Here is a 136331-nt window from a genome sequence, read left to right on the forward strand (position 1 = left end):
ATGAAGACCGGTTTCTTGCCCCTAGAGGATGGAGCTTCCAAGAGTATTCTGGGATTAAGAGAAACTCGTTCAAGGGACAGATACTTGGCCTTATCTATGCAACTCAGTACATGAGAGTGCCTCTTATACTTCTTAATTTGCTCTGCATCATTGTGAAGGTGGTATCAGGGTGATGCTTGTGACCCTTTTTCAAGGGATGGTTTTAGTTGGTAAGCGGCTTTATAAGTTTGAAAGTGGGACAAATGTCGATTAAAGAACTAGGATGCATGTCAATACGATACATTGCAATTTGTGTCAGTGTGTCTTTATACTTCTATTTGCTGATTAGAATATGCTTGCTATACTTCTGAATTTTTATAGTATTTTTTTACCAACTACGCATCGTAGGTGGTCATTAGAATAGTTTTCTTTTGTCTTGATAGTTGATTTCTCGACATTAGTTTGTTGCTTCAAAACCAATGGAAGATTTGGGAAACCTTAGTGATGGAAGGTAGGGAGAGAGGTTATTGAAAGTTGCAACTGTTTCGCTTATGATTTACTCACATACAATTTTTGTAGTCTTCTTACTTGATTCTACCTGTTTGGTCAAATTAATATAAGCCAGACATGTTTATGTTTGTTATAGTGTGTATTGTTGAGGATTAACTAAAGGGAAATTCTTTTCTCTTATAGGAGTATCAGATATAGTTCAGAGGCATATGGGTTTTTATATGGTTCTTTCAAGAAGCGGCGTTTCTTTGAAGATGAAGAGTATCTGTTTGAAACAGGATGTTAAATCTTACCTTGAGAATCTTCTAGTAACTTACTATTGTCTCACATTCATAGAACTTCATCGAGCTGCTGTAATTTTTTTGCCGAATTGTCTAGTTTGATAATGTTTGAACCATTAACAAACATTTCCAGGAAAAACACACTCTGAACTGACTCCTAGTTTTCATCTTTTAGCAATGGATGTCTAATGATCTGCTTCTTTGGTTACTGTCTTGTGCAAGTGCAGCTGTGTTTTTGTATTCAAATATTCTGTGTCAAACAAGGAAATTGCAATATGTGATATGGAGTGAAAGGCGGAAGTAAAACAAGAACTGGGATTCAATAAATATAAAAGAAGAACAATCCTTCAAAGAGGCCAAGATAATCCTCCGAAGAGGCATACGGTTGATACCGTCCTAATACACTTTATTTTCCGAGATATCTAGCTCTTCTAAAGATGAGCTATTTATAAGACTCCTGCGCACTCTAATCTGGGAAAGTGAATCAGCATATAAATAAATAAACAAGGAAACAAATCCTCAACATTTAAGGTAATCTTTCATCAATCTCCACAATAATGAAAATGATCTCAATAGATAATGGAGATCATTAGCTTGATCTCTATCAATTGCCCCACTGTCAAAACAGCCTTGCCTGCAAGGCTGGATTTGAATCCTAAACATATTGCTTTGACCGGTGGAGGCTCGTACTCGTGCATTCGAAGAGGATCCAGATTCCTGAACAAGAGAAAACAACCAACAACATTGAATCATTTCGTGGGTATCCTCGTTGCTGGGCTTGCAAATAACTGTTCATACTCGAGATGTTCAGTTGTCATGTCCAGGGCCAGGGGCGGGGAGTGTGCAAGCAATTTTACAGGCAAAATGGATGGTGGAAGTGCAACATTAGATTTGGTGACGGGCAACTTACGGAAATGCTGATTTGCAGGGATGGATAGTGCATCCAAATGTGGGAAAGCTAAGGGGGGTTGCTGGGCTGGTTGTATCTCCTGCAGGAGGGGGCTGGTTGTGGGTGGAGCAGGTGCAGGAGGAAGTGAGGGTGGTGTTGGCTCAGTGTTGAAGTTGTAGGATTTGGTATTGTTGGTGTGAGATGAATGTTGATCATCTAGAGTGAAAAAGTCGTGCTGCCCGGGCTCCCGAGTGATGCCACGAGACTGCAGCTCCCGCCAGAATGGTGCCAAGGCATCATCGATACACTTAGAGATCCGGGCATCGAGTGTGCTCATTTGCAGTTTGACGTCCGCGACCGCTTTCTCCAATCTGTCAAGACGTAGTTCAGTGTTCACCATGATGTGTTCCACGTTCACCGCACCAAATTGATATGGAGTGAAAGGCGGAAGTAAAACAAGAACTGAAATTCAATAAATATAAAAGAAGAACAATCCTCCAAAGAGGCCAAGATAATCCTCCGAAGAGGCCTACGGTTGATACCGTCCTAATACACTTTATTTTTCGAGATATCTAGCTCTTCTAAAGATGAGCTATTTATAAGACTCCTGCGCACTCTAATCTAGGAAAGTGAATCAGCATATAAATAAATAAACAAGGAAACAAATCCTCAACATTTAAGGTAATCTTTCATCAATCTCCACAATAATGAAAATGATCTCAATAGATAATGGAGATCATTAGCTTGATCTCTATCAATATGTTACCTATCTAACATGTGACATATGTAATACTGCTATTCTTTGTCAAATTGAACATAATTAATTATTCATCACAATATTGTTAAATTTCGATACTAATAGATAGGCTGTATCTGGGATTATGGAGTTATCTCTCGGTGTGTTCTGTAAATAAATATAGATCCCCTACATTAAAACATTTGCTCCAATCATATTGTAAGCTTGATGTTCTGGTTTGTTTACAGAAACTTCCACATTTATTATTTAACTTCATGAATGGATATTACAAGTATTTCTTAATCTTCTTGTAATCTTGTTATAACAGAACAGAGGTTTCTCTTCACTTATGTGTATGTCTATAAATTAGTGCCTCAAATATTAGTATTCATTTATAAGCCATCGTGCAAAGGTCAAAAAGCTGGCAAACTCATGAAAATTAATTAATATATATTGGGATGAAATTCTGACACTTTTGATAAAAGCTGATTATTGGACTTTGAAAATCCTCATGTCTGTTCCTAAACAAAGTTTTTTCTGTTTTTATTGGAAAAGGAGTTGGTAGAATTTTTTCTGTTTTCACACTATGCTTTTGTAATTGATGTGTATAGGCATCTCTCCCTCCCTCAATAGAAGTAAGTCAAAACATCAAAATTCAAACAAACAAAGCATATATAAATAATGAACTAAAATGGCATCACCATTAGCAAACCTTGAATCAGATAACACAACCCCTTCAAGCAAAAACTAGAGGGGAAATTAAGAAAATTATAAATCAGCAAAAACATCATAAGTTGTTGAATGTACAACAATGAGTCTCACAGCAGCAACTGCAGCTGCAACCGACATGCAACTAAACAAGACAACGTTGAGCCAATGCCACTTCTTCTGCAGAAAACTTAACCTGTTCTTCTTCGCGATGAGATACATGTGGTTTGCAAGAATGAAGGTGAGCGGGAACGTGCTCACAGCCCCCGTTAGGCTCATGAAATCTCCTAAAAATGGCAGCAATGCAGACACCAACGAGGTGATGGCTAAGTAGCCCCCTCTCACCAGGATTCTGAAAGTCAGATTGCGCACAGCTAGAGCGCTGCCTTTGATGCCGAACTTTGTATCTAAATACTCATACATCGGACTTGCAAATATCTGGAAACGAGAAGATGTTAAATGCAGATTCTACTAGAAAGATGTTGATAGACATTATGATATTAGGAAGGTTCTTACATGCAAAGCAATGACTGTTTGCAAGAAAGCAGAGATGTTAGCAAAGGTCTTCACCCAGATTGGACCCTTAACGTTGTTCAGCAAGTAGGCCGATGTCTCGGATCCATAAGCCCAGTATCCCATGAAGGTAACTGCATACATTGGCAGAACCCCAACTGTGAACTGGAAATACAGAGCCTTCATCATGTTCTGAACGACAGGCGGTCTCACTGTAGCCTGTCGAGCAGAGTTGTTAAAGAGTCAGTCTCATTCTTGGAAGCATTAAGAAGTGCAAAAGACTACAGTTTGTGTATCTACCTGTATTTCTGGAAGCATTCCGGTGTTGAAGGCGAAAACGAGATTTGCTGCTGCACCTATAATTGTGAAAATCTTGCCTACTTTTGTTCCAGGAATGCTGTAATCTCTTGGAGGAGCATTTATGCCTACCAAATTTCATGGTCCAATAAGCTAAAATATCAACAAAACATGCCACGGAAATAATGGATGCGAAATGCTCAACAGCATTCTAAGAAAACAGAAAAGTAGTAGCAAACTGTACCATCTTTAAGCGCCAGTGAAAAACCTACAACGATGTATACAAGGCTGAAGAATGTAGAGAACGCCAGCCAAATACGCAGTGCTGATAAATGAGGTATGCAAATAGCAAAGACAGCACAGGCAAGGCCAGCTAAAGCAATAAAGTACGGGAGTTTCATATCGTTGTCGTCTCTAAACAGAACATACACAGCCTGCATGATGCAACACAATCGAAAGAATCAAGAAAACGGTGGAAACAGCCATTCTTCTACTAAAGAATCACATGTAACAAACGATAGATTACCTTAAGGGCACTCCCGGCTAAAATAATATATCCAACGTTGATCATGAACAGATTCACATACTGGAGTCCCCACGTAAGAGCATACGCATTTTTACCTGCACGACCAAAGCATCATCACGCGGTTAAAACAAGATTTTCCAAGTAATGCAATTCTGATAAAGATTTAGCAAGTCCCACATTTTTCCTTACCATATATAAATCCAGCAAGGTCTCTATACCTGATGTGCCTCTTTCCTCCAAATTCATGAAGCTTGGCAACTAAAGTATTCGCGTACAAAGATATCATCGTTGCTAGAATAAGTCCAACCACGCCACCTACCCAGCCCAGCGGAACCATGATGGTGCCTGAGTATCCTAGCACATAGGCACTGTTTATCCCCGTTGTGAGAACAAACCCCACTTGAAACCACGAGTCTACATTGAGATCATCAAAGATGAAGTTATCCTACAATACTCCATGAAGAGAAAATTAACAAATAGTGAATTCCCACTAAATATAATCTTCTTTTCAAGTTAAAAATCTCTTCTTAGTTTTTTCCTATAAGTAAAGTGCTGCAAGATACTATTGTTTTTGAGAAAGCAACTGATTTAGCATAAAAACTGCAAAAGATAAAAGAGTTTAACTGAATCAAGAATACCAGACACTTGATAATTTCAATTTTAAATTTTTTTTCTTTATTCAAAATTTATTCCGGATAAAAAAGTACTACTACCATTAATTCATTCAGCAAACACCCTAAGAATTATAGCATCATTACAATTCTACTATTAACAAGGAGTAATTATGAAAAATGGCAAATTCAACCCCACATCAAAATCCAAAAGAGATTAAACATAAAAGCCAAAAAACCAAATCCAACCAACTTCCAAAGCACACACACACATAAGGCCAAAACAAAAAACCTTAAAAAATTGTCAGAAACAAGAAAGAAGAAAGAAAACCGTGGCTAATCTGATGTGCAGTATCCGGCATTTCAATATCCAAATGGTAATCGGAGCGCACTTTTCCATCAACCCCGACGACGCCGTTTCCTTCGGGAAACTCCATTTCTTCCGCCAGCAGTCGCGTCGCCTCCTTCTCCTCCTCTCCGCCGCTATCAAACTACAAAGCTATGTATCCGTAAAAAACTCAAGAAAAATCAAGAAAACCCCAACACACACACAATTCAGACAGAAACGAGCGAGTGTGGGAATGCGCTCACGATCTGGGAGAGGACAAATGGCTGCGGGGCTCCATTCATTGGGGGCTCGTTTACATATATAGCCGCGCTTCTCGGGATCCTTCATGTAAACGGAGTAAAATTGTATGCGTTGACTGAAGCACTGTTTTCGGCCGTTGATGTTGCTGCGCCGTGAATTTGACTCGATCAACGGCTTAGCTTCTGCCACGTTGATATGTTTACTAGTTTTGTTGTTGGGCCCACTCTTGCCGTTTTCTCAATTTTTGGGATGGATAAAATAATTAATACTCTTACATTTTAAATTGACGTTATTATTAATTACTCTTTTTTCCTAGAAATAATGTCTCCATTTTGAAACATTTATAATTTAAAATTTCATTTATCTTTTTTCATTAGAGAAGTAATAAACTCACACTCAACTAAATTTTTACACTAATATTTTATTACTCCCTTCGTCCCTCATTAATTGTCCACTCTGGCTCCGGCACGGATTTTAAAAAATGTAAAAAAAAATGAGTTAAAAAAGTTAGTGGATTATGAGTCTCACTCTTATTTATTGATTTTATATTAAAATGTGGGTTGAATAAGTTAGTGGAATGGGAAGCCTACTTATCATTAATGGTAAAAGTGAAAGTGCACAATTAATAGGGGACATACGAAAATGGCAAAAAGTGGACAATTATTGGGGGACAGAGGGAGTATAAAACTAATATAAAGTGAGACTTATACTCCATTAATTTTTTAAATTATTTTCTTTCACATTTCTTAAAATCTGCTACGAGTCAAAATGAGACGGTAAATTGTAGTCGGGGGGAGTATACGTTTTTTTTATATTAAATGTATCTATGATAGTTTTGATAATTTTATTAAAAAAATTGATTTGAAAACTTTATGATAAATCTAGCTACATGTGATTTTTCATTTGATATGGATATAAGTTTACAGGTATTCAACATAAAATTACTACCTAAAAAGTTCAATTTGTATGCGTAAGCGATTTATGTGCATATATTATCAATTGGATATGTAATTTCAAAATATTCAGACACGTTGGATTATTTGTTAGATTATTACTGGATAATGTATTTGGGTATATTAGTGTTTTTTTTATCGAGATTAAATTATACCATATCACTCGTTCTATAAATTACTAGAGATAGGGATGGAGATATAAAATCATAGAGATAGTAAGAATATTGATTCTGGAATCGTATCAATTATCATCAATTCATCATCAGTTTCATAAGTAATTTTGACTTGAGTTGAAAATATTAAAGCATTTAAGTCGGACGTATCTAAAAATTAATTCATTATAATCTAGTTTGTAAAAAACTTGTTTCAAATGATGGTTTCATCGATGAACATATAATACTCGAATTGGAAAATTTACAGCCATATGCACCTGAAGTTTTCCTCCTAAATTAAAAAATTGCGCCACGGTGGACTCGAATCTGAGACATTTAGCCTCAGATTGGTCAACTCATATAACTTCTATATTTGTAATTTCGTATGTAACATAGTACAGTAGTTTTCATTTTGAATTGATATTATAGGGGTGAGCAAAAAACCAAAAATCGAATATCCGAACTGAACTAAACCGAAATTTTGAAATTCGGTTTCGGCGGAAAAAAAACCGAAAAACCAAATAACCGAATTATATTTTAAATATAATATTATATCTATATTTATTGATTTAATATATTATATTATATTATATTATATTATACTATTATATATATATTCTTTTAATATATTCTATATAATATGTATTTTATATATATATATATATATATATATATATTCTATTATATAAAATAAAATATACTATTAATATATTCTATATAATATGTATTTTATTTTTTTATCAAATAATTTCGGTTTTTTAGGTTTTGTTCGGTTTTTGAAGTTCAATTTTCAGTTTTTCAGTTTTTGAGATTCGGTTCGGTTTGGATTTTGAACTAAATTCGGTTTTTTGGTTTTAGTTCGGTTTGGGCAAAAAATCGAACCGAAACCCGAATGCTCACCCCTAGATGTTATTGAAATTATATTGTTTTTTTCTTTGCTATATGGTAAGTACAACAATAGCAAATAGGCGTAATACTTTTTACAAATGGTCTAACTAAACGAAAAAAAATAGTCGAAACGTTATTCTGATTTGTAGGTTTAATGCTATCAGATACGCGACTCAATCTTGTTATCACAACGAGATCGATTCCGGAACGAGAAGAACGAATACTTGATATGAAAATGAATAAGCAAAAAAACAATTCTTGGAGAGTCAATGGAAATCTTGTGTTTTATTTGTGTGGAAGATTACAAAACTCTTGGATGAAAAATTCTCTTTTCTTTTTCCACAGCTCGGCTCTATTTAACTAACACTTATCTAACAACTAGTTCAACCTAACGGCTTTCATTTAAAGCTAACTAACTAGTCGCATCCGACGACGTGCATCAGTTAATAACAACTGTCAACTCCGAACTCGTTTAAGTTCGGCCAACACCGAGCACCAACACCGAGCACTGAGCACCGAGCTCAACACCGAACATTGAGCTCGGTTAATCCCTGAGCACGACTACAAACTCGACCAATCACCGAGCATGATTGCAGTTCGTCAGATCACTGAACAGCATATCGGTCCCTAATCGCCGAACAGTATATTGGTAACCGAACTGAACTGATTGTGCAGTTTTGCCCCAATCCTCATAACAAATCTCCACCTTGGGACATAACTGGACAATCCATAGATTTCATCCATCTTCCACAATCACTCCAGCTGAATCAGATTCACCAAATCCATGCAATACTTCAACTTAAGTCCGGGCAACACCTTTGTTAGCATATCAGCTGCATTGTGCTCAGTAGCTACCTTTTCAATCTTCACTGAGCCCATTTCAACTTCATCCCTCACAAAATGAAGCTTAACATCCACATGCTTGCTCCTCTCATGGAATGTCTGATGTTTTGACAAACATATGGCACTATTTGAATCACATAATACAGTCACAGCTCCTTGATCAACTCCAAAATCCGAGCAGATTCCTTTCAGCCACATGCTCTCCTTTACGGCCTCAGCCATGGAAATATATTCTGCCTCAGTTGTTGAGAGTGCCACCACAGATTGCAAACTCGACTTCCAACTTACAGCAGCTCCATACATGCAGAAAACATAGCCGGATTGGGACTTCCTTGTGTCAATGTTAGTAGCAAAATCAGAATCACAATATCCCAATAGAGGCTGTGCATCAAAATTCTTACTTCCATCAAACAGTATGCCATAATCCTGAGTACCATTCAGATACCTTAGTATCCATTTTAAAGCATGCCAATGCTCCATACCTGGATCTGCCATGTATCTGCTCACAACACTTATGGCTTGGCTGATGTCTGGCCTTGTACACACCATGGTGTACATGATGCTTCCCACTATGTTTGCATATGGGATTTTATCCATCTCTCTTCTCTGACTATCATCTTTAGGGCACTGATTTACACTGAGCTTAAACTGCTGGCTCAGGGGCACACTCACTGGTTTGCTTTTATCCATCTGAAATTTCTTGATCACATTCCTGATGTAATCTTTCTGAGTTAGCCATATCCTTTTCTTGTCTCTATCCCTTATGATCTCCATTCCAAGGATCTTCTTTGCATCTCCAAGATCCTTCATATCAAATTCAGATTTCAGATCACCTTTCACTAACTCCACCTCTTCCTTATGCTCTGCAGAGATCAGCATATCATCTACATACAATAGTAGATATGCCACAGCAACTCCACCTCTTCTCTTGATGAAGACACAATGATCATACAAAGACTTCTCAAAACCGATCTTATGCATGAACTCATTGAACCTGAGATACCACTGTCTTGAACTTTGTTTTAGACCATACAAGCTTCTTTTCAGCAAACACACCTTTCCTTCATTTCCTGGTTGGACAAAACCAGGAGGCTGCTCCATGTAAATTTTTTCTTCGAGCTCTCCATGAAGAAAGGCTGTTTTGACATCGAGTTGCTGCAATTCCCAATTTCTCTGAGCAACAATGGCAAGTAGAATCCTGATGGAGCTATGCTTTACCACAGGGGAGAATATTTCATTATAATCTACTCCCTCCTTTTGTGTAAAGCCTTTGGCCACCAACCTGGCTTTAAATCTGATTTGATTGTTGTTGAAGGCCTCAATTTTCTTCTTAAAAATCCATTTACAACCAACTGTTTTCTGATCAGTTGGCCTCAACACCAAAATCCATGTGTGATTTTTGTACAAGCTATCAATCTCCTCCTGCATGGCTAATAGCCACTGATCCTTCTCCGGACTCCTTATTGCTTCCTTGTAATTTGAAGGCTCATGATAGTCCATCTCCTCAGCTATGGCCAGTGCATAGTGCATCATATCAAAATCCTGAAATCTGGAAGGGAGCTTGATCCTTCTTCTGGTTCTGTCTCTTGCAACCAGTCTCTGTGGAGTCTTGATGTTACTTTCATGTTCAGAGGATCCACCAACACTGGTTTCTTGTGAATTTCTCACAGTATCTGGTGGACTTCTTACAGCATCAGATGAGGATTCCCTCTGACCCTCCACCTCAAACTCAACAGTCTGAACTTGCTTCATGAAGAAAGGCATTTCAGATTCCCTGAAAATAACATCCCTACTGATGACAACCTTCTTATTCCCTTCCTCACAGCACCATAATCTGTAACCTTTAACTCCAACCTGATAGCCTATCATCACACATCTGAGAGCCCTTGGTTCCAGCTTTCCTTGTTTGATGTGAGCACATGCTCTACACCCAAATGGTCTTAATTTTGAATAGTCTCCATAAGATCCATACCATCTACTATCCGGAGTCTGATTTTCAATGGCAGCAGAGGGGCATTTGTTGATTAAAACAACAGCTGTGGAGGCTGCTTCTGCCCAAAATGGTTTTGACATTCCAGATGCTATCAACATGCATCTTACCCTTTCAAGAATGGTTCTATTTATTCTCTCGGCGACCCCATTTTGTTGTGGGTTGTGAGGCACCGTTCTATGCCTTTTAATTCCTTTTCTCTTGCAAAACTCATCAAACTCATGGGACAAAAATTCCAGCCCATTGTCAGTTCTTAGGCATCTCAAAGGCTTCCCCTTTTCTAGCTCAACTGCAGTACACCACTCCTGAAATTTCTTGAAGGTCTCTGACTTTTCTTTCATGATCATTATCCAAACCTTTCTTGAAAAATCATCAACAAATGATAAGAAATACCTGCCTCCTCCAATGCTATTTACTGGTGCAGGGCCCCATATGTCACTGTGAACATATTGGAGAGGTTGTGTTGAGTTATGTTTGCCCACTCCATATGGCAGCTTCTTGTTTTTGCCAAGAATGCATTCTTCACACGATCCAATGGCTCTTTGTATCTCTGAATCAGCCATCTGAATAATGCCTTGCTTTACCAGCTGCATCAGCCCAGTGTCCCCCACATGGCCCAGCCTAGCATGCCAATTGATGGTCTTTTGTGTGTTGTTAGCTGTTCCAGCAACTGCCTCAGCTTTCAGATAATAGAGCACATTGTTTCTGACAGCCTTCATGATCATTTGGCCATCCTTTTTGACAAGCATCTCTCCACCAAAGAGAGTCAATTCATAGCCATTCTTCTCAAGAAGACCCAAGGATATAAGATTCCTTTTAATGGATGGGATGTATCTCACATCAGTGAGAGTTCTGAAAATTCCATTGTCCATCCTCAAACATATGCTCCCAACACCCCTTACATCACACACATGGTCATCTCCCAGCAACACCGAGCCTTCAGATTCCTTTAAATCTTGGAACCAGTCGAGATTGGAGGACATATGGAAACTGCAGCCTGAGTCCATGATCCATAGCCTTGATAATGGGCTATCCTCCACCACATTGAGAGCTCTTGCCTCTTCAATTTCCTCAGTGATAGCTGCTGTACCATCTCCTTTGTGATTTTCAGATTGCTTTTTCTTCCAAGCAAAACAATTTTGCTTGATGTGTCCTGGTTTCTTACACCAGAAGCAGCTTCTAGATTCCTTTTGATCTCCTTCCTTAGATGATCTTGGCTTCCACTTGTCAGATGGGGGTTTCTTGAATTTGAATTGTTTCTTTGAAGTTGCCTTCACATTGAGGCTTTCAGCAGCTTGATCGATTGGCTTGCTGACACATTTCTGCATTGCCTTCAGCTTTAATGCAGAAAATACCTCCTCCAAAGTCACTTTCGAATCCCTTCCAAGAAGTATTGAGTCTTTGAATTGCTCAAAACTCTGAGGCAGAGCATTCAATAACATCAAAGCTTTATCCTCATCTTTCATGGGATCATCCACACCCTCAAGATCATCTATATACTTTCGAAAATCTTCCAGCTGATCCGCCAGATTCTTGGAGTCAGAAAATCTAAAGTTGAACAATCTTTGCTTGAGATGCAACCTATTTGAGATTGACTTCTCCATATATATTTTCTCCAATTTCTCCCACACTCCCGCGGCATCATCCTCTTTCTGAACCTCCCTCAAGACTCTATCGCTGAGGCACAAGACAATCGAGCTATACGCCTTGTATTCCAGTTCTTGACATTTCGCCGCATCCATCCCTTGAATCTCTTTCTTGTCCGTCTTGGATTTCACATAATCCCAGACGCCTTGCTGCATCAGAACAGCTCTCATCTTCAATCTCCACAGGCCGAAATCATTTTCGCCGGTGAATTTCTCAACGTCGAACTTTGCGGTAGACATTGTTGAATTCGTCGTCCTTCTTCGATTCCCACAGACGGCGCCAATTTTTAATGCTATCAGATACGCGACTCAATCTTGTTATCACAACGAGATCGATTCCGGAACGAGAAGAACGAATACTTGATATGAAAATGAATAAGCAAAAAAACAATTCTTGGAGAGTCAATGGAAATCTTGTGTTTTATTTGTGTGGAAGATTACAAAACTCTTGGATGAAAAATTCTCTTTTCTTTTTCCACAGCTCGGCCCTATTTAACTAACACTTATCTAACAACTAGTTCAACCTAACGGCTTTCATTTAAAGCTAACTAACTAGTCGCATCCGACGACGTGCATCAGTTAATAACAACTGTCAACTCCGAACTCGTTTAAGTTCGGCCAACACCGAGCACCAACACCGAGCACTGAGCACCGAGCTCAACACCGAACATTGAGCTCGGTTAATCCCTGAGCACGACTACAAACTCGACCAATCACCGAGCATGATTGCAGTTCGTCAGATCACTGAACAGCATATCGGTCCCTAATCGCCGAACAGTATATTGGTAACCGAACTGAACTGATTGTGCAGTTTTGCCCCAATCCTCATAACAGTAGGTATGAAAACGAAATTGTAGACTAATAACTAAACGAAATAAATAGTCGAAAAGTTATTCTGATTTGTAGGTATGAAAATGAAATTGTAGACTAATTTGCATCTGTGCCAATTTATAAACTAGCATATTGTTAAGTCTTCCTACCATGTAAAACGATACTAAAATAGCAAAACAAGGTATGTTATTAATTTCATGCAAGCAAACAAATTAAATGCATATGCATATCATTAACGAGAATGATTTTGACAAAAGTAGCCACCTAATTACCCTTACTAATTAATGTTCAATAACGTGACAACTCAGGCGATTTCTTAAAATTTATTAGTTATTCTTATTGAAGAACAAATTAATGCTAATTGCTAAACATATTTTTTTATAGTAAATAAATTTAAATTTAAAGGTCGCACTTATGGCTAAATTATCTTGTTTATCTGTGAGCGCAGATATTGCATTATCCTATCATTTATTCCAGCTCTACGTAGTAGTAATAACTTTTGAAACATGGTTGATTAAATATTTTTGTCTGACTTATTCATATCTTACGCCATCGATAATTTTTGGAAAGTCAAATAACTTCTGTTTGAATATTAAGCTATATTGACAACAAGGTAGTTATTGATACTACTATAAAAGACTACATTTTCATGAATATATATGAAACAATACGTTATAAGTACGTAATTTGTTGCTTCCCTAGAAAATGTAATTTTGTTGCTTCAATCAACTTCATTTTTATACTAAAATTATAACTTGGTAATAGTATACCACTAGGCCATTTAAAAGGGGCAGGATCTATTGTTGACTAAAAAATACAATCTTCAGTTGAATTATTTAGACGAACAATAATATAATTCAATCTTTTTTCATGTAACACTATTTGGGTAATTCTTTTGTATTGAATATACGCTTATTTACTTTGTTTGAATTTTTCAATTTGTTATTCAATATACACTTATTTGCTTTGTTTGAATTTTTTTAATTTTATATAAGCATTAATTTTCGAAGCTGTGAACTTTTAGCCACAAAACTCAAAACTTATCATTCATTTAGACTAGCAATATGAGTGCATTACTTTTAAGCATTACTTTAAAACATAAGTGGGTGATGAGATCATGCTCTACTTTCAGATTTTTAAAGTACAAAAAAAGACACTTTGTTGAAATATAGTGGAGTTAAACAAATGATCAAATTGATGAGCTAATAACAAATACAGTATATATGGTATGAATACTTTCATTTTCTTTAACTGAAGAATCTCCTACTTTATGTGATTCCAAGTTCAATAATAGCCCCGAACAAACACAAGTGGTGTCTATTTTGATTTCCAATAATACTTTTTAGTTATAGCTAGCTTGTCTTGTTTATCTTTGTTATGATTTGATAGCTTTTTTAGAGAGATATTATCTGATAGCTAATGCACAATTATGTGCATATTTAGTGAAAAGTTGTATACAGTCAGTATATATTATCTTTGTAGCAATTAATGGGCAAATGCGAGATCTGCTGGGATCAAGAATCAACCAATTCCAACATTAACTAATGAGGGTCGAAAACCTTCATTAAATTCGATCTTTTAAAGTTATCGTCCGACATTGTAATTTATAAAAAGGTCACTCAAAAATTATTTAAGACGGTTGACTGAGTATATCTGGGCTTCCATAGAATGTGTTTTTATAGTCACATCTCATTGATTAGTGGTCTAAAATGCAAAGGGAGGTGCACCATTAACATAAATAAAGTAACACAAAGTAATCGAATAATATGTCACTTTTTTTTCTCTTTAAGCTGGAATTGAAAGATTCTGTCCGGTATTTAATTTTTAATTAACTGATAATATTATTCAATCATATTACCTCACAAATTAAACGTAGCCCCGACCACACTCCACCATCAAATAAGGTGCAAAACTAGTAGACTAAAAATATCAGCAAGCAGACATGATTGAACTAAATATGTCATACACTTATAAAGTGCTTTAAGCTTAATTCAATTCCATACGATTATTTTCTAATAATTTGGGATTGGGGTCGATCGATCCCAATATTTTTTAAGATTTTAGTAACCTTTGATATTGTTATTGCAAGCAATAGAATCTCTCTCTCTGCCTTCCCAAACACCAATGGTGTCATCTCTCTTAGTTCGAAACTCATTTTTGGAATTTGACAAGCAACTATGGATATCTATATTCTACACCATCTCATAATTTATTTGGGATATTTGAAATGAGATTACTTTTCAAGCTTGCAAGCCTAACTGAGAGTTTTAGGAGAGACATCTATTTTAGCGTTTAGAATGTGGGTGAAAGGATGGTACCTAGACTTTCCATTATTCATGGCACAAGTTATGGAAAATTTTTAACTACATTAGAGGATGGGAGACTTCAAGGAACCTAAACAAAGGTCAATATGTTCAATATGAAGGAATGAGTACTCCTTGGAGTATAGGTGGATATTTGAGATTTATTTTAATAATAAGGTCAAGAAGAAATGGCATCGATGGCGTCTTGGTATTTAGGTCGAGGGCTAGGGCCGAAATTCTCCTTCACACCGGGTCTCTTGATTGACAGCTTGGATGATATTTAGGATTAGCTATGATCATAGAAACTGCAAAGAAGTAAGCTAAGCTGGTTTCAAGTTTTTCTGAGGTGTTTGTTACTTTGTTCTTGATCCAATCACTTGTTTAGTCTTTTATGTCTTTATGATGTTTTTATTTTTTGTCTTGTTGTGCTTAATGGTGCTTTCTATTTAGGTGGTTTGAGTTTTGGTCTTGCTCAGAATTTATTATATGGATGTGGGTTTGTCTTGCTTGTTGTTTTGCTCCTTAGTTAATGTTATAGCTTGAGCCTTGGGTCTTGTCCTTGCTTTTTCGAAAAAGGACTTGGAATGTTTTTTTACACACATTTTTATCACTATTAAATTTTTTTAATACAAAGGAACAATATAAAAAAGTAATATTGACTTTATCAGCCCTAATTTCCAGCACAACTCTCATAAGTCTAAATCCGATAAGCCAGATAAGATTCAACTTAGAAGGCTTACATTCAAGCAAATATTCATCTTTTCAATGAAATTTTCAGAAACATTTTCTATTATGGTTGAATCTGCAGATTTTTTTTGTTTGATTTCTGAAACTCACGGTTTGGGCCGAATTCTTGAAGGCAGTACGCCTTGTCAGAAGGCCCATGAAAGCCCATGCCCAAATATATCTGAATAACCCACTGCCCAACCAAATGAAAAAAAAAACCATTGCAATTTTTTCTGAAAAAAAATAATTATGGTGATTTGAATTTTTCGTGGAAGAAAAGTGTCTTACCAATTAAGCTACGTTTGGCCGGAGCTTGAAATTTTACTTCCTCGTTTATTACATGAACAAATCCCATGTTTACTACCATTACATCCTTAATCAAGTGATTTTCAGGGGATAGTGAGAAATCCAACATATACTATAACTCATGCATCTGATTCTACTACACAAGACAACTGACAACGATACTAAATAAAAATGACATGAAACTTCTTGGGGCGAAAACGCAGCCTCCTTGAATTAATCCACTATGCAAAAAACAACATTACAAACGATGCATTGGTTGGCTTCACTAACACTATCTCTCTATACCATAATATACATATATACAAAATCTTTGAATCATCAAAAAATTAACACTCACATCTCCATATCCTCATCAATAGCCACAACTCTCCTCCCACATTTACCACCACCAAGAATCCTCCCACCACCACCACCAACCACGCCACATTCTTCGTCTTCCTTCTTCAAATCAGCCGGAGGCAAGAAGCAGTCCATCGACAATCCTCTAATGTTGAAATCCACCTCCTCCACGCTCCACACCTCCTCCATCTTCGTCCTCGTATGACCTTCGTTGTTTTCTCCGAATCTGAAGAGGGAGACGCAAGTCCTCCCCGAATGCGCAATGTTGACGCCCTCCACGGTTCTGTAGTCCTGAATGAGCGACTCCATCGTCGTCTCCCAGAACACGTCGTCTCTGTTTCCGGCCGCGGCCTTTATCCGCAGCAAGTGGGAGTCTTCGAGCTGGATCAGTAGGCCGCTTTTCTGGCTGAAACAGCCCCACACTGTGTGCCTCATGATCTCGACGTTGCTGCTGCTTCTCGCTCTCAGCGTCGGAGGCTCGGCCTCCAGCTTCAGCACGAAGCAATCTTCGCCGTTGATGGTCTTCTCGCTGATGCAGATCGAGTTGGAGAAGAGATTGGCTGTTGATCTTGGATCGAGCCCCTGTTTTCACATCATTTTATCACAAGTTAGTGAAACTGGGAGTACCATTTAAAAAAATCGGACCGGACCGGCCAGTTCGACTGATTCAGTGGCAAGGTGGTTCTTGGTCCAATTCGATCCACACACTAAAAAGAGTAAAACAGTACATAAATGAGCCAATAAGTGTTTTTTGTCAGTGTGGAAAGGTTATTTTAGATTACAATTTACATAATATTTTTGGGTTGAATATTAGTGTTATAAGTGATGATGAATGTGTTTAATGATACAAGTTCATGTCATAATGAATTTGTCTAATGGAGCTTATGATTAGGTAAACTCAATGAGGTAGGTGGGGCCACATGACAAGCAAAAATTGGACAAAGAACTTAATGAGTTGTTAACAACATTACAATCTGTTGAAAACTTCATTGTTTTTGTCAAACAAAATTAAAGGCTGGCTTCTTCTAGTCATAAACTTCAAAAAATATCTAAAAGTAGATGGATAACTTTATGCAAAAACACATCATGTCACTATGCTCATGTTATTGACCACACCACATCATTCTAAGCCATTGGGCTTCTTATGAAAATATCAATGTTACAAATCAAATATAAGAACACGCCCCAAGTAAAAAAGCTACTAGAAAAAGAGAACTCATTTAGTATATAAACTTCAATTTTATAGTCGATTTTGAATATTAGTGCACAAAAGGACTAAAATGTTGTGTTTTTTTAGTCGATTTATTCTATCACTCAAAGTAAACGCCCGACTAACCTGCAGAGAGCGGCGTAGGGGGCGAGGCGGGCCTCGGGAGGCGTGGGAATTTTGCCACGGGGTCTGCCTCCAAGCCACCTTACCATCGCTGCCGGCGCTGATTTTACAGCCACCAACCATCAACTCCAAGCTCCACAAATCGGGGCGCTTCTGCCACAGCACGAAGCCCCCCAATTCACCCGCTCCCGGCCTCACATTATTCTTCACTTTGGCATCTCCCGCCACAAGCTCAGACGCCGCCATCTTCACCTTCCCCATCGCGTACATGCTATCGATTGAGTTCAGGGCGTGCTCTCCTCCCGCGGCCGCTATGTATTGCTGCACGATGTACTTCGCCATTGAACTCTCCTGCAATCACAACTCAGGTTATTTTATTCTCTCCGTCCACAACCAATAGTCATATTTTTTTATTATTTTTAATATACAGTCAGACATAAATTTTTTCCACTCCTATTTTTATTTTATTAATTTTATATTAAAATTCGTGTCTATCGCCCTGCTAATAAGACTATTATTGCTTACGATGGGGCAGCCTTTGAAGTTGTTGCTGACGGTGCGATCGCAGCGGATAGGCAGGGGGATGAGGGGGGCTCCGACGACTCCGAGAAGGAACTGAATCTCGGCGGCGCGGCCGCCAAAGACGGAGACGGGCTGCGGGCGCGGCGTGATCCATGACTTCATGTTCTGCCACGACCGGTTCTTGGTGGAAGCGAGCATTTCTTCGGGGATCGGAACCTCTAGCACCGTGTCGAGGCCGTCTTCCCGGTCCAAGTTCGGACACAAAGTTCTCATTGCAGAGATAGAGAGAGAGAGGAATGGAGGAAGAAGACAGGAGTGGAAGAAAGGATTAAATTGTGAAGAAATTGAGAGTGTGGGGCTTTGTTTATGTTATCGTGGATGCACGCACAGTCTTCTCTCTCATGGTGGTAGGGGGCACAATGTTTCGTCAATGGAATTTTTATTTATATTTTCGTATTACTTTAGTTCGAATAATATTAGTATTTTTTTTCTCCATGGATTCAAATTGTTTGTGTTAAAGTAATTTGTTTTTTGCAACGACAATATAGTCTATGGGATTCTATCTGATTCACAAAATGTGGGCCATAATCTGCATCTTATTGGTATTTGGAAAATATACCCTTCTATAATAATTTTATCATTTAATGAGATTTACTAAAGATCATATCAATTTGACTCCAAATCTATGAAAGTATTCTACATTATTCGTCTCATTTCTTTTTTATTGTATTTAGTATCGTTTGAAATTTTGCTAATTCATTTACTTATATTTTATTATAAATTAATATATAAAAATGTGACTCGTTCCATTAATTTTTTTCTCTCGTATTAATCGCATTTATTATAATATGTGCCGATTTCAAATACAACAATTAATGACAGAAAAATGTAAATGATGAGTACATCTATTTTAAGAATTATTGTTAAATTCAGATATATTAATATTCTATGGTGTTGTAATAAGGTTAGAGAATGTATATTTCGTTGAATGGGCAAAAGTTTATTTTATAGAAGACAAACATTTTCCAATAAATATACAATAAAGAATTAAAGAATAGTACATGAATCTCCATAATTCAGAGAATATATATAATAAATACATAAATTGAGAACTGATTGGAATACCATTATTTGAGACACAATCTGAAGAAATCAAATGTCAGCTCACTACTTCCTTGTCTTTCGGATAGAGGAGGAGACAAATAGTGAACAATTAACAAGAGATAATTTACATTGTATGATAATTCATAATACACATATATTTATATTTTATTCAGCAATATCAGAGCAAGATTATAATGGCTCACATAATTTAATAAGTATATCGATAGTGCAAATTAAAGCCGAGATAAAAAAAAACGTTTCAACATAATTTAAAATTTTGGTACATGTGTATGATTGTTGTTTAATTAATTATATATATATATATATATATATATATATATATATATATATATATATATATATATATCTATATAGGGGTGTGATAAAATACAAACTCTCTAAAATACAAACTATACAAACTTTAATCATACTCACTTAATACAATTAATCAACGGTTAATATAAGAGATTTTTCTAATGTCAACATTTTGACATCGAAAAATCAGAATTTGGACACCCCCGTCGACAGAATTTGTACACTCCGTACATCCCCCCGGTGACATAATTTGTACATTCCGTTGACATCGACCCCCGGTGACAGAATTTGTACAGTCCGTTGACATAATTTGTACACTCCGGTGACAGAATTTGTACACTCCGGTGACATAGTTTGTATAGTTTGTATTTTAGAGAGTTTGTATTTGATCACACATATATATATATATATGGTTGTGATCAATTGAGATTTTTTAGCCTAATTGAGAAATGAGATGCATTATCAGCCACTCATTTTTATTAAATGAGTGGTCCAGAATTTGCCACATGGAAAATATTTTTAGTTTAATTAATTATGAAAGGGCGTAATGGTAATTTTATGTTTAAATTGGGTTTCTTCCGCTTGTGTTCTCCACCTCCTTCCCAAATCCCCGCCGCAGATTTCGATCTCAGCCCCTCCGCTTCTCCGCCGCCCCCAAAATCTCTGCCACAATCTCCGTCGCCGACAAGCTTCCTGACGCCACCCTATCCTACCTCGACGCCTCCAACGAGCTCCAGACCATCTCAATCGCCGACATCACCACGAATAAGAAGGCAATTTTGGTCGTGTCCTCCGTCGCCGCCTCCTTCATCCGCGCCATCAGTGACGCCGCCATAACCTCGCTCTCCTGAGCCAATCTCTGCCACATCAGCTTCCTCCTTCTCCATCCTCCTCACCCATTCCTCCAGGTCCATTTTCCTCCACCCGCTCTTGAGATCTCGTCGTCTCTCTGCTTCGGTAGAGACTGGATCTTCGAATCGTAACTCCTCACCAGGAGCGCCGTCTGCCGCCGCCGCTCATATAGTGCGATTCTCAATCTGTCGTTCTGTTTCGGTTGACGAAATTGCAATTATTAATTACTCTGTTTTCTCTTCAATTTGACAGCAACAAATGGTTGTTTTGATTTACCTGTGTATTGAGGTAGTGTTCAATCTCGATTCGTTGTGATTGAGGATTGGCTAGTAGCAATTTTCCATTGACACGCTTCAAATCATTGCTGGAGATCGTCTCCGACGAGATCTGCAATAAGGCGAGCTCGTGCGCGCTGAAGCTGCTGATGCAGATGCTGGAGGCGTCGAAGAAGTCGAGGCTGAAGGCGATCAAGGTCGGCGCGATCTGCATGTTGGTGGAGCTGCGGCCAGAATCGAGCAGATCTAAATGCGAGAGGATTATGCAATTGATCAATTTTGCTTTTGTTACAGTGTTTGTCAGTTGTTGACATTTTGATATATAAGCTGGTGACACTATGACAACTATGGTGCATATCGTGTCAACGGCACATACATGTCATGTCAACTACGGTACATATCGTGTCAACTACACATACAAGCCATGTCAACTACACGTACAACCATGTCAACTGCACATAAAAACCATGTCAACAACAATTATAAGTCATGTCAACTAGACATACAAGCCATGTCAACAATCCGACACATTAAAACACGAAATGACACTTATACCCCCGTGTTGACATAATGTGATAGCTGTTGACATTTAGTTAATCTTGTGGATTAGTGGCTGATATTGCATCTCATTTCTCAATTTAGCTAAATATTCTCAACCTAACAGGACCCTATATATATATATATATATATATATATATATATATATATATATATAGGGTCATGATCTATGGCAAACACCCCTTAACCAAATAACTAGAGAACAAATAATAGCCACAAGATCAAAAAAATCAATGGCTAATAGTAATTTTCGAATTTGATGACATATTAGCTCCCTCAATCACAAATTTACTCCATAATAACAAGTCAGGGGTATTATTGTCATTACACCATCGAATTAAATCCAAAATTGTGTTGGTCATTCAGAAATTCGCGCCGATTCAATTCGTCTCTCTCGTTCTCCTCTGTTCAATCCGTCGAAAATCGCCGACTCAACCGCATTCAAGCCGTCGCCGTCGCCGTCGCCGATTAAACCGCATTCAACTCGTCAGCATCAACTACTTTGTCAAATAAATGGATACAAATCAAAAGGATTTTTCGAAAAGTAAGTTTCCTACTGATTAACAATCATTTCTAGGTTTTATTTTAGATCTGATTTAGATTTGTATTCTTTGTAGCTTTCGAACGAACAAAGAAAAAAACAACCGGAAGTTCCGTTTCACTTCACTCAGGCTCGAACCGTGAGTCATTCCTACTATTTATTAATTTTAATATACAATATCTTCGTTTGTTGTGAATATGAAAACCGTAGTTTCTGTGTTTAGATTTATAGTTGTTTCACTGATGTTAAGTAATTATGAAAACCGTAGTTTCTGTAGTAAGATTTATTGTTGTTTCACTGGTGTTCAGTGATTATGAAAACCATATGGCCTTTGTATTACGTTTACATGGTTAGATTTATAGTTGTTCTGAAAAAAAGAGTGAAGTGTTTTCTGAACAAGAGTGAAGTGTTTTGTGAACAAGAGTGAACTGAAATCAGAATAATAGTGATGTGTTTCGTGAACAAGAGTGAAGTGTTTTCTGATCAAGAGTGAAGTGTTTTCTGAACAAGAGTGAAATGTTTTAGTGAACAAGGTGATGTGTTTTTGTGAACAAGAGTGATGTGTTTTTTGAAGAATAGTGAAGTTTTTCCTGAACAAGAGTGTAGTCTTTATAGTTGTTTAGATTTATGACAACTGCTATTTGTGTGTTTAGATTTATAGTTGTTTCACTGATGTTAAGTGAATATGAAAACAGTTGTTTCTGTGTTTAGATTAATAGTAGTTTCATTGATGTTAAGTGATTATGAAAACCGTATGGCCTTTGTATTATGTTTACATCGTTAGATTTATAGTTGTTTTGCAAATAAGAGTGAAGTGTTTTGTGAATAAGAGTGAAGTGTTTTGTGAATAAGAGTGAAGCATTTTGTGAACAAGAGTGATGTATATTGTGAAAAAGAATCAGAATAATAGTGATGTGTTTCGTGAACAAGGGTGAAGTGTTTTCTGAACAAGAGTGAAGTGTTTTCTGAACAAGAGTGAAGTGTGTGCTGAACAAGAGTGAAGTGTTTTCTGAACAAGAGTGAAGTGTTTTTGTGAACAAGGTCATGTGTTTTTGTGAACAAGAGTGATGTGTTTTTTGAAGAATAGTGAAGTTTTTCCTGAACAAGAGTGTAGTCTTTTCTGAACAAGAGTGATACCTTTTGTAAACAAGAATGATGCGTTTTCTGAACAAGAGTGAAGTGTTTTGAGAACAAGAGTGAAGTGTTTTGTGAACAAGAGTGAAGTGAAATCAGAATAAGAGTGATGTGTTTTGTGAACAAGTGTGATGTGTCTGATTTTTTGCTATATTGATTTTTTTCCTCATATCCATGAAATTATTGCAGCCGAAAAAAGGGCTCAGATGGGTGAAGATAGAGTGCAACAAGGTGCTGCACGTACAACTGAAATGAGGATAAAAAAACAACAGGATGTTGAAATAAGGTCCAAAAAGCAACATGATATGCAGAAACCAGAGAGTGAGTTATTTAATTATTTATGTATTGGGCATAGTCATTAATGTTGAGCTATATTAAGTGTGTATTCATGAATTTGATCAATTTTCTTGTATGTCTTCCAGCCTCAAAGCGTGGGAGGGTACAATGCATCGACGAACCTGAAATGCCTGCCAGAAAGAAACAGGCTAAAGCAAGCAGTGATAAATCTATTACTTGTAAAATCAGAAGACCTAAATTGGTCATTAAGATAGGGGTGAAAGTTCTGGTGGATGCCATTGAGAAAATGAACTCCAAACAACTAGCTGCTCTGGAAGACATGGGTTTTGGACAGCTTGTACATTTGAAGATACGATACATTCCTGCTGACATGGCATTTTCACTACTGGAAAATTTTAATCATGACAACTGCTCCAGAATAAAACTTGTTGATGATCAACCATTGCACATCACTGAGGAGGATGTGTATGCTACTTTGGGACTGCCAAGAGGAGAGTTGATGATTAAAAGTCAAAAGAAGCATGTGATGAATGATGTGATGAAGACAATTGTAGAGGCTAAGAATAGGAAAGCAATAACTCCAGCTGATTTGCAAGAGCAGCTTGGTAGTGATCCAGAAGGTGGTGAGTGGTTTAAGAAAATATTTCTTATTCTGTTGGACAATGTTCTGATCTCACCAACTGCCAACGGAAATTGTCTTGGCCGTATCTTGGATGATATTGGCAACATTTCAAACGTGAGGCAGTACAATTGGTGCAGCTATGTGTTGGATACACTAATCACAACACATGATAGCTGGAAACGCAAGAACAAATCCACTCCATTCACTGGACCAATCACTTTTCTATTGGTAAGTTTTCTATTTTAACCACTGCTTTATAGTGAAGTAAATACAGAATAAGAGTGATGTATAATCATACTAAGAGTGAAGTCCTTGTAATGCAATTTATTATTGATCTGTTTTTGCAGGCATGCTATGTAGATAGGGTTGTCTACAGAACAAGACTCGTGGTTAGAAGATTCCCAACTGTCCGAAACTGGACAGAATCCATTCTTAAGGAGAGAGGACAGATGGAATTCGATAATGGAGGCACCATTGGAAGAGGAAGCATAGAATGTATCATCGATCCTGTCTCCATTGAATCTTTATATGCCAACAAGTATTCAATAACTGTCAACACCTCTGTCCCTTCAACTGATGAAGCTCCTTTACCTGATGAAGCCCCCCCTGCTACTGATGAAGCCCCCCCTTCGAGTGATCAAGTTCCTTCATCTGATGAAATTAAAAGATCAATTAGGGAGGCTGCAGATGCTGTTACTAAAATGATGAGGTATATAAAGGATGCTCCGGCAAATACCAATGAAACCAACTGCTTCAAAATTACAGCTATAAATGCACTGAAGATGGTTGGTGTGGAGGTTGATGAAGGGGATCAAGTTGTGTCTAAGCCAATGGAAAACATGACACAAGCTATGGAAGAGGATCAAGAAGATGATCCAGAATGGATTCAGCTCATGGAAAAAATGATGGAAGCCCATGATGAAAAATGCAAATTAGTGAATGAAGGCACATCAATTTTGCCTGATGTTAATTTGGGAAAGAAATCAGTAAGTTGGCGATTTGGAACAGAAACCATGGATATTTTAAACAATTTGATTCTGGTCTGTTGTATATTATCACATTTGATTCAGAGTGAACTTAAAACAATTTGTATTATGTTTTGTACTAATGCATAATATTTATTTACTTTTTGAGTTTTTATTCTTATGTTATATCACATTTCACTATTTGCAGGAAACAAATGAATGTTATGAAGATGTAGCTAAAGCAACATCACAAAACACACAGCTGAAGGTATAAAAAATTGCTTCACGTGTTTCATGGTTTCTGTGTTGCATGTGTCTAGTGAAGTGTTTTCTGAAAAAGAGTGAAGTAGTTTGTGAACAAGAGTGAAGTGTTTTCTGAACAAGAGTGAACTGAATTCAGAATAATAGTGATGTGTTTTTGTGAACAAGAGTGAAGTATGTTCTGAATAAGAGTGAAGTGTTTTGTGAACAATAGTGAAGTGTTTTGTGAATAAGAGTGAAGTGTGTTGTGAACAAGAATGAACTGAAATCAGAATAATAGTGATGTGTTTTTGTGAACAAGAGTGAAGTATGTTCTGAATAAGAGTGAAGTGTTTTGTGAACAATAGTGAAGTGTTTTGTGAATAAGAGTGAAGTGTGTTGTGAACAAGAATGAACTGAAATCAGAATAATAGTGATGTGTTTTTGTGAACAAGAGTGAACTGAAATCAGAATGATAGTGATGTGTTTTCATTTCTTATTATGATAATAGGACGACATTGTGGATGCCCAAATTGCATCTGCAATAGAAGCATGCATGGAGATATATGCTGATGATGATTGTGTTCAATCAGAGTTGAATGTCTCTGGCAAAAATCCTTCTACCGAATTAGTAGTTTACAATCCGGACGTGGTAAGTGTTAAACAATGATATATCTCATATATTCACCAACATTTTTAACAAACATCAAGTGAAATATATGTCTTATACAGTGAAGTTTTCATATCATTCTTGCCCTGACAGGAAACTACTAGGATTGAAGAACAAATGGAGATACGGTCAAAAGCTGAGAAGAAAATATCAGCTTCATTGAAATCTCCATTCCATGAAAGGGTGGTTCAGGCCAAAACCAGGTTCAACTTGAAGGAATCAAAAGTCTTTTTGTGGATTATGACGACATATGAATCACATGAGTAAGATTTATATTATAGTTCAGATTTAAAAGAAAAATATACAAAGAATGTGCTAACACACACACATATTTGAACAGGGACATGATAGTGTATGATGATAATGTCACAATGGTAACAAAAAGGGAATTATGTTCACTATTGCCACATACGCTAATAGAGGTGGGTGTGATCAACGCATGGGCTTCTTATTTGAATAATATGGAAGAATACAGGGCTCTATCTTCATCAAGGCGCCTGTTTTTCACAACATACCCAACTGTAAGAAAAATATAAATTTTTATATGATATTTAAACTTCATAAGTATATATGCACTATATTCTGATTTCACTTCACTCTTGTTCATAAAACACTTCACTCTTGTTCAGCACACACTTCACTCCTGTTCACAGAACACATCACTCTTATTTACCAAACACTTCAGTCACATTTTGATTTGACTTGTCTCATCTTTCAGCTGTATACAGTTGTTCACCGGTCTGATAGGGTCGACATCATGACTCTAATTGATAGATTCTGTGACAATTTACAAAATGAGGTTGAACAAATTCCACATTTCAAATGGAGTGATGTAGATTTGGTAAATACTGAACACAGTTGATTCTTTGTTATGTTCACTAATTGTTTTTATTCTGAAATTATTATTATTATTATCTATGTAGGTCTTCTTTCCAATATGTGCTGCAGAACATTACTATGTCATATGCTTCAGATTCAGTACTAGAAGTATAGTACTGATTGACAATTCGAAGAATGCTGACGATGAGGACATAACAATCAAATACGGTAGCATACCTGCAAATGTGGTAAGTATACACGATATATAGTGAAGTATTTTTGTGATTACAGTGAAGTATAGTACTCTTTATACTAAACCACTTCTGATATTCATAATGATATATTGCAGAGATTGTATTTTTGTCATTATTTGACAAAAATGGGGTATCACAACCAAAGCAATTCAATATACGATGTGAGCATAGTAAGGCTCAAAATGCCTTGGAGAACAACATCAAATGCAGAAGATTGTGGTGTTTTTTTGATGCGGCATTTGGAATGTTATCATGGCGAGCGTGCACAAGATTGGAAGTGTGGATTAACTGCAAGAAGCAAGGGAATACTCCAAAGGCTTAGAGCAAAGTATTGCAGCGCACTATTATTGTCTGAAAAGAACCAAGAGGCAGTGAAAAACTTGCCACTAGTATCGAAACATTTTGAAGAATATGGGAAAACAAATGAAATAGATGTGGAAAAAATGATTGTAAAATTCAAGCGATCATGAACGATTGTAGAAAACTTCATTTAAATTCAATAGCAAGTACTTTTTGTACATTAATATCTTGTTTACTATTTAATTCACTGTTGTGTTGTATCTATTTGTATTATGTTTACATGGTTGTATTTATAGTTGTTTTGCAAATAACAGTGAAGTGAAATCAGAATAATAGTGAAGTAGTTTGTGAACAAGAGTGAAGTGATTTGTGAACAAGAGTGATACGTTTTCTGAACAAGAATGATGTGTTTCGTAAACAAGAGTGAAGTGTTTTGTGAACATGAGTGAAGTGTTTTGTGAACAATAGTGATGTGTATTATGAACAAGAGTGAAGTGTATTCTGAACACTTACTGCTGAGTTGTGTCTATTTGTATTATGATTACATGGTTGTATTTATAGTTGTTTTGCAAATAACAGTGAAGTGAAATCATAATAATAGTGAAGTAGTTTGTGAACAAGAGTGAATTGATTTGTGAACAAGAGTGATACGTTTGCTGAACAAGAATGATGTCTTTCGTAAACAATAGTGAAGTGTTTTCTGAACATGAGTGAAGTGTTTTGTAAACAATAGTGATGTATGTTATGAACAAGAGTGAAGTGTATTCTGAACACTTACTGCCACTGAACTTAACACAAAAAACAAGTTTGCATTGAGATAAAATTCACTGAAAAGTGTAACAAAATGAATCATTAGTGCTCTAAAAATGCTACAAAGTGAACTATTACTATTCAAATCCTCATTGCCTCTGGTTTGCCTTCTCGTGAACCTTTTTGCAGTTCCTAGAATCATGGTGTCCAATCTCATAACAGATTCCACACTTTCGGCCTGGTTTATTTGCTAACTTCAGTGCTGCCTCCTTCTTCGATTTATGCCTACTTCCACTTCCCTTTGTACTAACAACATCAGGAGGATGAACTTCAATATTGGTCGGAACATGTGAGCCATAGAAGTTCTCAATCATTGCTCTCTTCTGTGTGGAAGACAAAACAACACCTTCTCTAAGAAGCTGCTTCTTACCTTCTTCAATAATTGCAGCGAATGTATTGATCTTATCAATGTCCCCTTCAATGCTTTGTGCTGTTTCAATGAATAATGCATACAAGTTTTTATATGCAATCTTCTTCTTGTCCACAACAAGGTGTATTTCTTGATCATCACAAAAACCTCCATGTATTGGCTTCACAAACTGAGACTTCAACCATCTTCCTCCACACAACTTCTCGGGTATCAGCTTAACAAAATTATATTTCAACACACAAAATATATGGCTGCACAATAAACCAAGCCTTTCAAATTTTTTGCATCCACACAAATATGTGTCATCACCAATGGAGTAAGACACTGTCCATGAGTTTGAATCCTTGTCCTTTATGTCATATACTTCAATATCTCTACTGGTAGACACTCCTAGAGTTGTACAAGACAAAGAGAAACATGCATATACTATCTCATCTTGAATTTCATTAAAAGCACTACAACTATATATCGTCGATGCATGTTTCTCGATTTCCAATCCTGATCGCAAAATAGGCACTTTTGTTGAATCATAGTATTCAAGCTTTGCACTATTACTTCTTTCAGTCTCCAGAGCATGATTAAAGTTCATATAAAATTGCATAAGGTTAGCCCGAGACTTTGAGTACCTTTTGAAGAAGCTATTCTGCGACTCGGATATAGAAGTTGTCTTTATCAACGAACTCATCGGAAAATCACGGAAGAAGGCTGGAACCCAAAATCTTCTCGATGCAAACATTGATGAAAACCAGACATTATTGGCCAGCCCATATCTTTCCATTATAGCATGCCAAGTTTCCTCAAATGCATCAGGTTCTATCAACTCTGACCATACACATGCATTCAGCCCCTTCTTTAATTGTTCACTACCAAGCATGTTCTTTGGCAATTTGTCAGCAACTTTATTCATAACGTGCCACATACACCACCGGTGTCTTGTATTGACAAGGATCTCCTCAACAGCAACTTTCATTCCTAAGTCTTGGTCCGTTACAATGAGTTTGGGAGCCACACCCATACACTTTACAAATTGGTTAAATAACCATGAAAAGGAGTTGGTATTTTCCTTGGATAAAAGGCCAGCAGCAAATGTCACAGGGCGACCATGATTATCCTTGCCCGTAAAAGGAGCAAATATCATACAGTACATGAAATGAAAAACAATTCAATATAAGCATGCAGAAAAAGTACATCACTCTTGTTCAGAAACAACTTCACTCTTGTTCACAAAGTACATCACTCTTGTTCAGAGAACACTTCACTCTTGTTCACAAAACACATCACTCTGATTCTGATTTTACTGTAATGAACAATAAACTTCACTGAACAATTAACTCTACATTAATGAATGTATACCTGTAATGAAAAACAATTCACTCTAAGCATGCAGAAAAATACATCACTCTTGTTAAGAAACCACTTCACTCTTGTTCACAAAATACATCACTCTTGTTCAGCAAATACTTCACTATTGTTCACAAAACACATCACTGTTATTCTAATTTTACTGTAATGAACAAATTTAACAAAAACAATTTAACAAAATAGTAATTAGTGTGCACATACCTATTGGTTGAGTATGTCGTATCAAACGACACAATATCACCATATAAATGGTAGTTTCTTCTGGCAGTAGGATCACACCAAAACAATCGTGTCAGCCTATCCTTTGAGTTGACCTCAAACTCATATGTAAAAGCACTACACAGCTCCTTCTTCCTTCGCATCTCATTCAATAACATCTGTGCATCAGCTCCTTCCACGTATGCTCTAAGGTCACGTCTATAGTTGCGCACTTCTAAAAGTGTACACCCTACATAATCTAATCCACCAAGCACTTCTTTAAGTAAGCTAAAACTTAAAGTTGGACCAATGTTTGCATTAGCACAATCGAGGATGAATTTCTGATGGACTAAATCCAAATTGCGGTTCAAATTCATAAAACGCTTATGGCGTCCCTCAACCATCTCGTGATTATGTTCTTCAACGAAACTTTGTATAACATAACCAACACCCATAATATACTTCCAAGACACTTTAGCATTGCAATAGCATTTAATAGAAGAACGCTTGCGTTTCAACTCAGATTGTTCACTCTTTCTTTGTTGCGTACCTTCTCGGCTACACACCACGTAAATCCAAGTAGTGACATCTTTTTCCTTTTTCGATCCCTTTTTACGGGTGTCAAATCCAACATATCGAGCATAATTGTTGTAGAAGTCCAAAGCACGATCAAGTGTCATGAAACATTGCCCAATTTTTGGTTTCAATTCATCGGGGCATTTTGGTACGTAAACCACTGTAAAAAAAACACAGCACTCTTGTTCAGAATATACTTCACTATTGTTCACATATTACATCACTCTTGTTCAGACAGCACTTCACTCTTGGTCACATACCACATCAATCTTATTCAGAATACACTGCACTTTTGTTCACAAATACACATCACTCTGTTTCACAAAATACTTCACTCTTGTTCAGAACATACATCACTCTTATTCTAATTTCACTTTACTCTTATTTGCAAAACATCTATAAATTTAACCATGTAAACATAATACAAAGGCCATATGGTTTTCATAATCACATAACATCACTGAAACAACAATAAATCTAACCACATAAACTACGGTTTTCATAATCACAATACACGAAAATATTGTATATTAAAATTAAGCAACAGTAGGAATATTGATTACCTGTAGAATTCTCAGATTCCTCGCCTGAAGATGATGAATCAGAATCAAAATAAACTTCGTGCGATCTGATGATTGAATCCATGGATTTGAATAGCGATGAACAGATTGAATAACGAATTGAATCACGTGGAATGAATGAATGAATCAGAATTGAATTCAGAATTGTATTCGATCAAAAGATGATGATGAACAGATTGAATAACGAATGAAGTAATCAGAATTGAACTCGATCACGAATTCAATCAGATTTGGAAGGGAAGAAAGGATCGCAGAATTTGGAAGGAAAAAAGGATCGCAGATTTGGAAATTATAGATTGTAATGTTTGAAAGGATCACAGATCGCGTAAAATCGCATGTTTCAATTTTAGATTGTAATTTCCTAAAATACCCTCAGCATATTTTCTACAATTAAAATAAATAATATTTATTCCATTAAGATGTGTGGCTGAGATTTGTTCTCTAGTTATACACTTAAGATTAGTTATATATTGATCACTATCCTATATATATATATATATATATGGGAGCGTTATTCTCCTATTCATCTTTTAGATCCTTTATCGTTCTTAATATGGGCCGTTAGATCTCATTCATCAACGGTCCAAATGATCTGCATTATTACACTATAATGGTGCATTATTAATCGGTGTGCATTATTCAACTGAAAATCTGCATTATTACACTATAATGGTGCATTATTAGTCGGTGTGCATTATTCAACTGAAAATATGCATTATTAAATGACACGTGGCACCAATCTAACCGTCGGATGACAAAATCGTGGGGCTGAGATCAAGAAGGAAAAAGGAGAAAATATGCAAAAAGGAAATGAATACATCCCTATATATATATTTATATATTTGATTTTTGAATCAGAAACGGTTAAATATACATTTTTATAGTTTTAAAAGTACAATTTTCTAAAAAAATTTGGAGGGGGGTGGGGGCGGTGTTAGGACCCCTACCAGCTCATTCAATGACCAAAATGAATGCAATAATAGTGCAAGAAAGAGAAAAAAGAATAATCTCATTGAAGAAACTAATACCAAATAAAATATTAGCATTAGCCTTACATACATAAAACTAATGCATGGCTTCAATGTTTTTTAAATTGAATTCATGGTAAAAAATGTTTGGTTCAATTTGCTACATGATTTAAAAGCTAAGCGACAATTAACTAGAATATATATCGATTTTCAGAAATAATAAAATATCACCACTGTTTATAAGAATAAGAAATGGGATTAATTATTATATGAAAAAATGAATGCAAACTGTCCAACTAATGAAATTGGTTGTTTTCCTTCTTAGAAATAGCTTATAATAGAGAAATTTAGCTAGGAATTAAATCCCACTCTTAAAATAAAGACTCTATAATGGAATTGGCTGCGAGAATTGTGGAGAAAACTTTTGTTAGGAATTTAGTCAAGTGTTAGCTTTGACAAATCCGACCCTTTCCACTCATCCAAAAATATTATTGTAGAATGACAAAAGTTAGTAAATTTGTAGTAATGATGATATAAGTGATAGATCGGTGTCGAAGTTAGCAAGATAAGACTACTATAAGCTAGTACTCCCTCCGTTCCATAATAGATGTTACACTTTTTTTTAATTTGTTCTATAAAAGATGTTACATTTCTTTTTTTTCAGAAAAAACTCTCTCTTACATTAATATAAATATATTATTTTCTTTCTCCATTTAACACACAAAATAACATCTCCTAAAATCTAGTGTCAATCCCCAAATATGTCATTTATTATGGGATGGAGGGAGTAGTAGTTAAGAATGACTAAAATTGATAGAAAAACAATAAAAACCAATATATATAAAGCTAGGATTTTTGAAAATAAAAGAAACTGAAAAGGAAATACAATGAAATTACCAAAAAAACTTTGAGATATAATAAAATGACGATTTTGCCTCTTAAACGATGTCAAATGACCAATATTCATCGCACATCATAGCAACACGAGCTTGGCTTATCACCTTATTAAGGAATCATCATGCAACTCTCAAATTATTTCGACACAGTAGAAGTTTTTGGAAGCGTCAATGTCAACTTATAACTACATCGTATAATTTGAGTGGATAAACGATATTATTAACTTGATAGATTGTTGTATTAGACTCAGATATTTTTTTATTACAACTAACTATTTATATGACAAATTCCTATAACATTTATAACATGCGATTTAATACAAATAAACTTAATCAATTCTTGATCATTTGATTCATCAATCTTGCTTCTATTTGATTGATTGATTCCAACATTTAATATACCCATTATCTGGTTGAAGAATAGTATAAATTCGATAAACTTCACCTCAAACTCCCTAATTTGTGTTGTATTTTTGTCGGCCACGTTTTTATTAGCAAACCGTCACTCCTAAGGCCATCCGCAACGTTGTCTCTTATCCATCTTATCTCTTAATTATTCATGGCCCCCACTGTACTTTTCACTCTATCTCTTAACTAAGAGATAGAACCTGCAACCCTCCATCTCTTATCCGTCTCTTAACCATCTCATCCCTTAACTATTCATTCAATTTCATTTTTTATTTTTATTTCCAATAAATTCACTTAATAAAAACACACATTATTAAATAAAATAAAAATTACAACTTAAAATCCTAAAAAAATACATAATTAAATTCGTGGCAAAATAAATAAAAAAAGACATAATTTAAAATACAATTTTATAGAAATTATAAAAACTACTCCGCCGGCGAATCATCCCCCGGAGGCGGTGGAGGCGGAATACCAAGTTGTCCCTGCAGATACACAATGCCGGTATGATGGGCTTGAAATTGGGCAGGCGTCATGCGGGAAGTGTCCGCCATCGTGGCGGTGAAGTACATAGACATTAAGGAGGAGGGCGGCCCTTGGGAGCCCGCCTGACTTGATTCGCCTCGGACCCTCCTCCCTCTAGCCGCCTTCGCAGCCTTAGTCCCTTGCGGCCGACGACGCCCACGGGAGGACCCCCCTGCATCGTCCTCCGTGCCCTCAACCTCCTGCGAGGCAACCTTTTGTGCGGCGCTACCTGAACCGCCCCCACTAGACGAGTATTGGCCACCCGTCGTGTGCTTCGTGCGCTTCGAGGTCGAGCCCGTGCTGGACTGGACACCTTGCCTCGTCTTTGACGACCTCCCAAACATCTACATGTTTGAATTCTTTGCCGGTGTCGTCGAAATAGACTCGCAAAGCCGATCTCAGAATGTCGGCTCTCGTGGCTCCGCTTTGGTAATTAGCCGCTTCAGTCTTGTAGATGTCGCATAATTTTTTGACCTCTCTGTCAACTAGGTCAAAGTGAGCGCAGAACATCTTCAATGTGCGACGGCGGGACCCCTTTGGCTTAATCTCGTTGTAGGCCACGGTGACCTTTTCCCAGAAGCACTTCCGGATTTGTTGATTCCCGACGATAGGATCGTACGAGACGCTGATCTAGGCGTTGTACACAGTCATCGTGTCCTTGGGGCTGTACGGATGCCGACCTACATCCTCCTCCTCCTCGGCCGCCTCCGCCTCTTCCTCCACGGCGTCGAATGCCCTGGAGCTTCCACCGCCTAGTCCTCCTTCCGGAGTGGGTTCATCCGGATAATCCTCCCTAATTTGGGATAATCCCTGCGAATACCTCGGGGCGGAGGGATGATCGTATGCATCCACATCAAAATGGGGTGGTTAGTACCCCGTCGGCGTCAACGAGCCTTGGGTGCCCGGCGTCGACGAACTGGAACCCGAACCACCCAATACATTGTACATGCCCCCAGTCGCCAACCGCGTTGATGTCAAACCTGCCAGAGCCGCCACCGCCACCGCCAGAGTTTCCGTCGCTGGACATTTTTTGTTGAAAATTGGAGAGGTTAGATGAATATTGGAGAGGAAATGGAGATGATTTGGGAAGAATAGATGTATGTTTGTGTGTGTAGAGAGGATGAAATAGGAGTATTTATAGAGTAAAAAAAACGGTCAAAAACAATAATATTACCGTTTGATTATTTATTTATTTTTTTTTTATTAAATTAGATTTTTAAAAAAAAATGATTTATTGCGTCAGCGTGACGAAGCCCACTCTCGGGCCGGCGAGTGGGCGTCACGCGTGGCGCCAGCACGCGCCACGTCAGGCGAGCGCGTGGCGAGACGGCTCGCCATCCGTCTCGGTGGGACGGGCGTCTCGGCGGGATGGTGACGAGACGGGACGCTGCAATGCGTCCCACGTTCGTCTCGTTTCGGAGGGACGAGATAAGAGACATCAACGAGATGCGTTGCGGGTGCTCTAATGTGTTAGACTTTAATTTATAGACAATAAATTATAAACAAAATACGACAAAAATAGTTCGAGTAACGTCAACTCCAACCCCAAGCATGAATCATCACATGCACGACCGACTTTTAAATTGGTCGGTTTAAAACGGCAATCTATAGATTTTTCTTAATTTCCTAATTAATGTATTCGAGATCTCAATTGAAATCTAGCATAAATATTAAATAAAACATATGCAATTATAATCAATTAGATTCCATATCACACCTGAATCGGCCACGTGTCCCCCTTTGACAAAGGAATAGTCTAATCATGTCACGCACGTTCTTACTAGTTGCCATTAATTTTATGTTCAGGTTCGTTGTAAGTTATTTTTGCAATTTAATTAATATTTTTCGTAAGTTGAAAAATTGGGCAGATCCTTTTGAATGAAATATCACTACATATTAAAATGTTCGATGACGTAAATAGAATTTTTAACCATCAAATAGAAAAATAAAAGACAAAGACAAGTTATTGGAAGGTGTGGGAGATGGAGGTTGCAATTTTATTATTATATTTTGAATAATTTGGATAACATGTTCATGAATTAAAGAGATGAGGCTAAAGTGTCTTGTACCTAAAAGTTGTATCTTTATGTATGTTTATGGAGCGACCAACATCAATAAATTGGTTGTCTTGTCACTTAAGAAGGGATAGAGAAAGACTAACTAATATTTATTGCAGCCAAATATAATATGCGGAAATAACAAAAACTGATTATATAATAATAATATAACATATAAATTACAACTTTGCTTTACTTCTAATCAATTCCATAACTTTTGAAGTTAGACATAAAATAAAAACTTTAATTTTCAGTTGTTCCATAATAGTCAAAATCAAAATTAATACTACTGACCTTAGGAAAATGATCAATACAAAATTTGATCTCAATACAAAATCTAGACCAAATCCTGACCATAATATTTGATAATCCAATGGTCAATAATTAAACAAAAACACGGAGGGTCATTGTAAAGCAGTTTTAGGTCATATTATAAACTTTGGGTTTGAGGTCATGTTAAGATTATTTTATGTCATCCTTACTATAATGACGTAAAAATAAGCTTACAATGACCTAAAAATGACTTTTGTATGCTTAGTTCTGCATTTTTGTATTAAGAATGGTTTTGCATAGATCAAAACCCACTGACGTTAATATCAAATATTATGTGGAAAAAAAAATCACGCTATTTCGGATTAAAGAAAATGTCGTTTTAACTAACATCTAGAATAGAGTGACATCATTTTCTCTGAAAAAACAACCTTTTGTTGTGATTTTATATATTCGATTTCAAAAATTATGCTCCCTCCGTCCCGCACTACTCGCACTTATTTCCTTTTTGGGCGTCCCAAGTTACTTGCACTCTTTCCATTTTTAGTAAAAAATTTCACCTACAGCCGTCATTTTTGACTTTCCTATACACTCATTCCTTAATCTCCAAGCCGAAAAGGAAATGAGCGAGTAGCCCGGGACAGAGGGAGTACTTACTAGTAATTTATAGGATTGATGATAAATTATAGTACTAATAGTGTAGTAGTTACCAGAGTATATATATAATATACTTATACGTCAATAACAAATAATTATAATATTAATAATTCAACATGGGGAAAATAATTCTACACTACAAAAAAAATGTATATTTTCACGCACCAATTTGCAAGCACATGTAGTGCTTACAAATTATGGAAGACTTGCAAGCAAAATCGCGAGCAAAATGCAAAATATTGGTTGCAAAATATATTTCAAGTACATTTGCGAGTAATTATTCTTGTGCTCGCAATATAGCAAGCAAATAGTGCTTGCAAACTTATGCTTTCTTTTTTCGTAAAAATTTGCGAGATAATTTGCAAGCACCTGTGAGTTCGCAAATATTTTAAATCCCCCGCCAATTATTTGGGCTGACATCATAAGTCTGCATTACAAACCCTAATTATTTTGCCTCAAATTCTTTTTCCTATTTCTCCAATTTCCAAATTCTCTCTTCACATTTCACAAATTCCCTAATTCTCGTTTCGTGCCGCCGGTGTCCTGCTCTGCCACCGGTCGCCCTTGCTCTACCGTCGGACTATTGCTTTGCCACCGGTCGCCCTTGCTCCGCCGCTGGCTTCCTGCTCCGCCAGCAACAGCTTTCAGCTTTCCTTCGGTGAGGTCTCAATTATTTAGCTGCTTATCGCTATAATTTATATTAATTATTCACGTTTCTTCAAATTCAATTCCAATTTCAGTAGCAAGGTTTGCTGGATTTTCTCCAATTCGTCATTTCTCTGGTTTTCTCTGGATTTTCTTCGAATTCATAAACACGTGCTGAGGTAATTGAGCTGCACGAAGAAGTGCATTCATAAACTGCTTTCAATGTGTTTTATTTGATTGATATTCAGCAAACTGCTTGTAACCTCGCCAATGCCAGCATCACTGGATGCCCTAGTAAGCTGTAATCGCAAAAAAACTTACATTCTTAATGGTCACATAGTTGTTTCCGGTGTTGGCTGTAAATTTCAATTCATTTCACTTCATTGCCATTATTTATGTAAGTGTGTTCTAATGCAGTGAGTGTGTATGTGTTTTCTTTTTCTTTTTTTGTCTTTCGGATACTCTATTATTGAGCAGAAAATTATGCTTATGCGATATGTGTTTTCTAGGTGTTTGTTGCTGGTGTTCTGGATCTTCTTTGATATTTATAGTTTTTAAGCATTTTAGAGTTTATTTTGTTGCTATGCTTGACAAGCTAAGTAAATGAGTAGAATTTTTCTTAAGACAATAGTAGGTTTTTTCTCAGCAACAGAAGGTGGATGAAAGTAGAGCAAGAAGGCTTAATTGGATAAAGAAAGTTTAAGTCAGCACTATTTCTATTGTTAAAAAAAGTTAAGTAGATCAGCCTCTAATAAACCTCAGGATTATAATTGAGACAGCAAGTGTGTGTTTGGTGCTCTCCTCTTTCTTTCTTGATTCGATGATACTAATATGACATGAATGAAAAGTGAAAATAAAGAGAATAAGGGAACAATAAGTTGCTATTTTGGTATATTGTGCAACATGAAAGTAGTCCTGTGCTATGTTATTGGTTTTATCTCGCTGTAGTTATATTGAAATACAAAAATATAGAGCACATTCCTGTTGGATATTGGTGTATTTGTATAATGTTTCATATGTATTAATATACTATCTTTTTTGTTGTTGGACGTGCTTTACTTGTATCAGGCTCCAATCACCCCCATCCCATGTAAGAAAAAATATAACATCATTTGCTCAGCTCTGGAAATCTGCATAACTTATGTTTATGTTTGAACTTATAGTTAAATGCCTGGGGAGGATTTACCGGACGACTTAGAGGAGCCTCATCCCGTGGCACTCAGCTTAAGGAACTAGAGGACGTTCCTCCTGAGCTAGAGAATATCTTCACATTTTTTGACGTAGAAGTGTCATCGGAAGAAGAAGGGGAAGAAGAGGGGATGAAGAAACAGTTGGAGTACATTCACCAATAGCACCTGATCAACCTAATCTCCTGATCGATACGGAAGAAAAATCATACATCTTAGGGAGGATGGAATGTAAGTGGCTGATTATGTTAACCGAATTTTTATAATTTACTAACTATACATTGATTGATGTGCAGGCTCTAGTCTACCCTACCAAAGATGTAGCTAATATTTGTCTTGATGTTTTTCATAAGATTGTTCTCCCGGACGCCTTCTTTCAAAAAAGTCTTAAGCAACACCACATTGGAGTTTATTGGCTGGAATTCAAGGTAATATGCATCTTTTTTTTTTTTTTTATCATTGATTGGATAGTCTTTAGAATTTACCTCGACTGTCATTATAACACACTTCTTTTCTTTTTTATATTTATTTGATATATTGTTCTAACACTCCTTTTCTTTTATTATTTGTACATAAACATGCTAACGTAGAGAAATATGATCAAAACAGGTACTTTGAAGATGAGGCATTTATCGGATACCTGAAATATCTTCAATATTGGGAAAGGCCCGAGTATTTAAAGTTTATTATGTGAGTTGTTTTCCAAGTTCATGCACCACTCATCCTATGTTCGTTCCACTTTTATGCGCAATAATCATTTTTCTGTTCATAAGCATCAAGAAACACTCCCTAAATATTATCTCATACTTTAATTTATTCTAATTAGTACATATTAGACTCACTAATATAGTTTAGATACTTTTATTTGTTCTTGTGTCAGGTATCCCCATTGCCTCTTCTTCCTTGAGCTTCTGCAGAATGCCAACTTCAGAAATGCAATGGCACATCCTGTAAACAAGGTTTTGCATTGTGGACTCTTGAATTTCTGCATCTTTTTTTCGTATTTATGCTACACAACAAAAGAGGAAGCTTTTCGCAACCGATTGCCTTTTCGACTCTAACCATGATTCGGTGTTTGGTTGTAGGAGTTGGTGCACAGACAGCAGTTTTACTTCTGGAAGAACTACAGAAACAACCGGTTGAAGCACATTCAACCGAAGTCACTTCCAGAATGTTCAATTAGTGTAGCCCTGGCTTCTGCAGTCGCTCCGGGATTGCCACTGACTACCATCCCAGCTGCTGCTTCCAGCATCCCTCCAGCCCCTCCTCAGGCTCCATTGCCGATGCAGTATGGTTCTACTTTTGAGCAGGTTGATTAGCTTCTCGAGCGACGAGTACAACCTTAGCATCAAGAGATCGAAGAATTGCGGAAGCTAGTAAAAGTTCTCAGTCAGCCAGTTCAAGCAAGTTCAAGAGTCTAGAAGAAGTGGCCAGTAGTATTTGAACTAAATTGTGGAAACTAGTAGTATTGGAACTTAATTTGTGATTTGATTGAATTGAAGTGTGAAAAAATATTTTGTATCTATGTAAAATTTGAATTTTTGTCATTCAATTGAGTTATTTCATACTATGATTTGAAAAAATAAATCATAATATTAATTTTTAAAAAAATTACAAATATTTAATAGAAAGTATTTTTGAATAAATGCTGAACAGCGAGCAAAGTGGTGCTTGCAAAATGAAGTAAGAAAATGGAATTATTTTTCCGAGCACAAGAATGCTCGCCGAAGTTGAATTTGCGACAACATTGAGGAAGTATTGCGAGCAAAAAATTCTTGCAACGACCACCAGATTTTGCAAGCCATTTTGCGAGCACTAGTCAATGTGCTTGCAATTTTTCAGAATGTGCTTGCTATTGTTCTCGCAAATTTTGCGACAAGCGAAAAGGCTAGCACCCTTTCTACTCACAAAGTGCTTGCAAAATGATGTTTTTGCGAGCATAAATGCTTATTTGCATGCACTTTGGTGCTTGCAAATCAACGTTTTTTTTTGTAGTGCTAGGTTGGATTAAATACAAAAAAAAAAAAATTCCAATAAATATTCATAAAGAAGGGGGAGAAAAAGGGAACATGGTCACATAATTTCACATCTGCTTAAGATCACTTAATCCGTTATTCAACTAAAAAACGAACCAATTATTATAAAATTAATAGAATGAACTTATTGACAAAAATTGACATCATGTGATCCAGAAGGAATGTGTATTTTTTGGATATGTTGTATGAGGATGAAGCATTTTTATATCGGTATACATGTGACATGCTTTAAAATCAGATGCATGATTTCTTGAGGATATTGATTTAGTTTATTTATTTTTGTAGTTATTTTAACGATTCATGATTTCAATTACTAATCAACATATCCTCAATCATTTTTCGATTATTCTATTATGATATAACTGAAATCCAATAACAAATTCTTTTATGTGATATATTCAGTATAAATGAGTTTGGTAGGAATTGTTGTATTCTGTGGTAAATGAGTTTAGAAAATATAAATAGATTGATACTTGGAATTTGGTAACAAATTACAGTTTTATCTTTTTTTAATAATAATAATAATAAAAAAACTTTTCTTTTTCCTATGTTTGTTCACTCAGATTGCAGACCATTGTCTGCGAATCACCAAAAATTATGTTCTTGATCTGGCACTGATCTTGATCACAAGAAAGGTGAATAAAATTCCTAACGAGAAGAGCTCGAATCGAGAAAAACGAAGCCAACAAACTTTTGTTGATAATAATAGTATATGAGATGAACAACTCAATATCAGGAGGCATGCCACCTTAATATAATCATACATTAAAAAGGGTTTGGGCAAATAATGTACACTTGCACAAAACCATCTCACTCCTCTCTACCACACTATTTATACACAACCTAGCAACAAATACCCGAAAAATATCTCACAATTCACGGGCATTTCGCCTTTTCACCTCTCGTGTTAGAATCACGAGGGTACGTTGAAGTGGAATAGCCAGGAGATTACGAATGCAAACACCATACAAGCCAACAAAAAGTTTAAAAAACGATGACCTTGCCAGAAATTTCGAGACTCCAAAAGGGGTGCACGAGTCGGGGCAGTTGCAGCAGCTGCTTCAGCATCATTTGCTTCATTCCATTGTTCCATGATCAAGTCAGCCTCATTTACACCGACGACGTTTTGTGCTATGGAGCCACATATCTCACAGATTCTGCAAGTATCGAGTGAGCCATAAACATGAGCAACAGAGATCGATTCTTATAAATGGAAATCAAGAAAGTCCATAACGATTGGACAACGAGTAACTTATTCATTTGTATGATCATAATATGTTACAGTCAAAATCCAAAAGGCCTCATAATCTAGATCATTATGAACAGTAGATAAATCTCTCATCTCTGTATTCTACTAACTGAAAAATTTGTTCCTAACTTGGAGTTTTGTATTCAAATAACATATCTTCATAACAGAGGCTACCGGAGTGGAGCTTAGTATAGGATAACTGAATAGTCTTTAACTGTTTACAGGCATATTACTACAATGGGTGAGGTTACGACTAAATAAATTTAGTAACTAAAGATTCATGACGATACGAGCAGCAACAAACGGTACCTTAACAGAAAAGTTGCAGTGACAACAAAAAACAGGAAGTTAGCCTACATTGCACCGTGCAACCATTGAAGAGACAACATGCCCTAATTCATCGATCTCCTAACTTGTAATGAGCAAATAACCATATTACATAGACTAAACCTTTTTCCCAAAGATATGGGACCAACAAAATCTGATTTCACATTAATCATTGAACTGATGATAGCTATGAACTGAATGTAGTCAAATAAGGAGAAATTACAAAGACAATCAGGGTATGGTTGACAAAGCTATAGAAAAAAGTGTCCTGATAATTAAAAAAATTCTTGTCCAGATACTTTTGTTTAGAAGAGATTTACTCGGCTGTATTTGAGTTAAACAATTTGTTTCATCACCACTACTCTTCGTTTAAAGTTTGTATTGCCAAAAGTTGCAGTGTTGCATATGTTTAGCAAATTGGTGTGTGAGGCTGGTTGGATAAAACACATGCTAAATGTTTGAGTCACTATTAAAAGATTCCTCGAGTCTTTCCCAAACAATCCTTGAGTTCCCTACACCTTGTACTATATTCCAATCCATTCATATTTCTAGCTATCGTGTTACAGGAATCTAAAGTCATGTCAGTACACCAAAAGATCCGCGTATGAAGTTTTAGGAATACTCGAAAGGAACATTCAAGGGTAAATTAAAATGAAGTGCTTATTTTGATAAGTGGATACTTTCAAGAAATTTTACCATTATTCTAAAAGGAACTAGAACAAGTCTGATACGAATATATCACTAGAAATATCCCCATATATCTATTATTTGGTTTAGTATTGATTTAGCATATAGATATGGGAGTAATCGTATCAAAGTCAGCCACTCCCGTACAAAATAGGTAAGATGCACTAACATAGGCATCTAAATTGCAGAATATTCGGTACATTCTTTCACATGATAAGATCTGGACACTCCATATTGTCTATGTAGGCAAAAGAGACAAGCACTAACTACATAAGCCTATTTCAACACGTTTAGCAATCAACAGATATTTCACGTTAAGTGGACCAGAATGGTGGAACAAACTATCTACTTGCATCTATGCTGACATAATAAAAATTGTGGATCTATAGGTGGAAATATCTCACCATACTAAAGATTTATACGACTTTGGATTATCTCTCGAAGGTGTAACGCGAAACAGAATTAAACAAAGTTAGCAACTGAAAACATTAGCTTAATTTGAGATACAAAACACTTCAAACAAAAAATTATGTCTCAAGTTATTGGCTGTATGAGCTGCAATCTTGAAGTAGAAACTAAGAACAAGAAGGCACCTAATATGTATGGATTCCACTAAAAAATTCACTACAATAAGAATTGTGGAGACATGAGAAGAGTGTCAAATAATTATAACCCCACAAATACTAAAATCAAAGTCAAACGTTCACAAAGTAATGTAAATATAACCAGTTGCCACAAAAAAAGCACAATTTCCTAGTGGAGGGGTTTCATCTTTTTCTCCTTTTCTCTATTATAGATTCTTTTAATAGCAACAGTTTGAGGCTTTTCCTTTCCCAATCTCTTCCTTTTCCCCACAGTTGCCATGGCCACACCAAAATACTCTTTATCTTTTCCTTTAAAGTTACAGTTGTTTCAAACTAAGCTTTTTCCATTATCCACCTCAACATTGCACTATACTCAAAGAATCAATGATCAAAAGCCCAACTCACAAATGCACACAGAGACATGAAAAATCATAACATAACAATCCACAGAATCCCACATTTATTCCTAAATTATGATATACTCCAACTACAAGCATATAATGATGAATTTGAAGCAAAAAAGTAAACTTTATAAAAAAATAACTCATTAAATTGTTTGAATTTCAGCTAAACTTACTTGTTTCCCTTAATCTTGAACCATGCTTCTGCACATTGTTTGTGGGAGGCAGCCAAATCATCCTTACAAGAACAACCTAGCTCAATAGGGATCCCAGATTCCTGATTGGTTGCATCCATGCTGAGATGGCAAATCCTGCAATCCTTGATGATTCTTGTCCGATGCAGCTTAGATTCCTCTGCACCAGATTCCAGATCCACCATCTCCACTGAGTACTCTGAAACATTTGAATCCCTCCTCTCGTTCTTCTCATTCACATTAACAATAATCTCATTTCCATTAGAGGAAGGCGGCGCATCACCTCCTCTCTCGGCGGATACTACTGCCGGACAACCACCACCGCCGCAGACATGAGTGGTGTTAGCTGATTCTAAATCCACATCCCCGGATTGCTGTAAAGATGACATTTTTACAGTAGCCCAGATCAAGATTCTTCATGAACAGCAAAAACAAGACTGAACATCAAGAATGAATCATCACCCAATTGTTCTCTCTCTCTCACTCTCTCTCTCTATTTCTAGGTTTATACTTTTCTGGCTCTAGACTGTCATTTGATTGTGACGGTGGAGCAGCCAACAAAGAAATGAGCTTTATACATTGAATAATTCTGTATAAATTGAAGAAAAAAGCAGTGCAGCAAGTGAAACAGGAGCGTCGGTGTGAGGGATAACCATTCGCCTCTGCTGCCCCCTCTTTTTGCTGGGATATTTTGCCAAACCTTTATCCAAATTTTTGACACAATTGTTCACGAAAAGTCTCTTATTATAGCTGCGGCAGACATGTGAGTTTTAATGACATTTTCATGTGTACACGTAATTCAACATGTGATTTGTATAAAAAGAATTTGTCTTCGTAAAATATTACTCCGGATATTTATTATGAAAGAACGTCTTTTTAGATTCACAAATTTTGGTAAAGTATTATTTTAGGTCGGAAAACTTTGAAAATATCATTTTAGGTCCGTCAACTATAAGTTAATATCATTGGAGTTGAACTTTTTCTGGACGAAAATGCCCTTAAGGCCTTCAAATGACAATTTGGACCATTATTTCGCCACTCATCTTGCGCCAGGGACCTATAGTCCAACAATTTTTAACGGCAAATTTTATATTTAAATTTAATTTGGATGGTAATTGATCTCATTCTGAAATTCATATAAATAATACTTCGAATGACAATCTAAATTAATAGCTATCAAATTTCAAAACAAATAAACTAAATATAATTCACAAATCACCTATAATAAGTTCTTAAAATGCAGTTTAGATTAAAAAATAAAATAAAGTATCTAAGTCCCAATTCACTATCCATATATAATTGGTCATCTAATAATTGAAAAATGTACTATTTTTACGGAAAATTTTAATTATATTTAAATTCAATTTGGATGGTAATTGAATTAAACAGTAGTAAAAAAAATTGTTGGACTCTAGGTGTTTGATGCAAGATGAGTGGCGAAAGAATTGTTCAAATTGCCCTTTGAAGGCCTTAATGACATTTTCGTCTGAAAAAAGTTCAAAATACTTCAAATGATATTAACTTATAGTTGACGGATCTAAAATGATATTTTCAAAGTTCACGGACCTAAAATGATACTTCGGCAAAGTTCGTGGACCTAAAAAGATGTTCTCTCTTTAATAAATTAATTTCTTTTCATTTTTAATGTCATTTTTATCTTTTCTCTCATGTTTATCCACCCTTTAATAATATTTTAATTATTTTTTCTCTAAACCTAGTGATAAGATACGACAAATTATTTACCGTCAACAGTAAGAGAAAAATTAGAATATACTTTATTGCCTTTTTTTTCAAGTCTTTGTTGTTTTTTTACTCCCTCGGTTTCTCTAAAAAAGACATATCTTTTAGATACGAGATTTAAAAATACGGAAGAAAATATAGTAAAAAAAAATAGAGAGAAAATAAAGTTATTGCCTATAAATATATTTATAAATTTCCAAAAAAAAAATTAAGTAATAGGGATTTTGGTCTTTAAAATAGTAATTAACTTTATGTAAAATCCAGTACTTCTCTTGGACTAAAAAGTGGTATAAAAATCATGAACTTTACAAACCATGTTTTTTTTCCAACCTGGCCAAATTTTAACAAAATTTCGGTGATATACAATCTATGTGGACAATTGTCAAATCGAAGTGTACTCACGGTGAATTTTAAGCCATATGACGTCGTTTCCACCAAATCTTAAATTTTAAGAGGTAAATCCTAAGTAGCTGATATTTTTCAAGAATCCCAAAATTTAGCAGTGGGAGAGGGCTATTATGTTACGGCTCTTTTGAATGGTCACAACCATTCCAAATTTGCTTCTCCAAGTAAGCTATGTGAATGGATTTATTCAAAAACCACGGTTCGTAAAATTCATAAAGTTCATAAGAAAAAAAACACGTAAAGTTCATTCCAAACTGGTGCAGAATTGGGGCTGCCGGTAGTGAGAACGGCCACGGGAATCGCACCGACACATATAGAACTCGGCGAGAGAGAAGAGAGATTGCGAGAAGAAGAGTTTTGCATTAATATTGAAAATTGAATGAATACAATTGAAGAAGGAGTCAGCTTATATAGCTGATTAAGTAGCTCACAACGGTTAACAAGCCTAACCGTTTCTAACTAACTCTCATTTCCATTCTAACTAACTTGTTTCCACTCTAACTACTTCTTGTTTCAGCTTCAAACCGTAGACACGTGTGCATGTATCCATGCACACGTCAGCTTCATGTAAGGTGTGTATATCATGTATCAAACGTCCCCCCTCCAATAACCTTGTCCTCAAGGTTGGAATTGAGGAAATCTCTCCTGGATGTCGTGTAAAAATTCCAATGTTGCGTCCTCTAGAAAGGAGTTGGCCCAATGAACCAAGACTTGAGTAGCCGGTTGATTCCCTCTTTTCACCAATCGCCGCTCCAAAATTCGAACTGGTTCCAGAAAGGTAGAATTGCCAATAACTGGTAAAGTGCCGTGAAGTTGAGATACATGACCTACCTTCTTTTTCAATTGAGAGACATGAAAAACAGAGTGAATTTTCGCATCAGCCGGCAAAGCTAGTTTATACGCCACTTCCCCAAACTTGTCAATGATCTTGAAAGGGCCAAAGAAGCGAGGGCTAAGTTTATGGAATTGTCTGTCCCGTAGGGTATTTTGACGATAAGGTTGGAGCTTCAAATATACCCAATCACCAATAGCAAAACGTCGGTCCGATCGATGCCTGTCGTGTTGTTGTTTCATGCGACGTTGGGCTCTGTTCAAATGGAATTTAAGCACCTCCATCATGGCCTCTCTGGCCAAAAGGCTCTCGTTTACATCATGGACTGTTGAATCACCTTTGAAATAAGGAATATGAAGTGGAGGTGGATACCCATATAAAGCTTCAAAAGGGGTAGTTTCAATAGCCGGGTGAAAGGAGGTGTTATACCAAATCTCTGCTAAACTTAGCCATTTACTCCAGTTTGCAGGTTGGTCTCCACACATACAGCGCAAGTAAGTCTCAAGGCATCGATTTACTACTTCAGTTTGGCCGTCGGATTGAGGGTGATAAGCTGTAGACATATAGAGTTCCACACCCTGTAGTTTGCAGAAATCAGACCAAAATTGGCTTAGGAAGACTTTATCTCTGTCACTGATGAGAATGGTAAGAAGACCATGGAGCTTGAACACCTGATCAAGGAAAGCCTGGGCTACTGACAGAGCTGAATATGGATGATTGAGGGCCATAAAATGGGCGTATTTAGTTAGCCGATCTACCACGACTAGTATAGTTGATTTTCCTTGGGATAGAGGAAGGCCTTCAATGAAGTCAAGGCTGACTTGTGACCATGCCGCTTCAGGAATAGGCAATGGTTGTAGCAACCCTGGTGAGGCACTGTTATCATATTTGAAACGTTGGCATGTATCACACTCTCGTATGAAATTCCTGATTTGTTTCTCCATATTGGACCAGTAGAACAGAGCAGATAATCTTTTATACGTAGCAAGGACTCCTGAATGCCCACCACCGCTTGAGTTATGAAATAGGTTGATGATTTTTAAGCGAAGAGCCTCATCATTGCCTACTACCAAACGCCTTTTTCTCCTTAGTTGATCTCCTATCCCAGAATATTTAGATGCTGATGTAGGATTCAATTGTAGCTCCTTAATGACGAGTTGTAATGCTGGATTAGTCTTCCATAAAGCTTGAATCAATGGGTAGATATCAGTAGCCACTGTAGTAATAGCCATACATAATATTTCAGAGGAATGCACTCTGGATAATGCATCAGCAACCACATTTTCAACACCTTTCTTGTAGGTGATTTCAAAATCAAAAGCCATTAGTTTAGAGAGCCAATTGAGCTGATCCGGGGTAGTTAGCTTCTGTTTCATCAGGTGACTCAATGTTTTGTGATCAGTTCTTACTTCAAATGGCATTAGACTCAGATAGTGACTCCAATAGGTGACAACAAACACAATAGCCAAGAGTTCATTGTCATAAACAGAGAGGGCTCTATTTTTGGGTGAAAGTGCCTTGCTTATGAAAGCAATAGGATGGTTATCTTGCATGAGAACCGCACCAATACCTTAGCTACAAGCATCAGTTTCTATCACAAAAGGCTTAGAAAAATCAGGTAGAGCCAACACTGGTGGAGAGACCATAGCTTGTTTTAATGCCAGAAAAGCTTCATCAGCAGTGGCATCCCAGTGAAAGGCATCTTTTCGTAGAAGATCTGTAAGGGGTTTACATATGAGCCCATAATTCCTCACAAATTTCCTATAATATCCAATGAGACCAAGGAAGCCCCTTAGTTTAGAAACATCAGTAGGTGTAGGCCACTCTTGCATAGCTTGGACCTTTTTTGGATCAGTAGAGACCCTCCATCTTTAGAGATTATATGCCCCAAATATTCTAATCTGAGATTTGGCAAACTCACATTTGCTAGCTTTAGCAAACAAAGAATTCTCATGTAATTTCTAGAAGACCAATTGGAGTTGTTGCAGATGAGAATCTAAGTCTTTGCTATAGATTAAGATATCATCGAAGAAGACCAACACAAACTTCCTTAAGAATGGTCTAAATATGTCATTCATCAAGCTCTGAAATGTAGCTGGAGCATTTGTGAGACCAAAGGGCATGACAGCATATTCATAGTGTCCATCATGTGTCTTGAAGGCAGTTTTAGGGATGTCTTGATCCTCCATTCTAATCTGATGATAACCAGCTCTTAAGTTAATTTTTGAGAAGATTGTAGCCCCTCTAAGTTCTTCCAATAGTTCATCAATGAGAGGAATGTGGTACTTATCTTTAATAGTGAGTTTGTTAAGCCCCTTATAATCCACACACATTCTCCAAGTGCCATCTTTTTTTCTTTACAAGCACTACTGGAGAAGAGAAGGGACTTGAGCTAGGTTGAATAAAGCCTTGCTGTAATAGATCAGCCACTTGCTTTTCAATAATATTTTTCTGGAGAGCAGAATGTCTGTAGGGTCTGGAGTACACTGGAGGAGCATCTGGTATTAGAGATATCTTGTGATTGTGAGACCGCATAGGAGACAGTGTGGTTGGCTCTGCAAATACAGAGTGATGCTCATCTAAAAATGTTTGAATAGCTTGAGGGATTTGCTGTTGTTCTTCATTACTTTGCACAGCAAAGAGCTCAGAATGTCCTTCATTATTCATCTGAATACAACATAATTGAACTCCTTCACTCTGACTCAGAATTTTATTCATTGCCTTTTCTGAAGCAACTTGTACCAGATGTTCATTATGCCCCCTCTCAGCACATGTCTTCTGCCATTCAGTGTAAAATCCATGGTTAAGTTTTTGAAGTTCCATTGAATGTCGCCAAGAGTATCTAACCATTGGATTCCCAAAACCATATCACAACTTCCCAAGGGTAAGAGAAGTATATCAGTAACAAAGGTAGTACCCCTCAGTGACCATTTCAAGCCTTTATACATCGATTTACATTCCAATCTATTACCATCCGCAACACCCACATATACAGGATTCACCCCAGTGAGTGCTAATCCTAGTTTCTTAGCTGTGTGCAAATCAAGGAAGTTATGAGTACTGTCTGAATCTATCAAGATGTGCAGGGCTTTCTTCCCAATTCTGCCAGTAACTCTCATGGTTCGAAAGCCTCTAGCAGAGGAACCATTTATAGCATGAATTGAGATAAATGGATTCTTATCTTCACCTAATTCTTCAGTAATTACCTCAAACTCATAATCAACAGCATGCATACCATCATCTATCTCAAGCAAATAGATCTGTTTTCTTGCACATCTATGTCCTTTGTCAAATTTTTCATCACATCCATAACACAAACCCTTAGCTCTCTTATCAGCCATTTCTTCTTCAGCAAGAAGTCGTCTAGATTTAAAGACAGGTGTGATAGGAGTAGGAAGCAATGGAGCAGTATTGTGTGTATGTGTAGACTTAGTATCATAGGTGTTAAATCGTCTACTAGATTGAGTTATTCCTTCCTTAACATGTGTAGACATATCTTGTAGGCGAGCTAGAGCATAGGCATGCACAAGAGTTTGCGGCATAAACATGCGTACAACTTTTTGCACATAAGGTTTCAAGCCGTTGATAAAATGACTAACCGCATATGATTCTGAAATAGATACACGACCTAAGAGTAATTCAAAGCGGTCATGATAGTCAGAGAAGGAACCTGTTTGTTTTAGAGCGAGCAACTCGGTCATAGGATCGCCGAGGAGTTGATCGCCAAATCTTCCTTCAAGTGCTTGTAGAAACAGAGGCCAAGGAGTAGCCATAGCATGATCCTAATACCTCGACCAATTTTGGAACCACTGCAGTGCTCGTCCTTCAAAATTGATCACAGCTAGGAGAACTTTAGATTCCTCCGGAGTTAGATCGACTGTGAAGAAATGATCGCACCGAAGGATCCAACCGGCGAGATCCTCGCCGGAGAAGATAGGGAAGCCGACCTTCGATTGGCGAGTAGGGAAGTATGGTTGGAGTTGAGGTCCATTTCCTCCAAATTGATTGTGAGGAATACCCCCAACAAATTGATTTCCAGTAGTAGCAGTAGGATTGGGCACAAATCGAGTGAGAATCTCAGTATGTTGAAGTTGCAGAGCGAGGATTGCTTCGTGAAGCTCATCCATAGCTGTGTCTCGTGCGCTATCAGCGTTATCACGAATTGAGTTAAGTTCCTCATGCTTGCGATCAGATTCGGAAACCTTTGCGGAGAAGTCAGCCAAGGCGACCGATAGCAGCTCCTCCAAGCGACGCATGTCGCCGGAGCGAGTTTCCACCATGACAGGCGAAGGATCGTTATGACTGATACCACCTGGTGCAGAATTGGGGCTGCCGGTAGTGAGAACGACCACCGGAATCGCACCGACGCAGATAGAACTCGGCGAGAGAAGAGAGATTGCAAGAAGAAGAGTTTTGCATTAATATTGAAAATTGAATGAATACAATTGAAGAAGAAGTCAACTTATATAGCTGATTAAGTAGCTCACAACGGTTAACAAGCCTAACCGTTTCTAACTAACTCTCATTTCCATTCTAACTAACTTGTGTCCACTCTAACTACTTCTTGTTTCAGCTTCAGACCGTAGACACGTGTGCATGTATCCATGCACACGTCAGCTTCATGTAAGGTGTGTATATCATGTATCACAAACACACAGCCAGTTGGATCCGCTTCCGACCCGCCATGGGTAAAAACACAATTTGTAAAGTTCATAATTTTTTATACCACTTTTATAATTTATGGAAAATACTATATTTTGGGGAATGTTAATGATTGTAGCCTTTTAGGGACCAAAATCCCTTAATAACGCATCAACTTTATTTAGTTTTATCACAGTAAAATGTTTTCCAGCCATAATTTCAAAAGAAGCTAATTTCTAGCTGACATGGCAGTGACATAAAAAGAGTAAAGCAAAATATATATACATGTCATCAGCAAAAGTTAAGTACTAATAATACAGTGCATATTGCATAACATTATTCTCACTTTTGGCATTAATACGAAAATAAATTTGTAAGGCCTTCCCCACTCAGATTTAAGCTTCATCCCAAAAACCTATGTTGGATTTTCTGCAGCTCTGCTAGAGCTTCTTTCATATTAATCCTTTTATGAGAAGAATCTGCACAACACTTTAAGGCCAACTCTAACATGGATGAAGTAAATTCCACAATTTTGTCGCCATGTTCTTCGTCGTTCATCAGTAAGTTGGCATCTATAACTCGATGGGTGAATTGTGGAACCGACCTTTCAATCCATCTCTTCAAGCTTAGATCTCCATCAAACATGTCGTCACTTGGCTTTTTCTTCGTAAAAACTTCCATCAACATCACCCCGTAGCTATAGACGTCGCACCTTGTGGAGACTTGTCCTTCTAAACCATACTCTACAATCACAAAAAAATGTACTACTATGAAACAATATTTCATTTATTATAAAGCATATACATACATAAATGTAGAATAAAAATTCACCGGGAGCAATGTAACCCAATGTTCCCAGGGTGTTGGTTAAAACCGTGCTATCTCCATCGTATAGCAGCTTCGCTATCCCAAAATCGCTTACACGAGCAACCATGTCTTTGTCTAACAAGACATTACTTGGCTTCAAGTCACTGTGGACAATTGGTGTCGAATAGCCACTGTGAAGATACTCCAAAGCCGATGCAACATCGATCATTATATTCAATCTTTCCATGAAATTCAAGAAATGGTTTTGAGAATATAACCATTTCTCAAGATTTCCATTGGGCATATACTCGAGTACTAATGCCTTGAAGTCTTCATTGGAACAACAACTTATGACACTATTCAGACACCTGTGTCGAATGCTACGAAGAATCTCACATTCGACATCAAATATCTTTGAAATACCTTCCAACCGAAGATTAAACACCTTGACAGCGACAACCTTTCCATTGTTAAGAACTCCTTTGTACACAGAGCAAGAACTCCCAGTGCCAAGCAGATTGCTCTCATTAAATTGTTCAGTTGCTTGCAGAAGTTCATAATATGAGATTCTTTCTGGCACAATGGATACCATCTCATCAACTTCTATAGTTGTCTTATCTTTCCTTCTGTTTCTGAGAAAGATGAGAGCTAGAGAAACAATTGAAATGAAAGCCACAACCCCAAAAGCAATAAATGAAGCTCGTTCCACCTTTTTCTTCTTCGATCTGTGACTAGAAACCGCGGGGCAAATTGGAACATTGAACCTCAGACTTCCACAAAATGCCTTATTGCCCTTAAAAGAATCCATAGTGAAGTTTCTGAAAGAACCGCCACTTGGAATCTCTCCACTCAGATTATTGAAAGAGACATTAAAGTAGTTGAGATGTTGAAGAGCTTCCAAAGACTTTGGAATTGAACCAGAGAGGTTGTTATGGGACAAGTCAAGACTCACCAGACCTGTCATGCTTCCCATGGAAACTGGAATAGAACCTTCGAGTCTGTTATTTGCCAAAGACAGATTAACCAAATTCTGTAGCTTTCCAATAGTGCTGGGAATAGACCCTGACAACTGATTCATCGATAGATCTATATCGATTGCTGCTCGTAAGTTACTTATCTTTTGAGGTAAAACCCCACTCAACGAATTGAAGGACAAGTTAAGAATCAGCAAATCTTTTAGATCCCATAAACTTGTAGGTATGCTTGAATGCAACATGTTGGACTGCATAAAGATATATCTTAAAGAAGAGATCTTTCCCAAACATGTAGGAATTGAACCTGATAATTGGTTTTGGCCAATGCTTAATAAATTAAGGAAGCATAAATCACATACCACCTCTGGAATGGAGCCTTGCAACTTGTTAGCATCAAGATATAATCCTTGAAGATTATGTATATGTTTGATGGATAGGGGAATATTACCAGATAACTCATTGCCCTCTAATGCCAAGAGCGTCAAGTTTCTTAAGTTGCCTATTTGATCAGGAATGCTGCCATTTAATTTGCAGCGGGCGGCTCTGAATATTCCAAGTGAGGAAGACAAATTCCCAATGGACGCTGGAATGGTGCCGTATAGAGGATTATCTGAAATATACAAATGAGCTAAAGACCTGCAATTCGAAAGTGATGTAAGGAAGGCCATGTTTGAAGAAGATGGTGCATTTGTAAGATTGTTGCCGAACAATCTAAGGTCTTCGAGAAGTCTTAGGTTGCCGAGATCCATAGGTATATAACCACTCAATTTGTTTGCACTAAGTGTGAGAATTCTGAGTTGGGAACAATTAGATATAGAATTTGGTATTGGACCAGAGATTGAATTAACTGCAAGATTAAGCCCTTCAAGAATGGGAGAGGTATGGCATAGACTGGTTGGAAGAACTCCAGATATATCATTCTTAACAAGATCAAGGATTTGAAGAGTTGAAATGTTAAAGAGCTCATGTGGAATAGGTCCACTGAAGCTGTTCACCCCTAACACTAATCTCTCCAGTTGGTGTAGTTGACCAAATTCAGCAGGAATAATCCCTGCCAAAGATGAGACAAATTATTTTAGATTAGATGTTAAATGTCACAAACATATTACTAAAAGCCGAAGACACCGATTTAATGTAAAATTGGTAAAGCATTGGAAGGAGAAAACGTAGTTTGAGTATTACTTCATTTGTTAAAAAGAGTAGTGATGAGCCATTTACCCAAAATGGAAAGATATTGACTTTTGTGGATTGATAAGATTATATGGGTATCATGAAAATCATAAGGCCTTCTCTTCTTACCAGTCACGTAGTTTTCGCCGATGTCAAACTTTGTTAGCATTGTAAGATTCCCAATATCCCTTGAAAGATTCCCAGTGAAATTGTTGCGCCGTAGTGTTAATTCTTGCAGAGAAGACATGTTGACGAGAATATTTAAAGTGCCCCCAATCTGATTTCTTTCACAACCAAAACCAACCAGATTCTGAAGATTGCCAATCTCAGGAGGTAGTGTACCTGTCAAATAGTAATTATGACTATTCAAACAAACATACATACATACATACATACATGCATCAAATTTATGTGAATCTATTGCTATAAGAACAAGAACAATACCACTCAAATTGTTACCACCGAGGTTTAATATCCGAAGAGATGTTAAGTAGCCGATTTCTGCAGGTATCTGCCCACTAAAAGAGTTGTAGGATAGGGACAACAACTGCAGCTGTGAACATACGGATAGATTTTTCGGAATCGCGCCACTCAGCTGATTCACGGATAGATAAATCCCAGCAAGAAATGGAAGATTACTGCACATGTCTGCTGGAAGACTTCCGTTCAATTCATTTCCTGTCAACGCTATATTCACGAGCTTCGACATGTTGAATATCTCAGATGGTATGGCACCGGAGAGATGATTGAATTCGATCGCCAGAGTCTGCAAATTCTGGAGTTTCCCTAACTCCTTTGGGATTTCTCCACTCAGAGAATTGAAGGATATGCCAAGAAATTGAAGGTTTGTTAGGTTTGATAGAGATTTGGGGATGGAACCTGTGAAGCTGTTGTTGCGGAAGTCTAATCTCTCTAACTTCGGTAATTGACCAAAGAGAGGAGAAACGACTCCAGTGAAGTTGTTACGGCGGAGGGTTATGAACTTTAACCGGTGAAGGAAAGAGAGCTCGTGAGGCAAAGCTCCGCTGAAGTGGTTGCTGGTGAGGTTGAGGGAGACGAGGAAGGATAGTCGCCCGAGCTGTGGTGGAATGGTGCCGGAGAGATTCATGTAAGAGAGATTCAACGCGGATACCCTATGGTGGCGCGAGCTGCAAGAGACGCCGATCCAGCTGCAGACGGAGCTCGAATTAGTCCAGTTTGTTGAAAGTAAACCAGAAGGGTCAGAGATGATGTGTTGTTTGAGTGAAAGAAGGGCAGTTTGATCTGTTGCAAGGCTCATTTGGGCTAAACAAGGGTTTTCAAAGGCTATGGTGAGAAATGCATATGCAAGAATGTAGTACCACATTTTCTCCATGGTTGCAAATTGGAAGGTGTGGTTGATTGATAGAGCCATGCAACATGCACCATTTATTCACTTGCACACAACATATACAGTATATTCAATGTTGCTAATAGTTGACTTTAAAGGCTCGATGTTTGAACGAATTATTAAGCGATTAGATCTGTTTAGTGTCCCTCTCAGCTACAACATTACAGCTAATATGGAGAATTGTCAACGTGCTTCTCACATGCAGTGAAGAATTCTTGCATTTTAATTATAGATGAAGGACAATGACAACTGAGATTTTTTATTTATTTTTATTAACTGTTAGTATAATGCTGCATTCCATGTATCTGTGGCACCTATTATAAAGAAGAATGAGATGGCAGAGTTATTCAAGATGTTGACGAGTAGGAGGGCAAGTGGCACCGTGCTGAGAGGAGCAGAGGCAAGTTCCGCCGCCGCTTCAGGCTGCCTGCGAATGCCAAGCTGGAGCAGGTGAAGGCAGCGATGTATAATGGGGTGTTGACTCCAAGGAGGAAGCCATTGATATCTCTGGTTGAGTAAATGATGTAAATTTTAAAACCAATTTTACTTAGTTGCAACTTGCATGATTACATGGATGGAGGGTACTAAAGAAAAGGTTTACTTGGTGAAAAGGGTCCAGCAGGAGGAGGTTCTCAACCACCCTGCAGTGGGTGCATTTTTGACGCACAGTAGATGGAACTCGACTCTAGAGAGTATTGTTGCTGGTGTCCCAATGATATGTTGGCCTTATTTTGGTGATCGAACCATTAATAGTACTCCCTCTGTCCCAATTAAATTGAGACAAAACTTTTGAGCACCGAGATTAAGAAATTGTGTTGAAAAGTAGAAGAAAGAAATAAAGGAAGAAATATAGAGAGAGAATAAAGTAGATGTTGGAATAAAGTAAAAGTGATTGGATGTTTTTTTTTTTTTTAAATGACTCAAATTAGTTGGGATATCCCAAAAAAGAATACGACTCAACTTAGTTGCGACGGAGGAAGTAGTATCTGAGTAAAGTTTGGAATATTGATTTGACATTTAAAGGAGGAATTTTTGGACAGGGCGATGGTTTGACTAAACTGGCCAAGAATGGTTGCTGAAAGATGAGGTTCCTCGTACACCAATTTGGATGCTCTAATTGACTATATTAAGTCATTGATCATAACTTTCTAAACCTTGTGCCTAGATGGAAAATAATAAAAATACTATTGATTTTGGGCCGTATGATAATATTTTGAAGTAATGAAGTGTTAATTGGAGATAGGAGTTGGGCTGACCCAGATATGGTTGAGGGCTTAGCATTGGAAAGAAATAAGAACAAGCCCACTACTTCTAGCACAAAAAAGGAGCAATGTAACAAGTTGTATTTCTCCTTCTTTTCTCTCCAACAAACACCCAACGACATCTCTCTTTTCGGTGTTCAACCTTTGCTCCATTCATGTAGACTCCAAGCTCTAGTCTTATACAAAAATGGTATGTCTGTATTGTGATATATTTCTTGAATAGTTGGTGTTTGTGTGATCCTAGGTTGAATTGAGCTTGAATTTTTTTAATTGCTGGAAGAGAGTGAGCACTTTAACTATGTGTGGAGAAAGGAAAAGGGGGAGTTTGAAATTTAATTGAATTTGATACTTAAGGTGTTATGAAGTGTGTTTTATAGTTTTCTGTGTAGACTAGACAAGGATATGTTGGGAAATTCCAAGTAAAAGTGACTTGGAGGTCGTTTAGAAAATCTCCAAACACAGCTGCCAAAAACTGTCTCGTTTTGACAGATAGAGGGAAAACTGTCATATCTTCCAAGTTACTTTGAATTATTGAATGAACTTTTATTTAAATGGAACTAGACATTAGTGGCTTTATGATGATATAAGGAACACCTTCTAAGTCTTTCGGACCAGAGACAACGGAGCCTCCAAAATCAGCTGTTGTGAACAGAGGATCTCTATGAGATTTTCCCAAAATTTTCCATTTTGAGTCTAAAGCTTTCAAGCCTTTCCTAAAGCAATTCTATACTTGTTTTAACACACATTTTGAGCTTGTAAATGTTTAATAAGAATGGTTGGATATCCTTAGCATGTCCCCTTCCTTAGTAGTAATCTATAATGCTAATTTATGATCCTCGAGAATTACATGAGAAATATTATTTTGAATAGAAATATGCATATGTGCAAAATGATCTACTGTATGTCTCTTATCGTAATAATTGGATACAAAAGATTTAGGTGGAGTATGTTAATAGTTGTTGCATAATGGTAACTAATTGATATGTGATATATGTAATTTGTACTGAAGGTGATAAAGTATTGAGTATTAGCCACCAAGACGAGAAAAGAACAGGTTCACGAGTAAAACGGCTATTAATATCACAATATGTTGGGCGTACAAAGGTACTGTATTTTTCACTCTATTCGTTTAATTTGATATATTTTTTGCAAAAAAATAATTTAAATCGAGAGAGTTACGTAAATTTAAAGTTTTGAGATGATTTTGATTAGAGAGAATTGATATTAATAACTTTTAAATTTATTTAATAATTTTTTAATTTAAAATATAATCCATGTGACATTATTTCAACCACTATATCTCATTCTCATAATCTAATGACTAAGATTTGGTCTTAATGTGTGATTGCTAATTAGTTAGCAATTGATCACTCCCCTAACACAGAGTATTAATTATTTATTTTAATATTACTGTTAATAACATTTATTATTTTATATGTTTTAATTTAAAAGTAACAATTTATTAGTTCTTTCCATTTTTAAATAATTTTATACAATCACTTTAAGATGCATATAATTAATACAATTAAAATATATTGAAATTGAATAATAGAAGTTAAAATAATGAAATGTGGTATGAAACATCAAAATAAAGATAAACGACGTCAAATGACAATAACTAAAGCATCTCAAATTGTCATATTTGTATGTATATTAAGATTCTAAAATCGGCCGAATGGATTTTCTTCCATTTACCACCATCAACGGTGAGAAAGGCATCCTTGTAGAAAGAATTCAGCCGAAGAATTGATGTAGAAAGAATTATCCATGGATACAAATTGAAAGGTGTGGTTGATTGATAGGGATATAGAGTTTTGTACCATATTATATGAGCCATGCAACATGCTCTAATATGTAGAATTGTCAACAACGTGCTTCTCACATGCTGTGAAGAATTCTTGCATTTTAATTATAGATGAATTTAATGTTGCACTCCTTAATGGGTATAAGCAAAATCACGTTTTTTCTATATTTGATTAGTCGTTTGCGATTGTTAGCTTCCAATTCCATCCGTCAATCAGCAAACGTGATTTTAATTCATGGTACATTATTCACAACTTGACTAATTAATATTCTTAAAAAAAAACTTGACTAATTAATAAGGCAATTCATGTATGGCGCAGAGTTTACTCACCGTGTATCACGCTTTTGTAATTCTTTAATTATAATATTATCAATACTAGAATAAAGACAAGTGAAATATAGTTTCACATAGGTCTGCTTAACCAGTCGGTTTCGGTTCTACCCGGTTACAAATTTTCATGAATCTAGGAACCAGAATTGGTTCTGGTTCCGAACCGGCCAAGTAAGAATGTCTGATTTCACCAATTAAGAATGTCCACAATTTAAAGACTTATTTTTTTTTTCATTTTAGATAAGTAATCATATCATTCAATTAAATTATTACACTCACATTCTATTTTAAAATCAATATACTTTCTCTATCCTAAGGTAGCTGAGTTGTATTACTTTTTTGTCTTGTCTCAAGATAGCCGAGTAATTTTCTTTTTTGGTAAAAACTCTATTCTATCTCGTACTTTACTCTCTGTCTTCATTTTTCTTACTTTATTCTCTCCACTATAATCTTTAATGCATCAATTTCTTAAACAATTTTCCTATTTTTCTTTAAAAATCAAACAATTACTCCCTCCGTCCCATAATAGATGCCACACTTTCTTTTTTAGTTTGTCCCACAAAAGATGTCACATTTCCTTTTTTGAAAAAAGTTTTCTCTCACATTAATATGAATATACTATTTTCTCTCTTTACCTAACACACAAAATAACATCTCCTAAAATCTCGTGTCATTCCTCAAGTGTGTCATCTATTATGAGACGAAGGGAGTACTTAAAACCGTGCCAAATCAAAATGAGTTTATATATAATAGGGGAAAAAAAGGAGTATTTACTTTAAAAATTATTATTAAATCAATAAATAAAGTAAAAAAAATCAAATGATAATTAAACGAAAATTGGTTTACACGTCATTTGAGTTCAAAATACAGATTCTTTGCTGAGAGTGAGATGGGAGACGAGTAATAAAAGTACTATTGATTTTGGGCCGTATGAGCTAATCGGAAAAAATCTAACAATGAAAATGAACTTATGTTAGTATTTTTTATACTTAAGAATCCTACAATTATAAGTATATAAAAATGGAAGATATAATCTTATGACAGGCATCAATTCAAAGTAAAAAAAAACATTTTCAGAAAAAGTCACAAGGTTACATTACATAAACTTAATGATTAATTATTCAATAAATTATTATCCACGTGTTATGTTATAAAGTCCTCCAATGCGAGATACATGCTCTCGTTATTTAATGGGAGAAATTATTTATATTTATCGAATACGGAATATTTAAATTCTAAAATTGGCTGACCTGGCATCCATTACATGTTTGCTTAGATAATCAATGACAAATGCCTCTAGAAAATTTTGTCGAAAACTCGAAATTGTCACCATCTTGAAAAACTTTGCTATCACATTCTCCTTAGTAGGTACCACAGCTACATGCAATAATGCAACGTTATTAAATAAAAAATTAAAAATAAAAATAAAAAAAAAATATCTCAATAGTCATTATCCTTCAGAAAATTTTGTCGAAAACTCGAAATTGTCACCATCTTGAAAAACTTTGCTATCACATTGGCCTTTAGTAGGTACCACAGCTACATGCAATAATGCAACGTTATTAAAAACAATAAATAAAAAATAAAAACATATCTCAATAGTCATTATCGTGCTTTTATAAAAGGATAATGCTATGCGGCCATATTATGGTCAACCATAATTGGATATTTTAGTTATTATATATAAGAAACAAATAATAAATTTATAAGTCTGTTTAATGTTTATGTTATCTTACAAAATTGCTCTTTACTAACAGAAATAATACAGTATTAATGGAGTACCATGAGTGATTGAAATTCACATATATGGGGGAATGGGTAGAGGTCCCCAATCCGAACCGAACCGGACGAACCGGCCCGGAACCGTCACCAGCGGTTCCGAACCGGAACCGGAACCGTCGGCGGCGGTTCGAACCGGCACCGGAACCGCCGGTTCGGCTGGGCCGGTTCCGGTTCTAATTTTTCGCTAACCGTAACCGGCGGTTCGGAACCGCCGGTTTTGCCGGAACCGCCGGTTCGGCGGTTCCCGACACAATTTCAGGCCTACTCCTAGCCTTTTCAGAAACCGGGCCCGCGGCCGCCGGATTTGACCGAAACCATGGGCGGAAACCGCCAGTTTCCACCGGCAAAACCGCCGGTTCCGCCGAAAACCGGCGGTTCCGGCGGCAAACCGGCGGTTTCCGCTGTTTTTTCCAAATTTCGAAAATTCAAACGGACGCCTAAACCGCCGGTTTCCGCCGTGTTTTTCAAATTTTTTTTTTAAAATCACAATTTTCCCCTATAAATACCCCCCAATCCTCTTAATTTCTACTCACCCCATTCTTGTGTAACTGTGTTAATAAGAATTTCTCTCTCAATCTCAATTTCTCTATTCTCCATTTGATAAGTATCTTATTGGTGAAAAAAGTGGGTATCTTTGGGGCAGATGGTACTGGAACACAAATTTATATATGGAATCTGGATGAATGGAGATCAGATTATAGTTTAAAATGGGAAGCTGGGTTCACTGGCGGGAGTTCGTTTCATCAGGCCATCAATGTGGTATATTCATCTGAGTCCCACTTTTTCACCAATAAGATACTTATCAAATGAGGAATATCTTTTAATGATCTTCTAAGTCTTTTTTGTCAACACTTGTAAGTTGTAAATTTGTAATTGTTGTAACTTGTAATTGTTGTAACTTGTATTTAAATTTTTCGATTTGTAATTGTTGTAACTTGTAATTGTTGTAACTTGTATTTAAATTTTTCGATTTGTAATTGTTGTAACTTGTATTTAAATTTTCCGATTTGTAATTGTTGTAACTTGTAATTGTTGTAAGTAACTTGTATTTAAATTTTTCGATTTGTAATTGTTGTAATTTGTAATTTTAAAGTTGTAATTTGTAATGTTAAGTAATAAGTTGTAATTTGTAATTTTAAGTTGTAATTTGTAAATTTTAAGTTGTAATTTGTAATTTTAAAGTTGTTTGTAGTTTGCAATTTTAAAGTTGTAATTTGTAATTTTAAAGTTGTAATTTGTAAATTTTAAGTTGTAATTTGTAATTTTAAAGTTGTAATTTGTAATTTTAAAGTTCTGATTTGTATCAATAAAATTGCATTTGAACATCGCTTTATTCTAATTTTATTTATGCAAATATATCTACATATTTTACTTGAATTACAAATTTAAAATGCAAAAAAAAAAAAAAAACCGCCGAACCGGATGAACCGGCCCGGAACCGGGCAAACCTAGGCGGTTCCGCGGTTCACGTGAACCGGCGGTTCACGGTTCCGGAACCGCCGATCCTTGGCCGGTTCGGTTCCGGTTCCATTTTTTTTCGAACCGGAACCGGCTGTTTCGAACCGTGAACCGCCGGTTCCCGAACCGTGGTGACGTCTAGGAATGGGTAATGGCTGGAGTGGGGAGTTATAAAGTTTAATCTCTTACTTAACCTAATTTATTTCTTTTTAGGCACTTCCATTGTACCGTTTAAAATAAAAATAACTTTTAAATTAAGTTATAATATTAATATTTTATCATTATCAATGATTTTAGAGATATATAAATATATCTTAATGGATTGATATACTACTACTAAGTATTATATAGGTGTTTACGTGTGTATACGTAGTATACTTAGTAATTAGTATGAAAATTATGGAGTAGTATAGTAGAGTATTATACTATTTAACATTTTTATATATTTAAAATTTTATTTATATAGATGAATTAGATATTAATCAAAATGCTCTTAAATTCAAGAACAATTGAAATTCAAATTAACATTGAAAATTTTTATTTGAATCATTAATATCAACTGAGACCCCAAATGAGTTCAATAATATTATTACAATAGTGTAAATGCCACAACTTAGGTTTTCAAATTATAATAACAATCAATAAATAATTGAATTATAAATTGTAATATGTCTCAATGTCATGTAAATAGAGATATTTGCGCATATTTTTCTATTTCCGTTATTATGTTAGTGTATTGTAATGAGGTATGCTTATTCTATCGATCCAGTTAATCGATTATAGATTTTCGCTCCCTATTATCGAAATCAAAATTGAATCTTAATCGGTTTCTACACTAACTTATCAGGTACTAGTAGTAATATTTATAATCAACACTTAGAATTCAATAATATACTATGGAATAATATGCAATAATCAACAACTATAAAACCAAAATAAATCAATAGAAATTATGAATAAATCCAATATCATATAAAAATTATAATCGCATGGAAGATTAATTGAGACCTAATTGAAATTAAGATCAATCAAACACTAGCCATCGATTCAACAAAAATTTTAAAATTATACTCCCTCCGTCCCAACTTAAGTAATTGACTTGTTTTCGGCACGTGTTTCAGAAAAATGATAATAAATAATTCAGGTGAATAGAAAGTAAAGTAAAAGCGAGAATAATATATAGAAAGTCCTCTTCTACATTATTCACATTCTTACACTCTAACTATTTGTTACTCCCGCCATCCCGGATAATTTGTCCCATTTTTCCATTTCGGTCCGTCCCATATAATTTGTCACATTTCACTTTTTACCATTTTTTGTAGTGGACCTCATATTCCACTAACTCATTACTACTCACATTTTATTATAAAACTAATATATAAAAGTAGGACTCACATTACACTAACTTTTTCAACTTACTTTTCATTACATTTTTTAAAATCCGTGTCCGGTCAAAATGAGACGAATTATCCGGGACGGATGGAGTATAATTTTTTCCAAAATAACAACAATAAAAGAAATTAATCACATGAGTTGTGATGGATGGAATACTTGTATTAATTTTTAGGTGGAAATACCATTAATCCTTGATTCAATTTTTGTGATGGTGAATTTCAATATATTATAGTGTTATATTATAGATTCAATTGTATATAATACTATTTTCAATATATACATTTAAGATTGAAACAATCTTTCCTCAAAATATTTTAATTAACTTTATATAAAATAATTTTATAGTATAATGTTTACATTTATTTATTTAGAATTAATGTTAAATATAATATAGTTTAAATTATTTCATTTGTAAGTTAATCTAAATACGAATTATAGAATTCCAATATCATGAATATGTTTATATTCTAATATAAAAGTAGTTATATAAAAATTATTAAATAATAATATAAAATATAAATAAAAGTAAAATAAAAAAAGAAAAACCGAAAAGAAATATGACACAAAAGAAACGTACACTTATACTATTCAATATTTCCAAGATAAATACTCCCTATTTAATTTTACTCTACTCCCTATTTATGCATAAGGATAAATTAGTCTTAAAAAATTGATACTTTTAAGATGAACAAGTTTCAAGTAAAATTAACATTAAATGTACAGATTTTTATTAATATTTTATTTTTATGGGTGGTCACATTATGACCATTTAGCATCACTTCGTAAAATTCAAGAATTCTTCACAGCCAGGGGATGTGGGGCATTTGCCCCCTCTCAAACTTTTACATGTACTATATTTTCTTTGATAAATTTGCAACTTTATTCATATTTCTCTATAAATGCACCCTCTCAATAACTTTCATTTTTCTCATGTACTATAATTTTGCCCCTTTTAAAGACAAATCCTGGCTCGCCCCTGTTCACAGCATTGGTATTGATTCCAGTGTTTTTATACTATAATCAAAACTGCAAATACTATGAGTTCGAAATCCGAAGTGAAGCTGCCGGCGCACGTGGTGATTTTCCCAATCCCGGCGCAGGGGCACATGAACAGCATGCTCAATCTTGCTCATCTCTTCTGTTTGTCTGACCTCCACGTCACCTTCATCGTCTCCGAGTTCACCCACCGCCTTCTCCTCAAGAACACCTCCGTCCCTGCCACCTTCGCCGCCTATCCTGGCTTCCAGTTCCGGGCCATCCCCGACGGCCTCCCCGACGACCACCCCCGCTTCGGTGCCCAAGCCGGAGGCGTCAATCCCGCGGTTATAAACAACATGGTTCCACTTTTCAAGAAAATGATGGCCGACGAAGGCTTCCTCGCTTCCCCCCACCGCAGGCCTGCCACGTGCTTCGTCGCTGACGGCAGTTTCAGTTTCGCCGCTGACTTTGCGGAAGAGAATGGCCTTCCCTTGGTCTATTTCCGAACCCCCAGCGCCGCCTACTGTTGGGCTTTTTTTCAAGTCTATGATCTCATTCAAGCTCAAGAAATTCCCATTAAAGGTGATCTTAATTAATACTCATTCATGATTTGCTACGGACTTCTGTTGTCCCACATCGTCTATGGCTTCAATTTTAACAAATATATAAAGAAAAATCGATGAAAAATTTGGAGGAATGCGAATTATTTTTATAATATCTTATAATAAAATGCAAGTAAAATTGAGGTATTATAACGGAGGAAAATGTAACATGATCACTTTTTGTAAAATGAAAAGTTTGATGATGTAGGGAAATCGATGGATGGATTAGTGAAAGGCATACTGGGAATGGAAGGATTCCTCCGAAGCCGGGACCTGCCGACCTTCTTCCGCACCGACGATGTAAATGACCATCTTCTTCAGAGCAAAGCAGCAACGACGAGGCAAATCGTACGAGCACAGGCAGTCATATTCAACACATTCGAGGATTTAGAGGGGCCGATTTTATCAGCCATGTTCGAGAAATTGCCACGAATCTACTCTATCGGTCCGATCCACGAGCACCAGAAATCCAGGCTCATAGAGAAGAAATCCGAGGCCTCGATTGTTGCCGGCAATTTATGGCCGGAAGACCGAAGCTGCATTGATTGGTTGAACGCTCAGCCGGCGAGATCGGTGATCTATGTGAGCTTTGGGAGCATAACAGTTGTGACGAGAGAGCAATTGATGGAGTTCTGGCATGGTTTGGACAATAGCTCTCAGAGATTCTTGTGGGTGATGCGCTCGGATTTCGTCACCGGAGAAGACGGGGACGATCAAATTCCGGCGGAATTGATGGAGGGTACTAAAGAAAAGGGTTACATGGTGAAGTGGGCGCCACAGGAGGAGGTTCTCGGACACCCAGCGGTGGGTGCATTTTTGACGCATAGTGGATGGAATTCGACTCTGGAGAGCATTGTTGCTGGTGTGCCGATGATATGCTGGCCTTATTTTGGTGATCAAACTATTAATAGTAGGTTCGTGAGTGAGGTTTGGAAGATCGGCCTTGACATTAAAGATACATGTGATAGATTGATTATTGAGAAGGCGGTTAGGGAGGTTATGGAAGTGAGGAAGGATGAGTTTTTGGAAAGGGCAGATGGTATGTCCAAAATGGCTAAGAAGGCTGTTCAAAGAGGTGGTTCCTCTTATACCAATTTGGATGCTCTGATCGAGTATATTAAGTCATTGATAACAATTAGTGCTTGATAATTATTGGACTAGTGGAAGTCATACACTTCAAATTATGTTATAAATATAATAAAAATGAACTTACAATTTATTAAGTAAAATGGATGATAATACATTTATAATTTACTGATATGTGATGAGTATATATAAGTTTGAAAAATCAGGCTACTGCAACCGCATCCAATGAAGGCCTCTGGAATATGCAAACCTTGCAGGAAGGCGAATAGAGCAAGGGCGTGAAGTAGTCATCTTCTCCTCCGACCATCGGCATTGGCACCCACCCCTCTCTTGGCCGGGTTCACGTATCCCGGCCTGTACATCTTCCAGAGAATTTCCTCAACGCCCTCCGAAAGATCTAACAACTTGAACTGCGTCTCCAGATGAGCGTACGCATTGCCGTTGGGTAACTGATAGTTGTGAACCCAATTCTCCTCTTTTCCGATGGGGACCACCCGAATGTCCAACTCCACGAGCCCTGTCACGCTCACTCTCACCGTGTTGACATCGTCCGTCCTCTCAACTATAACATCTCTTTCTCCCGTGTTCGCCCTCCACTCGGCCTCCCCGTCTCTGGGGATGCTAATGGGGGTGCCGTTCCACTTGAATAAAATCGCATCGACGTTGTCACTCCAATGTGAGAGTTTCTTGGCTGCTATGACCAATGTGTGGGAATCGAACATGACGGAGAGGGCTTGAACCCATGTGTAGTCACGAGTCCTCCCCTGAGGCCTAGTCCCGATGAGATGAGCGTTGATGTGGAGATTCTCGTCCGATACAATGGCGTAGCCGTGGAAGTAGAACATTACGCCATCCCCTCCCACAAAACGCGGGTCGTAGCATAGGGAGCCGTAGCCATTGCACTTTGGCCTTCTCCCTGCCATAAGAAAAGTTGCAAGCAATATATAAGGACTATCCCCCCCCATAAAAAACGGACACTATAAAAAACAGACTTACATTTCCATTTTTGCCTCCCCCATTTCCGTTGCCATCTGCATTGCCGTTGCGTCCTCCAGCGTTCCTATTTCTGCCTCCAGCATTCCCGTTCCCGTCCGCATTACCGTTGTTGCCTCCATCGTTCCCGTTGCCATTAGCATTTCCATTCTTGCCTCCCCCATTTCCGTTGCCACTGTTTTGGGCGAGAATGCTACTTACTTCCAAGGAAATAAACAACATTACAAAGGCCAGCAAAATGCAGTGCCTTCTCGTAGCCATCCTCACTTAGAGATTTATGATAGCAAATTAACTCAAAACTGATTAATTGTTTGTTTATTTTGATGATACTGACATCAAATCCAAGCATTTATAACTACTAGAAACCATATAACTCCGTAGAGTTTGGGTGATGCGAGAGTTTGCTTGTTCAATTAGTATCAATACTTTTGATAGGTAAATCAAAATTTTTTCCACTGTAGATTAATTCGAAAATATTTTTCCTAGATTTGACAATCAATGTTTTTTTGCGTATATTTTTGCAACACTATTAATTGCAAATAACCTTATCGATTTTCAGACATTTCTATTCAAACCAAAAATGAGACCTTTTTGGTTGTGCACTATAAAGACTTTAGTCGAATTTTAGTTAAAAAAATGCCTCGTTGACTCGATCATCTTTTTAGGTTTCTCCATTAAAAAAAACAGCTTAATACTCAAAGTAGATTCTTTGCCATTAAATGATTGAATAGCTTCAACTTTATGATATAGGAGCAATTAATATGAAGAGTAAAGATGGTAGCAAGCATTAACTTTGAAGTCTTACTGCAAAAAGTCAAAACTCGAACCTCTCTTATTGCCAAACACATCGGCAAGTTGCACATCTCATTTGACTCCAATGTAAAACGGATCAGACTTGCGATCAAAACGACAAAATATGGATTCATGAATGGATTGATCGGACAAAAAAGAGTAGATAAAAAGTTAATTATAGTACTAGTAGACATTAAAATTTAGTGAATGATAGACAAAACAACATTACCTGAGGCGGAAAATTGGTTCGACCCTGAAACCCCGGGAAGCTCTACCGCAAGTAGTCTGCCTCGAAGTGGAGTGCATCCGTCTTTGCAAGAGCGGCTGTGTGTTCGGGCAAGGACATGTGATTCTACCGCCCACGCCCAACTCTAGGAGGATCTAATGGAGCACATTTGGGTAAAATTTGGCAACCGTTAGGCGATCACCGCATCACTTTCCATGATTATGCGGATTTCAATAAATTGTAATATTAGGATTTCAATTATGTATTTTTCGTATTTTCAGATGTTGTAATTTTCGTGATTTTTAATAATTTTATGAATTAATAGTATTAATTTAATATTTCAATGAAATATTAATTGAATTTATTGGAAATAAAAATAAAAAATGAATGAATAGTTAAGGGATAAGATGGTTAAGAGATTGAGGGATACATGTGTTGTCTCTTAGTTAAGAGATGAGGTAAAAAGTGCAGTGAGTCCATGAATAGTGAAGGGATGAGACGGTTAAGAGACGGAATTGAGACAGAGATGCAGATGGCCTAAGTTTTTGTTCCAATGAAGAGTTCAAGGCATTAGTACTTGAGTATATGCCCAATGGAAATCTTGAGAAATGGTTATATTCTCACAACCGGTTTTTGAATTTCATGGAAAGATTGAATATAATGATAGATGTTGCATCGGCTTTGGATTATCTTCATGGTGGATATTCGACCCCTATTGTCCATGGTGACTTGAAGCCAAGTAATGTCTTGTTAGATGAAGATATGGTTGTTTGTGTAAGCGATTTTGGGATAGCAAAGTTGCTATGCGATGGAGATAGCATGGTGTTAACCAACACCTTGGGAACATTGGGTTACATTGCTCCAGGTTAATTGTTATTTTACATTTATGAATGTACTTTTTAATAAGAGAAGTTTTTAATTGCATTGGTGTTAACCATACTTCTTTTTTTTGTGATTGTAGAGCATGGTTCAGAAGGACTAGTTTCCACAAGTTGTGACGTTTATAGCTACGGTGTGATGTTGATGGAAGTTTTTACGAGAAAAAAGCCAAGTGACGGTATGTTTGTTGGAGAGTTGGATTGAAAGGTCAGTTCCACAGTTCACATATAGAGTAATTGATACCAACTTGCTTATGAATGTTGATGAACAACATGGCGACAAAATTGTGGAATTCACATCCTTCATATTGGGGTTGGCCTTAAAAGTGTTGTGCAGTTTCCCCTAATCAAAGGATCAATATGAAACAAGCTCTGGCTGAGCTGCAGAAAATCCAAAGTACGTTTATGGGATGAAGCTTAAATCAAGGTGGAGTAGGCATTAAACAGTTGTTTTCCTTTAAATGCCATGACTGAAGACAATATTATGTACTACAATCTTATTACTTAATTAGCTTTAGGTAAAATGTCGTTAACTATTTTACCATTAGTAGGCCACCCACATCGGACATTATTTTCTTATGTCTTGCATTCTTTTATCTTGCATCATAGGTGGCATCTGTGGTTTCACATATTTATGCAATACATTCAGGCTCTTACATCATTAATCACATGGAAGACAAACTATCTTTAACAATAACAAAGCCAAATCAAACCACAACTGGCATTAGGCAATCCATAATCAAATCACCAACGACTTAATATACAGAATGAGACCATCCAGATTATTATATGACGAACCCCCTTTACTAACAGTCTTTTTCACAAGTTTAGCCAAATTCGCTGACCTTTCCATAAACTCGTCTTTTCTCACTTCCATCAAATCCCTAATTGCCTTCTCAATAATCTTTCTATCACAAGTGTCTTTGATATCCAATCCGATCTTCCAAACCTCACTCACAAACCTACTATTCGTCATTTGGTCCGCAAAATAAGGCCAACATACCATCGGCACACCAGCAGCAATGCTCTCCAGAGTCGAATTCCATCCACTGTGCGTCATAAACCCTCCAACTGCAGGGTGGTTGAGCACCTTCTCCTGTGGGGCCCACTCCACCAATAAACCCTTCCTTTTAATACGTTCCATTAATTCTGCCGGAACTGGATCCTCTCCGTCGCTCCCGGTGATGGAATCCGGCCTCATGACCCACAAAAACTTCTGCGAACTGTCGAGCAAGCCGTGCAAGAGCTCTAACACTTGCTCTCTTGTCAAAAGTGTTAAGCTCCCAAAGCTCACATAGATGACGGATTTAGGCGGCTGCGCGTCCAGCCAATCGATGCAGCTCCGGTCTTCCGCCCATAGGCTGGCCGTGATGATTGCGGACTCCACCTTCTTCTCCGTCAGTCTGTATTTGACTTGCTCGTGGATTGGACCAACGGAGAAAACTCTTGGCACGTGTTTACGTACCTCTGCAACTATCTGCCCCTCTAAATCTTCACAAGTGTTTAATATTACGGCTTGCGCCCTCTCAATCAGCCTTGTTGCAGCTACAACTTCCTTGAGAGTGGGGTCGTTTACGTCGTCGACACGGTAGAAACCCGGCAAGTCGCGCCTCCGTAGGAAACCTTCCATTCCCGGCATGCTTTCTATTAATCCATCCATCGATTTTCCTACAAAAGCTTAGAAATATTTTGCGGAAGATTTATAAAATTCAAATATAATGTGCAAATTGTCGGAACATCAACAAAGTTGGGTTAAATTCTAGCTTGCCCCACCGGTAACTTATATGATATGATAGCTGAGAAATCATATGTGGATGCCAGTGCCGTCAAGCTAAACCTGAAAAATCTTGATGTTTGGTGAAATCATGAACTGACCTCGGAAAGGAATTTCTTGAGCTTGAAGAAGCTGAGGAAAACGGAAAATAGCCCACAAGTAGGAGGTGGTGGCAGCTCCGAAGAAGATGAGAGGAATTCCATTCTCTTGGCAAAAGTCGGGGGCGGAACTGAGCAGACCGTCGGCAACGAAGCAGGTAACTGGTCGACGGGTGGCGGATGCCAAGAAGTTTTCTTGGATCATCATTTTCTTGAAGAGTGGGACTGTGACGTTTGCGACGGAAGACACAAGCTCCATGGCTCTGTGACCATTGCGGGGGTTGTCGTCAGGGAGGCCGTCGGGGAAAGTCCGGAACTGGAATCCCGGGTAGCGGGAGAAGGCGGCAGATGCCGTGTTGTGCTGGAGCAGGCGACGGTGGTTGAAGTCGGAGATGACGAAGGTGACGTGGAATTCAGCTAGACAGAGGAGATTGGCTAGCTTCAACATGGGGTTGAGGTGGCCCTGCACCGGCATCGGGAAAATCAGTACGTGCGGCGGTGGCCGGAGCTTTTCTTGGTCGGAAGCGGAACTCATCTTGTTTCTGCTGTTCATGTCTTGGGATAAATGTTCTCAAACTTTGCAGCAGTATGCTTATATGAGAGGGGAACTTGTACTTCTCTAAATGAACTATACAAATCATCCTTGAACTTTGCGTTTACCACACCAATAGTCCTTAAACTTTAAAAATATCAATAATAATTCTTAGAATAAGGTGTAAGATTTTTTTCACCATTCATCACAATTATGGAGGTCATTTTGGACTTTTATAAAAATGAGATATCTAAGTACATGATATGACATTTTTTCTCTCTCTAATACTATACAGTATGATATTTTTACATATTCAATTACTTTATATCAAATCATCTTTCTATTTAACTTTTAAAAAGTAAAAAAATGAAAATAAAAAATACCTATGAGATTCTTAAATATCTTAATTATAAAAATTAAAATTACTAATTTAAATTTCAAAATAATTTAGAGTTAAATTTAATTTTGATTGTGATTTGATTATTTTTAATATTAAAATTATAATTAAATTAAATTATTTTTTATAATTAAATTCAATTATTTATATATATTTTTTTAATATTAAAAAAATAATCGAATCACAATTAAAATTTAATTTAGCTATAAATTATTGTGATGATCAAATTTATAATTATAATTTTCATAATTAATATATTTGAGAATTTATACTACTTTTGTCCCGTAAAAATAAGGACCTTTTTTCCATTTTGGGATGTACCACAATAATAACCTCTTCTATTTTGGTGACTTCTTTCTCTCTAATAAGGTGGACCACATTCTTCACTAACAATACTATAATTACTTTTTCTTTCTATCTCTCTCTTAGGACGGAGGGAGTAGTATTTTTTATTTTCAATTTTTACTTTCTAAAATTTTAAGAGAGTGAGAAAAAAAAAGATTTGACATAAAATGATTGAAAAATTGAAGTGGAAACTATTATTTCGGACATCCAAACTATACGAAAAAATATTATATCTAATACTAGAGAGAGATGATATCATATTCAATACCTAATATCCCATTTTTATGAAAGTCCAAAAATGCTTTCCATACCTTGGGGGGCTTTTTTGGTGTAAAATTGTGGGAATAGTGATAAAGTACTACAAATATGATTACACATTAGTTCAGGGACTATCATGATTTTTTTATAGTCCAGGGGCTATTGGCGTGCAAAACAGAAAGTTCAGGAACCATTTGCGTAGTTCACTCTTCTTTCAATCGAAAAAAATACAAAAATGCCCCTTGGATTTAAAAAATACCAAAATGAAAATAATATCACAAATTAGTGAAAAAAGACTTCCAACTATGTTACATCGAAGGTTAGACACTTCTGATGGTACTTTTAAAGAACATAGACCATTTTTGATATTGTTGCATAGTTTAACGACTAAATTTGTAATTCTCTCCTTTTTTTTTATTATTGAGAGCCACCAATATTGATTGCTATACCCTAGTAGATGTAGCCATGTGATAGCCATGTGAAATTTTAAATTGTGAGAATGTACAATTTTAGTACTCCCTTGGTCCCATCATAACTAAATACTTTTCCTTTTAAGTAAAAAATCTTTTCTCCTATTTTATTTTTCATATATTTTATTCATTTCATTCGTTTACTTGTTCCTCTCATACTTTATATTTTAATTCTTTAAATATAAATTCTTTAACTTCTATGTCGGAAAGAAACGACTCGCATGTGACGGAACAAAAAAGTACTAAACTAAAAAGTATTATAATGTTATAGAGAAATTGTTTATGACTAGGGGCCCTATATTGATTGCTAAGCCGTTGTTATGTTCACTAGTTAAGAGTTGGACTTGTTTTAATTTATGATAGGGGACCACCAATATAAATGTTCACTTTTAGTTCTCTCTTTAGATCTGTCTTCTGCATATTTTTGTTTAATATGGCATGTATTATACTCTTCCTTCTCATAGAATAGATTAATTGGGAATGACCCGAATTTAGTAATAAAGAAAGAAAAAGTAGTTGAAATAGTATAGTGACAGTGGGGCCCATAGATAAAGTAAAGAGTAAACTATAAAATTGCTCCATGCAAAATGAGATTCAGACTTTTTAGGTCTCTGAACTTGAAAAATATGGTCATAAGTCTCTGGAAAATTATTAATCACATTTCAGCTCCCAAGATATATTATGCCATCATCAAGTGTGACATCTATATATTATGAGAAGGAAGGAGTAACTCACTATGGCCCAAGATAGTTGAGTCGTATACCTTTTGTGATTGTCTCAAGATAATTGAGTCATTTATTTATTTAGCAAATAAAATTTATCCACTCTCATACTTTACTTTTGTTAACTTCTTTTCTCTTACGCAGTGGCGGATCCAGAATTTAAAATACGGGGCGGCGAATTTTTTTTTTGACGACTTAGATCTTCAATATTCAAATAATTCTTTTTGTTCTTTTTGTTATATTTTCAGAATTATAATCCTTATCTTCTTTTTTTACATTAAATCTTCCTTTTTTATGATTAACTGACTTTATGAATGCAAGATTCCAAAATGATTAATTCAAAATTAATTCATCCATATAGAGGATAGATTCTGTATTAAGATATTAATTTATTCAGTTTATTTTTTTTGTACAAGCATGAAAAAGTCATAGTACAGTAATACTATATACATATCTGTTTATAACAAAGTAATGAAACCAAATATTAATGAAAACCAAATTAAAGATATTTCATATCTTTTAAATTGTAGATGTGCACCCCCTTGTTACAGTGTGCGTCCGCCACGCTTATGGAGTACTTTATTTTTCTCTTACTTTACTCTCTTCACTTTAACTTTTGACAGATCAAATTCTGAATCCTCGCCTAAAATAAATACTTCAACTATCTTGAAATGGAAGAAGTATGTCTTAAGAAAAGTAAAGGGAAATTAATGTAAGTTTTATGTCTCACATATGTGACAAGTGATAGAATCCTAAATAGAATTGGATTTTTTTACATATAATACATGTATTTGGTATGAGACACATTTTTTCCTAATTAATTAGCTATCAATTAATTATTGTATTAATTGGAATGAAAATGGACGTATAACCAATTACCCATAATATATTCCCTAAATCATAATTAGTCATTATGTTTTACTAATATCATGTTCCTATGCTAATAAGGAAAAGGAGAATACATGAGTATATATATGTGCGGATTTGATTGCCATTAATTGGCAAAATTGTGGTAGTCTGTTAAGGATCTAATTCCTCAACGTCGAATTCCAGTTACAATCAAGAAACGAGTGCCGAAGGTATCGAGCGCCCAACGAGTTGGGTCGGCGATTACTCCGGCGGAGGGCGGCTGAACGCGAGAATGATCTCGTCGGCAGCCTTAAAGGGGTTTCTTGAAGCACAAATAATTGGGCCAACTTCAAGATGATTTCATAGATAGATTGAATGATAAAATAATTACATTCTTCCATATTTATAATACTAAACCCTAACTTACCAAACAAGAAAATAATATCAACTCCCCCACGGTTAAAATCCACATTGTCCTCAAGGTGGAAACCACGAAGCAACGAAGAGTTGAAAGAAGAATCTTTGGCGATTTATCTCCTCCGGGATCAAATGTAAATGTGCACGGACGTTGTTTCAATCTCCAATTACCTACTATTGCATATTCGAGGTAAACCTCCTCAACGAGCATCCTCATTATCGTGTGCTTCAAGAAACTATCATCAACGCTGCAGACGAGAACCTCTCTCGCGCCCAGCACCCCCCCTCGACCGACGTCATCGCCGACCCAAACCTCTTGGGCGCTCGACGACTACGGTCTCTGTTTCTTGATTGTGAGGATTCCGACCGTTAAGGAATGGCATTCCTTAACAACTGGTGCTTTCATTGGGAGCTCACCCTCCACAACACCGATCGAACCATAGCTACATCGTTGCCCGACGGGAAACCAACTTCACGATAATTTCATAGATAGATTGAATGATAAAATAATTACATTCTTCCCTATTTATAATACTAAACCCTAACTTACAAACAAGAAAATAATATATGGAAAGATTTGGTGAATCAAAGATAACTAATTAATTGGGATATGATCGTATAAACTCCCCCACGGTTAAAATCCACCTTGTCCTCAAGGTGGAAACCACGAAGCAACGAAGAGTTGTGATAAGTCGTATTCTAGGCCTTGGTTACTGGTCAGTATAACGTGCATAATTGGAATATGTCTGCAAAACAGTTGCTAAAGTGTGCAGGGAAAGTGTTCTAGTCAGTATGGGAAGGGCTCGGACAACTCAGATGAAAGGGGCATCAGAATGTTGCTATACTCAGTATGCATGCCAAAAAGGCTCGAGATGGAGAAGAAGGATTGCTGGGAAGATCAGCCACAAGTAAGGGCAAAAGGGTCATTTCGCGAAGAGAGTGTACCCTAAAAATCAAGGGGCAGACCTCCCTATAAAAGGAAGCCACTTGGAGAGAGAAAAAGAAGAGGAACCTTCACACTTAGTTAGAATTCTCTTTCGGTAGATCAGTTCCTACAGCCTCGTCCTTCATATTCTCGTTCCTCGCCACAGCCATGGTCACCTGAGTTCCATCAGTCTGCCGGAGATCCACCGTCCTTCGTTCCAGCCATTTTGTTGCGTAGTGATAGCAGTTCCATCGCCCGGAGTGGCAAAACAATCTTTATTTACTTTCTTAGTTAATCGCACTTTGTTTTTCTACGTTGGATCGGTTACACTTTCGATATTTGCTTACTTTGAAGTCTTAGTTATGATCCAAACGTTTTTATGATATGAAGTCGTTTTTGTGCATTGGTTCCTGTTTGATTCTGTTTCTTTCTGCCTAGATAGCGTAGATCTAGTTGTTACGGTAATTTCCAAGTGTTGCGAGCATGTTTTCATTTCCGAATTGATAGATCTGAGTTCATGAGTTTAGATAGTTGTTAGATTTTAGATCTGAAATGGTTAAGTGTGAAAGCCTAGTTTACGTGATTTGTGCCACCTTGCATGTCACCCAGTAAGCGTAATTTCAATTTCGTTAGTTTAATCTTTTGATTTGGAGTTTAGATTATAGATCTGTTCTTGTGGAGTTTGTTAACCTGAAATTTTCGTTCATGGAATCTGAGTTGTTTGATTTGTGTTCATACTTGTTGGAGAACACAATGTCCACATTCAAATTTGGGACCACTTTTACTTTTTAGTTATTTTTTGCTTTTGTCCTTTACTTTTCTTTACTTTTTCTGCTGGTACCCTACAGATCTGTCAGCCTAGTCACCTAACTACCACTTATTCTCTGATATGTCGTTTCGCCTTTTATAGTAACCCCGTACCTCCCACATAATTTCTGAAACATAATATTCCCTACTCTCACGTACACAGCTACATGTCGATCATCTTTCATCCCTCCTAGTCAGTAGAGTACCATCTTTAATTCTTGTCTAGGCAGAATCTCAACCCAAGCGTGGTAGCTAACCAACCCTTCCAGAATATCACCACAATTTCCAAAGCGCATTCATCTCTGTGGGATTCGACCCTTACATCCACTATACTAGTCAGTAGAAGTGGGTTGAGGAATTATTGATATCAGGTTCAGGCATAGCTGGGGTTTCCATCCTAATCCGTAGGATACATACTTGCTTTAATGACACCTGCACAAACCTGCATCTATCAAGTTGAAAGAAGAAGCTTTGGCGATTTATCTCCTCCGGGATCAAATGTAAATGTGCACGGACGTTGTTTCAATCTCCAATGACCTACTATTGCATATTCGATGTAAACCTCCTCAACGAGCATCCTCATGATCGTAACATGAAATGGCTTGTTATCAAGTTCCCCATCCTCTTCACACCCATACGAGAGTATATGGACTTGTCTTTCAACCCATTAATCGTATCTTCGCGAGCATCTTGTAGCTCATCTTTATACCGATTATAGAGCTTCTCTGGTATTGAAGGAGACACGAGGGACCATGTATCTGCATTCACTCCCTTCACAGATGTTTTTGGAAGACAACCATCGAAATCAAATGTTGCAATTTTACTTGAATCATGAAGACCACCATCGGCATCAATTTTATCCACCTCTAAGCTCGTACTTCTTCATCTACTCTGTGCTTATCACAAAGCAAGGCAATCGACTGATTCGTTACACCAGCCACATCTAAATTAGATGCACCATGATCACCTACTTCGTCCACCTCTATTTCTAATCTAGAGTCCATTAAAAATGAACTTCCCAGATTGTCACTATGCTCCTCCACCATCTCATTCTCAGGAAAATAAATGAAATCTTTAGCATTATCAAATGAATATTCCATATGAGCATCCCAACTAGGTAAATCAAACATTTCTTCTTCTTGTTCCCTCATTTCATTCGTAAACGAAACGTACATCGAAGAATGTGTATGTGAGAACTCGTTATCACTAACTAGTGAATCTGTCCCACTCCAGCTCCGAAGCGAACAAAGACCAAATAACCTCTTCTTTCTAAATTGGGCCTCGAGAATAGCTTTCATCTCAGGAGCCGAACCCATCTTCGAGCACCTGTCGACCTTCCGCAGAGAACTATTATGAGAGAAAGATGACATCATCTCCCAATATAGATCTTCACTTTCATCCCTACCATATGATATCGATCTCGAAAGAAAAGCTTCATCTTTTCTCATTGAGCTTGGGACAGGCAGTGCTGCTGAATAGACATGACGCGGCGGATACCGGCGCGGTGGTGGCGGTGGCCAGCCTGTTGAGGGCTGCTGGTCGAGCCACGAGTAGTGTTCCGTGGTGGAACATCGCCGCTGAATATAAGAATTCCAACTAAAATAGGACCGTGGTATTCTCGGGCGATCCGGCGGATAGCTCCACCCACGGTCTTGGCCCCTATCGAATATCTGTTGGTAGCGTTCCGCCGGTCTATCCCAACTAGAGCGCGGTCGATTCTCTGGCCGCGAGCAATAGGGTGCAGCCGCCGTGCCGAACTGCGGAGAGCGGCCCCCACGGTTGAGTGACTCGCGGACAGCCCCACGCCGGCATCGAAAATCCCCACTACGCTCCCCCGGCCCTAGTTGAAGGTCCAGGGGAGATCCTCGTCGGCCTTCCATCCATCACGCTGGGAATCAGCGTCTGCATCATCTAAAAAATAGGGTGGATCCGGGTCATGGCTTCGCGGCATCTCCAGGTTCCCCAATCGGAAATCCAATTGGTCGAAACGAGCCATAATTTTCTCAAACCCTAGCGACGAGGGGTTGCTTGTCCCTGCAGCGTCGCGAGGTCGGTTGCTGCGCTCCGGGGTTTCGCGCTGGGGTACCCGCGGTATGCTGTCACCGGTGCGGTTGACCGCCGGAAAACGGCGATGTATCGCCGATCAGAATCTGCGCGTTGCCGCCGGTGAGGAGGTCGGCTGGCGGAGCATGGTCATCGGCGCCGTCCATGCAGAGTACGCAATGAAAGACACCAGTTGTTAAGGATCTAATTCCTCAACGTCGAATTCCAGTTACAATCAAGAAACGGGTGGCGAATGTATCGAGCGCCCAACGCGTTGGGTCGGCGATTGCTCCGGCGGAGGGCGGCTGAGCGCGAGAATGATCTCGTCGGCACCCTTAAAGGGGTTTCTTGAAGCACAAATAATTGGGCCAACTTCACGATAATTTCATAGATAGATTGAATGATAAAATAATTACATTCTTCCCTATTTATAATACTAAACCCTACCTTACCAAACAAGAAAATAATATGTGGAAAGATTTGGTGAATCAAAGATAACTAATTAATTGGGATATGATCGTATCATAGTCATTATAGTAAAAGGAATATTTATTCTTTTGATTACTAAGGAAAGAAAAGAATGTATATTTGTATATATTTTTGGTGTAATTTGTATTGGCATATTGTTGATCAACAAAATCAAATTAAATTATTATAGTAATTATTTAATTTAATTTTAGTATTACTTGGTCAAAAAGAAACGTCCTAAATAAATAGCCACTTTGATGGAAAAGGGCTTTAATGTTTTATCATTAGGGTTTGTCCTCTCTCTGCCTATAAATTCAAGTGTAGTGATCTCATCAAATCATACATATTACAAAAACACATAAACGAGGGAAAGAGAGAATCCTTGGAGTTGCGCCACTACGCTGAAAAGAAAGTCCGAGGAAGTTTTCTCCGTCTTCCTCAATCGCTTCCGCTATTGATTGCCAAGGTATATTTCAATCCTATTATGTTTATGGTTTTACGTGAAATACATGTTGTTCGAATATATTGCTTTATTTATATTCAATTATGTATTCTTGAATATATGATGATAAATAATTTTCAACATGTGGTATCAGAGCATGGTTGAGAACTCATGTATTTTCGTATTATTGAAAAAACCATAATTGTTGAATTTTAATTTGAATAAATTATTGATTAATTGAGAATTATGTATTCTCGTATATTTGGTTTCGGTAAATCTCTTTTCGGCATTTTAATGGATTGTGATTTCAAATAAAGTTGATTCAATTGTGTATTATGTATTTGTGATTCAATATATGCATATGACTAATTGAACAACTATATTTTGATTGGTTTTCTTTTTGAATTCAGCATGAATCGAGACAGTAGGATGGAATTGGTAATTTAGTTTATTTAATTTTGTTCGCATAATATGTACGTGAATTGTACTGATTAATTACTGTATCAATTAAAGATTGCTTATTTTGTAGTATGATTATATGTGAAAAATATATATGGTGAATTCACGTGTGTTTGTATATAACATATTTACTGCCGTCATTCTTCTGCTTAAGGAATCGATTAATTTACTGTGTATATACTATAAATTGAGTTTGTATACTTGTATTAGCGAATTGGGATTTCAATTTAATGTTTCATGATTATGATTCTATCGAGACGGTGGAATAAATGATTACATAATTCAATTTATGTTTTAATATATACAATTTTGATTATATTATGTTTATTTTGCAATCATGGCAAAATAAGTAGAGTCTATTATCAAATTCATATAAAATATGTTTAAGCAATTGATCATTATACGTTTTTATAATATTATGTTTATTTTGCAATCACCAATGAGGTAAAATAATAAGAGTTTATAATAAAATTAAGTGAAATCTGCTTAAATAATTAGTCCCTATACATTCTTGATTATATTATATTTATTTTGCAATCACCAAAGTGAGGTAAAATAAGAAGAGTTTATAATCAAGTTAATATGAAAATCTATGTATGCAATTAATCATCATGCTTGTTATGACTATAAAGTATATTCTTATGGCATAAAGGAACTGGATCATATTTCCAGTGAAAGCATTAAGAGGTTTATAAAGGATAATATTCATTCGAATTTAAACTTTACAAGCTTTACCGTTTGTGTGGATTGTATTAAAGGTAAACAAGCAAAACACAGTAAGAAAAATGCCACAAGAAGCACTGAGCTCCTTCAAATTATACATACAAATATTTGTGGACCTTTTGATGTCCTGACTTTTGGTGGAGAAAAATATTTTATCACCTTTATTGATGATTTTTTCACATTATGAATTTATTTATTGCAAGAAAAATCTCAGGCATCAGAAACAGTTGAACATTTTATAACTGAGGTTGGAAGGCAATTAAATAGAAAGGTGAAAATTATTCGATCTGATAGAGGTGGTGAATTTTATGGTCGTGCCACTAAAATAAGTCAATTACATGGACATTTTGCCAAATACTTAGAAAAGCATGGCATTTGTGCTTAATACACTATGCGAAGTATACTTCAGCATAATGATGTTGCTAGAGATGAAACCGATCTCTCATTGAAATGGTTAGAAGTATGATAAATCTACCTTACCCATATCGTTGTGAATTTATGCTCTTAGAACCACTATTTATGTATTAAATCAGGTTTCTAGTAAGGTTGTACCAAAGACTTCCTTATGAACTTTGGACAGGAAGAAAACCCAGTTTGCAGCACCTTCATGTTTGGAGCTGTCCAGCGAAAACTAGAGTATACTCTTCGCAAGAAAAGAAATTGGATTTTAGACACTTGTGGAAACTGAAAATATATGATTCTTTGAGAATGGTGAGATCAGTGGAAATTCTAACACTCGTAATGAGGTCATTAATGAAATAAGGGTAACTTCTTCCCTCATTTCCTCAAGAATTAAGTGTACCAAATATTGTTGAACAATCTAACAATATTTGAATTACCAACCACTTAATGATGATGCCAAAGTCATTGAACATAGGTATGGAAGAAACGTCTACAGAAGTGTCATTAAGGCATTTTCAACGAAAACGGAGATTGGCTATTTCTGATGACTATGTGATATATCTCCAAGAATCTAAATGTGATATAGGTATACATAACGATCCAGTTTCATTTTTACTAGCCATTAAGCGTAATAATTCTAATAAATGGATTGATGTCATGATAGAAGAATTAAAATCCATGGATTATAATAAAGTTTGTGTATTAGGTGTAAATGGGTCTTCGAGACCAAATTCGACATGAATGGTTTAATCGACCGATTTAAAGCCAGACTTATTTCCAAAGGTTATACTCAGAAAGATAGCATTGATTATAAAGAGAATTTCTCTAATGTATCAAAGAAAGACTCACTTAGAATCATTTTGGCACTTGTAGGCCATTTCGACTTGAAACTACATCAAATGGATGTGAAAAACTGCTTTTCTAAATGACGATTTGTAAGAAGAAGTCTACATGAAACAACGTGTAGACTTCATTAAGAAAGGGAATGAAAATTTAGTCTGCAAACTTAAGACATCAATTTATGGACTGAAACATGCTTCTCGACAATGATATTTTAAATTCCATGATACTATTACTGTGACACACTTGGATTTTATATGGTTTTAGAGGGTGCTTTTGTATGAATTTGATCATATTTCATCTATTATTAGGCGTGTTTACATCTACTTCTGTATTATGTTGGTATATTGACCATTTTGTTAAGAATGTGTAGAAAAATGTACAAAATAGGTGGATGTGCAGCAGTCTTGGCATGAGACAGTTTTACTGGAGATTTTGAAGTCCAATCAACCCCCAATGCACATCATTCTCTTCGTCTTCGAAAGAGCTTCGCGTAGGTACCTCACACGCCCCAATTGAAGTTCGGATGAGAGAGATATGGCCGTTTTACGAACACTGCGTTGTCCAGAAAATCTCACGCGGCCGGGTGAATTATTACCCTGTAAATCCACCCGGCCGGGTGTCTCAAATGGAGCAAAATCTGGTCGAAAATCATCACCCGGCCGGGTGAATTTTACCCTTTATAATTCCACCCGGCCGGGTACGTTGTTTTGACGTATTTTTATGCCAAAAACGCGATTTTTGAAGGGGATTAAGAGGAGAAGAAGCCTAGGGTTCATTCCACACCACACCTAACGCCCTCCTACACTCACACACCACCCCAAGCACACCTTTGAGAGAGAGAATTGAAGATTGAAGACTTCCAATCGGGAGATTGAAGTCACCTATCCATCGATTGATCTCACAGGAGTCTTACTATCTTTACTTCATGTATTTGTTGAATTCATTTGTTTTGAACATGGTTTTCTCTATAAACATGAGTAGCTAAACATCTCTTGTAGAATTCTTGGTGATGATGCACTGATTTCATAGTTTTTATCCGATTGATTTTGTTCTTGCCTTGCTCTTGTAGTTATTTGATTATTCTTGGGTTTATTCCTTTCAATTGCTTGATCACCACTTGATTGTGTAGGATTAATTAGATTAATCAGGAGATGAAATAATTAATCCGGAAAGAAGAATAATTCACACCTTAATACAATAGAACTCGGGAGAGTTGAGGTTTTGAGTGAGGTCATTGACCTAATCTAGCTTTTGGGAGTTAGGAGTTTAGGATTAGAAGGGGACTTCAATTCTAGCATCTAATCTACAGGTTTCTCACCTCGGGAGGGGGTTTAATCTATAATCGTGGTTGACTTAGTAACTCTAGAGACACCAAAAGGTAAGGTGAATCAATTGGATAAGAGCTTGGAATTGTGCATCGGATCCTTGAGTTCTACAATTTCTCCATATTATCTTTAATATCATTATTATACCGTGTTCTCTTGTTCTTAACTGTTATTTGCTTAGTATATGCTTTATTAGTTGTTAGAACAAACCAAACTTCACTTGATTGTCTAGATAGTAGTTGATTTTTGTTCGTGGTAGTTAAGTTGATACAAAATTGTCTCTGTGGGATACGATACTCTTGCTTACTGATTGCTACACTAGCCCCGTACACTTGCGGGTATCACTTGTGTTAAAATAAGTCGAGTCATACTGCTATTGGTTTTAAAGAAAACACCGTTGATCGGTGCATATACCTCAAGGTTAGTGGGAGCAAGTTCATATTTTTGGTTCTGTATGTTGATTATACATTGCTTGCTAGTAGTGACATTGGATTACTACATGACACTAATATTATCTCTCTAAAAATTCCAATATAAAAGATATGTGTGAGACATCCTACGTCATAGGTATAGAAATATCTTGTGACCAATCATGTGGACTTTTGGATTGTCTCAGAAAAACTACATAGATCGAATTTAGAGAGATATAGGATGAGTGCATGTTCTCCAAGTGTTGTTTCAATTCATAAAGGTGACAAATTCAGTTTGAATCAATGTCCAAAAACTGAATTAGAACGTAACGAGATGAAATATATTTTTTATGCATCTATCGTGGGAAGTTTGATGTATGCTCAAGTCTATACTAGACCAGAAATCAGTTTTGCGCTCGAAATGCTAGGTCGTTACCAAAGTAACCCTGACATTGAACACTGGAGAGCTGCAAAGATGACAACGAGATACTTAAAGGGAACAGAAGATTTTATGCTCACGTTAAGGAAATTTGATCAATTAGAAGTGATTGGATATTTCGATTCAGATTATGCTAGATGTGTTGACTTTAGAAAATCAACTTTTGGTTACATTTTTCTTATGGCTGGATGAGCCATATCATGGAAAAGTGTAAAGCAAAGTTGTAATTCAACATCCATCATTAAAGTTGAATTTATGGCTTGCTTTGAAGCATTAATGATTGCAAAATTTTATTTCGGACCTTGGTATTGTCTCCTCAATATCCAAGCCCTTGAAATTGTATTGTGATAATAGTGCAATCGTATCTTTCTCTAAGAATGACAAGTATTCAAAGGAGCTAAACACATGTCGTGAAAGATGAAGTTCGGGAACAAAGAATATCAATAGAATATATAAGCACACAACATATGGTTGTTGAACCATTGACTAAGGCGTTACCGCTTAAGACATTCATGGAACAAGTTAACATAATGGGTCTTGGGTATGGCAACGTCTAATTTTTGTGTTTCCATGTTGGTTTAGACATTTAAGTTATGGATATTTTGAATTCAATAAAGTTGTTTCTACTTTTCCTGCATAAACTTATTATTGATATGCATATATACGTTTTTAGTATTAATGCAGGAGGTCTTGAAATAAGACAATTATGGACGTTATGTCACTTATAGATTATTTTAGTGCGGTTATTGGTGATGTGGTACATGGAAGGAACTATGTCGACTGAATTATATACGCTCGTTATGACCCACATCAATAGTCTCACTAATATAATACTTATGTTTGCCAATGATGATTGCATTTATAAAGTCCAATATTATGCGCCTTATGTTCATTATATCTATTTTACTATGGCTCTATCACGTGTGACAAGTGGGAGAATCATAAACTTTGTGTCCCACATGTTCGCCAAGTGGGAGAATGTAAGTTTTATGTCTCACATATGTGACATGTGATAGAATCCTAAATAGAATTGAATTTTTCATATAATACATGTATTTAGTATAAGACACATTTTCCCCTAATTAATTAGCTATCAATTAATTATTGTATTAATTTGAATGAAAATGGATCGTATAACCAATTACCCATGATATATTCCCTAAATCATAATTAGTCATTATGTTTGACTAATATTACGTTCTTGTGCTAATAAGGAAAAGGAGAATATATGTGTATATATATGTGCGGATTTGATTGCCATTAATTGGAAAAATTGTGGTAGTCATTATAGTAAAAGGAATATTTATTCTTTTGATTACTAAGGAAAGAAAAGAATGCATACATGTATATATTTATGGTATAATTTGTATTGGCATATTGTTGATCAACAAAATCAAATTAAATTATTATGGTAATTATTTAATTTGATTTTAGTATTACTTGGTCAAACAGAAACGTCCTAATTAAATAGCCACTTTGATGGAAAGGGATTTAATGTTTTATAATTAGGATTTGTCCTCTCTCTGCCTATAAATTCAAGTGTAGTGATCTCATCAAATCATACACATTACAGAAAACACATAAACGAGCGAAAGAGAGAAACAAATCCTTGGAGTTGTGCCACTACGCTAAAAAGAAAGTCCGAGGAAGTTCTCTCCGTCTTCCTCAATCGCTTCCGCTATGGATCGCCAAGGTATATTTCAATCCTATTATGTTTATGGTTTTACGTGAATTACATATTGTTCGAAGATCTTACTTTATTTCTCTCTCCTACTTTTAAACACCCAATAACCATTTCTCTCTGTTACTTTTTGCATCTCTCCTACTTTTAAACACCAACAACATTTTATCTCTCTTACTTTATTTGTCTCTCCTACTTTTTATTTTTAACACCCAACAACTTTCTCTCTCCCTTCTGAAACACTTTAAAATTGGCATGCATAAAATCTTGTACAGTCACAAGAAGGGGTCATCTTCCTTAGGATGGATGGAGTACTATCTATAAAAGTTTGCCACTGTAGGCTAGTTTAGTAAGACGCCATTAGGCGAGCCGATTTCTGTAACCACTAGAATTAACAAAAGATACTCCTCTCCATTTTGGGTGATATATTTTCGTTTATGGATATCTCATTTAAATAAAACATTTCTAATTAAAATATCATTTTCTTTAGTTTTCAATCTTTCATTTTATTTAACTTGCAAAACAATACTGCATAAAATCACATACAATAAAAATGATCTATATGGGAAGTGAGTTGGGTTGAGTTTTATAGAAACTATTTTTCCTATATATTTTTATAACTTTTATTACATATTTTAAAATTTTCAAAAATAGTTACATTTAAAGGATTAAATTATTTATAAATTTTATATTTTTACTTATAATTCATATATATTCATTGGAAAATAATATGTCTTTAAAGATATACTATGTCAAATCATTTAATTTTAATAAACATATTTCCTTATAGTATATATTGTTACTATCAAGTCTAGGGGTGGCACGGTACGGTATACCGCACCGAAAATGTCATACCGCATACCGTACCGCAAATTGCGGTATGAGAAAATGTCATACCTATACCTTACCGAATTTTTCGGTATACCGCAATGCGGTATACCGAAAATTCGGTATGTCAATATTTGAAAACCTTTACCTTACCGACATTGCGGTATACCGTACCGTGTTGCGGTATACCGCGGTATACCGCAAATCATACTTGTTTGATTTATAAATAATAAATATATTAAATATTATAATATTATAAATAATAAATATATTAAATATATATAATTATTAACGGTATATACCGTAATTGCGGTATAATGCGGTATACCGCGGTATATGTAAAATTCATACCTTTGTCGTACCTTAATCTAACTGTAAGGTATCATACCGTACAGAAAAATGCGGTATACCGAAAATACGGTATTTTCGGTATTTTTTCGGTACGGTAAGTGCGGTATTTCGGTATATTTTGCCAGCCCTAATCAAGTCTTATGATTTTCGGAGATTGGCCTTTTCTTTCATTTTAGTAAATACTTCGTATAATCTTTCTTTATTATTTGAGTGCTAGTTAATCTTTTATTATTTTGCATGTGTTACTCAAAAAAGCACAACAACATTGTATCGTACAATTAGTACATTTACTTAGAAACTAAAAGTATTTTCGAATTCAAACATTTTCACTAAAATATTGCAATTATGATGGAACTCACATTTAGAAATAAAAAATTTGGTTATAATTAATTTTAGTTATAAAAAATCAGTACTAATAAAATGATTTTTTGTGACTTGTTGTTTGGAGGAGGAGAGTATTCCATATTGTAGTTTTGTTTTTTAGGGCCAAAATTGTTGGTAGATGAAATGTAGTAGCATAATGTGTTTGATTGATTTGAACTTACTTTGACACTTGGGCTCATGCCTAATCGGTTGTTGTGGAATGGGCCGCTTGTGAACAACACAACACAAAATAAGACAAGCTCTACCCCTGAGAACCCTCCCGTCCGTCCCTAAAGCCGCCACTAATCTCAATGACAAGCATAAATGAGAGATTGAAATCAATATTTGGTACAATTGTGTTTATTGTCATCTAATATAATTTCACATAATTCAAAACAAATTAATACAGTTGGCAATCCATAATTAAATCACCAACGACTTAATATACTGAGTTAGGCCATCCAGATTATCATATGACAAACCCCCTTTACTAACAGTATTTTTCACAAGTTTAGCCAAATTTGCTGAACTTTCCATAAATTCATCTTTTCTCACTTCCATCAAATCCCTAATTGCCTTCTCAATAATCTTTCTATCACAAGTGTCTTTGATATCCAACCCGATCCTCCAAACCTCACTCACAAACCTACTATTCGTCGTTTGGTCCCCAAAATAAGGCCAACATACCATCGGCACGCCAGCCGCAATGCTCTCCAAAGTCGAATTCCATCCACTGTGCGTCATAAACCCTCCAACCGCAGGGTGGTTGAGCACCTTCTCCTGTGGGGCCCACGCCACCAACAAACCCTTCCCTTTAACAAGTTCCTTCAATTCCACCAGAACTGGATCCTCTCCATCGTTTCCGGCGGTGATGGAATCCGGCCTCATGACCCACAAAAACCTCTGCGAACTATCGAGCAAGCCGTGCAAGACCTCTAACACTTGCTCCGTAGTCACAAGTGCTAAGCTCCCAAAGCTCACGTAGATGACGGATTTAGACGGCTGCGCGTCCAGCCAATCGATGCAGCTCCGGTCTTCCGCCCATAGGCTGGCCGTGATGATGGAGGACTCCGCCTTCTTCTCCGTCAGTCTGTATTTGACTTGCTCGTGGATTGGACCGATGGAGAAAACTCTTGGCACATGTTTACGTACCTCTGCAACTATCTGCCCCTCTAAATCTTCACAAGTGTTGAATATGGCAACTCTCGCCCTCTTAATCAGCATCGTTACAGCTACAATGTCCTTGAGAACGGGGTCGTTTAGGTCGTCGACACGGTAGAAACTTGGCAAGTCACGCCTTCTTATGAAACCTTCCATTCCCGGTATGCTTTCAATTAATTCATCCATTGATTTTCCTACATAGTTATAAAAATATTTTGCAGAAGATTTAAGAGATAAGAATTTAATATAGGAAAAATATAAATTTAGGTGTGTCTTGCAATTCTATTTCTAAATATCAGCTGGAAAATCCACTACGTTTGGATCTGTTTGCATATCGAACTTTTTTGATAAAATTTACACTTTCTACCTGACATTTATACTACGGGGCCCACTCCAAATTTATTAAAACTTCTGTTGATTCCGATTGGGACATTGACGGTGGACTGATAAAATATTTGACATGACAGCTGCGAAATTACGTGTAAATGAGTGTTAAACGATGTCTTATAAAGATGTGCATTGTTCGAAACATCAATAATACAGTGTCTATAATGAAGGACAAATGAAAATTTCATGATTTTTCAGAATTTCAGAACGAATTAGAATTTAATCAAACTTTACCATTTTTATGGCATAGCAATTAAATAGATATAAGTAATAACTGAATAAATATAGTTTATTAAGAGATTAAATATATTAATTTTTGAAAAAAGAATAAGTAAATGTAATTAACTTGAAATATTTCATTAAAAAATATTCAATTAATTTGAAATGGAGGAAATATTATACAATACTCCATTTGTCCCACATTAATTGGCACCAGTTGATTTAACATGATTTTGAGAAATATAGTGGAAAATGGGCAGAAAAAGTTAATGGAACGTGAGTACTAATTTTATGCATCAATTTTATACTCCCCCATTCCCTCATGGTTGAGGCGAAACTTTTCGGCACGAAGTTTAAGAAATAGATATTGAGTGTGTTAAATAAATAGATAAAAAAGTAAAAGAGAGAAAAAATAGAGAGAATAAAGTAAGAGAGAGTAAAGTAAAAGTGAGAAAAAATGTTACTGTGTGTGGAAATGACTCAATTATGAGAGAATTTTCCGAAATAGAAAAATGACCCAACTATGAAGGGACGGATGGAGTAATAAAATGTTAGTGAAATGAGTGAGTGGAATGTAATGTCCATTACCAAGAGTAATAAAATGTAAATGTGTTAATTACTTGGGACGGACGGAAAAGGAAATTAGTGTCAATTAACGGGGGATGGAGGAAGCAGTAGTTAGTGTAATTAACCTTGGAAAGGAATCTCTTGAGCTTCAAGGAGCTGAGGGAAACGGAAGAGAGCCCAAAAGTAGGAAGTGGTGGCAGTTCGGAAGCAGATTAAAGGAATTCCATTCTCTTCACAAAAGTCGGCGGCGAAACTCAGCATACCGTCGGCAACGAAGCAGGTAACCGGGCGACGAGTGGCGGAAGCCAAGAAGTTTTCTTGGATCATCATTTCCTTGAAGAGAGGGACTGTGACGTTATTGACGGAAGACATGAACTCCATGGCTCTGTGGCCGCTGCGGGGGTGGTCTTCGGGGAGGCCGTCGGGGAAGGCCAGGAACTGGAATCCCGGGTAGCGGGCGAAGGTGGCGGCGACAGTGGTGTGCTGGAGGAGGCGGCGGTGGCTGAAGTCGGAGATGATGAAGGTGACGTCGAATTCGGCTAGGCAGAAGAGATGGGAGAGGTTTAGCATGGAGTTGAGGTGGCCCTGGACCGGCATCGGAAAAATCAGAACATGCGGCGGTGGTCGGAGATTTTGTTGGTCGGAATCGGAAGTCATGTTGTTGCTGCAGTTCAAGTGGTTGGGGTGAATTTTCTGATTTTTTGGCAATTATTTGAGAGTGAAAGTGGTTTTAATTGATGATTGTGGGGCACCAATATTGATAGGTGGACCTAGGGCTGAGGAAAAATATCGAAAAAATGATATATCGCTCGAATCGTATTGAAAAATATCGAAAAATTATCGAATTTTCGATATATCGTAATTTTCGATATGATACGATACAGTATCGTAAGTTTTCGATATGATAATGATATGAATTTCCTTATATCGCGATATATCATTTTATATCGAATATACGATATTTTCGATATATCGTTTTATATCGAATATACGGTATATATCGTATACATCGAAACATATTGAAATTCAATACATATTAAAATTTAAAATTATAAATATATATAAATCCATTTAATTGTACTTGGTTGTGTTGTATTTTGATTATGGAGATAAGAACACTATTAATTTTATTGTGTTGAAGTTTTATTAATTTTTGTGTGAATTTTAAGTTTTGAAATTATAATTTTCGATATACAGGTATTCGATACGATATCGATATTGATATTATCCATATCGAAAGTTCGATATATCGAAACTTTCGATACGATAACGATATGAAATTCTTTCATATCGATATTTTCGATACGATATACGATACAGCGTTTTCGATACGATATCTCGTATCGACCCACCCCTAGGTGGACCTCTTAGAGCCATGTAAAGGTTGATATTTTTTGGTTTTTGTTATTGGTGTAAAATTCAAATCTATATCTTCGAGATCCCAATATTCTTTCTTAGACACCTAATTAAATTGTACGAGTAAGTTATAGAGAAATATTCATGATTGTGGGGCAGAGCAGCAACCTTATTGATTGCTACAATCCTATAGTTATAAGTTTATAACTGTTCGGAAAGAGAACATGTGAGTCTCAAGTATATTGGGAAAAGAACATGTGAGTCTTAAGTATGTTGGAAAGAAAATAACATTTAAAGTTATTCGCAAACAACAATTCAAGTTATTCACAATGTAGCTAATAAAGCTTTTAGAGTCTTTTATTTTCCGTATTTTACTTTTCAACAATAACGTATGAGTCTACAATTGGACTTAGGGCATCCGCATCTCGGATGCTATTTTCCGTTTCGGAGGAAAGAGACGGGAGGGGACGCGTTGCAAGCATCCCGTCGCCCGAGCATCATGCACTAAACGAGGTGATGGAGGGAGTAACGTACCTCCACACGCTTCACCCACGATGACCAAGACGAGCCGTCGTTGCGAGTGAGCTTCGTTTTTCCAAATATAATACCACTACATCCGTCCCTAAAAATTTGTCACTTATTTCTATTTTTGTCTATTCCTAAAAATTTGTCACCTTTCACTTTTACCATTTTAATCGTGGACCTCACATTCCACTTACTCATTCTCACTCAAATTTTTATTTTAAATAAAAATCTATTTTAAAATAAAGTAGAACTATAATTTTACAATGACTCATACTTAAAGTCGACTCTATAAACAAAAGAAAAAATATACTAGAGGAGCCATTTTTACAGTCGACTCTAAACAAAAGAAAAAAATATACTCTACTTATGATTTTAAAATGGGACAATTAGTTTTACACTTAAATTGAGTTTTTTTTTTGTTTTTGTTTTCTATATAGCCATGTTAAAATCAATGTTTAATTTAGTGTTAAATGTGTCTTGTTAAATCCAAGAGCTGTGGGTTAAACCCCAACTCCATAATTTTCTTTCCTTTGATACGTTCCAATAATTCCGCCGGAACTAGATCCACTCAGTCACTCTCGGTGACAGAATCCGGCCTCATAAACCCACAAAATCCTGTTGAAACTGTCGAGCAACTGTGTAAGAACTCTAACACTTGGTTGGACACCCATAAATTATTATAGATATAATAATTAATAAAATATATTTTATAATATAAAAGGTAAATTCGGTTTTGGGGTTTAATTAATTTGGTTTTTTTATATATTAGAATTGAACCGAACCAAACTGCAAAACTTTAAAATATGAATCCAATTTTAAAATATCGATTTGGTTCGAATCAAATATTCGATTTTAAATTATTTTTTTTTGCTCACTCCTACTCCTAAATATGGAGAAATTACAGTAGATGCCGCCACTCCACTCCTTAACAACCGCAACTAATCTCAGTCACAAATATATAGCTGCCACTCAATTCATCATGTGTTTTGAACTTTGGATAATCCCTTTTGAGTACCCCATCTCATAACAGAATGGGAGTTCAAATCAATATATTTCGTACAATAATTTTAAATGTCGATGGTGTCACCAAATAGGAGGTATGCATATTTTCACATATACATGCAATTAAATGTAACTCTTACTTTATTCAACAATGATAATACAATTGGCAATCCATAACTAAATCACCAATGACTTAATATACTGAATTAGGTCATCCCAATTATTATACGACGAACCCCCCTTACTAATAGTCCTTTTCACAAGTTTAGCCAAATTTCCTGACCTTTCCATAAACTCATCTTTTCTAATTTCCATCACATCTCTAATTGCCTCCTCAATAATCTTTCTATCACAAGTATCTTTGATATCCAATCCGATCTTCCAAACCCAACTCACAAACCTACTATTCGTCGTTTGATCCCCAAGATATGGCCAACATATCATTGGCAAACCGGCTGCAATGCTCTCTAGGGTCGAATTCCATCCACTGTGAGTCATAAACCCTCCAACCGTAGGGTGGTTGACCACCTTCTCCTGCGGGGCCCACTCCACTAACAAACCCTTCCCTTTAACACATTCCATTAATTCCGCCGGAACTGGATCCTCTCCGTTGCTCCCGGTGATTGAATCCGGCCTCATGACCCACAAAAACCTCTGCGAACTTTCGAGTAATCCATGCAAGAACTCTAACACTTGCTCTCTCGTCAAAAGTGTTAAGCTCCCAAAGCTCACATAGACGACGGATTTAGGCGGCTGCGCGTCCAGCCAATCGATGCAGCTCCGGTCTTCCGCCCATAGGCTGGCCGTAATGATCGAGGACTCCGCCTTCTTCTCCGTCAGTCTGTATTTGACTTGCTCGTGGATTGGACCGACGGAGAAAACTCTTGGCACGTGTTTTTGTATCTCTTCAACTATTTGCCCCTCTAAATCTTCACAACTGTTGAGTATTACGGCTTGCGCCATATTCATCAGCCTCGCTGCAGCTACAACTCCCTTGAGAGTGGGGTCGTTTATGTCATCGACACGGTAGAAACCCGGCAAGTCACGACGCCGTAGGAAACCTTCCGTTCCCGGTATACTTTTTATTAATCCATCCATCGATTTTCCTACAAAATTAGATATATTTAGCATAAGATTTACTATAAAATTCGAATATAATAATGCAAATTATCATAAAAACCACAAAGTTTGGTTAAATTCTAGCCTGTCGTGGTAAATTATACTACTCTCTCCGTCCATGAAAAATAGGGCACTTTGTGAATGTCACGAGTTTTAATGTAGAATTGATAAAGTAAGAGAGGAGAAGTAGTATTAGTGGAATGTGAGGTCCATATTATTAGTAAGAGAAAAGGAAAAAAGTAAGAGAGAACTTGTTGAAAACTTTCCTTTTTTGAATGTGTCCTATTTTTCGTGGACAACCAAAAATGGCAAATGTACCCTGTTTTTTGTGTACGGAGGGAGGGAGTACATGACAGTAAAAAAATCATATATTAAAAAATTCTCTTGAAGTTTTGTCAAATCATGGCCTATCTCGCAACTTAAAAAATCGATCGGTAAAATTCATAGTGTCTAACATTATCATTTGTCCTGCGGTGAGATATTCATGTCACCTACACCTGAAATTTAAATTAATAATGTGGTTTGTAATATCGTTTGGTTAAAAAATATACGTAGACTAGGTGAGCGGATAAATTCGGCCTGGGATAATTGCAAACAAATCAGAACTTTGTTTTTTCTCGACTGATTTTAAAGTTGCATGACGTACTTTGACCATACTTTGTGGTTCTCGCTTCAGTTTACCGAATACACAATAATATAATTAGTTTAATTGACTTGCGAAAGGAATTTCTTGAGCTTGAAGAAGCTGAGGAAAACGGTAAATAGCCCAAAAGTAGGAGGGGTCGGAAGCAGATGAGAGGAATTCCATTCTCTTCACAAAAGTCGGGGGCGAAACTCAGGAGACCGTCGGGGACGAAGCAGGTAACCGAGCGACGGGCGGCGGAAGCCAAGAAGTTTTCTTGGATCATCATTTTCTTGAAAAGTGGGACTGTGACGTTTGCGACGGAAGGCACAATCTCCATGGCCCCGTGACCGCTGCGGGGGTGGTCGACGGGGAGGCCGTCGGGGAGAGTCCGAGGTAGCGGGAGAAGGCGGCGGAGGCGGTGGTGTGCTGGAGCAGGCGGCGGTGGTTGAAGTAGGAGATGATGAAGGTGACGTGGAATTCGGATAGACAGAGGAGATGGGCTACCTTCAACATATGGGGTTGAGGTGGCCGTGTACCGGAAGCGGGAAAATCAGTACATGCGGCGGTGGTCGGAGATTTTGTTGGTCGGAATCGGAAGTCATGTTTGTTGGGGTGAATTTTCTGATTTTTTTGGAAATTGGTTTTAAAATTGTTGATTGTGGGGCACCAATATTGATTGCTGGACCACTTATAGCTGTGTATTGGTTGATATTTTAGTGTTTTTGGTGTTTTTCTGTCTAATGATTTAATTTGAGAATCGACTATTCGGGTAAAATTCAATTCGATGTCTTCGAGGTCCCATTATTTTCTTTAAAGTATTTATGACTGCGAGCTACCTTATTGACTGCTACTGCCTCCGTCCACTATTACCTTCAATCTATGTGTTTTATTTAATTAATATAGAGTATACTCCTTCCATGACAATCAATAATCATCTTATTTTTTAGTATTAGTTTTTTATTAATATAGAGTATACTCCTTCCATGACAATCAATAATCATGTTATTTTTTAGTATTAGTTTTTGGTTGTCTATAAAAATTAATATCATTTTATTGTACATTTTTCTCTTTAATGAGATATGCATCATTATTTAGTGGTGAGATTTTAATCACTCTTTTCGTAGTATTTTTTTAGTTTACTACTCCCTCTGTCCCTTCTGTCCGTGATTAAATGTCTCATATTTGACCGGCGCATGTTTTAAGAAATTGTTTGACTTTACAAAATAAGGTGGGTAAAAAAGTTAGTGGAATATGAGACCTATTTTTATATATTGGTTTTATAATAAAATGTGAGTGAAATGAGTTAGTGGAATGTAAGGTCCACTAACCAAATATATTAATAGTGAAGTGAGACATTTATTGGCGGACAGACGAAATAGGAAAAAAAGGGACATTTAATGGCGGACGGATGGAGTAATTTGTACTCATTTCATTCTAGGATAGTTGGAGTATTTCTTTTGGGCAAACGAGATTTAAGAAATTGATGTGTTACAGGTTAAAGTGAAGAGAGTATAATAAGAAAGTGAATAAAGTAAGAGAGATTAAGAAAAAGTAAAATATAGAAGAGGATAAAGTTTTTGCCAAAAGAAAATTATTCAACTACCTAGGGACAACCCAAAAAGAAATACGACTCAATTACCTTGGGACGAAGGGAGCATTAAAATGTCCCCTACGAATTTGATTTATTAAAAATAAAAAAATTAGATTTGAAATAGTACTTCCTCCGTTCACAAGAATATGCACTTTTAGTTAGTCACGAGTTTTAATGCATAATTGATAAAGTAAGAGATAAATATACAGAATAATTAATTAAAGTACTTATTGTTAGTGGAGAATGAGTCTCGTCTCAGTAGGGAGAAAAGAGTTTTCAAAATAGTGCATATTTGGTGGATGGAGGAAGTAAATAGTCTAAATGACAAAATAGGATCCTATTTAAGGCATATCCCATTTATGTAGCATAAAGTCCAATAGAATGAAAGAAAGCCCAAACTTACAAACTCTTATAAACCGTAAGCACAACAGAACTGCGGTGCTTTCCTCCAGCAAACCAAACTTTTTCAGTTAATTAAGAATCGATTTCCAACTCCGATTTCTCTGCCAATTTGACTAAGAATGTCAATCGAAACAATCATATTATAAATTTGTAGGTTAATGTATAAGTTGAAGGTTAATTTTATTTTATTTTATATATTACTTATTACAATTATTAATGATGTGTCAAATTAGTTACTCCATGAAATAAGACAGAAAATTTGAAGACGGAATTTAAAAGTTTGGCGTCAGAATTAGTTGACGTTTTTCATTATTATAATATGGAGTACTATAATAAGTGAACATAGTATTAATTTTGCATAAAAGTTGTGTAATTTTCAAAGTTTTTATTTTCAGAAAATGGAGGAAGGTATAAAATAATTTGAAACATACGTAAGCAGTGAGCAACGTGCATAGTATTTATTCAATACTATTACACAAAAATGCAATTCTTGCCGTCTTTTCCACCGATCCAAGTCACTAGTTTGGTCAAAAAAGGATGACATCCAAATTAAAATTTGATACCACAACAAAACAAGAAAAATAAACAAACATTATTATCAAATACTCCAATTATTGAAAGTCGCAATAGTATTGTCATATTTCAACATTATACAAAATTAGTACTTCCAAAATTAGTACTCCAATTATTGAAAGTCGCAATAGTATTGTCATATTTCAACATTATACAAAATTATTACTTCCAAAATTAGTACTCCAATTATTGAAAGTCGCAATAGTATTGTCATATTTCAACATTAAATATCTCACAGTATTATTTTATAATATTCATTACATTAAATATCATATTTTTAAAATCAATTTTGATTCAAAGTGGAATATTTATCTATGGACGATGGAGTAGGGTTAGGTTTATAGAATATTTATCTATGGAGTACGAATTATTAAAAAAATTAAAAGAATGGAAAATTTTCCAAAAAACCATTAAGTTGATCTAATTCTAGTAAAACTATAACATTATTTTTGTCCAGTAACTAAAAACTATGCCGTGCTACCTGTATGAATTTGTTGACGTGACGCGTAAAAATAAAAAAGCGTGGCAAACTAGCTAGGTTGTATTAAATGAAGTAGTCGAACATTTTGTCCATATAGTATTTTTTGTCTGTCACATAATCTATTACTCCCTCCGTCCCAGTTTAAGAGTCACATTTTGCCATTTAAGTCCGTCTCAGTTTAAGAGTCATATTTAGAATTTACCATATTTGGACATAAAATTTAACCTCATTGTTCATCAAATTTACACTTAAATACCATTACTTTTACAAAAATAAAACAAAACAAAATTCTAAACATACAAAAAGTCAAAAGGGACTCACTTTCCACTAGCTCATTTCAATTATTACACACTCCAACAACCACTATCTCACTTCAATTATTACACACTCCAACAATTTCTTAAAATCTGTGCCATAACTAAATCTTACTCTTAAACTGAGACTGAGGGAGTATTTCTAAAAGTTTTGGGATTGGCCAAACTTGATGTCTCTTACCCAAAGAAGTGAAAGATAGTGATTATTTCCCAATCAACCCAACTAATAATAACACAAATTAAAAACAAAATCTTGACTATCCGACATATTAATATGGTCAATGAATGAACTAATGGCCGACTTTATTGTATTAGACAACATTGTACTATAAATCCAACACCAAATTACAGCGTTTGCATCTCTATCCGAAAATGGGATCCGAAGGTGAAAAGCTGCCGCCTCATGTCCTCATCTTCCCCTATCCGATTCAAGGCCATCTCAGCCCAATGCTCAATCTAGCTCATCTTTTCTGCTTGTCTGAATTCCACGTCACCTTCATAGTTTCCGACTTCAGCCACCGCCGCCTCCTCCAGCACACCGCCGTCGCCGCCACCTTCGCCCGCTACCCCGGCTTTCAGTTTCGGACGATCTCCGATGGCCTCCCCGACGATCATCCCCGCGCCGGAGACAGAGTCTTGGAAGTCTTCCCCTCCGTCACAAACGTCATGGTGCCGCGCTTCAAGAAGAAGATGGTTGATGAGGATTTTTTGGCGTCCGCGGCGCGTAGGCCGGTTACGTGCTTCGTCGCGGACGGGTTGCTCAGCTTCGCTGTCGATTTTGCGGAGGAGAGTCGGATTCCTTTATTGTATTTCCGAACTTCGACTCTTTCAAATTTATGGGCTTTTTTCCACATAAATGAGCTTATGGAAGCTAAAGAAGTTCCTGTGAAAGGTATATATCATTGACTCTTCATTTCTTGATTTTGATTTTTAATACTCCCTCCATCTCAGATAATTTGTCTCATTTTTCCATTTCGTTGATTAGAATATATATCGTGTAGGAGATATGGATGCGTTGGTGAAAAGCGTACCGGGAATGGAAAGTTTCCTCCGCCGCCGCGACCTGCCGAGCTTCTTCCGCGGCGGCGAATCGAACGATTCGTTACTTAAGTCGTTAGCCGCCGTGTCGAGGCAGCTTGTGCGCGCACAAGGTGCAATATTCAACACATTTGAAGACATCGAAGGTCCGATCATATCGCAACTTCGCAGCCACATTCCGAATATCTACACCATCGGCCCTATCCACAAGCACCTGAAATGCCGGCTCGTCGAGAAGGAGGCCGAGGCCGAAATTCTCTCCGGCAACTTCTGGGCGGAAGACCGGAGCTGCATAGACTGGCTGAACGCCCAGCCGCCTAGATCGGTGATCTACGTGAGCTTTGGGAGCATAACGGTCGTCACGAGAGAGCAGTTGATGGAGTTCTGGCATGGTTTGGTGAATAGTTCTCAGAGATTCTTGTGGGTGATGCGCCCGGATTCCATCACCGGAGGTGATCAAATCCCGGCGGAATTGATGGAGGGTACTAAAGAAAAGGGTTACTTGGTGAAGTGGGCCCCGCAGGAGGAGGTGCTCAACCACCCTGCGGTGGGTGGGTTCTTATCGCACAGTGGATGGAACTCGACTCTGGAGAGCATTGTTGCGGGTGTGCCGATGATTTGTTGGCCTTATTTTGGGGATCAAACGATCAATAGTAGGTTTGTGAGTGAGGTTTGGGGAATGGGTTTGGATATTAAAGATAGTTGTGATAGGTTGGTTGTTGAGAAGGCGGTTAGAGAGGTTATGGAAGTGAGGAAGGATGAGTTTTTGAAAAGGGCACGAGATTGGTCAAAGCTTGCTAAAAAGGCTGTTAGTAAAGGTGGTTCATCATCAGTCAACTTTGATGATTTGGTTGATTATGTTAGGTCATTGGTAATTTGATTGAATGACTTAAATAAAGTATAATGGTTTTTATAAAGTTTTCTTTGGTGATTTTGAATTTCAAGGCCTTTTGTTCTAAATTTGGATTCAGTTTAGTTGCAATTTCGGTGTTTACACTATACTTAATTAATGGGTTTAGGTCACGATGAGGAAGAACAACGGCCGCCAGTTCGATTTGTCCTTGCGAATTTGTCAATTAAGAATTTTCTATTTAATATGTTTACAGTAGATGTTATCATTTCTTTTTAATTTATAACTATAAGAAAATATTTAAACCCCTCTTCTTGGTATGATGAATAGAATAAAAAATACGAAGAGATAAAAAAAATTCTTACTATTTTCTTTGCATTTTTATATCATTCTCTCATTCATTTCATATTTTCATCAACTTAACAAGGGCCAAGTTGTTGAGTGTGATAATAGGTTGGAAATTTGGTCACAAATTAAATATTGTAGAGTTTTCGTTTGATTTTTGTGGAATTGTCTCCTGCTTGTATAAATATCTTATTCATTGCACGGTATGATCTTTTCTTTGTTTTTGGTTTAACCACAGGTGTATCGAATCCACATTTTGGCGGAATCCGACTAATCCTACACGATATGATCTTATTAATTGCATGCTGAATCTATCATTGTCTTTTAATTGCATGTTGAACCTATCATTGTCTTTGGTAAAACAAATTGTTTTACTAATTTTGTGCTTCGTGTGTTTAGTGGTGAGAACATGCTTCATATGTATTTTTAGCGCACCAAGAAAATGTGTTCGGAAATAAAGTCTCAGAACAGCCAAGTTAGTCCCCAAGATAATGAGTATAGCTTAAATTATGCTTATTTGGATCAATTACCTCGGAACAGAAACAGACTTGAATTACTTAATAGCATAAGAAAATGCATCTAATCATGACTAGTAAGTATCTAACAAAAATCACGTTGCATAGATTCATTTATTTATTTTGTAAAAGAAATGTTACTACCCCTCAGTCCCTGAAAATTTTCCACTTATTTCCTTTTTCGTCCGTCCCTAAAAATTTGTCACATTTCACTTTTATCATTTTTGACAGTAAACCCATCATACTAACTCATTCTCACTCACATTTTATTTTAAAACTACTCCATCCGTCCCCCAATTTGAGTCACTCTTTTCCATTTCTAGCCGCCCCCGAATAAGAGTCACTCTTCCCACTTACCATTTTTGGATATCAAAATTACCCTTTATTACACAAAAAGTCAAAAGGGCCCACATTTCACTACCTAACTCCATTTATTACACTACACATTCAAACTTTTCCTTAAAACTCGTGCCGAGTCAAAGAGTGACTCAAATTGGGGGACGGAGGGAGTAATATACAAAAGTAGGACTCATATGTTACTAACTTTTTTAACCCACTTTCTATTACATTTCTTAAAACTCGTGTCGGGTCAAATGGTGACAAATTATGTGGGACAGGGGAGTACTAAATTAGTCAATGCTAGAGGTCCCCAATCCGAACCGAACCGGACGAACCGGCCCGGAACCGTCACCGGCGGTTCCGAACTGGAACCGGAACCGTCGGCGGCGGTTCGAACCGGCACCGGAACCGTCGGTTCGGCCGGGCCGGTTCCGGTTCCAATTTTTTGGTAACCGTAACCGGAGGTTCGGAACCGCCGGTTCGGCGATTCCCGGCACAATTTCAGGCCTACTCCTAGCCTTTTCAGAAACCGGGCCCGCGGCCGCCGGATTTGACCGAAACCATGGGCGGAAACCGCCGGTTTCCACCGGCAAAACCGCCGGTTCCACCGAAAACCGGCGGTTCCGGCGGCAAACCGGCGGTTCCGGCGGTTTCCGCCGTGTTTTTCAATTTTTTTTTTTTTAAATCACAATTTTCCCCTATAAATACCCCCCAATCCTCTTCATTTCCACTCACCTCATTCTTGTGTAACTGTGTTAATAAGAATTTCTCTCGCAATCTCAATTTCTCTATTCTCCATTTGATAAGTATCTTATTGATGAAAAAAGTGGGTATCTTTGGGGCAGATGGTACTGGAACACAAATTTATATATGGAATCTGGATGAATGGGGATCAGATTATAGTTTAAAATGGGAAGCTGGGTTCACTGGCGGGAGTTCGTTTCATCAGGCCATCATGGTGGTATATTCATCTGAGTCCGACGATGAAACGAACTCCCGCCAGTGAACCCAGCTTTATTCTAATTTGTATCAATAAAATTGCATTTGAACATCGCTTTATTCTAATTTTATATATGCAAATATATCTACATATTTTACTTGAATTACAAATTTAAAATGCAAAAAAAAAAAAAACCGCCGAACCGGATGAACCGGCCCGGAACCGGGCAAACCTAGGCGGTTCCGCGGTTCAGGTGAACCGGCGGTTCACGGTTCCGGAACCGGAACCGCCGATCCTTGGCCAGTTCGGTTCCGGTTCCATTTTTTTTCAAACCGGAACCGGCGGTTCCGAACCGTGAACCGCCGGTTCCCGAACCGTGGTGACGTCTAGTCAATGCCCTCTAATTAGTCACTTTTCACTCTATTTTATCATACTCAACTATTCCACATAAAATCATGTGTTATTCAAGAATGCGGAAACTTTGCTGGATGGAGGGAGTAATTCTTTGCCTATAAATATTGGTTGATAATAATAAATCGAATTAATGAAGTTGATTAAGGACAAAATGTTAAAATATGGCTAATTGTTATTCTTTTATAGTGGGGTGTGATCCGCTTCTAACTTTTCTTAAATTGCTAACTTGCTAACTCATTGACGCAGTGTATTAAAAATGTCAACACGATGATACTGAAATGTCAACATAAACTTAAGTTGATATTTCAATACATTATGTTGACACTAATACTAAATTGTCAACACAGTTTACTAAAATGTCAGCACAAATATATATTGACATTTTAATAATCGTGTTGACAATTTTACTACGTTCATGAATTTGAGAAAAAGTTTGCACCATATTTTATAGTGCTATTAATTAATGTCTAGACTCTAGATGTTACTTTTATACGTGACAGTGTAAAGGTTACATCGTCAGATTCGAGAGCTCATCAAACCGTCGACATAATTTTCTCTTATGAAATTCTCTTATTATGGATATGAATTTTGCTTCTATCCATTCACGTAAAAGCGAAGAAGAAGCGATGAAATTTCGAGGCATATCTAGACGACAGCGACTATAGAATCAGTCAAAATCATTAACTTAGTGTGATGTGAAACCAGTACGAGAATATGAGTTCAGAATTTGATGGTGGAATGGATGTGAAGGTTCGCAGTTTTTGTAAAGACGTCGACTTTTTGACAACAGAGTCACGCAGCCAAAAAAGTTATTCCAATTATTTTGATAATGCAGCAATGCCCTACTTGTCTGTATACTCCATCAAAGATCCATTTGATTGAATTTATAAGAGTGTGGTACATACAACCATATTGTTAAGATGGTTTTCGTTTCAAGTTATATGATCTCTTGTAATCATGCTCCTCTCCCTTGCAATGGCATGCTGTATGTCGTTGATGATTCCAAGCGCCAAAAGATACACAGAGTTGAAATATAATGAGATGCACAAGACTTCGAAGCTTGTCGAGTGGAGGGAAACACCACTTCTCTTCAGAATTTCAAACCCCATCTGCATGAATCTACATCATTATGTAGTAAGATTTTTTCTAAATATCTGCATTGTAGCTCAGATTCTCCTTGTTTCATCTGGGAAACTGGTTCTGTTTCTGTCTGTTATATTTTGGAGAGCAGGTTGCTTTCGGTTTTGCAAGAAGGGACGAACCGAATCTTCAAGAGATGGAGCACAAGTGGATTTTATCCAATATGTCATTCTACTTGAAGGTGAGTCACAATTGCCTGATATAATGGTCAAGCGCATCTGCAAGATGGCGGATAGAATGATACGGGTAGGCGAAAGATACCGACCTAAGTTTCTGATCCGACTTGTGAGGAAATCTACAAGCTTCAGTGTCAGGAGGTTCCAAGCTTGTGTTCTCAAGAGCCTCCAAATTGCTGGTCTCTACCGATCGTCACTTTGACGGCTATTGCACTTGCACTTACCAACACTAGAGACGATGAGGCTAACCAGCTATTGGCTAGTGTTACAGAGGGCTTGTCAATTGTGAAGCTCATCGAGAAAACTTTAGACAAAAATGGGGAGTTGGAGAGCATCATAATAGCATCAGATGCCATTTGGATTGGAGTTGAGGTATACTAAAAGTGGGATGATAAAGATCTTGGCAGCATGAGTGTGAGAGGCGCAATGCACAAGGAAACACTGCAAAACCTCTCAGGTGTTGCTGAAAAGATTGTGACAGAATTCATGGCTCAACCAGGAGATGTTCTGATGCATGGCCCTCTAAATTGGCCTTCTAGAGTCATAGCTGCTAACTCAATGTACAGGATTGCTCAGTCGATCTTGGTGAGGGTGGAAAATGGCGAGCACCAAAGTGATGCCGAACTATTTGGGAGTATATCCATCACCATTGCGGATATACTATCAGCGTGCCTCACCAATCTACTGCGAGTCATATGACTCAAGTGTCATGAAAACGACTTCAGAGAAAGGCATAAGAGCGTGAGGCGAGCAGCTCGTCTTCTCGGTGAGAGTAAGGAGATTCTTGAAATTCTGCAGCAGCATGAGCTTCCACGTTTGGATGTAGAGAAAGCTGGTAATATTAATGAGTGGAGGGCATCCATGGCGCTGGGTATTGAAAATCCTTTGGCACCTCCTTCAACATAAGTGACATTGAAATATCTCCTTTGGCATCTCCTTCATCATCAAGTGACAATGCAATAAATCCTTCAGCATCAAGTGACAATGCAACAATAGTGGAGTATTTTTTTTATGTTAGTGTAGCCGAAAGTTGCGACATTATTACGATTTGAGCGAAATGAATAATAAGATGGAAATAATTAAATGATATAGAAACTAGAAATATGTATATAATTAATATTATTAATTATGAAATTTTATGAAAATAACATAAAAATTTTGTGTATAATAGTGGTAGAGAAATAAAAAAAATCACAAAAAATGGCTAAAAGAAAATTTAAAATTATAGAATAAATTTTGAAATAAGTTAATTAATAAAATACTACTATAAAACATCAATTTTTCGTGTATAAAAGCTGTAAGAAATGCAACAATAGTGGAGTATTTTTTTATGGTAGTGTAGCCGAAAGTTGCGACATTAGTAGTTCGTGTATAAAAGCCGTAAGAAATATAAAAACAGTAAAAATAGAAATTGAAATAATAAAAAAGCCAAACTGAGCTTGTAAGTAATCGAACATGGTCTAGGAAGTTGCTAGACATAGAAGCTTACCACTTGAGCTAGCAAGTGATTATGGAAACGTATTATTAATATACAATATATATAAGGGTAAAATTTAAAATTAGTGGGGGTTCCATGGATCCCCAAACCCATTCATAAGTCTGCCACTGCTAGAGCATATTTCATATACTCCCTCCATGGGTAGAATATGATTAATATATTTACTAGCCATAACCAAAACAACAAATCATGAAATTAATCTATAAGCGTGAAGCAACATAAGTTAAATAGGCAACGGTGAAATAGTGCCACAATCCCAATTCAATACACGACCGCTGCTTCGATTTTGGTGCCCCAGTATGATGACCACTCCGCCGCCCTTTGCTCGGCCACCTCCGCCACCGCCTCCGCCCTTGGCACGAGCAACATCGCCTGGCTGATTCGATGCATTTTATTGATTTTGGTAATTAAGGGATGAGCAACGGTTTTAAAGAGATTTGGAAAGACCGCGTGCTTGAGAAGAAGAAGAATAAATATGGAATATAATTATATTTACTCGTCTAATAATTATTATGGAAGATTCCATATATATATATATATATGGAAATATAAAGGGATGTAATATATTAAATCAAATTAAATTCCGATTTATAAGAAATAAATGATAAGACTAAATAAGATGAATTGGAATTGATCTCATGAACCAAACATGCTACATATTCAATCTCGAGATACAATCTTGCAAATCGAAACTATTAACTGTATTGGCGGGATGAAATAGTTTGCTACAAGCAACCATAAACTTTAATACTATTGACTAGGCATAGCCAAAATAACAAATTATGAAATCAATCTATAAGCGTAAAGAAGCGTATGTTAAATAGACGATAGTGAAGTAGTGCAACAATCCCAATTCAATAGACGCCCCGCTGCTTCGGTGCCCGTTACCGCTTGGCGTGCTCCCGTGCCCCGGTGTGACCACTCCGCGGCCCTTTGCTCGGCCTCCTCTACTTCCGCCGCCTCCTCTTCCACCTCCACCGCGGCCGCCCTTGGCACGAGCAACATCGCATGTGAGGAGGAGACAAATGATAGTGAGGACGAAAACAAACTTGATGATGCGATGCATTTTGTTGATTAGAGAAGTAGGGTTAGTGAGTTGCGGAAGAAAGCCACGGTTTTAAAGGGATTGGGAAAGTGTAATAAATACTGCTCCATATGATTATATTTACACGTTTTTTAATTATTATGGAAGATCCCATGTATATATTTGTTATATGGAAATACCGATATTATATGAAATAAAACAAAATGACAGGACTAAATAATGATGACAATAAGATGAATTGGAAAAGATTTTCGTATTCATGAGAAAATTGAATTTAACTTATCAAAATCTTTAAATTAAATTGTGAATTACGAACGGTGAGTTCCTAACCAAAAAAAATTAAGAGAGAACGAATGAAAGACGCACGAATATTACTAAAACAAACAAAATATATAGTATATATATATTAAACCTATAGAAATGGAGAATAATCACTTTACAGTCTTGTGTTTTGTTTGTCTAAATGAAAGTAAAGCGAAAGCAAAATAGACTAATACTATATCGCCTATTAACATAGGAAAGTTATACCGGTTATTACCTAGCTATTTGTGGGTGCTGTTGGACTTGGTAAATTTCAAGGCTTAAAATTGAATAGGTATAATACTAGTGTTATTATATCATGCCTTAATATTTTGAATCGAATTAAAATCTGAAATTATATGAAATAAAATATTACACTTAATGTGTAGAACTAAAAAAAAATTGGACAGATATAAAGGGACCAATTTTAGACTTGGACATAATGTGTAGTGTTATATTGATCTTGTTTGCATGAATGAGATGTGATGGCTCAATCCATGCACAATGTAAATATTTCATGTTTTATGTGGTGGTATAGTGATATCATGAGAGCATTAGTGTCCTTTCACCCTTACAGCCATAACATTCTTCCAATCGCATGCTGCCACGTGGCAGATATAAGCAACATAATAACGATATAAAGCAACAAAGGATGACACTGAAGAATTACCTCAGACTACATAAAAGATTGTCCTGACTTGAAAGAGGATCAAGTGTTGAGTAACAATAATCCTGATAAGGCATATTTCATGCATCGGTTTAGGGGTAAAATGTATGCAACTTGATCAGTTTATCGCGCAAAGTAAGTATTAATTGTGCAGGAATGCCGATTGACCAATGCAACAAGGCCAAGCTGATCAAGTTGGTACAAAAAGCGAAAAAAGACCAAAAATCGGGTGATCTGATCAAAGGGGGTGATCAAGCAGTTAGGCGGGGACCACTGGTTTCTAGAAGAAGGACACGTGAGGCTAATGAGCTGGATGGTGGTCATCAATCTGTTAGCAATGACGACGTTCTAGAAGGGGACACATGCTGATACATGAGACGCAAGGACAGAGCTGAGTCATCATTCTGTTTTGAGGAACGATGTCATTCTAGAAGAAAGGCACATATCAATCGATGAGTCGCTCGATCACAGCGTGAGCGAATATCCTCTGCCAAGATCGTTATCCACCTGGAGATTGTGTGAAGTGCCTATAAATAGACGATGTGCCACCACAATGAAGAAGCTTCCTTTTTTGATATATAAGTTTAGTGTTCGTTTTCCTTTAGTTTAGCTTCCAGTCCCAAAGTTAGCTTAGTGAGAGTAATGGTTAGTTAGAGAGAGAGAGAGCGACCGAAAGGGAGCGCGACAGAATACTCAATATTTGTTCAGCATTATCTCAAGCTTTCGACCGAGAACACTCTCGGCCTTACTCACTTTCTTATTTTCCAAAGTTGTTAGCTTAGTCTAATTATGTAGTTAAAGAAACGATCTTTTTCGTATTCCGTGTGTTCGTTGTACTTCTCTGAGTTTTGAGTATAAAATTGGAGCTGTTTCGTTTTCGTCATCGCGTTTACTGTTCCATTTCAGTTTCGCTTTTGAGTATTTGATCCAGTGTTTATATTATGTTGAATGTCAAGATGTTTTCGCATTTTCACAGCATGCCTAGATAGTTGAGTTCTTGTTTTCATCCTGTCACTTACTTGATCCAGTAGTTAGCAGTGCCTTGATCCAGTAGATAGTTTACATTCTGCTTAAGGTAAAACCAGTAGTTAAAAACTCTCAAAGTTAAAGCGTGGCAGCAGCCGAACCCTGTTCACTACTCACACACTTGATACACTGGTTTCTCTGTGGGATCGACCCCGAACTTGCCGCTTTGGGATCGACCCCGAACTTGCCGCTTTACTATTAAAGTAGTGCAAAATTGGGAGTTATAAATTACATTGGTGGTGGAGCGAGAGCGAGAACGCCTTGATCAAGTGGCAACGACATTTGCTAGTTGATCCATCCGGTCGGTTATCTTCTATATAACTTGATCAATCCGAATCTAATTTCGCAGATCGTTTCCAATCCCACCAACTCCACAAGTTTTAACTTCATTCTTGGATCAAACACGGCTCCCATGGAGGGAATGTCGCTATAATCTTCCCAATATTTCTCGAACTTTGATTTCATCAAAAGAGACATAGACCTTACCATTTCATCATAACTTCTAGAATTCATCCTCAATAATTGAGCAATATTCCATACTTCCATAAAATACAGGTTGGAAGTAGGATAGGATGAACCAGAAAATAAATTAGTTATTTCATAAAATGGCTCCAAGAATTCACTCATCACTTTTCCTCTTTCCCACTCTTCCTCTGTTGGGCAATGCTTATAAGCTAAATCATCACATTCAAGCATACAAAATACCCGGCGGTATTTAATTCCACTGACAAGCATCAAATACGTGGAATTCCAACGTGTAGGCAATCCATGCACAATGAAGTAGTAAATTCAATATCAACTTTTCGTGCACATTCCTTAAACTTGAGCATTCTCGTTTCTGATGCTTTTACATATTTGATACTTGCTCTAATTTTATCTAAAGCATCACTAGCTACTTTCAACCCTTCTTGTACAATAAGATTCAGGATATGTGCACAACATCTCACATGAAAATATTCCTCATTGCACAATAATGAGTTTTGCAACTTAAGTCGTGTTTTCAACAATTTCACCATGGAATTATTAGCAGAAGCATTATCCAAAGTCAAATAAAAGACTTTCCTATTTATGTTCCAATCCACCATAATGTCAGAAATCTTTTGAGCTAATTCAGCTCCAGTATGTGGAGGAGGCATTGAACAAAATGCAAGTATTTTGCTATTCAGTTTACATGTTTCATCCACAAAATGTGCAGTCAAACAAATGTATCCCGAATTAGTACAAGCAGTCCAAATATCAGAAGTCAAGCACAACATTCCAGGCACACTATTCAATCTTATCTTCAATCTTTTCTTTTCAGATTTATACAAATTCATCATATCCAAGGCATGCGTATTTCTAGAGATAAACCTTATATCCGGGTTCAAATACTTCAAAAAACTCGCATTTCGCTATATTCAACCAACCTCAATGGAAGATTATGTGCAACTGATACTTTAATCATCAATTCTCGGCATGTTTTTGGGTCTACTACACTATCCTTAACCTTTAACTTGCCATCGTGATTAAGAAGCATAGCACCCACATCTCCAAAATTTGGTTTCTTCTTACAAACCAACATATGGCGACTAAAAGTGGAAGTTTCCATTTTCGTACCTTCATATTTCCATCTTTGAAGACAATGATTGCACTTGACATTCTTCCCATTTTTGTTGGGTTCTTCATTTGTAAAGTTATTCCAAACATCGGAAGTCTTTTGTCTCTTCTTAGGGTTGGAATCACCTAGAATCTCCACATTTTCAATATTAACTGTTGGAGAAGAATCTTCCATTCGTAACAATTATAAATCCGCATCAGAAATATAAATATTATTAGCATTGATTAATCACTAATCAAATAATCATGTATAACCAATGTATAAACTAACTATAATGCCTCTATTTTGCATTGGTTGTAATCAATTATCACTTATATTTATTTAGTATAGAGTTCTAAAACACATACTATATAATGTAAATGCTATTAATATTTAATAAAAAAATATGAACTTGTAATGAAGCAACTAATCAAACAGTAGCTAAAAAACAAAAGCAATAAATTACTAATTAAACAAATATGGTAAGTTAGGGTTTTAACAAAAAAGTACAAATCCGATGTTTAAATCCTAACAAAAAATTCACTTTTGTAGGTATATAGATATATAAGTATATACAAGGATAGAACTTTTAAAATACTGTAGAAGTTAAATTATCAAACATATTTATATGAACACTGACATGCACTGATACACGAATAAATAAAAAAGAAGAAGAAGGGAGAGAGAGAGAGAGCACGCACCCGATGAAACATGGAAGATGAGTGAGACGGTGGGGTGAAACTGCGAAAACAACTTATGAAACTTGAAAGTGAAGTGTGACGGTGGAGGTGAAAGTGAATTTAGGAATTAGGATGTTGAGTACAGTGGAAGCTAAAAGTGGAGAATATCGTATGGTCCATGATAAGGCTAATTTCATGCATGGGTCTAGGGATTTAATTCGTGATTTTACTAGGACTAACGCACGTTTTAAGCCAGGTGTGTGAAGGAATTCGCCAGGTCCAGGAAAGAAGACCAAAAAATCACAAGGTCGAGGAACTGGCGATTTAGTGAACGATTATGAAGAGAATTGCTCGACGGAGGAAGCTCCAGAGTTGAAGGGTAGAATAGGGATTTCTACGAAGACTCAAGGGCTATGTCCGCATCTATAAAAGGCAGAAGCATGCAAGCTGGAGGGATCTTCTCGGGGGAGACCTCACCACAGCCTGTTGCTTAGTTCACTTTCCCACACACACACTTGATACTAGTTTTGAGGAGATCTCAGTTCGCACGTTCGGGTTTCATCTTAGCTTCCGATATGGTGTAACACCGCTCTTGTTAGGAGCGAAGAAACAATTTATTTTCCGCTTTCCGTATTTTACTTACTCTGCCGAGCTTCGTTGTTCGAAGCTCGGTTCGCTGTTTTCACCGAATAGTTTCTGGTTTAAATGCAAGTTTGATTTTCCGTTATGGCGATTGTGTTGATTTCTGGTTTGATCGTTTCGCTTATTGAGATTTTGGAGTTTTAAATTGTCTGAGTTGGATGCGTTTCGCAGCTGTTTACTGAGTTATTGTAGGTTAATGGTCAGATCCGGGAGATTGGAGTTGGATTGTGGAAGAATTTTGGTTGGATTTGCTGGATTTGTTGGTTGTTGGGTTCGGATGTCTTGGATCCGGAGTGGATCAAGTATTCTGACGTGAATCTGAGTAGTTTCGATCTGATTTTCATGCTTAGTTTACGTGTTTTTCTTTCATTCCGTCTAGTGTACGCAGATCTGATGTGTTTCCGAGTTGCAGCAAGATAACGACGACCAAATCTCTATATTCTGTTCGAATCTCGCTTTTTGCTCTGTTTTGTTCATCTGCAAGTTTAATTCGGTTGAGAGGATGCATTTTGCTGCGAGCTAGCGTCAGAGTTTGTTAATCTGCAGTTCTTTCCGTACTTGCCATTTTTGGAATTATGGTCCCCACTTTCAGTCATATTCTGTTTAGCTAGATTAGGTAGTTGTTTACACTGTCTAGGAAGTGGTTATGTTTCTTGTTGTCGAAGTCTGAATTTACAAGTTTAACATGTCCTAGGTCTAGCATTTACATTTTCTGCCTAGGTCTAGAGTTAGTTTAAAATTCTCAACCCTTTTGTTGCGTGGCAGCAGCCATTTGTCTGTCCAAAGTCTCTGAGCACTACTTTGCGAGTCCATCTCTGTGGGATCGACCCCACTTCCCTATACTAATTCATAGTATTCGGGTTGAGGGATTTATATTTTTTTGAAGGGGAGTCGATGTGTGTCCAACGACCAAGCACTTTATGTTCTCTTAAGTTCCTAGACCTTGTGCTCTAGTGGATTTAAGGAGCGTGGTGTCTTGACCAAGCGCTTGCAGTGATCTATTTCTGTGCACACGTGTTAAAAAAATCCTCGTTTCAAAATGGCGCCGTTGCCGGGGATGGATGGCGTACTTTGTGTTAGTGCCTAGAGTTTTTGGTGTGAATAATTTTAATTTACTTTTTCTTTCCGTTTTCTTTGTAGTACATGAGCAGGAGCTTCCACCGGAGTAACTCGTCTGGTTGGAAATACGGTCAGTTCGTTTGGAAGATCAAGGATACAGCCTCCACCGTGACTACCAGATCAGGGTTCACGACGGGAGATCCGTTCCCGACTGAGTTTTTGAGTGACGAATCCTGGGAATCTTCAGGACGAACAGATCCGGAGTCCCCACCAGAATCGGAAACAGAGTCAGAAACAGGGGAGGAAGAGGAAGTTGAGATGGCACACGTAGCGGACCCAGATCCAGAAATAGGGTCACTAACGGCTCATCTCGATGGAGAGCCAGCACACGCAATAGTGATGAACCCACGTCAGAGATCTATTGAGATCAAAACGAATGTGTTAGGTGTCTTGCCAACATTTTCTGGGCGAAGGAGTGAATGCCCGTACGAGTTTTTGAACGAGTTTAGCAAGTTATGTGGCATTCAAAAGAGGCCTAATGATGCGACAGAGGAGGACTATCGCTTGCGCGCGATTCCTTTCACTCTAAAGGGGGAGGCAAATACATGGTTGTTGAGATTACCCCCGGATTCTATCCGCACCTGGAGGGACTTTAAATTGGAGTTCCTAGATTACTTCTTTCCATCCAACAAGACGAACGCTCTGAAGAAGGAGATAGTGGAATGCAAGCAGGATTACGATGAGTCATTGAGCCAATACTGGTCAAGGTTCAAGGGATTGCTGGACGCATGCCCGAATCATCGGATGATAGAGGCAGAGACCTACTCTCTGTTTTATGAAGGGGCAACTCCCGAGTCTAAGGATTTGATGAACTCCTCGACCGGGGGGAATTTTACAAGAAAGAGAGGAAGTGAGGCAAGAGAGATTTTGGGAAGATTAATCGACGCCAAGAAGGCGTATGACAGTACGAGGAATGCTGTGAGAAGAGGCTCTGTGAATGCATTGAGGGAGCAGGAGGATGACAAAGTTGAAGCAAGGATTGATAGGCTGGAGAAAGCCTTGCTGAATGCTATCGAAAAAACTAATACAGCCGCACCAAAGGAAACGGCTAAGTTGTTAGGTCCAGTAGATAATCAACTCCAGCAATATTACGGACCTCAGGAAGGTGATTACCAGGCCCAGGCGAACGCGATGGGAAGTTGGAATCCTGATGGAAGTTGGAACCAAGGAAGACAAAGAGATGCACTCTGGAGGAATCACCCGAACTTTAGATGGTCTGAAAACGAGCAAAGCCAGCCAGCACCCCAACTGAGTATACAGTCCGCACCGCAGCCCGAGAGGCAGGGTAACTGGAGAAGTCATGAGGGGCAAGGAAATTGGAACAACCGTAATCAAGGAGATCACTCGACCTGGGGAAACAAGAATCAAAATTATCAAGGGAATTCTTATGTACCACCACATCAAAGGAATTTCCAAGCACCTTACCCAGGTCAAGGAAGTAATTTCAACAACAATCCAGGAGGTCAAGGGCACATTCGCCCAGGCCAAGGAAGTGGAACAAACCAAAATATAGGGCCAGGCCCTAGTCAGCCAAGCTCTAGACCAAGGAACCTTGATGAGATGGTTCACGACCTCGTTAGTTCCCAGCAGCACATTCAGAACAATTTACAGTCGAACAATGATGTGGTCCACAAGCTTCAGGATGCGCAGCAAGAACAGAAGGCGGCAATGGATATGTTGGCCAAACAGTTGTCTCAAATAGCTACTTCCTTGAGTGATATGCGGGGAAACGAGGGCAAGATTCCTGCATCGGTAAGACCACCTGACAAAGCCAATATTAGCCAGATCACGCTGAGATCTGGGAAGGAGTACGAAGGGCCGGTCATGAGGTACAGAGAGGTCACGACCCCCATTAAGGATAAGGAAACAGAGGAAAAAACCACTGAATCAAGAAACTCGGTTAAAAGCAACCCTGCAGTTAGAGATGAACTTCAGGCAGGAGATTTAGAGAAACGGCTGCCCAGGACAATCGAACCATTTTTCCTAGATCCAGAACCGGAATTGGTAGAGAAAAAAGGAGTCGATGAATCTTCAGCAGGTGAATGTTCCGGAACCGGGAAACGACCAAAACCTTTCCCAAACCGAGGAGAGGCAAAGAAAAAGAAGGATGAGCCAGTGGATCTTATGGATATTTTCGAGAAACTGGAGATAAATCTACCCTTCTTACAGGCTTTGAAAATGCCAGTTTTCAGCAAGTTCATCAAAGAGTTTATAGCTGGGAAGGCTAGACCTAGTGGAAAAATCTTGATAGGCGAGAATGTGTCCGCGGTAATTCAGAAGCGGAGGATGCCTTCGAAATGCAATGACCCAGGTATGTTCACCTTGCCTATTTCCATCGGCGATGTAAAAATTGAGCATTCTATGTGTGACTTGGGAGCATCCATAAATGTGTTACCCCTGTCCATATACAAGAGGTTAGTGGGAGTAGGTATGGTGGATACGAAGGTTGTGATCCAATTGGCGGACAGGTCATGCATCTGCCCTGAAAGAGTGCTCGAGAACGTAATAGTCAAGGTACACGACTTCCTGTACCCGGCTGACTTCCATGTGATTAAGATGAGCGATAATGAGTCTGTAGAGTCTGGCGGAGTATTATTGGGGAGACCTTTCCTGCGAACTGCTAAGACTATCATTGATGTCTTTGATGGTACTATCTGTCTCGATTACAATGGGGATAAATATACATTCAGCATAGATGAGGCAATGAAGAAGCCACTTGATGTTGAAAATTTGCATTCTGTAGATATCATTAACCCCTTGGTCCAGGAATACCTCGAGACTGAATTAATGCAGGGACAGATTGAGAACTCAGAGATGAGTCATGCTGTTGATAGGGAGGTGGCCAGTTGGTGCCAAGCAATGAATACGAGCAAGTTGTCAGATGAAGAGCTAGCAGAAGCAATTCTGGAATTTTGCACCAAGCCCGAGCTAGCCAGATCGAGGGAGACACTTTATGGGGCAAGCAAGGAAGATCTTCCTGGATCGACTAAGGGGATGACGACTGGAGCAGCAGAAAAGAACCCCCTGCCCCAGGAAAAAGATGTTCCCAAGAAGGAGTTGAAAACACTTCCGCCAGGCCTAAAGTATGCTTACCTTGAGGCGAATGAGACTTTTCCGGTGATTATCAACAACAACTTGATCAAGGAACAGGAAGAGGAGCTGCTGAAAGTCATCCGAAGGAACAAGAACGCTATTGGTTGGACACTTTCTGACTTGGTAGGGATTAGCCCTGATCTGTGCATGCATCACATTCGATTAAATGAAGGAGCGAAACCCTGCAGAGACCCTCAACGCAAATTGAATCCCAATATGAGGGAAGAGGTATTGAAGGAGGTATTGAAGTTGTTATCCCTAGGAATCATTTATTCCATACCAGACAGTGAATGGGTTAGCCCAGTACACATGGTACCCAAAAAGTCGGGAATCCAGGTTGTCAAGAACGACAAGAATGAGTTGGTACCGACCAGGCTAGTCACCGGTTGGAGGATGTGCATTGACTACAGAAAATTGAATGAGGCAACCAAGAAAGACCATTTTCCCCTTCCGTTCATTGACCAGATGCTGGAGAGATTAGCAGGCAAGCAATATTTCTGTTTCTTGGACGGATATAGTGGGTATTTCCAAATTTACGTGGACCCCGAGGACCAGGAGAAGACAACTTTCACGTGTCCGTTCGGAACGTATGCATATCGGAGAATGTCGTTTGGCCTTTGCAATGCACCAGGCACTTTTCAACGATGTATGATGAGTATTTTCTCAGACCTGCTGGAAGATTGCATCGAGATCTTTATGGACGACTTCACTGTATACGGGGATTCATTTGATTCATGTCTGGCGAGCTTGGATGTAGTGCTGAGAAGATGTCAAGAGAAGCACTTGGTTTTGAATTTCGAGAAATGCCACTTCATGGTCCCTGAAGGAATTGTCCTGGGGCATGTAGTATCGGAAAGGGGCATACAGGTGGACCAAGCAAAAGTGGACGTGATATCAAAACTGCCCCACCCGACAAATCAAAAGGAAGTGAGGGGATTCCTAGGTCATGCAGGATTCTACAGGAGATTTATAAAGGATTTTGCCAAAATTGCTCAGCCACTCACTCATCTGTTGCATAACGATGTTGAGTTTGTTTTTAATGAGGGGTGCATTAAGGCTTTTCAGCTGCTGAAGGACAGATTAGTATCTGCCCCCATCATCAGAGCACCTGATTGGGGTTTGCCGTTTGAAATCATGTGCGATGCGAGTGACTATGCAGTAGGGGCGGTGCTAGGTCAAAGAGTTGACGGAAAAAGTTACGTGATTTTCTATGCGTCAAAAACGCTAAATCAAGCCCAGAAAAATTACGACACCACGGAGAAGGAAATGTTGGCAGTCGTGTACTCTTTTGAAAAATTCCGACCATATCTGCTCGGGTCGAGGGTGATAGTCTTCACAGATCACGCTGCGATAAAGTACTTACTGGCAAAGAAGGAGTCTAAGCCAAGGTTGATCCGATGGGTGTTACTGTTACAGGAGTTTAACTGGGAAGTCAGAGACAAGAAGGGGACGGAGAACAAGGTGGCTGATCACCTGAGTCGCATTTACCAAGGTGAGACGGATGAAGCAATACCTGATGCGTTCCCGGAAGAACATCTTTATTATTTTAACGATTCTCCTAGACCTATCAATTGGGAAGAAGTAATGGCAGCAACAGGTCCAGGAGATGCTGAAAAAAGGAAATGCCAGGCGAATGCAGAGCCATGGTTCGCTGATCTAGCACATTACTTGGTCACTAGAGAAGTGCCCAGTTCCGACAAAATTTCCCGGGCCCAGAAGATGAAATTAAAAAGTGAAGCCAAATACTACTTTTGGGACGATCCGTATTTGTGGAAAATGGGAGCTGACCAGGTAATTAGGAGATGCATTCCGGAGTGGGAGCAAAGGGATGTGCTGAATCATTGTCATGCTTTAGCTTGTGGGGGTCACTTTGGACCTAGGAAGACTGCAAGGAAGGTTCTAGACAGTGGTTTCTACTGGCCTACATTACATAAGGATGCATTCGAATTCTGCCAGAATTGCGAAAGGTGTCAGCAGATTGGAGGAATTTCTAGAAGGGACGAAATGCCACAAGTTCCGGTGATTGTTTGTGAGATTTTCGATGTTTGGGGTATGGACTTTATGGGTCCATTTCCATCTTCATATGGGAATACATACATACTTGTGGCGGTGGACTACGTTTCGAAATGGATAGAGGCAAAAGCTACGACCTCCTGCGAAGCTGTGGAAGTAGCCAAATTTCTGCGGTCTAACATTTTCAACAGGTACGGGATCCCTAGGGCTGTCATCTCAGACCAAGGAACCCATTTTAAGAACCGTACAATAGAGGCTCTCATGAAGAAATACGGAGTCCACCATAGGTTGTCTACACCTTATCATCCTCAGTCCAACGGCCAGGCAGAAATATCAAATAGGGAGATAAAGGCCATTCTCGAAAAAACGGTGAACCCGTCTAGGAAGGATTGGAGTAAGAGACTGGATGATGCATTATGGGCTTATAGGACAGCTTATAAGACACCTATTGGTATGTCACCATATAGGTTGGTATTCGGAAAAATGTGCCACTTACCCGTGGGAATCGAACACAGAGCATACTGGGCGGTCAAAGAGATCAACATGAATCCGCAGGCTTGTGAAGAAGAGAGGAAGATGCAGCTCCAGGAACTGGAAGAGTTACGGCTTGAGTCTTATGAATCTGCCATGTGGTATAAGGAAAAAACTAAGCTTTGGCATGATAAAAATCTCCGGGTCAAGGAACTCAGGGTAGGACAGAAAGTCCTTTTGTTTCAATCCAAGCTCAAGTTGATGCCTGGAAAGTTAAAGTCTAAATGGATTGGGCCTTACATCATCATGGGACTTCGAGCAAACGGAGCAGTTGAAATCCAGGGAAGTGCACCAAATTCCATACCTTTTCTTGTCAATGGACATAGGATAAAGGTCTTTAGGGATAGCTCAGAGTTGTGTGTAGTGGACGAAGTGCCACTACGCGCACTCTTTGATATCACCTAACCAGTCTAGGAAGGAAGTGTTTTTAAAATATCTCCTGGGTCTAGTAATTAAAAGTTTGACCATACCCTGATCCAGGAAATTTTGAGAACACTTGACAACAATTTTGTAAATATTTAATTGCTTTCTTTAAATCAAGAAAAATCCAAACAAATAAAAAATTTTATTCTTCCAAAAATATTTTCGAAACACCAGACCCATCGGGAATGTTTTTGATGCTGTCATATCCTAGACCCGGGGAGTTTGGCGTTTCATATTTGTTTTTTTAGTTTGATGTTTTCTTTTAGTGTGTTTTGGCAGAAGGAATTTACTTGAGCAAGGAATTGTGGGGTAAAAGAGTTTTGGAGGGAGTTGGCACCGGTCCGGATTTCAAAGAGCACTTTATGGGGAGGCGTACGGTCGCTAGCGTCACCACCTGCACCCGCCTGCAAAAGGAAACTGTCCTCTCCAATGCCTACACTATAATCGGTTTTGGCATTCTTATCTTCTCTTTACTCATTCTCTCTCCAAATATTCTCTCTCCCAAATCAAAAAACCCCAAATTTCAATCTCTCTCTAACCCTAATCTGAAAATTTCGCCCAAGTTCTTTTCAAAATTTTCTGCAGAATACCATGGATAACCAACAAGGAACCAGCAGCGCTTCTGGATCCGCCGAGAAGAGTGCGGCGGAGTTCATGAATGAACTATTTCAGAAGTTCAGAGGGGCCGATAAAGCGATGCAAGCGTTCGCGATGTTTGCAATGGGACAACCCATGCCAGCCGTTCCAACAACCACCGTGACACAACCGGAGGTTGTCGAGACACCACCCACTGCTGTACAAGAAACCGCACCGGAGGCTGCTACCATTATTCCAGAAGAAACCACCTCTGCCCAGGACACAGTCCCAGAAACCGCCACCAGGCCGGAGGACGATGCAGTGCCCGCCGTTCCAGGATCACCCATTGCGGAGATTCGCGAAGTAGAGACAGATCTGGCCGCGGGACTGACGTTATTGGCCGTAAGTGAACCCAGGTTAGGTTCTGATTCTCAGAAGGAAACCCCTGTTTTAGAGTTTGGAGGTGATGGTGTTTCAGAGGGAGTAAACCTTGATATTTCTGCTGTGAATTTGGTGGAGAGTGTTGTTGGGGGGGTAGATGCTCTTGTTGCGGTAGTTGAGGACACCGCTATTACTGTTAGTAGGGTTGAGGGGGAAACCCCTGTTCTGGAGGCGTCTGTTGAGAGGGATGCCGTTGTTGATGATGATGATGTTCAAGTGGGCGGAGAAGCCCTAAATTCTGAGAAGGATGTAGAAAAGGAAACCCTAGACGTAGTTGGGGGCGATGAAGCCCAATTTACTGAGGAAGATGTTGATGCGGGAAGGACTCCCGAAAAATCTGTGGGCACTGAAGCCCAACCTGAAGGAAATCTTACGGGGTTAGAAACCCCTGTTTATATCACGGGGGCAACCCCATTGTTAGTAGAGGAAAGTGGAGCACTTGATTCTGAGGGTGCTCAAGAAACTGTCGATGCAGGACTCAACATGATAGTGGATTTAACTGAGGTCTCTGAGGAGGCCGATTCGCAGCTTAATCTAAGGGAAACAAGGAGACGGACACGTCGGAGTATTCTTGATGACATTGACGTATCTGCCCAACAAAAGGAAAAGGATACGCTGGACCTAGCGACAGCCGTGTCTGCGCAGGAAGACTCCCCCAGGCCGAGTGGAAGGGAGAGTGACGAAGAGGGGCGCCGCGCGAGGGCTAAGAAGAGGAAAGGGAAACAAATTGTTTCCTCCTCGACCGAGAAGGAGAGGGGGAAATCTACTGAATCCCAACTTCCTCCACCCGCCAAGGTACCATACGCCACAGAGCCCGAGAATCCTGCCAGGTCCAGTGATTCAGAGGAGGAGCAAGACGAGGATGTACTGAACTTTGAGCCGATGGAGATTTGGATTACAAAAGAGCTGCTAGACGATATGAGAAGATTTGACGATCCAAAACGTGTGGCCATATACAAGGAAAAGAGTGCTGAGGGAAAGGTGGCGAAGTCCGGAAAAATGTACCACCCGGCGGAACTCAAACATATTAGCTCTAACGATGAGTTCAGGGGGTATATAGATGCAATCGGTTTTGATTGGTTACTAAAGCACAGCACTTTCGAAGTTCCAGTCGACGCGGCCCGTGAATTCTTTTCCACCTTCCGGTTCAAATCCACCGCCGATTTGGATACGGATTCCATAGCTTTCAGGCTTTTTAATGAAGAACATAGGATGAGTATCCGGGAGTGGACGCTGCGGATGGGCTTGCTAACGAGAACAGAAGATGATGAGGGCCTGTGGAACGACAGAATGGTTGGTCCGCCGAAGTTGACGCCAGGATTTCAGGCACAAGGTGCGTGGGAGTTCTTGACTCACTCAAGAGTGGGTCAATTTAAAACAAGTTTTTCGAAGGCACACCATATAGAAAATCGGGTCCTGCGATTCGCCCAAACTTTTGTTAGCTACAACTTGATGGGCACTGCCAACAACGCCCTGACGACCGCCGACCTATACTTTACGTGGTGCATGGCCACAGGAGTACGAGTTCATTTGGGTTATTGGTTAGCCCAAGCCTGCCATCAAGTCACCTCCAACCCGTCCAGGCATCTGTACACGTGCCATCTTCTCGGGGCCTATTTGCAGCGCAACATTGTAATTAAAATCAGCAAGGCCTGCCGTGTAGTAAAGATGTGCTCAGCCCCGGAAGTCTTCAATTTCGACTTTTTTTTCAACAAGGGGTTGCTGATCGCCCGAGGGAAGGAGGTGTGTTTTTATGAGGTCGGTAAGTCAGAGGCACAAGTCAAGCAGGAACCCGATGGTGTGGAGGTAAAGGATCAAGCCACTGAGGACGAAGTCAGGCTGATGGTTCAGGGAGTTCAGAAAGAAGTTGAGGAGGTAAGGAAAGGAATCGACGGGGTACGCAAGGAAATGACTGAGATCCGAAGGGAATTCGGAAAAAGCAGGGAAGAGGCCGCAGTCCTGAGGGGACGTATCACCGATTGGGTGGCTTCGTCAAGTGAGCAAACCAACAGGATGGCGGAGGGTGTTGCTTTGATGACGACCATGCTGAAATGGCTGCACAAAAAGTTCCCGGATGCATCAGAAACTATTCCTGGGTCTAGCGGCAACATTACAACGCTAAGTCCAGGAAGTGTATCCGCGCAGAAGCCATCACAAGGCCCGAGGCCTCACATCACCCCCTCTTCTGCTAGACCCGTGATCCTGAGGACAGCCATACCCCGACCTACTGATGACAGACCAGAGAAGCCGGAGATGCCGGCCAGGAAGAAAGCAAAGGTGACCCAGCCGACGGTGCCACCAAAGTTTGGCTCCCACGGGGGCCAGACACCGAATTGAATTTCCCCTCAAACCCAAGTAACTTTTTCTTTCTTTTATTTAACAGTTCTTTCGTTTTATTTCTGTTTTACCTGCCAGCATGCTAGGTTCTGTATATATGTGTTGAACCCTTCCACTTAGACCAAGCATTGGTCTAAGTGTGAGAAGGGGTTATATGTCATAACATGTTTTGTGTTGTATGTTGTTCCTTCTCCCACTTAGCCCAATGCTTGGTCTAAGTGTGAGAAGTTTGTGTTTTGTTGAGTTCGTTTCATGTCGCCACTAACTGGCCTGCTTTCCACTTCATACGGATTGCTTGGGGACAAGCATAAATGAAGTGGGAGGGGGGACGCAGTTAGTGCAGTTAGTGTCTTGTACATATTCTGTTAGGTCTAGGAGTTTGTAGAAGTTTTTTTTAGGTTTCGTGTTTGCATAACTGGTAAAATAAATAGCAAAAAGCCCCTTAGGGAGAGTAATTGAAGAGAAAATACATGCTAAATTGTGAATCCTTTTCTCTTAATAAATCAAAGTCAGTTGGATGAAGTAAGAACGATAGAGGATGCCTTAGATAACCCAGTTGTGCAGCCCTACTATAAGAGCGAGTTATAAGCCTATACACTTTGAGCTAACTTGTAAAAAGAATGGGCTACCACTTGATGCTTAGGGAGTAGAGAATAAAGGAGGTATAAGCTGGACGAAGTCCAGGAAAAGGAGGTATAAGCTGGACGAAGTCCAGGAACCGGAGGTATAAGCTGGACGAAGTCCAGGGGAGGAGTTAAAATAATAAAACCGGAGGTATAAGCTGGACGAAGTCCAGAAAAAAAAAAAAAAAAAAAAAAAAAAAAAAAAAAAAAAATTTAAGGGCAGGAAGCAGTAGTAACCAGACCCAGGAATAAAAAGGAGACGGTAGGAAGGAGAAACTCTCATAACCCGATGCATCAGTGGAGTAACTTTAACTTAAGAGCGATCTGATCCTAACATCCCTGGTGAGGAATGAGTGATCGAGTGAATCTAACAATTGGGAAGTCAGAAGGCTATCTTGACGAACTGACAACTTGACTAGACAGAAGAAGGGAGGGGGAGGAATCTGAGGCTGTAAACGCTTGGATTGACCTTAAACTTGTGGGGATGGCTGCTAGGAAAATACCAGTTTATGCGCTTAGTCCAGAAAGTGGAAGTGAAAAGTCATTTAAAAAAGAAATAAAATTTTAAGAGTCATACGACTCATACCAAATATTTAATATATATATATATATATATATATATATATATATATATAGGGTTGCGTTAAAGATAGAACCATTCTTAAGTGTAGAACCTAGAACTCTACATATTTTATTCATTGGATGAGGAAAAAATGACGGTCAAGATTAAAAATCATACATATTAGACTATGTTTTCACGACATTCCGGACTCAACATGTGAAAAAACTCACATGTTGATAGAAGAATGAATGAAACGAAGAAGAGTTCATGCATGCTTTATTTTTGCACTTATCTGCATTCACCAATTAATAATAGTTTTGGTTGTAATGGGAAGTTGTTGTGCAAATCAACACCATTGGATTAAAAGATCTAACGACCTCCGTTTGGCATTTGTTCTACGTTTAAGAATGGTTCTACGTTTAAGAATGGTTCTATCTTGATCACAATCCTATATATATATATATATATAAAAATTAGGATTTATTTAACCTGATTGGCTGACCCAGTAGCCCGTCGGGCCAGCCCGATAGAACCCGATAGCCCTATAAGGCTAGCCTGTTAAGCCCGATTCATTATCGGGTGAGATTTTTCGGCCCTAACCCTGTAATTTTAACGGGTTTTTCGGACCAGCCCATCGGATTCGGGCTACACTGACATCTCTAGTTAAAATTGTTTCAATAAAGATACGTAGGAGTATTAGTTAAAATGTCCCTAATTGAATTACTCAGATACGTATTTACTAATGCGTCTCTAACTTCAAGCTTAATTTGAGTACGCTTATTTTTAGCGTCCTTAATTTTGACTATTTTATAAAAATCCCAACTCAAGTAAATGCGTCCTTAATTTTATGTCCTTATATAATACATTTTGTTGCAGTGGATGTTATATAAGAAACCAAACATTTTGTCCATTGAATATTTTTCGTTCACCAAATCATATATAATCTCCCTCAAATTGTAGACAGAATAACTGAAAAAATATCAATGTTATAATATATTTAGTCAATTTTAAAGTTTCTAGATTGATCATATATTAATCAAACTTCATGATTTTTGTCATTTTGTCCTTTCAGAAAATATAATGAAAAGTTTGTGGAATGGGGACTGATTAGCAATAGTTTTATGAGCATATACATGACCTATTAAGAAAACCTCAAACCCGATCACGAACACGACCGATCACGAACACGACCTGCTACTCTCAAACCCGAACACGGTACGAACCCAACATAAACCTATTAACGACACTAACTACCTTGGGTCAACACAACACGATAACAATAACTACATGACACGACATTATAACAACACGACTTGCTAACACGGTTAGAACATGAAAGCACGGTAAAAACCTGATTACAACTGCTCTTGATTAACAAAAGTTACAAATCCTTGAATCTGATTATGAAGAGTCTAATTAAAAACCTAAAATCGGATTACACAATCTGATATGATGAACAATAACATCAATAGATTCATAGCAACAAAATCCAATGAAATCCAACCAAAAAATATCATTTTTAAAATACTAAAAATGAATAATATTTAATATTATTTCTTAATGGGTAACACGAACCCAACACAAATACGACACGGAATTTTCATATTCTTAATGGGTCGACCCGATAAGGACTCAAACTCAATAAGCTTCGACCCAAACCCATTAATTCTGTGCGGATTCGTGTTGGGTTATCGTATCGTGCCAAAAATTAATCGCCGGAGTTGGTAAATTTCTAGTCTAAAAATTGAATAAAAAATTGGTCTTATTTTATCGTACCTCTATATTGGTACTTCTGAAATTTATAATGCAATTTTAGATGGTTCTCAGATTATTATATAAGCTGAAACTGTTATGATACTCAAATTAAGCGATGAACTAATCACTGGACATTACATGTGAGGGTTTTAAAAAGACATTTTACAACTTCTATTTGTACTAATATTTTAATTAAAACAAAATATAAATCAAACGCATGATGAAGTTAAACAAATCCAACAAAACTCGACAATCTTATTTTTGTTACCACTTGACTATTGATCTTGAAGCACACCAATAACATAAATAAATTAATCGTGATAAATGTATATATCAATACATATTCATTGAGTAACAATAAGAATGCATTGAAAACAAATATAGTGACACTCGATGATGAAGTGTGATCATGTTATTTTCCGCTCAACTCTCCAGAATTATTTTTGTTAATTCAATGGAAAAGCATAATAAGTAAAATAGACGAGGGTGAAGTAGTGCCACAGCCCCAGTTGAATAGATGGCCCGCTGCTCTCGTTCCGCTCCTGCCGCGCTCTGTTACTTCCGATGATGTAACCGGGGGTAAAACTGTTGCCGACGCCATAACTACTTCCGCTGCCCGATGCACCGCTCATACCGGCGCGTCTACCTGTTGCTGATCCTCTGCTGCTGCGGCTGCCTCCTCTGGCACGAGCAGCGGCAGAGGTGAGGAGGAGACAGATGATAGTAAGGGCGAAAACAAACTTGATGTTGCGATGCATTTTGTTGTATGATTTGTCAAATAAGAACCGTATATTTCTGAATACACGTTAATAGGGGATTAACGTGATCGATCTTCCCCTGCAGAAATATACGGTTCTTCTTTGGCAAAGATCACAAATACACCAATAAAGAGAGAGAGAGTTGGGGACGAAAAAAGTAATTATATTTTCTTTTATAGAAGGCTCCATACACATTGGCGTACATAATATGTGGAGATACAAGGAATTAAATTAACCAAATATGATTATTATTCTACACCAATTAAATTAACCAAATATGATTGTAAAGTTATTAGATTTTCTTTATTACTTAAAATATTGACATGTTTTATAAAAGATAAATTGTTGAATAAGTCAAATTCTGATCAGTCCAATACTTATTAAAATATAAAAAATAAATCACAAAAGAAGATATTTTGCAATCACTACTACATCTTTCCCTTTTCTCCAGCCAATTACGCACTGATGTGACAATTAGTTTAAAATGCGTTTATCCATATGATTTATAGTGTCTACCACATCAGCGCTCAATTCGTTAAAAAGGGAAGGATGAGATTGCAAAAAATTTCATTTTGATTTTATTTTTCAAATTTTAAAAAGTTTGGAAAATGGACCCAAGCGCAATGTAATTCTTCTATCGCATTAAAAATGAAACATTTTATTTTTCGGATTATCCCATTAAAAATGAAATGTTTTTTAAAATGGAAACAACTCTATCTGTATCTTTTCATCTTTCTTACTTTACTCTCTCTTCATTAACTCACAAAACAATATTAAATAAGATCTCATGACAATTTCCAAATATTGCATATTAAATAGGATGGATGGAGTAATATTTAATGTATTACGTGGTGGTGTAGTGATCTCACTGACATGTAAATCAACGTAATGGCCATAATTATATTACTTATATTCCATATTTCAATTGCATAATATTATCACGGGTATTACGCATTGATTAGATTATGTAGCGTGATTCTCAGGACGTGATTAAATGATTCTCTACGTCCCACAATAATTGTAACTCTTTTCCATTTTGATCCGTCCCATAATAATTATCACACTTCATTTTCACCACAAATGGTAAGCAAATCATGTTTTTCATTAACTCACTTCACTCACATTTTATTATAAAAATAATATAAAAATGTGGATCTCACATTTCACTAACTTTTCCAACCAACTTTTCTTTATATTCCTTAAAACTCGTGCTAACACTAAAAGTGACTATTATTATGGAACAAAGGGATTATTAGATATGTATCTTCAATATTATTATAGCATTATGAGTATCATTCTAAAAAATGATTAATTTATGTGACCATCTGATACGCTCGGATTTTGCACCATTTTAAGGCCATTTTTTGGTCCGTTTTGAGTGTCAAAGTGCATTACATGTCCATTATTTGCATAATTTATCCATTTTTGTATTTTGACGTGTTTTGTGATAAATGTGCAAAATAGAACTGAAAAATGCCATAAAAACGTCAAATCTGGAAGCTGGAACTGAAGCGCAACCCAACCGCCCGCTGGACCTATGCCAGCGGTCGGTGCAACGAGTCCAGAGAGTTCTGGAGCTGTCCAGCCGCCGGCTGGGCCCTTGCCAGCTGCCGCTGGGCCTGGTCGCGCACTATAGCCTCTATTCAAACTCATTTTCCAGCGATTTTGATGTCTGATCAGGGAGTGCTACATACCATTCTCTTCATCTTTGAAAGAGCTTCATGTTGGTACCTAGATCATCTCAAACAGAGTTTTGTGGAGAAAGTTATGATCGTTCTACTAAAGTCGCACAAAGTTGTCAAGTGCATAATTTTATGCGAAAATTCAAGGAAGGAAAGAAGACATTATCGTGTGAAACCAAATCTTTTCCTTAACCTATGGGGCACGAAAATTCCTTAATAATATTACTTGGAGGAAACCTTTTTATCAAATTTAAATCATTTTCAAGCCTATACATACCCCATAACCTAGTTTAAATCCTTTTCAAGCTTATAAATACCCCATAACCTAATTCATAATATTCACCCCATCCATAGCCCCCAAGAGGGAGCCTCCAAGGCTCCTCCCTCTCTACTCCATATTTTAATTCTTCCATCATTCTTGGAGCTTGAAGCAAGGTAAGAGGAGCATGGAGACTTCAAGATTCAACCTTTGGTTTTGTTTGTTTATATCATGTCTCGTACTTTAATTATTGTTTTAGTTCATCTGTCTATGGATTACTAAACAATAGAATTTTGAGGTTTGATACTAATTAATTTTTATGTAGTTCTTTTTATGTTTAATGTTCAGAACTCGTTCCACTTGATTTTTCTTGAACTTGTGTTCGACTAATTGACCGTTACTTTGATTATTGTCAATCTTTGATCGGTGATAGCTTTGACTGGTTTATATTATATGTTAATACAATAATTGTGACATGAGTATTGATGCATGATAGGGATAAATCGTGGTAAAACTTGAATCGAATGAACGTACAACTAATTAGAATAACAAAGGAGTTAGTGAAATCATTATCCTTGAATTTCCTCTGTTTGTCTGATTCTATTTTATTTGTTTTATGCTTTTGCTTTATTAATTTTATTTAGTTTCCAATCCAAAACTTAGTTTCTCTAGATAGTATTTGGCGCTTAGTACATGATAGTCAGTTGCAATTTTATTCCCTGAGTTCGATATCCCAATACTGACCTTTAGATAAACTATTTCTGGCTTGTATACTTGCAAGTAATTATAGTGCTAATAAAATGTGCATCACCATCACTATTCAATTCATTTTTAGCATTGTTTTGTTTAGCTTAAATTTAATATTTTGAAAAATACTATTAGCATATACGCTCTCCGTCCATCTGTAATAGAGGCATTTATTTTTTATACGGAATTTAAGAAAAAATATGTTAAGTGAGTTAAGTAAATGAATAATAAAATAAAAAATGACAAAGGTAGAAAGATGAAAAGAGAATAAATTAAGAGAAAGTAAAGTAAAAGAGAAAAAAATTGTTTTTTGCCAAAAAAATAATACGACTCAGCTACAATAGAACAACTTAAAAAGGAATACGACTCAGCTATAGAAAGATGGAGGGAGTATTATTTTATAAAATTAAGTCTAATTCAAATACCAGCCTTTAATTATAAATAAACAAATAACATAATATTATATTTGCCAATTTTTATTTTACCAAGTAAATATTATTATATAAAGTGGTTATTTTTATAAGACAAACGAAATTATATTCAATAATCTTTGTCAATTTTTCTAGCGTAGTTAAATTAATTCGAACTTGAAATTGCAAAATATAAGTAATACTTTTTCATATTAAAATCCATGGCTAATAAAATATTTCGACCGATCTATATTAACTATTGATGACAGTACTTATTTAATATTGTATAGGTATTGAAAATCACCATTTTTTTTTTGTAAAACACCAAAATATACAAAAAATAACAAGAAGTTCAATACACTCAGTATTATAATTTCACATTATTTATGAGTTCAATATCATTTCACAATTTTATCAATAATTGAAACATGATCATGTAATTAACCAGAGATGTCAATAGCCTTCACTTCAGGCTTCTTGACTTCCTCCTTTGGCACTGTCACCGTGAGCACCCCATTCTACATCGCCGCCTTCACCCTGCTCCAGCTTGGCATTCTCCGGCAGCCTAAAGCGGCGGAGGAACTTGCCGCTGCTCCTCTCCACGCGGTGCCACTTGTCATTCTTCTGCTCCTGCTCCTGCTCCTGCTCCTTGCTTCTATCCCCACTAATTTGCAGAATGCCACCATCTTCAACCTCAACCTTAACTTCCTCTTTCTTGAAACCAGGAACATCCACCTTCAACACATGCCCCTTCGCTGTCTCCTTCCAGTCGACATTAGCGCTTCCCATCTCAGCACCGGAGGAGGCGAGTTCGTTCCCAGCCACCGATCCCAGGCCTATTCCCTGGCCCCAGGAGATCGTTTTCGACACCACACGAAAGCCTTCAGCAATATTAGTAAGGTGGAAAGTAGTTTTCCCTGGCTCAACAACACGAAAACGATTCGAGAAATTCGCTAGATATGCCCCTTTCACCACATTATAGTGGAATTTATACATAAGTGTTATGCTTCCTTCCCCTCCGATTTCAACATCGATGCCAAATGAATGGCAGCAATCAGTTAAGGTGACACAGTAGGTACGGAAGTAGGTGAAATGAATGGGGCCATCTGTAGAAATTGAGTATTAGGGATAATTCTTGTATATTTATACTAACATTGGTACACTGTTAATATAGGCCTAATGAGAGCTATACAAGGTAAGATTAATTATGGTAGAACCGTGTATAATATCCCTAATTGGTGTGATTGATTTCCCCTAATCTTCTCCCTTGATTCTATGTAATCTTTGCTTCAATTGTTGACACACTTGAATTTTATATGGTTTTAGAGGGTGGTTTTGTATGAATTTGATCATATTTCATCTATTATTAGGCGTGTTTACATCTACTTCTCTATTATGTTAGTATATTGACCATTTTGTTAAGAATGTGTAGAAAAAGGTGCAAAATAGGTGGATGTGCAGCAGCCTTAGTTTGAGACAATTTTACTGGAGATTTTGAAGTCCAATCAACCCCCAATGCACATCATTCTCTTCGTCTTCGAAAGAGCTTCGCGTGGGTATCTTAAACGCCTCAATCGGAGCCCCGTAGAAGAAGTTATGGCCGTTTTACGAACACTGTGTTGTCCAGAAAATCTCACGCGGCCGGGTGAATTATTACCCTGTAAATTCACCCGGCCGGGTGACGCAAATTGAGCAGAATCTGGTCGAAAATCATCACCCAGCCGGGTGAATTTTACCCTTTATAATTCCACCCGGCCGGGTAAGTTGTTTTGACGTATTTTTATGCCAAAAATGCGATTTTTGAAGGGGATTAAGAGGAGAAGAAGCCTAGGGTTCATTCCACACCACACCTAACGCCTCCTACACTCACACACCACCCCAAGCACACCTTTGAGAGAGAGAATTGAAGATTGAAGACTTCCAATCGGGAGATTGAAGTCACTTATCCATCGATTGATCTCACAGGAGTCTTACTATCTTTACTTCATGTATTTGTTGAATTCATTTGTTTTGAACATGGTTTTCTCTATAAACATGAGTAGATAAACATCTCTTGTAGAATTCTTGGTGATGATGCACTGATTTCATAGTTTTTATCCGATTGATTTTGTTCTTGCCTTGCTCTTGTAGTTATTTGATTATTCTTGGGTTTATTCCTTTCAATTGCTTGATCACCACTTGATTGTGTAGGATTAATTAGATTAATCGGGAGATGAAATAATTAATCCGGAAAGAAGAATAATTCACACCTTAATACAATAGAACTCGAGAGAGTTGAGGTTTTGAGTGAGGTCATTGACCTAATCGAGCTTTTGGGAGTTAGGAGTTTAGGATTAGAAGGGGACTTCGATCCTAGCACCTAATCTACAGGTTTCTCACATCGGGAGGGGGTTTAATCTATAATTGTGGTTGGCTTAGTAACTCTAGAGACACCAAAAGGTAAAGCAAATTGACTGGATAAGAGCTTGGAATTGTGCATCGGATCCTTGAGTTCTGCAATTTTCTCCATATTATCTTTTCACATCCTTTTTACACCGTGTTTCCTTGTTCTTAATTGTTACTTGCTTACTATATGCTTTTATTAGTTGTTAGAACAAGCCAATCTTTTCTTGATTGTCTAGATAGTAGTTGATTTTTGTTCGTGGTAGTTAAGTGATAGAAAATTGTCTCTGTGGGATACGATACTCTTGCTTACTAATTGCTACACTAGCCCCGTACACTTGCGGGTATCACTTGTGTTAAAATAAGTTGAGTCAATTGTGCAGGATATTTTGGGGATCTTCCTTCCAACACTCCCCCTCAAGTTAAGCGACGGGATTCCCGAAGTTTAACTTGCTCAACATTTCTTGAAAGATCTTGGCTGATACGGCTTTAGTCAGGATGTCTGCCAATTGATCTTCGGACTTCACATATGGGATTTCTATTATCTTTTCTTCAAGATTCTCCTTTATGAAGTGCCAATCAATTTCCACGTGTTTGGTTCTATCATGTTGCACCGGATTCTCTGAAATGCTGATTGCTGCCTTGTTGTCACAGAGTAATTTGCACGGTTTTTGCGATCCGAGGTTCAGCTCCTTCATCACCCTTCTAAGCCATAGAATCTCCGTGAGTCCACTTTTGATGCCTCGGAATTCAGCCTCTGCACTTGATAGAGCCACCACTTTCTGCTTCTTGCTCCTCCAAGTGACTAAATTTCCGCCCACAAATGTGAAGTATCCTCCTGTTGATCGTCTATCAACTGGGTTTCCGGCCCAATCTGCATCGGTGTATCCATGGATGTTAAGATGTCCATTTTTCCGGAACAGTACCCCATGTCCGGCCGTTCCCTTCAAGTAGCGCACTACTCTAAGTGTCGCCTCCCAGTGCTCCTCCTGTGGGTTATGCATAAACTGACTAAGTACCCCAACTGCGTATGCGATATCGGGTCGAGTGTGGGATAGGTAGATAAGCTTTCCCACAAGCCATTGGTACCTTCCTCGATCAGTTGATGCGGATCCTTTGATTATTTGGAGGCCATGATTCTGTACAATGGGAGTATCTGTCAGTCTGCACTCTAGCATCCCCATCTCCGTCAAGAGGTCGAGAACATATTTCCGTTGGCTAATGAAGATTCCTTTTCCGGATCTGAGAACCTCGATCCCAAGGAAATATTTAAGATCTCCTAGATTCTTCATTTCGAACTCTGCAGCCAAATGTCCCTTGAGATCGTCCATTTCTTCTGTATCATCCCCTATAATAATCATATCATCCACGTAGATTATAAGACAAGTGATCTTCTCTCCTCTCTGTTTGGTGAATAAGGTGTGATCTGAGTTACTCTGCTTGTATCCATAACGCTTCATTACGTCCGTGAATCTCCCGAACCAGACCCTCGGTGACTGCTTTAACCCATACAGAGTCTTCCTTAATTTGCACACTTTGTCTTGCCCAAAATCCTCTGTGAAGCCAGGTGGAGCGTCCATATAAATAGGATCCTTCAGTTCTCCATGAAGGAAGGCATTGGTGACGTCATACTGATGGAGTGGCCAGTCTTTGTTTGCTGCGATAGACAGCAATACACGTACTGTGTTCATCTTTGCAACGGGGGAGAATGTTTCAGAATAATCCACTCCCTGGGTCTGCGTGTATCCTTTTGCTACTAACCGCGCCTTGTATTGTTCAATACTCCCGTCTGGTCTTCGTTTAATTGTGAAGACCCATCTGCAGCCCACTGTATGTTTCCCATTGGGCAGAGGGCTTACTTCCCAAGTGCCATTCTGTTCCAGCGCTTTCATTTCGACTAGCATAGCTTCCCTCCAGTGCTTGATTCTGAAGGCCCTCTTCAAAGGTTCTAGGAATGTCTTCTTCACAGAGTGCTGCATGGAATGCCCGTGCCATTTTGGATATGTTGGCTTCGGCGAAGTTGGCCACTGAGTACCTACTTTTCCTTTCTCTGGGTTCCGGGGAGTATCTCTTGGGCGGAATTCCTCTCGTGCTCCGCGGCGGAAGCACATACTGCCCTGTATCCTGATCAATAGTAGTATCTTCCTCTTCTTCTTCTTCTGTACCAAGTGAGTCAGAAACAGTATCTGAAGTTTCATGATTCGGACTAGATATTACCTCGGATTCCATTACGGTTGGATCAGAGGAACGCGGCGGAAGCGTTGTCGGGGTCGTCCCTGTGGACGGGATCGGCTCAGGAACAGTGCCAGCTTGTTCTGTTAGGTCCGAATCGAAGTTACTTGGCACATACCACCGAAGGGAGTCATTTTCTCGGGTCTCCCCATGTCTCGCACTCTCCCCCTGAGTCCCAAGGTGGTAGTAGAATTCATTTTCAAGAAAGTTGCAGTTCATGGTGGTAATCACTCGTTTGGTTTTCGGGTCATAACACCTATAGCCTTTCTGTTTAATCTCATACCCCATGAAGACGCATTTAATGGCACACGGTGAAAATTTATTCCTTTCATGCTTGGGAACATGGACTTAAACTGAACACCCAAAAGTTTTAGGTGGTAAGGATAAGGTAGGGGGAATTTTGGTTAGGGTGGATAGGTGATCGAGAGGAGTTTTCGGTTTAGGGTTTTAGTGGGAAGTCAGTTAAGGAGGTAGAAGGATGTGACTACGGCTTCCGGCCAAAAAGATGGTGGTACTTTCGAGTCAAATAGGAGAGCCCGGGTCATTTCTAGGATGATTCGGTTCTTTCGTTCTGCCACCCCGTTTTGTTCTGTTGTGTGGGAGCAAGAGGTTTGGTGTACTAACCCATTTTCTTCAAAAAATTTTGTCATTGGAGTGTTTAAAAATTCCCCCCATTATCTGAACGAAGGATTTTGACAGATGTCTGAAATTGGGTTTGAACCATTTTGTAAAACAACACGAATTTATCATATACTTCAGATTTGTGTTACATGAAATAAACCCACATAGTTCTACTGCAATCGTCAATAAATATCACAAAATATTTAAATCCAAGCTTGTTCCTATAGGCACTGGGCCCCACACATCAGAATGAACCAAAGAGAAAACAGTCTCAACACGAGTATCATTAGGTTTAAATGAGTTTCGGTGACTCTTGGCCAAAACGCATGCTTCACAAGAAAAATCTTTAGGAACAAAAAGTTTAGGAAATAAGGATTTCAAATAACCCGGAGAGGTATGTCCCATCCGACGGTGCCAGAGCCAAGCATTTCGATCAGTGGACCCGTGAGCAAGCATCGCCGCACCATCTCGTCGAGCGATCTCGTCCACAAAGTAGAGCCTGCGACGTTCAGTGCCACGTCCAATAATCTTCCCCGTCCGGATATCCTGTAACATACAGAAGTTTGGATGCATCAGGAGTGAGCAGTTTAAATCCTTAGTCACATGACTTATAGACATCAATTTCTGAGACAATTTAGGCACATAGAGGCAATTGGGAATAAGTACGTTAGGAAAGATTTCTATAGTTCATGCCCTTCTACTGGTGTTACCCCTCCATTTGCAGTCTTAATATGTGATTTGGGTGTTTTATGAATTTCCCAAAAATCATTCATATCATATGACATAGTGTCGGTTGCCCCACAGTCAAAAATCCACCATGTCTCGTTACTAATTTTCCCATCCCGGGCTTCAAAAGCATATGAAAGATTTTCTAGGGGCGCAAATGAATTTTTGCAAATAATGGGGTTACTTATGCAATTACTAACAGGCTGGGGGTCAATTTTATAATTATCAACATGCTGGGGTTCAATAATGGTATATTTTCTGAAGTGGGGTTGAATTTCAGATTTTCTAAAACTTGGGGACTTAATAGCAGAATCGAGTTCAATGGGGTTAGGGCTTGCAAACCCTAACCTTTTACCTCCTGTCTCCCCGCTGTCTAGCCTGAATGAGGCGATCATCGCCTCTGCTGGTTTCCCTCCACCGCCGCTCTCGCTGCGTTTGCCGCCGTCGGTTAGAAGACCTCCGGTATCGGTTTTCCTTTCTTGAAAGGTTCTTGCCTCTCGCCCCCCTTCTGTCTGATTTCGGCCTCCGTTGTTTGTCCCGATAGCGACCTTCGCCTTTCCGGCCTTCTCCTCTTCCCACCACTCTGGATATCCCACTAATTGGAAGCAAGTCTCCTTTGTGTGTTTTTGCATTCCACAGTGGGAGCACCAAAGTTTGGATTTGTCCGGACGGTTGTTTCCCCGGCGGCTGGTGGTGTTGCGTTGCGTCGATGGTTGCCCTCTGTTCTGTGGTGGACGGTATTCGAGTGCCCCGAACCCAAATCCGACACCGATTATGTCTCACTCCCGACAGCGATGGAGGTCGATTCGGACGCCGGCGACATGATCTTGAGTCGAGCCGCCTCCCGTTTCACCCATCCGTACGCTACGTCGGCTGAGGGGTAGGGATCCTCTTTGAGGATCTCCCGTCGGATCCAGTCGTATTTCTCGTTTAATCCGGTAAGAAATTTGAACAATCTCAATTCGGCCTTGATGTCTCGGTACTGTGCTATCCCTTTATCGCAACAATTTACTGTTTTGTGTGGGCATCGATCAATGTCGATCCACAATCCGTGGAGTCTACTCCAGTATGCTTCCAATGTTAATTCTCCTTGTATAACTCTGCTCGCCTTGTCTCGCAGGTCGTATATGAGATACGAATCTGCCGAACTTGCAAAAGTTACGGCTAACGTGTCCCATAGTGCTTTCGCCGTTTGGTGATGCGCAAAGTCGGCGATGATGTTGGTTTC

General features: G+C 37.7%; 14 protein-coding genes, 1 long non-coding RNA gene and 3 pseudogenes across 18 annotated transcripts; 4 read left to right on the forward strand and 14 right to left on the reverse strand.

The window, feature by feature from the left end:
- Window positions 1-3070: 3070 nt before the first annotated feature.
- On the reverse strand, window positions 3071-5709 carry LOC121762421 (proline transporter 1-like). Of its 2 annotated transcripts, XM_042158298.1 has the most exons (8): window positions 5642-5709; window positions 5382-5541; window positions 4629-4853; window positions 4440-4534; window positions 4158-4347; window positions 3917-4041; window positions 3620-3835; window positions 3071-3541 (listed from the first exon to the last, which is right to left on the reverse strand). In XM_042158298.1, the coding sequence occupies exons 1-8, from the start codon at window positions 5678-5680 to the stop codon at window positions 3164-3166; spliced, it is 1428 nt and encodes a 475-aa protein (XP_042014232.1). In that variant the 5' UTR covers window positions 5681-5709; the 3' UTR covers window positions 3071-3163. The 2 variants fall into 2 exon arrangements, with proteins under 2 accessions (XP_042014232.1, XP_042014233.1); XM_042158299.1 differs by having other exon boundaries at window positions 5443-5677.
- A 10751-nt stretch (window positions 5710-16460) lies between these two features.
- Window positions 16461-19018, reverse strand: LOC121762815. Its single transcript, XM_042158823.1, has 3 exons — window positions 18475-19018; window positions 17953-18300; window positions 16461-17198 (listed from the first exon to the last, which is right to left on the reverse strand). The coding sequence occupies exons 1-3, from the start codon at window positions 18742-18744 to the stop codon at window positions 16611-16613; spliced, it is 1206 nt and encodes a 401-aa protein (XP_042014757.1). The 5' UTR covers window positions 18745-19018; the 3' UTR covers window positions 16461-16610.
- Window positions 19019-28316: 9298 nt separating this feature from the next.
- On the reverse strand, window positions 28317-29735 carry LOC121760893 (protein FAR1-RELATED SEQUENCE 5-like). The gene has a single exon (XM_042156487.1). It carries the CDS (start codon window positions 29733-29735, stop codon window positions 28317-28319), a length of 1419 nt encoding a protein of 472 aa, XP_042012421.1.
- Window positions 29736-29913: 178 nt separating this feature from the next.
- On the reverse strand, window positions 29914-31378 carry LOC121760894 (protein FAR1-RELATED SEQUENCE 5-like). The gene is made up of 3 exons (XM_042156488.1): window positions 31297-31378; window positions 30161-30893; window positions 29914-29950 (listed from the first exon to the last, which is right to left on the reverse strand). The coding sequence occupies exons 1-3, from the start codon at window positions 31376-31378 to the stop codon at window positions 29914-29916; spliced, it is 852 nt and encodes a 283-aa protein (XP_042012422.1).
- A 6131-nt stretch (window positions 31379-37509) lies between these two features.
- LOC121759935 (mediator of RNA polymerase II transcription subunit 31-like) lies at window positions 37510-40474 on the forward strand. Of its 2 annotated transcripts, XM_042155516.1 has the most exons (8): window positions 37510-37753; window positions 37836-37919; window positions 38809-38830; window positions 38904-39158; window positions 39224-39355; window positions 39537-39617; window positions 39808-39886; window positions 40013-40474. In XM_042155516.1, the coding sequence occupies exons 5-8, from the start codon at window positions 39267-39269 to the stop codon at window positions 40244-40246; spliced, it is 483 nt and encodes a 160-aa protein (XP_042011450.1). In that variant the 5' UTR covers window positions 37510-37753; window positions 37836-37919; window positions 38809-38830; window positions 38904-39158; window positions 39224-39266; the 3' UTR covers window positions 40247-40474. The 2 variants fall into 2 exon arrangements, with proteins under 2 accessions (XP_042011450.1, XP_042011449.1); XM_042155515.1 differs by lacking the exon at window positions 38809-38830.
- Window positions 40475-41630: 1156 nt separating this feature from the next.
- LOC121761387 lies at window positions 41631-45132 on the reverse strand. Its single transcript, XM_042157042.1, has 2 exons — window positions 44388-45132; window positions 41631-42120 (listed from the first exon to the last, which is right to left on the reverse strand). The coding sequence occupies exons 1-2, from the start codon at window positions 44792-44794 to the stop codon at window positions 41877-41879; spliced, it is 651 nt and encodes a 216-aa protein (XP_042012976.1). The 5' UTR covers window positions 44795-45132; the 3' UTR covers window positions 41631-41876.
- A 3821-nt stretch (window positions 45133-48953) lies between these two features.
- Window positions 48954-51155, reverse strand: LOC121760896. Its single transcript, XM_042156489.1, has 4 exons — window positions 50247-51155; window positions 49744-50160; window positions 49429-49577; window positions 48954-49251 (listed from the first exon to the last, which is right to left on the reverse strand). Exons 1-4 carry the CDS (start codon window positions 51153-51155, stop codon window positions 48954-48956), a joined length of 1773 nt encoding a protein of 590 aa, XP_042012423.1.
- Window positions 51156-52425: 1270 nt separating this feature from the next.
- On the reverse strand, window positions 52426-55221 carry LOC121760897 (receptor kinase-like protein Xa21). Its single transcript, XM_042156490.1, has 4 exons — window positions 55104-55221; window positions 54164-54855; window positions 52855-54052; window positions 52426-52766 (listed from the first exon to the last, which is right to left on the reverse strand). Exons 1-4 carry the CDS (start codon window positions 55219-55221, stop codon window positions 52426-52428), a joined length of 2349 nt encoding a protein of 782 aa, XP_042012424.1.
- Window positions 55222-55565: 344 nt separating this feature from the next.
- On the reverse strand, window positions 55566-56328 carry LOC121760898 (probable LRR receptor-like serine/threonine-protein kinase At4g36180). The gene is made up of 2 exons (XM_042156491.1): window positions 55619-56328; window positions 55566-55569 (listed from the first exon to the last, which is right to left on the reverse strand). Exons 1-2 carry the CDS (start codon window positions 56326-56328, stop codon window positions 55566-55568), a joined length of 714 nt encoding a protein of 237 aa, XP_042012425.1.
- Window positions 56329-65265: 8937 nt separating this feature from the next.
- Window positions 65266-67214, forward strand: LOC121762831 (7-deoxyloganetic acid glucosyl transferase-like). Its single transcript, XM_042158837.1, has 2 exons — window positions 65266-65934; window positions 66163-67214. The coding sequence occupies exons 1-2, from the start codon at window positions 65412-65414 to the stop codon at window positions 67098-67100; spliced, it is 1461 nt and encodes a 486-aa protein (XP_042014771.1). The 5' UTR covers window positions 65266-65411; the 3' UTR covers window positions 67101-67214.
- Window positions 67204-68901, reverse strand: LOC121760899 (annotated as a pseudogene).
- Window positions 68902-70615: 1714 nt separating this feature from the next.
- On the reverse strand, window positions 70616-72448 carry LOC121762412 (7-deoxyloganetic acid glucosyl transferase-like). 2 transcript variants are annotated; one of them, XM_042158290.1, is made up of 2 exons: window positions 71805-72448; window positions 70616-71597 (listed from the first exon to the last, which is right to left on the reverse strand). In XM_042158290.1, exons 1-2 carry the CDS (start codon window positions 72352-72354, stop codon window positions 70669-70671), a joined length of 1479 nt encoding a protein of 492 aa, XP_042014224.1. In that variant the 5' UTR covers window positions 72355-72448; the 3' UTR covers window positions 70616-70668. The 2 variants fall into 2 exon arrangements, with proteins under 2 accessions (XP_042014224.1, XP_042014223.1); XM_042158289.1 differs by having other exon boundaries at window positions 70616-71606.
- Window positions 72449-78102: 5654 nt separating this feature from the next.
- Window positions 78103-78971, reverse strand: LOC121760900 (protein WVD2-like 7). The gene is made up of 2 exons (XM_042156493.1): window positions 78402-78971; window positions 78103-78294 (listed from the first exon to the last, which is right to left on the reverse strand). The coding sequence occupies exons 1-2, from the start codon at window positions 78969-78971 to the stop codon at window positions 78103-78105; spliced, it is 762 nt and encodes a 253-aa protein (XP_042012427.1).
- A 9641-nt stretch (window positions 78972-88612) lies between these two features.
- Window positions 88613-91409, reverse strand: LOC121760241 (7-deoxyloganetic acid glucosyl transferase-like). Its single transcript, XM_042155887.1, has 2 exons — window positions 90760-91409; window positions 88613-89655 (listed from the first exon to the last, which is right to left on the reverse strand). Exons 1-2 carry the CDS (start codon window positions 91289-91291, stop codon window positions 88724-88726), a joined length of 1464 nt encoding a protein of 487 aa, XP_042011821.1. The 5' UTR covers window positions 91292-91409; the 3' UTR covers window positions 88613-88723.
- A 2285-nt stretch (window positions 91410-93694) lies between these two features.
- LOC121761104 lies at window positions 93695-95863 on the reverse strand (annotated as a pseudogene).
- On the forward strand, window positions 94481-96041 carry LOC121761105. The gene is made up of 2 exons (XR_006041932.1): window positions 94481-94590; window positions 95360-96041. It is a non-coding gene; the product is annotated as an uncharacterized LOC121761105 (long non-coding RNA).
- Window positions 96042-98924: 2883 nt separating this feature from the next.
- LOC121762813 (7-deoxyloganetic acid glucosyl transferase-like) lies at window positions 98925-100604 on the forward strand. Its single transcript, XM_042158822.1, has 2 exons — window positions 98925-99514; window positions 99624-100604. Exons 1-2 carry the CDS (start codon window positions 98995-98997, stop codon window positions 100538-100540), a joined length of 1437 nt encoding a protein of 478 aa, XP_042014756.1. The 5' UTR covers window positions 98925-98994; the 3' UTR covers window positions 100541-100604.
- Window positions 100605-129550: 28946 nt separating this feature from the next.
- On the reverse strand, window positions 129551-130256 carry LOC121759933 (annotated as a pseudogene).
- Window positions 130257-136331: the final 6075 nt, after the last annotated feature.

This window comes from Salvia splendens, chromosome 13 (genome assembly GCF_004379255.2).
Source record: "Salvia splendens isolate huo1 chromosome 13, SspV2, whole genome shotgun sequence".
NCBI classification, from domain to species: Eukaryota; Viridiplantae; Streptophyta; class Magnoliopsida; order Lamiales; family Lamiaceae; genus Salvia; species Salvia splendens.

What these genes read in the sequence shown, in the direction of transcription:
- LOC121760898 (XM_042156491.1), bottom strand. Translation starts at nt 56,328, where the DNA reads ATGGAGAAAATGTGGTACTACATTCTTGCATATGCATTTCTCACCATA.
- LOC121762813 (XM_042158822.1), top strand. Translation starts at nt 98,995, where the DNA reads ATGGGATCCGAAGGTGAAAAGCTGCCGCCTCATGTCCTCATCTTCCCC. An exon ending in TAAAGAAGTTCCTGTGAAAG is followed by an intron (nt 99,515 to 99,623) that starts GTATATATCATT and finishes TATATCGTGTAG; the next exon opens with GAGATATGGATGCGTTGGTG.
- LOC121761387 (XM_042157042.1), bottom strand. Translation starts at nt 44,794, where the DNA reads ATGTCATCTTTACAGCAATCCGGGGATGTGGATTTAGAATCAGCTAAC. An exon ending in TTCAAGATTAAGGGAAACAA is followed by an intron (nt 42,121 to 44,387) that starts GTAAGTTTAGCT and finishes CGATACTTGCAG; the next exon opens with AATCTGTGAGATATGTGGCT.
- LOC121762421 (XM_042158298.1), bottom strand. Translation starts at nt 5,680, where the DNA reads ATGAATGGAGCCCCGCAGCCATTTGTCCTCTCCCAGATC. An exon ending in CATTTGTCCTCTCCCAGATC is followed by an intron (nt 5,542 to 5,641) that starts GTGAGCGCATTC and finishes ATAGCTTTGTAG; the next exon opens with TTTGATAGCGGCGGAGAGGA. An exon ending in GAATGCTTCCAGAAATACAG is followed by an intron (nt 3,836 to 3,916) that starts GTAGATACACAA and finishes TCTGCTCGACAG; the next exon opens with GCTACAGTGAGACCGCCTGT.
- LOC121762815 (XM_042158823.1), bottom strand. Translation starts at nt 18,744, where the DNA reads ATGAGAACTTTGTGTCCGAACTTGGACCGGGAAGACGGCCTCGACACG. An exon ending in ACTTCAAAGGCTGCCCCATC is followed by an intron (nt 18,301 to 18,474) that starts GTAAGCAATAAT and finishes TTGTGATTGCAG; the next exon opens with GAGAGTTCAATGGCGAAGTA. An exon ending in CCCTACGCCGCTCTCTGCAG is followed by an intron (nt 17,199 to 17,952) that starts GTTAGTCGGGCG and finishes ATGTGAAAACAG; the next exon opens with GGGCTCGATCCAAGATCAAC.
- LOC121759935 (XM_042155516.1), top strand. Translation starts at nt 39,267, where the DNA reads ATGTTTTTCATAAGATTGTTCTCCCGGACGCCTTCTTTCAAAAAAGTC. An exon ending in TTTATTGGCTGGAATTCAAG is followed by an intron (nt 39,356 to 39,536) that starts GTAATATGCATC and finishes TGATCAAAACAG; the next exon opens with GTACTTTGAAGATGAGGCAT. An exon ending in GAGTATTTAAAGTTTATTAT is followed by an intron (nt 39,618 to 39,807) that starts GTGAGTTGTTTT and finishes TTCTTGTGTCAG; the next exon opens with GTATCCCCATTGCCTCTTCT.
- LOC121760896 (XM_042156489.1), bottom strand. Translation starts at nt 51,155, where the DNA reads ATGGCTACTCCTTGGCCTCTGTTTCTACAAGCACTTGAAGGAAGATTT. An exon ending in CCTTGGGAAGTTGTGATATG is followed by an intron (nt 50,161 to 50,246) that starts GTTTTGGGAATC and finishes ACTGAATGGCAG; the next exon opens with AAGACATGTGCTGAGAGGGG. An exon ending in TTTAGACCATTCTTAAGGAA is followed by an intron (nt 49,252 to 49,428) that starts GTTTGTGTTGGT and finishes TAATCTCTAAAG; the next exon opens with ATGGAGGGTCTCTACTGATC.
- LOC121760241 (XM_042155887.1), bottom strand. Translation starts at nt 91,291, where the DNA reads ATGACTTCCGATTCCGACCAACAAAATCTCCGACCACCGCCGCATGTT. An exon ending in TCAAGAGATTCCTTTCCAAG is followed by an intron (nt 89,656 to 90,759) that starts GTTAATTACACT and finishes ATAACTATGTAG; the next exon opens with GAAAATCAATGGATGAATTA.
- LOC121762831 (XM_042158837.1), top strand. Translation starts at nt 65,412, where the DNA reads ATGAGTTCGAAATCCGAAGTGAAGCTGCCGGCGCACGTGGTGATTTTC. An exon ending in TCAAGAAATTCCCATTAAAG is followed by an intron (nt 65,935 to 66,162) that starts GTGATCTTAATT and finishes TTGATGATGTAG; the next exon opens with GGAAATCGATGGATGGATTA.
- LOC121762412 (XM_042158289.1), bottom strand. Translation starts at nt 72,354, where the DNA reads ATGAACAGCAGAAACAAGATGAGTTCCGCTTCCGACCAAGAAAAGCTC. An exon ending in TCAAGAAATTCCTTTCCGAG is followed by an intron (nt 71,607 to 71,804) that starts GTCAGTTCATGA and finishes AATATTTCTAAG; the next exon opens with CTTTTGTAGGAAAATCGATG.
- LOC121760894 (XM_042156488.1), bottom strand. Translation starts at nt 31,378, where the DNA reads ATGGATTCAATCATCAGATCGCACGAAGTTTATTTTGATTCTGATTCA. An exon ending in GGAATCTGAGAATTCTACAG is followed by an intron (nt 30,894 to 31,296) that starts GTAATCAATATT and finishes TTTTTTTTACAG; the next exon opens with TGGTTTACGTACCAAAATGC. An exon ending in ACGACATACTCAACCAATAG is followed by an intron (nt 29,951 to 30,160) that starts GTATGTGCACAC and finishes TTTTCATTACAG; the next exon opens with GTATACATTCATTAATGTAG.
- LOC121760900 (XM_042156493.1), bottom strand. Translation starts at nt 78,971, where the DNA reads ATGAGAAAAGATGAAGCTTTTCTTTCGAGATCGATATCATATGGTAGG. An exon ending in AGCACAGAGTAGATGAAGAA is followed by an intron (nt 78,295 to 78,401) that starts GTACGAGCTTAG and finishes ACATCTGTGAAG; the next exon opens with GGAGTGAATGCAGATACATG.
- LOC121760893 (XM_042156487.1), bottom strand. Translation starts at nt 29,735, where the DNA reads ATGATATTTGCTCCTTTTACGGGCAAGGATAATCATGGTCGCCCTGTG.
- LOC121760897 (XM_042156490.1), bottom strand. Translation starts at nt 55,221, where the DNA reads ATGTCTTCTCTGCAAGAATTAACACTACGGCGCAACAATTTCACTGGG. An exon ending in AAGGCTCCATTCCAGAGGTG is followed by an intron (nt 54,053 to 54,163) that starts GTATGTGATTTA and finishes ATCTTTATGCAG; the next exon opens with TCCAACATGTTGCATTCAAG. An exon ending in ATTGGGTTACATTGCTCCCG is followed by an intron (nt 52,767 to 52,854) that starts GTGAATTTTTAT and finishes TTGTGATTGTAG; the next exon opens with AGTATGGTTTAGAAGGACAA.